Genomic DNA, 144,179 nt, shown 5'->3' with positions numbered 1-144,179 from the left:
TTGGTTGTTTTTAAGTTTTAATATTGCTCCCCACTTGTTGCCACCAAGTTTTTCTAAACCATTTTTTTATTTGATTTTTGACCGTTTCCAAATCATGTCAAGACCTATCCAAGATACCATGAGGGCTACCGACCCCATAAACCCCCCGATGCTTGCTTTTAAGTTGTATAGATGAATTGTTTTAAAATGATTGGAGGTGTTCAATATTTAAAGCGTAAAATGATTATGAGGATTACGACAATTTCTCTTGGACTTAATTCCTTTTCTGTAGTAACAAGTGACTAAAGCGATTGAATGAATTTAAAAAAAAATGAGTGGCAGAATATTGACTAGGATGAACTTGTGCACCACTCCAAACTCTTTGATTATTTTTGTTCATGGGGCCACCAGGGGAGTTTTAATTTGTGTCTAATATTGAATCTTGTAAATATGATAATCTAATAAACTTAATTTTTTCTATTCTTCTCCCCTTCTACTTTTTATTCTTATTTATTCCTATTTTACAATATTTTTATTCTTCTTCTTTTTTAATGATGCGAGTTTTTTACAACGCTAGGTACTCCTTGTAAAGTTTCAATTCGGAAATGTGCTTTCACAGAGGAGAAGGGTTGTAGCCAGGATTTGCTTTTGGGAGAGGCCCAGTCCGTTAAGGAACAAGATTTAACAGTGGAACATGTCTTTTCTTACGATTAGGTAGCCAAAAATTACTTATTTTAATATTTTTTTCGTGTTTTGAGGGAAGCGGTCTTGACAATCAAAACATTCCTCCTAATCAAGGCCCCCAGAGGCAAAATAGATATTCTATACCCCCTCCTAATGGAATTCGTGTGAGAAGGTGTAAAAATAGGAAACAAATTCAGGTAGATTACTCTATTCTGGAATTTTTCAAGAAATAGACCCGTTTCCCTCCAATTATACTCATCAGCAAAAGTAATAAGCTAGACTGTCTTGAATAATTGTTAATTTGTTTTTAACCCAAACTGAAAATTTTTGGCTCGTGAAGTCCCAGATACTGTAAACCCTTTTTTTACTAACGAAGAAGAGTTCTGGTTTATCGGAAAGGATGGAAAAAGCTAATAAATTGGGCAAGGTTTAGTACACAGAAACTTACATCTTGGAGGCCTAAAGTACACCAATTGGAAAAACTTGACTTTTGTCGCACTTTTAAACTGAACCAAGCATGGCCTTCCTGATAAATTTGTGACCTTTTTTGGAGTTTTTGTAAGAGCATGAAATGGCACACCAATTAGCAGTTTCTGCTGTAACAAAAAAGCCAAATGTATATACTTTGAAGTCTATACTCCTTTTGCATTTTATAACCCTGTGCTAATTTTACTTTTTTCCACAGTGTGACGGAGTAAATGGTGTTTGCCCTGACAGACGTTTAGGTGGATCAAACGATGTTATTGTTTTGGGTGGTCGACGCCATAACGGGATAACTACCATAATCTACAGAAAAAACATTGAAAGTAAGGAGCGCCATGGTTCTTATTGTTATAAATATCCTCTATCTCTCTCTCTTCCTTTTGCTCCCACCCTCTCTCTCTCTCCTTCTTTCTTTCTCTTTTTCTGTGCAATATATTTATGATTATATATATATATATATTTATAAGAATATGTATATATATATATATATATATATATATATATATATATATATATATATATATATATATATATATATATATATATATATATATATATACTAGCTGTTGGGGTGGCCACCCCAACACCTAGTTGGTGGGGGCGCTTCGGGCCCCCCCCCAAGCCCCCCGCGTGCGTAAGTCGTTACGCGCCATTGTAGTTGTGTCCCTGTGTCCCACCTGTGAACATAGATAGATATATATATATATATATATATGTTTTTAACTACGTAAAACTTGCGAATATACAACATTCTTCGCTGTCCCATTGTCTGTGCATATAAATAGATTGTCAGGTTTACCAACTCTTGAACATGCAACATATAAATTGTCCATGGGAAAACAATCCGTATTCAGATCTATACCTCATGATTCTAATGATTGCCCTTGAGCTTTGTTGATGGTGATTGCTAATCGACCATTCCCTGTGTCGCCGTCGTCATTTATATATCCTCCTGTGCCCCCTGGCGTCCCCGATGTAGTTGTGTCCCTGTGTCCCGGTCGTCATTTATATTCCCTGTGTCCCGGTCGTCATTTGCGTCCCGGTGTCCCGGTCTGTAATTTCTCTTTGAGTGTCCCGGTCGTCATTTATATTCCCTGTGTCCCGGTGTCCCGGTCGTCATTTGTGTCCCGTTGTCCCGGTCTGTATATACATTCGTTTTTGAATTGGTATTTTTTTTAGTTTTTAGTTTTTTACCTTTTTTTTTGTTTTTTTTAGTTATACCTCATGATTCTAATGATTGCCCTTGAGCTTTGTTGATGGTGATTGCTAATCGAACATTCCCTGTGTCACCGTCGTAATTTATATATCCCCCTGTGCCCCCCGTCGTCCCCGTTGTAGTTGTGTCCCTGTGTCCCGGTCGTCATTTATATTTCCTGTGTCCCGGTCGTCATTTGTGTCCCGGTGTCCCGGTCTGTATATAGATTCGTTTTTGAATCTGTATATGATGAAATAAATTTTTGTGTTTTTCCCCTTTTTTTCTTTGTAGTTTTTTTTGGTTTTTACCTTTTTTTTAGTTTTTTAGTTTTTTTCTTTTTTCTTTTCAGTTTTTTTTGTAGTTTTTACCTTTTTAGTTTTTTTTTTATTTTTATTTTTTTAGTTTTGTTTTTCTCCTTTATTTTTCAGTTTTTCTTTTTAGTTTTTTTTTAGTTTTTACCTTTTTTTTTTAGTTTTTTTAGTTGTTTTTTTTAGTTTTTAGTTTTTTCTTTTTAGTTTTTTTGTAGTTCCTCGGCACGCTTTCTGTTCTTACTTTCTCTATCAGCCGCAAGCCTGTTTTCTTGCTGTTCTTGTGATTCCTCGGCACGCTTTCTTTTCTTACTTTCTCTATCAGCCGCAAGTTTTTTGGCATAGACTCTTATAGCAGCTTCCTTGGCTGTTGCCATTGTAGGTTCTCCAGTCATTTTACAATTAAACATTTTTCCGTCCACGATCTTAAAATTAAAAATTTGTCTTTGAACGATTTTCTTAAATACCTTTAATGACGTCATCGTCATAACAAACATGACGACAACTAACTTCATGACGACATGACGTCACTCGACAGACCCACAGACAACTTATTTATATATGTATATATATATATATATATATATATATATATATATATATATATATATATATATATATATATACTAGCTGTTGGGGTGGCGCTTCGCGCCACCCCAACACCTAGTTGGTGTGGCGCTTCGCGCCCCCCCAAGCCCCCCCGCGCGCGTAAGTCGTTACGCGCCATATTAGTTACGCGCCATTGTAGTTGTGTCCCTGTGTCCCACCTGTGAATATAGATAGATTTATATATGTGTTTCAAACTACGTAAAAATTGCGAATATACAACATTCTTGGCTTTCCCATTGTCTGTGCATATACAAAGCCGTATGTACTAATAATGACGTCATATGCAAATGATCTTTTTACAAACCAACAAACATGCATACACACAACTCGTTTTTATATAGATAGATAGATAGATAGATACAATACAAATTAACTGCGTAAAACTTGCGAATATACAACATTCTTCGCTGTCCAATTGTCGCTGCATATAAATAGATTGTCAGGTTTACCGACCCTTGAACATGCAACGTACAATTGTCCATGGTGGGGCGCTTCGCGCCCCCCAAGCCCCCCCGCGCGCGTAAGTCGTTACGCGCATTATTAGTTACGTGCCATTGTAGTTTTGTCTCTGTGTCCCACCTGTGAATATAGATAGATTTATATATGTGTTTCAAACTACGTAAAACTTGCGAATATACAACATTCTTGGCTTTCCCATTGTCTGTGCATATACAAAGCCTTATGTACTAATAATGACGTCATATACAAACGCTCTTTTTACAAACAAACAAACATGCATACACACAACTCGTTTTTATATAGATAGATAGATAGATAGATACAATACAAATTAACTGCGTAAAACTTGCGAATATACAACATTTTTCGCTGTCAAATTGTCGCTACATATAAATAGATTGTCAGGTTTACCGACCCTCGAACATGCAACGTACAATTGTCCATGGGAAAAACAATCAGTATTAAGATCTATACCACATTTTTCTAATGATTGACCTTGAGCTTTGTTAATGGTGATTGCAAATGCTAATCGAATTGGGAATTGCAATCTTTTAAATTGAAAAGGCAGATCCGTTGGAATCATGGGAATGCGAGGAATAAGAACAGCCTCACCCTCAAAAGGCCCTGTCAAGATTGTGGCCTCTATTAGGTTTTCCATTGTTTTTTTTTTACGGCAAGTCGCGTGCCATTGCAAAGCTTTGGTGGGTTGATATTTCTTAAAAGTATTATTGGTACGCCTATTTTTAGTTGTAGCACGTGTAGTGGAAACCCTTAAAGATCTATGGAATTTAAAAATTCAGATGGATAATTAACCGCTTCATTTGGTTCCAAAACTGTGTCGACTGACTTGTAAAGGACTGCCTGGTCTCGAATCTTGGTCAAAACAATATTGTTGATTTCGTGGACGTCTATATTTTTGGGTGCGAGAATCGCTCTTTCACTTAGCCATTTATTATTTTTATAATTTTTTAGAATATTCGGAAATACTTTTTCAATCAATTCATTTTTGGACGTCACTAAATTACAGAAATCAGCAGGTAGTTGTATACGTCCTGAAATTGAGTCTACTGGGAGCTTTCCGTTTCCAATTGCCAGCAATTGATCTGAAAATGTTTGACCAGAGTCATCGTTTTGCAATCGGACACGCATATTTGTAGTTAATTTTAATATTTTTACGTGTGCCCATAAATTAGAATTTTTCAGGCAAGCATTCATTTCGTCTGCAGGAGTTGATCTAGGTATTATAGGTAATGTTTGCCTGAAATCTCCCGCAAGCAATATTAATGTGCTGCCAAAGGGTTTCGACTTGCCTCTCAAATCTTTCAAGCATTGATCCAGAGCCTCGAGCGATTTTTTGTGTGCCATTGTGCACTCATCCCAAATAATAAGTTTGCATTGCTGCAATACTTTACCCATCCCAGATGATTTGGAAATATTGCACGTGGGAGTTTCTGTAGAATGCAAATTCAGAGGCAATTTCAAAGCGGAATGAGCAGTTCTTCCACCAGGCAGCAATGTTGCGGCTATTCCGGACGACGCAATTGCCAACGCTATATCATTTTTTGATCGAATTGATGCCAGAATCAGTTTTATCACAAACGTTTTACCAGTACCTCCTGGCGCATCCAAAAAGAAAATTTCTCCAACGTTGTTATCGACACAATGCATTATCGTATCATAAATGTCTTTTTGTTCCGACGTTAACTTGGAAATGTTATTTTGTACATACGACAATAGATCACTCGTACTGTAACTTTGTTCACGATCCAATTCTACACATGTCGAAACAGCAGCGATACGGTTAGGTGAGGGCATTCCCAAATCCTGAAGAGGTTTGTTTGCCATACGTACGCACAAATCTTCTATAATAACTAAAGTGTAGTTATAAATTTCTGATGTAAAATCAAAAGTCATATCTGACGTCTCTAACTGTTTTCGATGGAGTATATCTTCGGACATTTTTGACTTATATTTTCCCCATAACTCTGTAGGAGCTGATGGAGAGCAAGTTGTTAAAATGATGCCAAACAATGCACGAATTTGACTTGGGGTTGACGTTTCGCACGCGTCATTGATGCAGTTATCCCAGTGTTGGTCATTCTCCAATAAATTCAGAGCTTGGCATGCACTACGGTAAGTGTCATGTATAGTACCGTTTACAGTTTTCAAATACTCAAAGGATGTCGGACCGGGTACATTCACCAAAAGCAGGCGCTTTACTGAAGGCACTTCAGTATACAGCAGTTTTTTTGCAAAAGAATCATTTTTGCAAAGCGAAAAAAAAAGCTGTTAATGTTGTATCCGGTGGATTCATGGCTGTTTGTTGCACGTCGGTTTCCGTGAAATAAACACGTTGACCATTCTGTAAATGTACCGCTAAGTGAACAACAGCTGGACTACGTTCATGTATCGGAAATGAAAGAATTCGCCAAACAGCTTCATTACTGCTTATGTATCTTCCAGCCTGATATTGTACGATTTCGTCGAAATCTTTGATTTCGGGCTGCAAGCCAAAAACTGCCATGTCACTGCCTTTGTTGACGTATTTACATATGTATTTGATTGCCTTTACGGAATTACAGTATTCAACGTTTATGTGTGCATTAAATGTTTTTGATAATAATGGGGTATATGGAACAACCCACTGGTTATCTACTTCGATGGTGGTACCGTTACGCTTCTTTATTATTGCTGTTTTACCGCCATCTTCGGTAGATCTTCTTCTATATTGTGGGTAACCATCATTGCCAGTAATTGTCTTTGATACTAAAAGTCGAGGATATTGCTTTGTGCACCTTTCTTTGGCCATGCATGGTGAATTTTCGTTCAGTGCACCACCGCAAGGTCCATGTATCATATTTTTTACAATAATATCATGTAACCCCTTATCGACATTTTTATCAGGTATTTCAGCGGAAATCACATCATCAATTTCGTTCCAAGTAATTTTTTTATGTAGCCAGTTTTTGCCATTCCACTGAGTACATCCAGCATCGCACTGACCCAAACACTTCAAGTTTTACTATGTAGTTTATCAGTTATTTCAACTTTTGCCGGAAGACACGGGCCGTAATGTCATGCCTATGAACCGCCGATTGGCCTTGAAGTAAAAGCTGCAGTATCTCGTCCCAAGATTGATTACATGTAAATGTAATAAATAAATCCGGACGACCATAGAGACGAACATACGCAATAGCATCTTGAGCATATTCATGCATATGACGGGGACTGCCAGCATATGACGAAGGTAAAATTGTTAATCTTCCAACGTTTGTGGTATTACCGTCATTTATAACTGCATCTCGCAAATGAATGTATTGTTCAGAGCGGAGCTTGGTCTGATTCAGGCGGATATATAGCAAACGTTCTAATTCAATTTTAGCATACATATCAACGACAAATTGGTGAAACAATTCACGGCATTTTAAAATATAATTTTCTTCATCCTGCCGAATCATTAGTCTATAGGAATAATAATGCATTGCACTGCATTTCTTATTCATTTCTTTGTTAGTGGCTGGATTCATCAATTTAATATTAAAGTGATAGCCGTCGGCTCCATCCCAAAAAATGATAGGATATTGTAGGGCATCGTAGCATCGATGAGTTTCAGCAATTCTTAACAACTGAGCGTTTCGCTTATGAAGAATAATATCTCGAGGTAAAAACTGATCACCGACCATAACGATTGCCACTTCGTCGATAGTCGGAGCATTGTATCTACGCACATGTTGGCCATGAGGCGTTTTGTCAGCGGAAATAACAATTTTATACGTATCAGTAGGCATCAAATCGATGGCTGTTTTGAACAGACGCACTAAATTATTATTTTCGTGGAAAAGATGTTGCAATTGGGAAACGATTGTCCTTTCAACCTTGGGAGAAATTTCGCAACGTGCATTAAATTCAGAATTTCTATCACTGATGAAGTACAATTGTAAAAATTTATGATTCTCGCCTGAGAATGGTAGAAGGGACCCTGCTCTATGATAAATTTGCCCTTTTACTTTGAAAGTAGACATAAATTGATCTAGATTTTCGATTTGGGCTCCAAACGACGTCATTTGGAAACATGAGTTGTATTTTCTGATTTTTGACAAAAAACGCTTAGATTCTGACGTAGTTCCAGTAAGGAAAGTCTTCAATAGCTCTGGTGGTGCAGCCAATAGAGGAAGTTTAACTTTTCCTGAGGCGCAACACATTCCCATTGTTTCACCATTGAATTTCAAGGCCTTGCAATAGGGACAAATTTTAGACATTGTCCCGATATGAACACATCTACTCAAGCTATAATCATCGACTGGGCTGTATCTGAATGTCAGGCGATAACTTTCAGGTTGCTCTGATTCCTCGGCACGCTTTCTTTTCTTACTTTCTCTATCAGCAGCAAGCCTGATTTCTTGCTGTTCTTGTGATTCCTCGGCACGCTTTCTTTTCTTACTTTCTCTATCAGCAGCAAGCCTGATTTCTTGCTGTTCTTGTGATTCCTCGGCACGCCTTCTTTTTTCACTTTCTCTTTTAGCAGCAAGTCTGCTTTCACGTTGCTCTGGTAGTTCCTCGGCACGCTTTCTTTTCTGACTTTCTCTATCAGCAGCAAGTTTTTTGGCATAGACTCTTTGAGCATCTTCATCGGCTTTGGCCATTGTAAGTTCATCAGTCATTTTAAACTTAAACATTAATATATTTCTACGTGAACATGTATGTCTTAAATATCTTTAATGACGTCACCGTCATAGCAAAAATGACGACAACTAACTTCATGACGTCAGTCGACACAGAAACATGACGTCACCTGATCCACAGACAGACAACTTATTTATATATATATAGATATATATATATATATATATATATATATATATATATATATATATATATATGTATATATATATATATATATATATATATATATATATAAATTATAAGAACAGAAGTAGTAATAGTAGCATACGCAAAAGTTTCAACTTAACATCCCCAGTCTTTCTCGATGTATTGCTGAGGTGTCTTATTGGCAACCTAAACTTGATGCCTTTTGATTTTTTTTTGAAATAAATATTTGGTTTTAATATATATATATATATCTATATATATAAAAATAAGTTGTTTGTTTCTCTGTCTGTCGTCATGTTTGTGTGTCGAGTGACGTCATGTTTGTCGACTTGGCCAAACATGTTCCAGGTTCGAACCTTGGCTTTAGCATTAATACAAAAGAAAAAAAAACTAAAAAAGGTAAAAACTACAAAAAAAACTAAAAAGAAAATACTAAAAAAACTAAAAAAGCTAAAAAGCTAAAAAAAACTAAAAAAAGGGAAAAAACTAAAAACTAAAAAAGAAAAAAAAAACTAAAAAAAGGTAAAAACGTCGTTTGGTGCATTAATACAAAAGAAGAAAAAAACTAAAAAAGGTAAAAACTACAAAAAACTAAAAAGAAAATACTAAAAAACTAAAAAAGCTAAAAAACTAAAAAAAGGTAAAAAACTAAAAACTAAAAAATAAACAAAATAAAAAAAATAAAAAAAGTAAAAAATACAAAAAAAAAACTAAAAAGAAAAAAAAACAAAACTAATAAAAAAAAACTAAAAAAAAACTAAAAACTGAAAAAGAAAAAAACTAAAAAAAGGAAAAAAACTGAAAAATAAAGGAGAAAAAGAAAACTAAAAACCGGGACACAGGGAATATAAATGACGACCGGGACACTCAAAGAGAGATTTTCAAAAAAGAAAAAAAAACTAAAAAAAGGTAAAAACGTCGTTTGGTGCATTAATACAAAAGAAGAAAAAAACTAAAAAAGGTAAAAACTACAAAAAACTAAAAAGAAAATACTAAAAAACTAAAAAAGCTAAAAAACTAAAAAAAGGTAAAAAACTAAAAACTAAAAAATAAACAAAATAAAAAAAATAAAAAAAGTAAAAAATACAAAAAAAAACTAAAAAGAAAAAAAACAAAACTAATAAAAAAAACTAAAAAAAACTAAAAACTGAAAAAGAAAGAAACTAAAAAAAGGAAAAAAACTGAAAAATAAAGGAGAAAAAGAAAACTAAAAACCGGGACACAGGGAATATAAATGACGACCGGGACACTCAAAGAGAAATTACAGACTGGGGCACCGGGACACAAATGACGACCGGGACACCGGGACACAGGGAATATAAATGACGACTGGGACGCTCAAAGATAAATTACAGACTGGGACACAAATGACGACCTGGATACTGGGAATATAAATGATGTCGGGTGACGTCATTATATGACGTCTGAATTATTTCATTATATACCAATTCAAAAACGAATGTATTCAAGCCGAAGTAGCTGAGCTGGTAAAGCGTTATGTTCCAGGTTCCAAGTCCGAGAGGTTCCAGGTTCGAACCTGGGCTTTAGCATTAATACAAAAGAAAAAAAACTAAAAAAGGTAAAAAATACAAAAAAAACAAAAAGAAAATACTAAAAAAGAACTAAAAAAGCTAAAAAACTAAAAAAAAAACTAAAAAAAGGTAAAAAACTAAAAACAAAAAAAGAAAAAAAACTAAAAAAAAATTAAAAAAAGGTAAAAACGTCGTTTGGTGCATTAATACAAAAGAAGAAAAAAAACTAACGCTCAAAGATAAATTACAGACTGGGACACAAATAACGACCGAGATACTGGGAATATAAATGACGACCGGGACACAGGGAAACAACTACAAGGGGGATGCCGGGGGCACAGGGGGATATATAAATGACGACGGGGACACAAGGAATGTTCGATTAGCAATCACCATCAAGAAAGCTCAAGGGCAATCATTAGAATAATGAGGTATAGATCTGAATACAGATTGTTTTTCCCATGGACAATTACATGTTGCATGTTCAAGAGTCGGTAAACCTGACAATCTATTTATATGCACAGACAATGGGACAGCCAAGAATGTTGTATATTCACAAGTTTTATGTAGTTAAAAATATATATATATATATCTATCTATATTCACAGGTGGGACACAGGGACACAACTACAATGGCGCGTAACTAATATGGCGCGTAACGACTTACGCGCGGGGGGGCTTGGGGGGGGCGAAGCGCCCCAACTAGATGCTTGGGTGGCGCGAAGCGCCACCCCAACAGCTATAATAAGCTATAATATAAAAATAAGTTGTCTGTGTGTCTGTGTGTCCGAGTGACGTCACTGTCCGCATATTACGTCTGAATTATTTCATCACATACCAATTCAAAAACGAATGTATTCAAGCCGAAGTAGCTCAGTTATATAACTACCTGTGTTGGCGCAGTGGGTTTGACCTTAGCGTGGTAATACGGGACCCAGAGATCGAACCATGCTGCAGGAATGCACTACAGGGCCGACGCAGGGACCTTAGTAGTTAAGAAGCGTCGTTAATCCGATACAAATACAAATACAGTAGCTCAGTTGGTAAAGCGTTATGTTCCAGGTTCTAGGTCCGAGAGGTTCCAGGTTCGAACCTTGGCTTTAGCATTAATACAAAAGAAGAAAAAACTAAAAAAAATAAAAACTACAAAAAAAAGAAGAAAATACTAAAAAATCTAAAAAAGCTAAAAAACTAAAAAAAAACTAGAATAAGGGTAAAAAAAAACTAAAAACTAAAAAGGTAAAAAAAAACTAAAAAAAGTTAAAAACCCACGTACTCAGTGCCGCATGTCTTCTAACCGCGCGTGTCTTTGCCCTTCATTATTATTTTTGACACGTAACAGCTTATCTTCTAACTGTATGTTTCTTTGTTCTTCATTTTCATTTTTGACTCACTCACTTGTTTGGTGTCGAATATCTTCTAACCACGTGTGTTTTTGCTCCTTATTTTCGTTTTTGACGCGCTCTAATTGCTGTTTTCGCATATCTTCTAACCGCCCGTGTGTTTGCACTTCATTTTCGTTTTTAACACGCTTTTGGGTTTTGATTACTCCAGACAATTTAGCAATAGTCTTTGATTTAGCCTCTCGTATTGGTGTTGTCGCAATTGATGGTTCAGGTTTTCGATTTTCACTTCTTATCACGTTTGATAGTTCAGTTGTTGGTTCCAAAGAATCATCATTTATAGTAACTGCAACTGCAAATTTTCGTTTTTTGGGCCTTCCAAAAAGCACTGGGCTATTAGCCGTAGTAGTAGTAATATTTTAAAGGACATGGATACCGTGAGTCTAAAAAGAGTGTCAATTACATTGTTTAGCTCTTCGTATCTTTTTTATATTCCATTCTTGTTGAACATTATAAATTAAGTATACAAATGTTCTAGACCTGGACTCGAGACTTGACAGGCCAATTTCCACAACTGGCTATGCGAACATGATTGCTGCAATCGGTCCTTTAAACCAGAGAAAGGAAGCTAACTACCACGGAGGTGACAGAACAGGTGAGTTTGTCCCTTTTTGATTTCTTTGTCCCCCCAAGCTCTTATAATATTCCTTTAGTACATAAGCACCAATACACCAAAATGTTAGTGGCTTGGTGAATAGCATCAACAAAATCAAAGAACTTGACACAGAAGACACATAAGAACAAGACATGACACTTTATCCAATGACAGAAAAAAAAGCAATGACACGTTTTTTACTGTATTGTTTTCTATTTCCTGTTTTAATTGGGAAATATACCAGAAAAGAAAAGAAGCAAACTACCGTGAATGTGACAGAACCAGCAATTTTTTTTCTTTTATTTGGAAGACTGATTCAGAACGGACTGTAATTTGTGCATCAGAAGGTAATGATGAAAAACCACAAAAGAAACAAAAACAAATTATGGCCAAAAAAAAGAGCTAAGTGCCAGAATTGACTATTTGACAGAGCAGCCTTCTTTTTTAGTTCGGTATGACTGGAAATGAAAGCACCAGAATTTTGGATAATATAAAAGAAAAATCGATCCTTGGACAAGTCGATGGCTTTTCGATCCAATGAACTTTTGTTCATTTTTGTTCATTGTTCATTTTGAGTTGTCGATCCAATGAAATTTCACTAGAACAGATAAAACAGAATTTTAAAACACAGTTGATGATTTTGGTTGGTCAACTATTGCAATTATTGGTACTGAAAACTCGTTGCAGCAACTTGTGGCCACCACATCAGCTCAGAACATCGCTTCTCTATCATCCTTCTTCAAACGATTTGTACATAAATTAAGGAATGTATAAGTATATCTCTGAATGTATAACTGTAAATTTTGAAAAATGTTTAACAGTATCTACTGACAGTCTGTCTGAAACACCAGAAAGTAGATAAAGTAACATGGATATGGAAAACAGATTTAAAAGCAATATCACCGCAGCTTAAAAAAAATTAGAATCGTCATTTTCTTAGCCAGTTATTTTCTTGCGTGTGAACACAACACAGAGCCACTTTCTCAAAGAGCCACATTACGAATTTTATTTATCTTTTTTTTAAGACACTTTGAAGACATGATTAAAAAATTCAAAATTTTGAAACTGAAATTCTTTGAAATACAGGTTTTGAAGTACAAAATTACAAAATTTGGCTACAAAATTTTCTATTTTGAGGCAAACAGGTTCTATGAAATAGGCCAATAAGGGGGCAGGGTGAAGGGTGGGTTTCAATTTTTGAAGAAACCTTTATTTTTAGTAGTTTACGTAGAATCACCCCACCTAGATTTTGAAATGTACCTTTTACACATCTTTATTCAAAAAAATGAAAAGAAATCATTGCCTCCTCCCCTATATTTTGGTGAATCGTTACAAATGGATTTTTCCTTTCCCAAGAATATGTTAATCATCCAAGAGGAATAAACCACGTGCTTTTAGGATCACATTAATTAATAAAAATAAATCGTCCATAACATCTCTTACTAGAAAAAATTCCAATTTTTCCTTTTAGTGTAAATCGCACTTATTTACGAAATTAAAAGGGGACTCATCAAAATCCCACTATTCATCGATTTCTAGTTACTTTCCACGTTTTTTATATAATTTACATATTGTTTTGAAATACCCCTCCCCCCACAAACACAACACTCTGCAGACGTGCCTAGCTTGTAGAGTGCGTTTTGCTATATTAAAAAAAGTTCAAAAGCTTCAACTTTTTTGAAGTATCAACATTTTCTTAACGTTTACTTTCTTTTATCTTATTTATTTTTTACCAGAAAAATGGTTGTTCAGAGTCATATTTGTGCGAATACATTTTCGTGGACTTATCGAACAAGATACAAAATCCACAAGAAGATTCTCATGCTTCTATATTTTAATAGAATTCATCACCTTTTTAACTAGATAAATAAAAAAAAATGTTTTCATAGGATATCCTTCGAAAATCCTAGGGACCATGCATCCACAGAAGAGACCGATCTAAAGTCAAAATAAAGAAATTTAGAATCAAAATAACCATCGAGTAGAATTTAAAAAACTATAAGAAAATTTGCTGTTTAATTCTGTCTTGTTTGGGTATTCATTAGCTCGCTTATAAACAATAAGGGAACGTGTCCACTAAAAAAAATACGGTGAAAAGATGAAAAACATGAAAAAAAACTAAAAACAATCCCTAAATTCCCACGGGAATCCACGAATACGAAGCATAGCCTATAGAGATCCTTGGCAGCATATTTTATATGCCTGTTTCTGAAGAAAGATTCACGACCGTGAAAACCTTGCTTGAAAGACTCCAATGTTTTTGTGATGCACCTATTTTTATCCAGCTATCATTATAGGTCCTGATGAGATCCGAAGAATAAATTTCTTTCAAAGGGACGTCTTAGGTTGTCCAGTTCCTTTGGACAAGGACATTGACGCAATTTCTGAAAAAGGAGTAAGTAGATTATCTATAATCCGTTTTTAAACAACCTTCACTCTTCTGTTTTGATTAGCACCCCCCACTTTGAAAACCAAAAAAAAGATGCATGGGTAGGCTATTTATTAAAAACTTTTTTCAATACTTTGGATGAAGTCAGAATCCAAATAAAGATACAATACAGAAAATTACATGTTCGAATAGAAAATTATTATCTAAAATCAGATCCAACAGACTAGCGTTGCTTTAAAGCCATGCACTCCATACTCATCTTTTTCCCACCCTCTCTTAAAAAGCGAGGTTGTAAAAACTTGGGGGGGGTCATTTGATCGTAATCTCAGGGCTATAGGACCCTTTTTAATGGTCAAAAACTATTAAATGGCAACCGGCCCCTCCCGTGCCCTCATTTGCTACCCCCCCATGGTCAGTTACTCATTGTTCACAGTTATCTACTATCCATAGTTAAATAGAGAGGCAAATCGAATGCACTATGTATGTCTAGCTTATCAAAATAGCTTATCCAAATTACCTAAAAAAAAATCTTGGGGAATCGAGTTCAAATTTTCTAAAACAGTGTGACAGGCAAAAAAGACCTCGAAATTCGACTTTATCTAGTACTCTTCTAGCTATAGTCACCAAGTAAATCGAAAGACACTACGTAAACCCAGTTTATCAAAATGAGACATCGACAATATCTCGGAAAAACGCCATGGGGAATTGAGTTGCAAATATCAATTTTCCCAAAAATGAGGCCTAAAAAACTCTAACAAGCTTTTTGAAAAGCTTGGACTTTAATTTACGGGTCAAATAGACACTATGCAACCCTATGTTGATAACGTCTCGTTAAACTCTCTAAAGGCCAAACCATCATTTGTACTTAACTGAAAACAAAATATATTTCAAATTGTTTCTCAATATTGGAATTCATAATATTGGAAAGTCAAAAATTACTGGGAAAGTTAAAAAAAATAAAATGGACTTTAAATGCACCTAAGGGACCTAATGTACCTAATATGGACATTAGGCACCTAAACGGCCATTGGGTTTCAGGCGTCGTTCTTAAAGATTTGGGACAAATTCAAACTCTAGCGTAAAGAGCGAGGTGTTGAGGAGGAAGCAACCCCCCTGATATACATAATAATTTTTGTTCGTTTTAGTTTTAGTATTTCTATTTCTTTCAGTTGAAAAAGCTCGTCTTTTTATTTAATCACTGGATTGGTACGATCACCCTTGGAAAAAAAAACAAATAAACACGCATCGGTGATCTTTCTTCTGGCAAAAAATAAAAATTCCACATTTTTGTAGATAGGAGCTTGAAACCCCTAAAGCAGGATTCTCTGATACTTTGAATCTGATTGTGTGATTTTCATTAAGATTCTTTGACTTTAGGGGGTTCAACTTTTTCGAAAATCAGGCTAATTGTCTCAGGATCGTAGCCTTTGGTGGGTACACTATACTTAATTAAACTTATATGTTCGGAATCAGCATAATAGGCCAATTCTTTAGATATATATATATATATATATATATATATATATATATATATATATATATATATATATATATATATATATATATATATATATATATATATATATATATATATATATATATATATATATATATATATATATATATATATATATATATATATATATATATATATATATATATATATATATATATATATATATGTTCGTATACTGTTAAACAAGGAAAATGAAGCCTCAGGATCCTTCTCCTGCCCTCTCCCTCCCCTCCACCTGTCCAAGAATCCATATATTTTTAGGATCAGTCCAATAATTTAAGATATTTGAAAAATAATCCACCAATTTTTGCAGCTTTTTCGAAGTTATACCCTTCAAAATTCTAGCCTACTCTTGAGATCCTGAAAGAGATTCTTACATGTGTGCCTATAATGGGAAAATATTTTACTTTGTCGAACATTGTGTCAACAATAGGAATTTTTCCACAGACACCTCAGAATGGCCTATTTTTTAGGAAATAGCACCAGAAATGAAGAAACTAAAGCCTTGGGATCCAATGGTTCTCAAGAACGTAGATGTATTCCATGTAAAAATTGGTCCCACTGGAGGTGATAGAGGTTACACAGCAATTACAGGTAAAAAGGCTTCTCTAAAAATATGTGAAGGTGAATCATTTAGCATTAAGTTAAAGTAATATTACGTTCCTAAGCATACTACACTATTTTAAACTTTTCCTTCACCTTGTTTTTATTGCTCAGGAGAAAAAACTGATATGAATTTGATATACTCAAATATTCTCAAATTGTTGCTCAAATTAATTCAGTATAGAGTTCTTAGGTGGGAAATACCATTAAGAGGTTTCGACATCTTTTAGCATCACCCTATATCATACATTATAAATTGTTGGTTTATGTGGCCAAACTGTTTAGAGTTGATTGGTGGTCTTGCCAGAATCTACTGAGCTTGAACAAAAGGTTATAGCCGATCGGTTGGTGTGCAGGACTAGGAACACTTTGTCCAAAGGGTCCGACATCTTTTAGCATCACCCTATATCATACATTATAAATTGTTGGTTTATGTGGCCAAACTGTTTAGAGTTGATTGGGTGGTCTTGCCAGAATCTACTGAGCTTGAACAAAAGGTTATAGCCGATCGGTCGGTGTGCAGGACTTGGAACCCTTTGTCCGAAGGGTCCGACATCTTTTAGCATCACCCTATATCATACATTATAAATTGTTGGTTTATGTGGCCAAACTGTTTAGAGTTAATTGGGTGGTCTTGCCAGAATCTACTGAGCTTGAACAAAAGGTTATAGCCGATCGGTCGGTGTGCAGGACTAGGAACCCTTTGTCCGAAGGGTCCGACATCTTTTAGCATCACCCTATATCATACATTATAAATTGTTGGTTTATGTGGCCAAACTGTTTAGAGTTGATTGGTGGTCTTGCCAGAATCTACTGAGCTTGAACAAAAGGTTATAGCCGATCGGTTGGTGTGCAGGACTAGGAACCCTTTGTCCGAAGGGCGAGAGTTTGAATCCTAGTGTATTCAATTATTTGGTTTGGGACGGGGGTCAGTGGTTTGAATCTGTAAACTTAGCCTGAGTCGACCCAGCTCTAAATGGGTACCGGGAGAAATCTGGGGAATGTAAGCAGGAAAAGTGTGCGAAAGCACAGGATGGCTGGCTCCTATCCCCCCATTGCACTTCCTGGCTAAAGGGCCTTGAGATGGATATCAACACCGCTGGTTTTGGCTTCAAGGATCTAGTGCCGTATCAATTACCAACAAAAGGTACGAATAAACAACTAAAACTAAAAGCCAACTCCCGTTTTGAGTCAGAGATAAAGATACTTAGTCCTCGTCTGGGGTGGGAGGATGTCATAAAGAAAGATTTACATGAAATAGGAACTTCTTGGGAGGGTGTAAAGAGGGAGGCTTTGAATAGATTCAGATGGAGGAGGAGCATGTGTAGCTGTATTGGCCTCAGGTGGCTTGGTGCTGCGGTGATTTGTTAATAGTAGTAGTAGTAATGAAACTTGCATCATTCGGAAGTGTGATTTTTAGATTTGACAGAGCAGAATTTTCTTTTTAAAGTTCAGATAAGGACAGTCCTTAAGAATGTTCTAGCATACCTGCTTAGAACAAGTTTAAAATCAGCTCAAAAGAAGTATAGTTTGAATAATTTGACAACGTTGGGAGTTCCCTGTTGTGCTAACCACCTGGATTGAAGACCTTACCAACAAATGATGCATATTATTTATACTGCATGTGGATTTAATAGACAATGTTTTGTTTAACAATTAGTAAGAGTTCTTACGTTTTTTTTATGATTTTTAAGGTATCAGGAAGAGTTTCAGGAAGATATATTAGGTTTTTTAGAAGAATTGTCTAAGGATGATTTTAGACCGTATATCAGACTATAAGATGTAAGAAAAATAAGTTTGATTGCGCTTCCTAAGGATATATTAAGAGAAAGAAAACTATCAGGAGTCAAATGAAAAACGGGGTGGGTTTGTAAGGGAAGGGAGGAGTTAGTAAGAAAAGATTTAAAAGAAGTTTCGACTTTATAGGAGGGATTAAGCAGTAACTTTCTGAAGTAGAAGGGAAAGAGTAATTTAGCAAAAGTGAACGACGCATTTTTTGACTTTGGTCTCTTCCAAAAAAACATACACAAGCTATTGACATTCAACCGGTCATTTTTTATCATAAAATATTTCCTATCGAATTTAAATGTTTACTCAGACTTTTAATCTTTTCTCTCTGAATGGTATCCTCTGATGGCAATATACACTAGCCATGTTTGTCAAGGAATGTAATTAAAACCCGGTTTCCGGCTGTATAGACAGATTCAGTTTTTGTTTGCTTGCACTCTCCTAGGAGTCGATCGAGATTTCTTGCTCTTTAGATATTGCATTTGGTTGCGATGGGATCCGATTATTTACGGAATTTGATTCTTTTTATAAAAAAAAAGTAGGCTATGTAAGCTGAAGAGTCTATTGGTACTACCTTAGGAGGCGGCGGATATGGCACAATGGTAGCTATAACAAAGCTCCCGGTTTTTTTTTATTATTCAAATTTAGAAGTCTCAATCAGCTGAGATCACATCTTATTCCCGGCAATAGAGCCTTTCTTGAATATACGGTATCTTTTCCTTTTTTGTTCGAATTTGATGTTGAATGCATGACCATTAAACTGAATTCAGCAAAAGCGATTATCTTTGTCAATGATTTTAAGATCGAACCAGGCTAATCTGTCATTTTAAAAGAGAGGAAAAAAGAGAAACACATGAACTAATCCAGCTTTTCTATCCTTACTTTTAACTGTTAACGGTACTATAAGTTAGCTGCTGTGTCACTTAAAGTTTTTTACCTGAGATTTTTTTTTTTTTTTTTTTTTTTTTTTTTTTTTTTTTTTTTTTTAAGGACAACTTTTGCCTTAAAGATATCTCCCAGTTCAAGAGCAGTTTTCTTAGTAGCTAAGATTCTGAGGTGGACTTTAGGCTGAAAAAAAATTATCTTAAAAATGAAAAGAAAGAAAACGTAGATGATAGTCTGGATAAAAAATAAACATTATGAAGCGTATAACTTATGTGTTCATGACAGTGTATATTTAATATGTGTAGGTCATATCGTCCTCCAGTAGAAGAGAGAGAGTGGATCCCTCCCCCTACTGAAGAGCTGAAATCTACAAAATAATCAATATTTTCAGGCATCAAGCGATCTATCACAGGCCCAAAGCCTTCTCCTCTACGCATCTACTTCAAAGACTTTTCAATTTGAGCAATAACTGAATATTTTAATGTTTCAGGTAATCCCTCGTGGGGACTAGCTTTCTACGTGAACGATTATCTAATACCCGAACTTGTACTAGAAAGAGGGAAGACCTATACTTTCGTAGTTGAAACAGGTAAGACAATGTTAAATTAACTTACTTTACACGCTAAGCTCCTGGGCCCAAACAACTGCTACCAGTGCTGCTAGCTAGCGCCAAACAACTGTTAACAGTATTTGTTAAACATTAATTGTCTAATATCTAAAAAAAAAGACTGATAAATAAATAATTAATGATCAATTCGATACGTTTACGGAGCTTTATTTTTTAACCTGGGAGTGACATAGCCAGCATACATCTTTGAGAAATGTTTAGCAAAGATTTGGGAATGTTTGTTCAAAGATTTGAGTCCCTTCCATAAGCCATCGAATGTACACTTCTGACTTCTTGTGGGATGACTTTTTCGGAACTATGCAGCATTGTCGATTCAATGATTTTACCTTCGGGTTCGATACATACATTGAAACATCATATGCCTGGATAATTTCTTAGTTACCTAATCTTACAGAGGCTCAATGAGCAATATTTAAGTTAATTAAAATTAAGGATGCATCTAGATCAGTATCTCTCCTCATTTTCATTACCTTTGACCTTAGTTCTTCCGGAGCCATTAGTGGCGCATAAGACGTTGACGAAGCCTCTCAACTCGTCCTGAAGCGATGCTGAAACGGTGACATATTCCCATCAAGATAATAATGAAGTATTTACTGAAAACAAATTACGTTTTAAATGTTTTTACTTTTTTGCTTCAATAAATATAAAATTATCACAACTTTAAGTAATAAATATCAGTATATGACAATCCAAGGTCATATGTATTTTTTCAGTAAAGCGAAATTTATGTTCTAGTCTTGATGATTCATGAGGGTTATCAGCCCAACTCATGTTAATTTTTGCTCCTTTTGAGTTTGACTCAGCTATTTGTTGTAATTTCTGTTTGTTTTAAGTTTTACTTATTCAATGATAGTGATTTGTGGTAGTTTTACGCTTGAAAAATTATTTGACTTTATTTCTGCTCAGTTTTGGCTTAATAGAGCTTTTTACTTAACTTGGAAAAACTTGTTATGTGGAAAAAGCATTTTCAAATCAACTTCTGTTGGCTTTTTATTGACACAGTTTTTTTCGTGGGAAATAAAAACTGAAAAATAAAATTTTATATCATTCGCAAAAGATTACATCTTATCTAAGCTTTAGTATACATAATCTTTTTGATACTTATATTCTTGTCATTTATTTAAATTCTAAGAGCAGAAGCAGCAAAAGCAGTTGCCCCGAAGTTTCAACTTAAGACCCCCGACCGTTCTCGATATATTGCTGACGTGTCTTATTAGCAACCATATACACAATGCCTTTTGATTTAGTTTAAAGCAACATTTAGTTTTAAAGCATAATTCGCCAATTAAATATGCTGAACAAAATGGCTGTTTCAAAATTTGACTCGATGCGCTTAGAAAATAAATGGGCTTGAGAGAAGGGCTGATTACCCTCCAATCTTCGTTTACTCTTAAAAAGGGCATCATAATTTTTAATTTTGAATTGACTTAGTTCTTTTGAAATTTTAAGATACTTCTAGCTATTATAGAGTGGTGCTGCCTATAATATTGATTATATGCCCTTTGAAAACCTGCATGCATAAAGTTTTTTCGTTTAACTGAAGCTCCTCCTAAGCTTTCCCAAAAAGTTTCACCTTGATACCTCAAGCGTCATTAGTCACAGTAACTGTAGTGGTAGTATTAAAGGTATACACATAGAGCCTTCTGGCTAGTTCAAAATCCCCCCCCCACCTCCAACTTAATCTTAAAGATCTAACTTTATAATATCAGTTGTTCTTCAAATATTGCTTTGTCACCTTTTTGAAAGTCAACATGCTCATAGTATGTTATGATTTAGTTAAACATCCGCCTAAATATTCCTTAAAAGCTTCACCTTAATACCCTTAGCTTCCACAGTAGCAGTTTGGCAACCTACGTGGGCATAGTCTGTTTCGAATTAGTTCCATACAGTTTCTATACATCCTAAATTTCACCCTAACATCCTCAGTTTTAATAGTAGTAGTAGTAGCAATAGTAGTAGTAGTAGTAGTAGTAGTGGCAGCAGTAGTAGTAGTGATAGTAGTAGAAGTAGTGGCAGTTGTAGTAGTAGTAGTGGTAGTAATAATAATAGCAGTAGTAGTATTATAATTAATTGTAATAGCCTAAGCTTCAGTGGCAGTAGTTGTAATAGATGTCGTAATAATATTAACAGCAGTAGTTTGACTCATTCTCTTAACTCTACTTTTTAAAACACTGAAAAACTTTAGAGTAAAGAGCGGGACGTTGAGGAGGAAAATCCCCTTACATACACGGAGTAATTTCTGTTCGTTTTAAGTTTTAATGTCGCTCCTTACTTTCAGTTAAAAAAACTTGTTTTTTTATTTAATTTCTGAACGTTTTTGAATGAATGCATGTTTTGATTTTGGCTCTCCGCACATAAACAATTAAAACAAAATGTGCATATTAATTTTTTTGGCTAAATGGCTTTCTCATAGTTTTAATCGAAATATTTTGAGAAAAAAGGTGCGGGGGAGGAGGCATAGTTGCCCTCCAGTTTTTTGATTACTTAAAAAGGCAAACAGAACTTTTGATTTTTTACGAACGTTTTCATTAGTAAAGAATATACATAACTTAAGTGTTAACTTACGTAACGAACTTCTATATTTTTATATTTTTATTACGTGTATGAGGGGGTTCACCCCTCGTCAGTACCTCGCTCTTTATACTAAAGCATAAATTTTGTCCCAATTCCTTAAGAATGACCTCTGAATCACAAAGGCCGTAGAATAAATAGTTGAAATTACTAAAAATACTTTAGCGTAAAGAGCGAGGTATTACGAGGAGGTGAACACCCTCATATGCGTAATAATTTCTGTTCCTTTTAAGCTTTAATGCTGCTCCTTACTTTCAGTTGATAAAACTTTTCATATTTATTTTTTCATTGTTTTTTTAGATAATGCTAAAAATCCTGCGCTCCCTTCATTGAAATTCTCTTCCCCCATGGCAAATTTCTCCATGGAAAGATCTTCCCACGAAACCCCCCCCCCCCACTTCTCCCCCCCCAAACCAAAAAAAATCCCCCTGAAAACGTCTGTATACATCCCAGTAACCATTACTATATGTGTAAACACTGGTCAAAGTTTGTAAGTTGTAGCCCCTCCCACAGGGACTGTGGGGTAGTAAGTCGTCCCGAAAGACATAATTATTAGGTTTTTAGACTATGGTGAAGAAAATAGCTATCTCAGAATCTTGATACGGTAACATTGGGGAAAAAATGAGCGTGGGAGGGGGCCTAGATGCCCTCCAATTGTTTTGATCACTTAAAAGGACACTAAAACTTTTAATTCCCTTTAGAATGAGCCCTCTTGCAATATTCTAGGACCACTGGGTCGATACGATCACCCCTGGGGAAAAGAAAAAAAAAACAAAGAAATAAACAAACAAATTAACACGCACCCGTGATCGGTCTTCTGGCAAAAAATACCGATAATCACGTTTTTGTAGATAGGAGCTTGAAACTTCTACAGTGAGGTTCTCTGATACGCTGAAGGCGATAGTGTGATTTTCGTTAAGACTCTAAGCCTTTTAGGGGGTGTTTCCCCCTATTTTCTCAAATAAGGTAAATTTTCTCAGGCTCGTAGCTCTTGATGGGCAAGACTAAACTTGATGAAACTTATATATTTAAATCAGCATTAAAATACTATTATTTTGATGTAACTATTAGTATCAAAATTCTATTTTTGGAGTTTCGGTTACTATTGAGCCGGGTCACTCCTTACTACAGTTCGTTACCACGAACTGTTTGAAAGTTCAAACATGCATACCGTTTTCAATTACATATACTATGTCTAAACAATGAACGTTACAGCCCTTATCCTGAGGGCTGCAGTGAGGTTGACAGCCCCAAAGACATAATTACTGGACCTTCCAACAAGGTTGAACAAAATAGATCTCTTGAAATTTTTATCGGACATGTTTAGAGGAATGATAGGCTTGGGGGAAAAGGGGGGGGGGGTAATTACCCCCCATTTATTTTTTACCTTTAAAAAGGGCACTAAGAATTCCGACTTCCAATCAAATGAGCTCCGTCCGATTCAAAGCTTATACGACCACCTGTTCCATAAAAACCTTATGTGCCCCGGGGCATAGCTTATAACCCTTGTCCATAAACTCTGGGGGATTATATCCATCCTTAAGACATTTTTATATGATATTAGGACCATTGGTAACAATATGACTATCTCACAATTTCAATTCAATGCGTTTCATGAAAAGAGGATGTACGGGTGGACGGGGGGGGGCTAGTTGTTCTCCATCATGTTTGACTTTTAAAGGGAACTAGAACATTAAATTTCCAATCAAATGAGCTTCTTCTAAAGTTCAAACGACGATCCCTTCCAAAAAACCTTAAATACCCCTTGGTCATAAGTTACAACCCTTACCCCTAGACTCTGGGGGATTTTGTCAACCCCAAATACCTTGTTCTAAGATCTTTGGACTATTTTTAAAATAATGGCTATCTCAAAATTACTATCGGAAGCACCTGCGAATAATACAACGTGGGGGTTGGCTTCCTCCGATCACTTCGACCCATAAAAAGGGCACTAGAACATATGATTTCCAATCCAACGAGCCCATTCCGGAGTTAATACACCCAAGCCTCCCTCCCCACCTAAAAAGAAAATCTTTGAACTACAAGCAAAACCTAAGCCCCATCAGAATTAGTGCAATAAGGGTGGATAAGGGATTTTACAACCTGGGAAGTTTTTACCGATATTGCAGAAAAGCTTCTGACTTGTCTTAATCCATGAATAAAATGACTAAAAGATGTCATGCCGCTCATTCCTTTTTTAGTAGATGAAAAACGAGTAGAAGTGATCAGCCGCGCACCCTCCTTCCTAAACAACAGCCATTTTGAGCCCATTCTCGTGTTATTGCAGTCAATGTAGCAATATATAAAATATTATGTGAATGAATTGCTAATTAGATTTCACGAATAGACTGACTAATGTTAATTGATCAATCTGATTCATGTATTGTCACAGAAAATCCATAGTTTGCAAATTTTCATCCCAATCGGAGCAAGGGAAGCGGAAGAAATATTGCTTCAATACTAAGAGGAATAAAAATAAATATAAGTGTTCTAATTAGCAGTATTCGTCTTAGTCAAATCGTTGCCCAATATCAAGCATCCTTATTATCATTATTCTGCAATAGAAAAAACAATGGCATCAAATAAGTTAGAGTTTAATTGTTATAGACCTATTGTTATTGTTAAAATGCGATCTATTATTATTGTTATTGGTATCCATTGCTAAATAGTTCATTTTAGAGCACTAATCTAGGTGACCTACTTTCCCCCAAGTGGATATTGACTACCTGTTTTTTAGATTGAAATACGAGACATAAGCACTTTATAACTCTGAGTGATAATCTTAGGAGTGCTATACGTAAACACTATGATGAGCATAGAAAGACCTTGAAGATTTAGAAGTGTTTTAAAAGCAAAATTACTTAAATCACTGACTTTTCCTCTCGCGACTGCTTTAAAACTTACTATTAAAGCCACAAAACCCTCTATAATTTCAGGACTTTTTAACACTAGACATGACTTTATCAAAGATAAAATTGGAGTTTCTGCCAAGCTCAGCTAATTCAAAGTGTCCGTGAAGTCTATATATAAACTTTTCGTTAATAGGTAACGATCAGACCAATCCAGCCGAATATCATCCATTTTACATAACAGATAGTGAAGAAGGTGGACTGGGTCAGAATTCAGATGCACAACAAGTGGCATATGCAGGTGTGGCGGTCGTTGATGGACAATATGTACCCACTGCAGGTACGTTTTAAGCTGATTTCATAGACGACAAACCGAAAAGTTAAATAACAAGATGAGTCTTAAAGTCAAAGCTTGCTGACACTCAAATCACAGTCTTGTACTATGGGAATGTTTAAATATACAGTGTCCCTATACGTAAGGACTTTAGAAACACAACTCCCAAACACCTTCAAACATCATTTTTTTTGTTGCTTCATCAAGAAAAAAAGGAAATTCGGGCTTTCAAAATTAAAAGTCCGAAATCTGTGTTTGAAATTATCTCCCTATCTATCTGTTATTGGCTTGTTAGAAAAATTACAATTGAAACTGTTAGATTAAAACTACGTAGGGGGATCCTTTACGTCCCTGCCCCCTCTTCTTATCTCAAACTTGTTCATAAATTTATCGGAAAATCCAATGTTGTGGTCGTACTTTGACTTGGTATTTTTTCTGTAATTGTGAGGGAAATAAATGATAACAAATACGCAAATATTTACTTGAAATTGTAGATTTGCAATCTAGAGCAATTCCTAAGTTTTCTGCAGTATTTTGAATGCGTTTAAAAAAAAGGGTTCATAGAAAAGGAGACATTTAACGTTTTTGCAGATGTTGCTAGTCGACAAAGCTAAGAAATTAACTGTATATGACGTATCTAACTCAAAGTATGTTCTTCTAATTTTTTACAAGGAATGTGTTTATTTTGAACGCCAAAGTCAAGACGCAAGATGATAATGAAGAAGGAAAAGAAGTGAGAAAGAACCAGAAAATGTTAAGGTAACTTACAATGAACATAAAAAAAAATCTTTTTCTTTCTACCCACCACTAATATAATATTGGCACTGGCGAAAGAAGATATTGTAAGGATTTGTGCATCCAGAAATTTTGCCTGGGAGGGGAGATTGTTGAGACTAATTTCTTTTTTTTTTTCAATTGACCATGTGAAAACCTTGCAATCCCGGAAATTCTTGGTTTAGGAGCGCCATTGGGAGCATTCCTTGTGAAAAAAGGCCAGAAGGACTATTAAAATTACCTCCGTATGTATTCTGCAATAGGAAGAAAGCGTAAGTCCTTTAGGGGAGATGGGCTATAGCACTCCCCACAGCTCATGCAATCTTTCAGTAATTTGGCAATATTTTTAACTAGAACTGATTCAGGTCTTATTGTAGATGGGATGGCAGTTCATCAACGAGACGGATCAGCTGGAATAACTTACATCATTTGAAAGACTTTTTAAGCTATACAAGCTAAGGTATATTTAGGCTAAACGGCCCAAAAAGGCAAAACGCCAGGATTTAGCTAAATTAAGCTAGCAATCAGATATTACCATATACAGCGGTCTGACTGGCTAGTTCCAATTAGCCTAAAGAGAAAATATTCGCAACATAATTTCATGCCCAAAGATCCCTTCCTTGGACAAAATATGATATTTTATATACTGACATACTGTAGAGAATATTGTTATATACTTATATTTTATTCCTAATATCTATAGTTATTTCTACATTAATCAGAATTAATACTCGGTCAAAATATTACTGCTAGCCAAAATGCCAAGAAGCAAAGTTACTTTAGGCTCTTAAAAATAAAATTGAAAAGATATGGTTGTCCACCAAGGGATTATTTTACTTTATTGCGCTAAAAATGCTTTTTCATAAAAAAATATATAAAATAAGATAAAGGATATATAAAAAACTATAGCTTAAGAGGATTTGCCACTGCTGTGAAAAGACAAGGGTTATACTCAAAGAAACGTTAAGGTGGGTAGACAACGCTTCGAGCATTACAGCCTGTCAATAAGTGTGCTTTTTGACTATCTAGGGTTAAACAAAAGCAAGTCACCCCCGAATGGAGCGGGATGAGGTCATCAGCAAGCATTAGATAGAAATTGAATCTTCACGAAAGGGAGGAAGAGTGAAAGTTTCAACAGACTGAGGGCGAGGGGACTTCGTGCAGCTGTATTGACCTAAAGATAGATGGATATATAATTTTATATAGTTGGATATATAATTTTATTATGGATATATAATTAACATATATCTATATATTATAATTATATATATATAACTGTAATATATATATTATAATTATAATTATATATAATATCAAATATATATAATCAATATATATCTAGGATATATAATTATGGATATATAATTTTATTGTCCGTTCAAAAAACGGTACAAGACCACACACGGAGTAAATAAATAAACACAGAAAACACTACACATTACAAAAACAGCAGGAATAAACGAAAACTTAGATATTATTTACATACATACAAATACCTAAGGATGAATCACAACGGCAAAGCTACTGGTCTCGACTGACCTTAATAATTCTGCCCGACACTTACTAAGAGCTGCAATAGGGTTGGTAATGTCGTGCCGAAGACGCGGCGACGATGCAGCTTTGTCTACGGTCGTGAATTAAGAAGAAATTTAGCGTGCTTGAAAAAAAATGAACTTAGCTTTCTTCTATCATTTGCTCAAAAAATATTCCGAAATGGAGAGATCTCTAAAAATGTGGTGTAACCATAGAATTGCACACTAGGGCTGGAATCTGTCGATTACATTTCTATTGTGTTGATGACAGAGCCACCTACGCATTTTTCACCTTTTCGCCAAGTTTCTCTATCAGGCCAGCGTAAAAACAATACACGACCAAACAGGCCTTCCTAAATAAACAATAGAACCCAACAATATAACTTTGAAATCCCCAAACTAAGCAAAACGATTCCTTGGATTCACTACCTTTCTACAAAATGCAACAACTTCATTTTTGCTGGGATCAAACAGTTCGTGGTAACGAACTGTAGTAAGGAGCGATACGGCTCAATAGTAACCGAAACTCTAAAAAATGGAATTTTGATACCAATAGTCACATCAAAAGAATCGCATTTTAATGCTGATTTTAAATATATAAGTTTCATCAAGATCAGTTATACCCATCAAAAGTTACGAGCCTGAGAAAATTCACACCATTAGATACAGCGTATCAGAGAACCCTATTGTAGAATTTTCAAGCTCCTATCTACAAAAATGTGGAATTTCGCATTTTTTTGCCAGAAGACAGATCACGGATGCGTGTTTATTTGTTTTTTTGTTGTATTTTTTCCCCAGGGGTAATCGTATCGACTGAGTGGTCCTAGAATATCGCGAGAGGGCTCATTCTAACGGAAATTAAAAGTTCTAGTGCCCTTTTTAAGCGAACAAAAAATCGGAGGGCAACTAGGCCCCCTCCCACGCTCATCTTTTCCCAAAAGTCACCGGATCAAAATTCTGAGATGGCCATTTTATTCACCATAGTCGAAAAACTTAATAACTGTGTCTTTAGGGACAACTTACTCCCCCGCAGTCCCCGTTGGAGGGGCTGCAAGTTACAAACTTTGACCTGTGTTTACATATAGTAATGGTTACTGGGAAGTGTACAGACGTTTTCAGGGAATTTTTTTTGGTTTCGGGGAGAGAGTTGAGGGGGGGGGGTGGTTACGTGGTAGGATATTTCCACGGAGGAACTTCTCATGGGGGAACAGAATTTCAATGAAGGGGGCGCAGAATTTTCTAGCATTATTTGAAAAAACAATGAAAAAATAAATATGAAAAGTTTTTTTCAACTGGAAGTAAGGAGCAGCATTAAAACTTAAAACGAACAGAAATTATTACGCATATGAGGGGCTCACCACCTCCTAATACCTCGCTCTTTAGCATTTCGCTCTTTCTCGCAGCATGAAAACTTAAAACGAACAAGCATTTTTCGCCAGAAGGCAGATCACGGATGCGTGTTTATTTGTTTGTTTGTTTTTTTGTTTTTTTTTTCCCCAGGGGTGATCGTATCGACCCAGTGGCCCTAGAGTCTTTCGAGAGGGCTCATTCTAACGGAAATGAAAAGTTCTAGTGTCCTTTTTAAGTGACTAAAAAATTAGAGGGCACCAAGGCCCCCTCCTACGCTAATTTTTTTCCCAAAGTCACCGGATCAAAATTTTGAGATAGCCATTTTGTTCAGCATAGTCGAAAACCATAATAAGTATGTCTTTGGGATGACTTACTCCCCCACAGTTCCCGGAGGAGGGGCTGTAAGTTACAAACTTAGACCAGTGTTTAAATACAGTAATGGTTATTTGGAAATGTACAGACGTTTTTCAGGGGGATTATTTTGGTTTGGGGGGGGGGGGTTGAGGGGAGGGGGGCTATGTGGAAGGATCTTTCTTTGGAGGACTATGTCATGGGGGCAGAGAAATTCAATGAAGGGGGCGCAGGATTTTCTAGAATTATTATAAAAAAAAAACAATGAAAAAATAAATATGAAAAAGTTTTTTCAACTGAAAGTAAGGAGCAGCATTAAAACTTAAAACAAACAGAGATTATTACGCATATGAGGGGTTCATCTCCACCTAAATATCTCACTCTTTACGCTAAAGTATTTTAGTAATTTCAACTATTTATTTTACGGCCTTTCTGGTTCAGGGATCATTCTTAAAAGAGTTAAGACAAAATTTAAGCTATAGTGTAAAGAGCGAGGTATTAGTGAGGGGACTAACCTCCCTCATTTACATAATAAAAATATAAGAATATAAAAGTTCGTTACGTAAGTTAATTCTTAAGTTACGTATATTTTTTACTAATAAAAACGTTCGTTAAAAATTAAAAGTTCTAGTTGCCTTTTTAAGTAACCAAAAATTGGAGGGCAACTAGGCCTCCTTCCCACCCCTTATTTCTCAAAATCGTCTGATCAAAACTAAGAGAAAGCCATTTAGCCAAAAAAAAGAATTAATATGCAAATTTCATTTTAATAATTTATGTTCGGAGAGCCAAAATCAAACATGCATTAATTCAAAAACGTTCAGAAGTTAAATAAAAAAAACTAGTTTTTTTTTAAGTAAGGAAAGACATTAAAATTCAAAAAGAACAGAAATTGCTCCGTGTATGAAAGGGACTGTTCCCTTCTCAACGCCCCGCTCTTTATGCTAATGTTTTTTTACTGTTTAATAAAGTAGAATTGAGAGAAAGAGTCAAATTTTAGCGTAAAGAGCGGGGCGTTGAGAAGGGAACAGCCCCTTTCATACACGGAGTAATTTCTGTTCGTTTTAAATTTTAATGTGGTTCCTTACTTTCAGTTAAAAAAACTAGTTTTTTTTATTTAATTAAACGTAAGACTGATCTGTTTATAGCACGGATTATATCAATTTTTTTCAATTCCAGAAAGGCAACAGCTCGCGTTTAGAATAACATGCGCATGACTCAACAGCGGTAGACTTAATCAACGGAAGATAAAACTCATTTTTACCGATTTTTAGCTCTCAAGGTCGGTGTTATTATACAACGGTGGTGAAGTAATAGCACCTTTTCACATTTCTTTCCTCACTGGTATTGACTTTCGCAGGACAATCAACCCACAGCTAGAAGGTGCTTTAACTTGGACAGAGAGTTTTCTATACATATTGCGAAAATGCAGAATAACCTGCCGGTCAGCACCACGTTTATACACCGAAATTAATAGCTGAGCGGGTAATCCGGAGTCGAATCCTCAAGAATTAAAGACACATACTATTTTTAAAAACCAGTTATATAATATACACTTTCCTTGTAGTTAATTTTTTAATGATTGTGTTATTTTTTTCATTAAATACTTTCTTCATATATTTTCGTATTCATTTACTTCAAAATAGGAAGCTAATTTTCTTTAGATCTTTCGATTCTTAAGTTAAAACTGGTTATAATTACCAGATAAATGTTTAGATAGTTACGTTTTATATTTCAATTCTACGTTTCCCAAGATTCCTTCAGGCTTAGGTAGATCCTTCACCGTACCTGCAGGCATGTCAACAACTATACGTCTTTCATTTCAGCCGGGCGCCATTGTAGATATGTTGTTGGACCCAACTCAAAACCAGAGTTATACAGCCGATTTGAAGATTATTTCAAAACTCTGACCTTAGAATGTAAAGATGGCAATCCTCATTATTTAACATTTACAGTTCCTGCTAATGCACCGGATGAATTGTATTATCAGGTGAGCTTTTTTTACATATATATATATATATATATATATATATATATATATATATATATATATATATATATATATATATATATATATATATATATATATATATATATATATATATATATGTATATATAAAGTTTTAGTTTTAGTGTCTTTAATATTTGTATTTTTTTCCAAATATCAAATTGTTAATTTTTATTATATAATGAAAAAAGAAATCACCAATGCAAAAGCACAAGCAGAGAAATAAACACACATCATAAAAAAATTTAACCATATAAACAAAAAAGAAAGAAAGAAGGAGAAAGATCCTCAAAGACATAGTTGTTTGATTTTTTCGACTATGCTGAAGAAAGTAGCTTTTTCAAAATTTTGATCTGGTGACTTTGGGGAAAAAATGAGCGTGTGAGGGGGCTAGCTGCCCTCCTATTCTGCTTATCACTTAAAAAAGGCGCTAAAACTTCTTATTCCCGGTCAAATGAGGCCTCTCTCGATCTTCTACGATCTCTGACTCGATATGATCACCCCTGGGAAAAAAAATGAACACGCATCCGTGATCTTCCTTCTGGCAAAAAATGCGAAATTCTACATTTTTGTACGTAGGAGCCTGAAACCTCTACAACAGGGTTCTCTGGTATGTTAAATCTGATAGGAGTGATTGTTATGAAGATCAGTCGATGTTTTGGGGGTTTTTCCTCCCTTTTTCAAAAATTGGGCAAATCTTCTGAGGCTCGTAACTTTTTATGGTTACCATTAAATTAAATGAATTTTACATATTTTGAATGAGCACCAAAATTAGATTCTGTTGATGTATCTATTGTTTTCAAGACTCTGTTCCTTAGGGTTTTAGTTACTATTGAGCCGCATAGCTCCTTACTTACAGTTCGTTACCATGAACCGTTTGATTAGATACTAAATACTTGAGAGTAAATGAGAGATCATCTACAAATTTGAGCCGTTCATCGAAATTTGTTGGTAGAAAGTCAATATGACATATAAAGATAAAGCTGGCAAGTTTGACCTCCTATGGGACTCTGTATATTGGCTTTGTCCATTATGAGGCAGTGTCCCCTTTAAACAGTGGGAGCACACAATGTGTTCATTTTTCCAGAAAAGTTAGAACTGAATCTCACGTATATACACATTTTCATTGAACAAACATTCTTGAAATTATACATAATTTCAACAAATTATATTCATTTGCAACACTGGGGATCTCATACCAGTACGCATGCATTTTAACAAATATTGTGCCATGAAGAATATAGACAACGATTTTTGTGATACTTTGGGAGGGGAGGGGAGCGTTACTTTTCTTGAAGAAAGAAAAAACTTTTATAATAAAAATCTCCAAGGTACTAGGATTTATGCTGAGATTTCTCTGTAAGCGATAATTAATCACCATTTTTCTATCTTCGAGAATTATCGTAAGTTAAAAGCCAGCCTGTACAAAGTAGGCCCAGAGCCGGTCAAGGGGAGGGACGACCGGGGCAAGCTCGTCCAAGAGCATTGGCTTGGGGACACCACGTCTGAGACTTTTTTATTTATATATTAGTCGGATGGATGGCGCCGTAACTAATTTTACCCAGGCATCACCAACCCTAGGAACGGCCCTGAGTAGGCCTAAGTTAGCTTGGAAAAAGCCTGTTTGGTCAAGCGGGATAGTTAACTTTAAGATTGTAGGCCTAATCATGCGGCTTTGGTAAAACGAAGTTGTCAAGTGCTAGATGGCGTTGATGATTTTTATTTTCGACTTTAGTGCCGAACTTAACTTAATTTATGTGACTAGAGACTAGCTTTATGTTAATATCAACAGAAGTATTAACACAAGTTTTAGCAATTTCTGATGACGACAAAGAAGTCAGGAACACATCCAAACAGCAATGAACTCGTCAAGGGTAAGTTGGTCGATAGAAAAAACTCCCAAGGATAAAATTTTTCAGTTACGACTGGGAAAATTGTCAAAAAGTCATCTTGTTGATATACCGTCTCAAATAAAAGGTCTTATTGATACTATATATGTAAGAACCCTGAATTTTGCTTCTATTTATGACCCTGTTTTACATTTTTTCCTTCCTAAGTGTTTTTTTTTCTTTTTCATTTTTTTTTACTCCACAGTATCGTTTTTACTTTTTGTGGGTAATAATTTAAAATTTTTCTAAAGTTCCAAATTTTATTACACATTGCTTCACGCTTATCTCTAAATATTTTGCTCAGTCCATAACTCCCTTCTGGGTATTAATATATATAGCAGCTTCAGAAGAAAGTAACTGCCATTTGTCTTCCAAAATTGTTTAACTCATGTAAGCTATGTTTACTAACTTTAAAATTTTCTATTTTATTTGACCACCTTCATCAACAATTGTTAGTTGAATGACAGGCGTTCTCGCCAAAATATAAGTAACGCAAGAATTCGGATCTTTTTATTGTTTTTTTTTAGCCTTTCTCTTATTTCGATATTGACGGCTATGGATCGTTTAGGCTTTATTCTTTAGGCTCTATTAATTTAGGCTATATTACCTTTCAAATCAAATACTGCTTCCGCAAATCTTTTTTTATGGTAGAAAGACAATAGAAATCTTAATATAATTTATTACTACCAGTACTTTAATTGAATTTTGCTCGAATTAATTGATTAAATAAATTAATGGATTAATTAATTGAATTAATTGATTAAATAAATTAATTGATTAATTAATTGAATTAATTGATGAAATAAATAAATAGCATAATATTCAAAGCAACTAATCATTACAACTGCTTTTAATTCTAGTGTTACACTCACACATCCCTTGGATGGAAGATTCATATAGTTGACGACCACAGTGGACATCATCAGTTCACGGGTCACGCCGGAGCCGAAAGAGCAGCTCAGCACAGTGGTGCCTCCTCTCTCTGCCTAAGTTCTATAATTTTTCTAATATTCGTTCGGATGTGGTGTTAACATTTTTAAAACTCCCTAAACTAGACACAGATTTTGAAAGTGACACAGGGACATATATTATTTGGCAATATTGGATTATGGTGTTTGAATAGTCACGGTCCGTTTATCAGTTTATATTAATGCTGTGAAAATTATTCAAGCTTTATTTTTATTGTTAATAAAATTCTTTTTTTTTTCTAATTAGAGTGCTTTATACTTGGTAGATTCCTTTTACGATCAAAGTCATCCCCGACTGTGGCTCTTATAAATTTTGCTTAGACGAGGTTTTGCATTCTTCTCCTTAGCCATTACAAAGAAGTGGTGACGTATTCCTCTCCCTCCCCCCGTTCAAAAATTTTACACCAAGTAACAGTTAACACAATTTTGTTTAATGCTTATCCAAATATCTACGTAGCCTGAGAGGATCAGTGAGAGAAATTTGTTTGCTAATTTAAGGTTTAAATTACACAAATGTTATATTGTTCTTCCAATATGCAAATAGATCTTACCGATTCATCAATAGAAGCTGATTTACAGCAAGACCAAAAGGTAGCTTGCTTAAAACTTCTCTAGAATTAGTCAATAGCGTCCAGACAAGATAGCCAGACCAGATCACACCAGATAGCGGTATCCGAGTCAAAAATGGTCAAACACATTTAACTCGATTTTGACAAATCAAAAGAAGTTGATACCTCTTCCCTAGAATTATTCAACAGTGTTCACACCAAATAGCGGCTTCGAGGTTAAAAATGGTCAAACACAGTTAATTCGATTTCGACAAATCAATAGAATTTGATTTGCAGCAAGAACACAAGATGGCTTTCTTACCTTTTCCCTTGAATTAGTCAACAGTGTTTACACCAAATAGCAGTATCAGAGTCAAAGACGGTCAAACATATTTAACTCGATTTTGACAAATCAATAGAAGTTCATACCTCTTCCCTAGAATTAGTCAGCACTGTTCACACAGAAATAGCGATATCGAAGTAAAAATATTCAAACATATTTAAATCGACTTTGACAAATCAATAGAATCTGATATCTCTTCCCTAGAATTAGTCAACCGTGTTTATACCAAACAGCAGCTTTGAGGTCAAAAATGGTCAAACATATTACAGTCAATTTTGACAAATCAATAGAAGCTGATACCTCTTCCCTAGAATTAGTCAACGCTGTTCACACCAACTAGCGGCTTCGAGGTCAATAATGCTCAAACATATTTAATTCGATTTGGCAAATCAATAGAAGTTGATACCTCTTCCCTGGAATTAGTCAACAGTGTTCACACCAAATAGCAGTTTCGAGGTTAAAAATAGTCAAAAATATTTAACTCGATTTCAAAAAATCAATAGAAGTTGATTTGCAGTGAGAACACAAGATGGCTTGCTTAACTCTACTCTAGAATTAGTCAACAGTCTTCACAACAAATAGCAGCATCGAAGTCAAAAATAGTCAAACACATTTAACTCGATTTTGACAAGGACTCAAACATCCTTCAGGGGCAAAGTTACTAATATAGTGACTCATCGATCAGACTTCTTTTGCAGCATGAATACAAAATAGCTTCCTTATCTCTTCCCTGGTATTAATCAACAATGTTCACTGCAATTAGTGTAGTTACTTTGAGTCAAGGATCATCAAGCACAACTTGTTTAACTTTGCTAAGGAGCGACCTTTACAACTTTTTGCAATAAACCACACAGAAAACACACAGTAGAAGAAGATCATTCGGAGTTTCAGACCAAGAGCTTTCAGGTTTTTAAATGCACACAGAATTATACTAGAGTCTCAGATAAGAATTTTTGATAAAAGAGGGAGATATTCTCTTTCGTTGAGGCACGATGATTTAATCTTTGTTCATAATGAGGATATGCTCCAAAATAGGTACGTATGTGATTTTTTTAGGTATATATATGTATTTTGTTTTTGTTTTCTTTTAGCTACGTATACGTTTTTTATTATTTCTTTTCTAGCTACGTATGTTTTTTGCTTTTTTTTTTTAAGTTGATATAGAAAAAATGTGTTATTTGATCATTTGAATGCAAAGTGCCAAGGAGTTCGAGAAAATATTGTTAGGGGGAGGAGACTGAGCCCACCCCCTGCGTAAGTGAATGGTCAAAGATACCATAGTCACTCACTTCCAGTAATTAAATATAATAGGGTTGAACTACCCTTTACGCACTTTCTTTGGGCACGATGATTTGATTTTTGTTCACTATGAGGATATGCTCCAAAATAGGTGCTTATGCGATTCTTTTTAGGTACGTATGCTTTTTTTTTGTTTTTTTTTTTAGCTAAGTATGTGTTTTTTTTTGAAAAGATATTTAAAAATGTGATAGGGGGAGGTGGCAGAAACCACCCCCCTTCATTAGTGAATGGTCAAAGATACCATAGTCACTCACTTCTAATAATTAAATATAATGGGGTTGAACCACCCTTTACGCAATTTCTTTAGGCACGATGATTTGATCTTTGAGTACAATATGGATATGCCCTAGAACCCTTAGTAAATCCTCATTCTTGATAACTAAATCGGCTTGAATTACTCCGTCCGCAACGAGTATTGTTTGCTACAACTAAGTTCTGGCAGATTATGGAACATTTTAGTTAAGCGGAAAGGACTAACAAAGTCGGGCAAATCTGTTGGATTGAAAGCGAAATATTCTAGTCATAACAAAAATTCTTAAGAAAATACATCTTGTTGAGTTAGAAAAGAGCAATAATATAATATATAAAATAAATAAGGAAATAAACACAAATTAGAAATAAGATTAGCCGGAAATAACTAAAATAATAAGATAACAGAAAAAGACAAAAATAATTATAATAGTACGTTTTTTGCCAGTGCATAAACAGGACGATCTTATTTATCTACAATTATATTCACATATACCGTATGATAACATTGAAATCTTGTTGAACATTATTTATTAATATTATTTATTTTTATAGTATATTTTTATTACATTACTGCACTTTTATATCATAGGCTATATTCAATATTTTATTTTCGATATTGTGCATTAATCAAAATAGGAACAAACGGAATATTCACCCTTTGGATATTTTTATCAGATGATATACGACTCACTCGTCGCAGCAAAACTCGAATCACGTCAGAACTTAGTTTTAGCCTGATTCCTAAAGCTGTCTTGAGCAATTTCTGTTGCCTAGTCAAACCTTGGCTTGTATTAGAACCTAGTTTAAACCTGACTCCTAAGACTTTATTAAAGGATCTCATGTGGTAAAGCATAACTTAAATCACGTCTGAACTTAGTTTTAGCCTGATTCCTAAAGCTGTCTTGAGCAATTTCTGTTGCCTAGTCAAACCTTGGCTTGTATTAGAACCTAGTTTAAACCTGACTCCTAAGACTTTATTAAAGGATCTCATGTGGTAAAGTAGAACTTGAACCACGTCCGAACTTGGTTTTAGCCTGATTTCTAAAGCTGTCTTGAGCAACTTCTGTTGCTTAGTCAAACCTTGGCTCGTATTAGAACCTAATTTCAGCCTGACTCCTAAGACTTTATTAAAGGATCTCATGTGGTAAAGCAGAACTTAAATCACGTCCGAACTTAGTTTTAGCCTGATTTCTAAAGCTGTCTTGAGCAATTTATGTTGCTTAGTCAAACTTTGGCTTGCATCAGAACCTAGTTTAAGCCTGACTCCTACGACTTTATAAAAGGATCTCATGGGGTAAAGCAGAACTTAAATCACGTCTGAATTTAGTTTTAGCCTGATTCCTAAAGCTGTCTTGAGCAATTTCTGTTGCTTAGTCATGATGTCATGTGCTAAAGCAAAACTTAAATCACGTCAGCACCTAGTTCCTAAAACTATCTTAATGATTACAATTGCCAGAACAAAACTCAACTCGGGTCAGAGCCTTGCTTAAATCAGGCTCCCAAACTACATTAACTGACAAGTTTTAGCAATCTTTAGTTTATGTTTATCTTTTGCCTTCTCTTTTTACTGGACACCTTTTTACTTGATATAAGCATAAAAAATCATTGTCACCGCACTTTGGGCTTTTGCCCAAGACCTAGGAACTTCAGCCCTGAGCTTCGGCTCTTTGGAAAAGAGGACATTCTAAATGCGACCCTCAAAAATTGTAAAAAAAAAATATTTGTTGCCAATATTTAATATATTGGGATTGTTTTCAAACCATGGGATTTTTCAAAGTTAAACTTCGGCATATCTTTAAATTTTCAACAGCAACCCTTCCTGAGAAAACTCACTAATGACTTCTTTCTAACCTTTGTCCGTTCTTTATTTTAAACAGTTTGTCAATTTTGGTAACTAAACCCTGACTAAAACAATAATTATGACAATTCTCTTATGGGTCATAGAAAGAGGTGTCGTCGAAACTTCGAAAGGGGTTCATTCAGTTGAAATTGAAAGTTCTAGTGGCATTTTTAATAGTTGAAAGTTATTGGAGGGCAACCAGTTCTCCATCACTCCCATAATTTCCCCAACACATAAAAATTTTTAATCAAAACTTTGAGACTGTCATTTTGTTCAGCGTAGCTAAAAGGTCCGGGAATTATATCTTTGAGGATGACAACCTCTTTTGAGGATGACTTCCCTTTCTGGTTTTGGCATACCTAAAGGGATATTTTAAATTATCGGCGGCAACCCTCCCTGAAAAAGTTCTGGGAATTCCCTTTCTTCTTTTGGCACACCTAACAAAATACTGTTTCTCTTTTAAATACCATCCTTTTTTCAACTACCACTACTGGTTACAAACACAATAAAGACAAATCTAAGGGGACTAAATTGTTCCCTGTCCACAAGCAATTTACTCCAAAGTTGTTGGCGACTCAAGTGGTAGGTGAGCCACAGCTATACACTAATCCTACTGTAATAAAGTTAAATAATGTATATTTATAGACACGCTATTTATAAAAAATTATATTCTGAAATAATCATAATGAACCTGAGGGTACATCCTTTTCTAGAACTTGAGCAGGAGAGTCGAAACCAGTTATTCCCAAATACTTAACTCCATTCTTCGTTAGCACAAAATTTGGATCTACTGGATTTGCTAAAGCTTCTTCAATTGCTTTTTCCAGGCTATCTGCAGTAATTAGCGTCTTCGAAATTTCCTTCAAGATAAAGTAGGTGAATAAACAGATGAAACCCCGTGGCACAGTGTGGCATTTTAAGCCAAAATCCCAACTAAAATGCTGGAGCATTTTTGCTATTGCAATTGTTTTTCATTCTTACAGAACAAACAAAATTTAATATTTTTCGTAGATGGCATTATTTTAAATTAGGAAACGGACTTTTCTTATACAGGCAAATATATTGATTCAAGCTATCTTTATGTATTACACTATTTTATCAAAAACATCGAGAAACGACATATCCCTATATCTGAATTTAAAATTGGGTTCTAAAAGATTTACTAAGGCCTCTCCTTCTCTAGGCTATCTGCAGTAATTACCATCTTCGAAATTTCCTTCAAGGAAAAGCAAGTTAATAATCAGATAAAATCCCGAAGTAAGTTTGCTATATATATTCTTTTCATTCTTATAAAACAAAAAGAAAAGTTATTTTTTGTAGATGACCTTATTTTGTTTTAGAAAACAGACTTTTCTTTAACATACAACATTTATTTTTGGATTAAATTATCTGATAAAAAAACTGCCGGGAATTCGATACATCCTTCAAGAAAATGTAGGTTAATAAACAGCTCAAATTCTGAACCACTGTTTGGCAACTTTTACGTTTGCTACAGCAATATTTTTTCTTATCGATCACATCGATTAATTTAACCTTTTGTTTTGGATTACATTACTTTATGCTTAAGTAACTATTTAATGCTTATTATATTAACCTTAAGATTAAAATTTATTGCATATTTTCATTTGATTCTAAATATATGCGAAACAAATAAATTTAAAAATTAAGTTTTCACACAGAAAATTTACTATTTACTATTCCTTCAGAAAAATAATTTACTATTCATCATTCATGGGAACCATTTGCTATAGCCTACTATCTGCATTGAAATCCAGTCAAAAAGACAAGATTCTTATCATGTCGTTATCCCCCCTCCCCCTCGAGGGAACAAACCTATGGTCCTTTCACTGCCACCCCAAAACACACAAAAAAAGAACGGTTCAAAACGCACACAAAAATAATAACGGTTCAAAACATAAAAATATAAATAAAGAAAAGACTTCTCGAAATAATTTTGTATTTTGACCCAATAATACCCGATAATTTTGACCCAATTCGGAGAATACGGACTCTTAAATTCCTCTCAGAAAAAATTCAGGCTTTTTCTATCGATACAGCATTGCAAATTGTTAATACCAGACATTTACGCTATGGCTTATATTAGAGAAGGAGCCATTCCGAGGGAGGGGCAGAAATTAATGAAAACGAAAAAAAAGTTAAGCTAAACCAAAAGATAGATGTCTTTTAGTGCAGGTCTATACTCCACTTCTAAACAAGGTTATCACTACATTCTTGTAATACATATAAGTAAATAATTGTAATACAGTGAATAAACAATTGGAATTAGACTGAATGCCGAATTGAGAGATGAAAAAAGCATGTGTCATTTTCGACTAATTGCCAACGTGGCAACATTGCTTCACTTTATACATAAACTTGGCGTCTAATCATATCAATCTGCAAAAAAATATTATCTAAAAAAACTGTTTTCAACCGAAAGTAAGGAGCAACGTTAAAACTTAAAATGAACAAAAATTATTCTGTATATGAAAGGGGCAGCCTCCCTCCTCAATACCCCGCTCTTTACGCTAAAGCTTTTTAGTACTTTTAACAAAACTTACGATTCTAGTTAAACAGCCCTGGTGTTGCAGGAGTCTTTCTTAAAGAATTGGGACAAAAAGTCGAACCTTCGCGTAAAGAGCAGGGTGTTGAGGAGGGGGGAACCCCTTTCATATACAGAATAATTTCTGTTCGTTTAAGTTTTAACGTTTCTTCTTATTTCCAATTGAAAAAGACTTGTCTTTCTATATTTAATTTCTGATCGTTCTTCAATTAAGCCGGGAAACCCAACTCCCTTCCATGGAAAATGTTCCCCTCTCCTACAAAAATTCCTCCATTGAAAGTTCCTCCCGCCAAAAAAAAAAGAAAATTACCCCCAGACAAGTCCGTCCTCGGTACTAATTCCCTCAAAAAAATTTATTGCGGACCATTTCGCCAGAAAAATTCTCCTTAGCATACTTCTATTTGAAAAAAAGCTGTTATTTATTTCAATTCTGATCGCTTTTTCAAGTTTCCCAGAAATCCCATCTATATGGAACATTTTCCCAGTAAATACCCCACTCCCCAATGGAGAGTTTCTCTCGTGGATAATCCCACATCGAGAATTTCTCCTGGTGATAATCCCTCATGAAGAATTTCTGTCGCAGAATAGCCCCCTACCCTCCACAGGAAAATCTTCAAGAGAATCCCAACCCCACCATAATTTCCCCCGAACAATTTCCTCACAACATCTCCACATTTAAAATTAAGGCCCAAAAGAGAAAGTAAGATAAATAAAACGAATTTCGTATAAGAGCACTAGGAAATTCCACCCGTGTAGAATTTCTCCTGGAAAGCTCGACCCCAGAAAGCCCCCCCTCAGGTAAATCTGCAGTTTACAACATAGTTTATCTAGGTTGAAAGTGAATATATCCCTTGATTCCTTTTTTTATGCTCTTTCATAATTCAAAAAATGCCCAAAAAGGCTCAAAAGGGTCAAATCTGCCCATAATCACCAAAGGTTTAAAAGTGCGTTTCTAAAAATAAAAAAACTGACTAGTGAGAAAAAATCGTCATTTAAAGGTCATTCAGGAATAGTAATTACTATTTTCTTTAGTCTTAATAATAAAATATTAATGTTATTTTGAAAACAAGTTTGTAGAGATTTAAAAAAAAGAACTAGAAACCCTTCAAAATGACGTCAGTTTCCCCGCAGACCCCCCCCCCCCCACCGTTGAAAAATGTCTGTATCCCAATTACAAATAGGCTACTATATGTAAACAATAAGCTAATTTCAGAACTTATAGCTCTTTCCCCTGGGGGGGGGGGGGTCATGTCATTTCCAGAGGCATATTTATTGTACCTTTTAGCAATCTTGAACAAAATGGCCATCTCAAATTTCTAGAAATTTTGAACAAAGGGGCGTATGAGGGGGACTAGTTGCGCTGCATTTTTTTGGCACTTACAAAAGACACTAGAGCTTTTAGTTTCCGTACAATTGATCCTCCTCCCGATCTTCTATGACCATTGGTAAGATACGATCACCCCTGGGGAGAAGCAAATAAAAAAAAATAAATAAATCCCCATCGTCTTTCTTCATGAAAAGATTTCAAAATTACCAATTTTTTCAGACGGGAACTTGAACCAGCGGCTTCTCTGATACGCTGAATCTGACGGCGCGATTTCCATTAAGATCCCGTGACTTTTGCAGGATATTTCCCTCCTTTTTTCGAAAATCAGGGAAAATTTTCCCAGACCCGTAATTTTTGATGGGTAACATTAAATATATTTAGAATCAGCAAAATAAGCTAATTCTTTTTAAATATCTATTATCATCAAAATTCGTTTTTTTTAGTCTTGGTTACTACTGGGCCGAGTCACTCCTTACTTACAGTTCGTTACCACGAACTGTTTGATTACCCAGAAATAATTGTCAGTGAGATGACTAACTTTGATAAACGCACTATTAGCGACGTCTAGGTTTTTACTTCTGTTCTTCCATAAAACGAAACCGCCAGCTAAAATTTAAATTGTAAGAAAAGGCAATCTTAATCTAAATACTGTTCCTCTTTTAAATTGGAATCTTCTTTGAGGATTATCAGAAGCGTCTTGAGGGAGGGGGAGAAATTAAATAAAAACGCAAAATATAGGTTTAGTGAAAATATAATAGACATATTGGGTGCGGTCCTGATTTGGACCCATTCCTAAACAAAGACCTAGATAAGTCCCTGTAAAATATATGAGTGAAGTATATAATTAGAATTAGAATACCAAGTTGAGATATAGAATTACTAGGTGCAATTTTATATTATTTCCCTACATGGCAGCACTTGTTCGTTTTATACTTAAATTTAGTGTTAAATTGCATTGATCTCCAAGAAATATTAGCCAGACAAGAATATCTATGGAAATGAGCCACTATGACAAAAACTATTAGTGACATCTACCTTTTGCTTTATAAAAAACAGACGGGCTTTTGCCCTTCTATGAAACATAAAACTAAGAGTAAAAATCTAAATTATAAATACTGCAATCTTTGTTAAAAAATTATTTTCTTTTTCTTAATCTTCTTTGAGGATTACGGTTTTTCTTGATTAGTAAATTTATGGTAATACTATAGTACTTAATTTTTGTTTTTCTTTTAAATTATTTGATCTTGCAAGTTTTTTAACCTGGTTATGGACCAGCATGGTCAATTCCAAAGCACGCTTGGGATGAGTTTATCAAACAATGATTCAACAAAATCCTTTCAGAAATTTTGAATTATAAATCTGATAGTTTTGCCAAACATTTCTAATCACAATAAAAGATAATAGCCTATTTTGGAGGAAAGGGCGCCTTGACCAAAACCCCCGACTCCTCAAGAGTAGTAGAGGTGCTAGAGACCAGTATGAAGTTGGGCAAATGGATATAAAATTGAATTCATGTTAATAGAAAATCTTAGCCCAAAACTTTGGAGCAAATTATTGTTTTAGCCCCCTCCCTTTTACAGCTATTCGAATAAATTGTTGTTTCGTATATTGAAGTACCAATTAAAGTGCCAAGGACAATGAAATATGATTGTTTTAATTTGCCAAGGGGAAACTTATACAATCACATATATCTTTTAAAAAAGAGAAAAATCGTGACACAAATTATTAATCAGAAAGATATCTACATGATATAGATATAGATATAGCTATATAGATATAGATATATATACAGATATAGCTATGCAATTTTCGCTAGTAGCGGGCGCCAAATTATGAAAACAAAGAAATTCGGCTGAAAAAAAAACCAGCAAAAATAGCTAAAACATATGGCACACACCAAACAGCTTAAGAAGGTCTAACTTTCCTTTGAAGGAGTAGCTGTCTTTGAGAATCAATAGATTGCTTATGTTTGAATTTCTAAAAATGAAAAGCATTTTTAAATTCAATAATTATCTTTGCTTATTTATTTCCACGGTTCAACGTGGCAATACTGACGAAAATGTGATATGGTCTTAGAAAATCCATAATTTTAAAACAATCTAAAGAAAAACATTAAGAAATCACAGTTTTCAGGTATGAATAGGTCTAAGATGGTTGGCCTTAAAAAAAATGATTTTGATGTCCCTGGTACTTTAACAGCATTGCCAAGAAAAACACTTGAGAATACCTCCAATTCCTCGACCATTTTAGTGTATTCCTTGATTCTCTTGTCAGTCCTCTCAATGAATTTTTGTTTTGCTTCCAAAGTCTTTTGTCTCTGTTCTTCCAACATCCGGGCGTATCTCTCTTCACGTAATTTCCCAATTCGCTCATTTTCTTGCCTAAAGAATTTTTCAAGACAAGTTAAAATTTGCTACTCGGAAACTGCATGCTTCCAAGAAACATATTTTAAAACCCCCTGCTTTCAAAAAGTCTTTCTGGGCCAATTCTGTTTTCTCTCTTTTAAATCAAAGAGAAGGACAAAGCAATCAAAAGTAAAATTATATGCTTTAAAAAGCTCCTAGAAGAAGATGAAAAAAGACAAAGAGAATTGCTTGAAGAAACCGCGACTGGCATCGGAGTTCAACCCAAGATTACCCAGTGACTAGCTGAAGCTTCTAACCCTAGATAAAGAGAAACATCTGGTCATCTTTTCACAGCTTTTAGTTGTATACTTTGCCATTCAATTAAAACCAAATCTTTGAAATAATAATAAAATACAGGATTTGTCTCCTGTATTTTATATATAAAATACAGTAAATATATATAAATATGTAAATATTTATTTCCCCTGTAAATATATATATATATATATATATATATATATATATATATATATATATATATATATATATATATATATATATATATATATTGATCATTATATATATTTATTTGATCAGTGTTTCTTTTATTTGATCATTGGACTGTTTCAAGGAAAATGGTATTTCAATCTATCAGATGTATTTAAGGGAAAGAGGGTGTAGGGAGGGGAGAGATAAAATATAATTTTGATGTGATTTTGTACTTTTTTTGTTTCAAATATTACCAATTGCTTTCTGATACAAAACATTATGATGAGGTTATATCCACGGAAGTATAACGCAGAGAGAGCATATCTAACAAAGAAAATATGATACACGAGGGTCTTTGATGTCCTTTCAAAAACCAATAGGTATATGGACTTATTTGCATAGCCGTGGACTAATTACATACCACGCTTGTTCAGCAGCGTAGATATTCACATAGGTGTGAACAGAAAATATTTCAAGGAGGGGAGCCAACAAGGTGAGGAAGAAGGGGAGATTGGGAGTGGGGTTCTTGAACTATGAAAACGTGTACAACTATCTTAGATGTATCACACCGCATCTACAAAGGCATCCAAAGAGATGCCTTTGATATATCCAAAGAGATATCTAAAGAGATAAATATAATCTAAAGAGATATATAAATATAATATCTAAAGAGATATATAAAGAGATATCCAAAGAGAGGCAACTGAGCTTAAAAGCTTAAGTCTAGTTAAATTTTAAACCAATCATAAGATCATCTAGGCATAGGAGGAGAAACCGGACGTGTATGAAACACGGACCGAGGATTTTCAAGGGGTGGGGGAGATGAAGTTCGAAAAATGTTACTTTTGTTTGTTAAAAGAGGGTCATGTTCTTTAAAAATGCTAAAAAAGATTATATTTTTCTACAGTTTTGTTTTTCCGGAGAAGGGATTTCTGCTTTCTCTTGTGGGTGCACTTGTGCACATACACCTTAAACATTAGAGAGGTAGCGTTCTTGGGCTAATCCTGGAGTCCATTTCTCCTACCAGCCCCTCCCCTCCCGTGTGCAAGGAAAATGTAGATGTCCCAAATAAAATGTACCCACTGTTCAACAACTCATAGCACAAGTCATCTTTTTTTCTGGTAAATTGTGTGTATATTTTGTCAATTAAATAACCCTTAAATGACAAAAGTATAACTGAACTTCTGACAAAAAAATTGTTAGAGTATTCCTGAACGGAAGAGGCAACAAGCGAGTTCAAAGACTTCCTTTGAGTTGTTGCGCCCCTAAAGTCAGGATCAGATGGGAAAGGAGTAGCTTCTATAAGAAAAAGCGAAAAAAAGCCGGTCTTCAACCATAACGAAAGGTCCATTTCCTTCAGATTTTTCGAGTTTGACACGTAATATTGACTTCAGGTGGTGAACATGTCCTTGAGTTGTCTTTAAACCTCTTTGGTGTCTCTGTACCTCCATACATTTTTCATGTGCTGGTGACTACACTTCTGGCAGCAGTTCGACAATAATTTGTCCTCAAAGTAAACGGTAAATTATAAAGACGAATTTACACTTTAGAATTTAATCTTAGATATACAGTAAAATAGATGACCCATTTGGCTCATCTACGAGAGGCTTCAACGGAAGCTCTATTTATGGCATATATCTCCTTCTTCCTTGACCAAAAAAGGGAGAAAAACGCACTGTCCCCATGTTACACACAAAGGTTAAAGAGAGAATTTTGTTGAAGACAACCTGCAAATAGTAGACAACCTCTGTCCAGCATTATATCTTTCTTTGATACTTGTTCACAAGTTGCCTGGGAAACTATAAGAGTGGAAATTCATGCTAGTTTTGGAGAACTCACCTACGCCATCTACCCTTTGGTGACTTTTTTTACGCAAAACTGCTCATACTTGTCTTTTTAGACACAGTACTTTAAATGCAGGCAAAGGTTGCATAAGCGGAATTCTGTCCTCAGTAGGCCTACGAGCTTAAAGCCCACTAGTGCACTTAATCTAACAATATTTTCCTAAGCTAACCTACACCTATTCTGAGCTGGCTGGATTTTGACTTAAACAATTCTTGAAAAAAATACTGATTAATAATCAATTGCAGAGAAATTTCAACTTTAATCCTACTGTAGAATAAATTAATTAGGCTACATCAAATACTCAATTTTCTTTGGAATAGCTTTTTCTACCATTCTCTGCATTTGAAATTATCTGAAAGAACTAGAATGAACAGTTTTGTGTCAAGCTTGTGAGTGTGGTAATTATAGAGGTATTAGCTTGGTTTCAGTAGGAAGTAAGTTTTTAAGTGTGGTGATACTTTTAGACTTATAGATGCTGTAGATAAAGCTTAAAAAGAATAACAGTGTGGTTTTAGGAAGGGGAGAGAAAGCATCGATCAAATTTTCACTCTTAGGTTAATAATTGAAAAATGCCTGAGTCATCAGACCTCTTTAGCCCTCAGTTTCATAGATTCAGCGGGAGATTCAGCCAATAGAAGAGCTTTAGTGAATATCCTATCCTTATATGGTATACCAGATAAATACATTAAAGGGATTAGTACTCTGTACGAGAACAATATTCATGTGGTTGAAGTAGGAAATAAAGGAAATCACTGGTTTGGTATAGAATCAGGAGTTAATCAGGGTTACGTTCAATGAATGATTTTAAGGATTGCTTTGAGATTTCAGGGTGTAAGAATGCATTTGAAAATTAATTTAAAGAACACTAAGTGCCTTAAACTTGGAATAAATGAAGGTGAAGAGGTGATGTTAGGTAACGAGAAGGTTGGTCGAGTGGAAAGTGTCACTTACCTAGGTAGTATTCTTAGTAAAGATGGTGGATAAATTGAAGATGTAAAAAGTAGAATAGCTACAAGCCAGGGTGTTTTTTCAGTTGAAAAAAATTTGGAAGAATAGGAAGATAAGTCTACGAACCAAGATTAGAATATTGGAAGCTACAGTGATGACAGTGGTCAAATATGGCTCTGAAGCATGGGCACTCCGAAAAGCAGATGAAAATTTACTAGATGTTTTCCAGAGAAATTGCCTATGGATTGTTCTGGGTACCCGGCTGACTGACCGTATTTCAAACAGTAGGTTGTACGAAAAGTGTGGTTAAATCCCGCTTTCTGGGGCTATAATGAAAGAAAGGTTGAGATGGCTAGGCCACGTTCTACGGATGAAGGATGACAGATAACCGAAGATTGTCCTTTTTGGCCAACCTTCTGGGGCTACACGGAAAGCTACAGTAGCTGGGGCTACAGTAACGACAGTGGTTTAAGTACGGTTTTGAAAAGTGTATGCTTCGAAAGATTTGTTGATGGAGGAGGATTTGTTCAATATTTTCCAGAGGAATTGGATACACATAGTTTTGGTACCCATTTGACAGACCATATTTTGAATAGTAAGCTGCGCTAAAAATGTGGTTCTATCCCACTTTCTTGGGCTAAAATGAGAAAAAGGTTGAGATGGCTAGGACAAGTTTTGCAGATGACATGTAGTCAAAGATCATCCTTTTGGTCATCTATCTAGGGCCAATCGAAAAGCAGGTATAGGGGAAAAGTACAGGGAAGCTTTGAATATACTGAAATGGAGAAGGAGCGTCTGCAGCTGTATTGGCTTCAGGTGGCATGGTGCTGCAGTTAATTGTTGGCATTGGCTGTAGCAGTTTAATGAAGTTGGCTTATACTACACTATAAGATTTAATCCCTATTCTTCCATGTTAAATTGCCACTGCTGTAAGTATCTTATTCTCTTTAACTCATACCTATTAAACTCCAGGGCTTTTAAGTGATCCTCTTCAAGTTGATTTAAGAAATCTGAGCCAATGGAACTAGCAGCCACAACTTTTTCCTGTTCAGACGACAAAAACATCCTAATTGATTTCATGTTTGTTTTATAGATGCGTTCAAGGCGGTATATTTCCAGTTTTTCGTCTTCTGGCAACACTGGTTTCTTAGGAATACGGAAGAGCTTACTTTTTGCAGTTGGCATCCAAGTTGGCTTTCTTGCATACCGGACAAAATCTTTGGTAATATTTACGGGCTTTAACTCAAATGATTTGCTCATTGCTTTAAGTGCAGACATTTTAATTAACCTAAAAGAAAGAAAACAAAATTTATGTTTGTAATTTAAAAAATTCGGATTTCACATTAATAATCTTTCCACAAAATATGTCAAACTAATTTAAAAAAGAATATAGAAACTTCTTAATGTTTCTAGAGTTTTGGATGAGAATGAAATCAATACTGAAGGCGCAGGATCATGAGTTAAAAAAAAAATTGAAAAATAGAAAATCACATGGAAAATAAAAAAGATTTGGTACCCTATCAATTTTTTAACAAAGAAAAAAAACTCATAAAGACACGAGATTCTTTTGCATTAAAAAAATAAAGAACCAGTTATACTCAGACTTTTTTAAATTAATAAAATTAGCTGATAACCAAAGTGAAAATTAGGTGGAAAACTGCAAGTTTTTGAAATACTAGCTTTCCTAAAAACTGTGCTTTCCTTTTTTCTTATTTTACAGGTTTTTTCTGATGCAAATGATCTCTAATTAGTGACTATTTATCCCACAATTTTGAACTTTCTGGGAGCGGGTTCAGAAAGTTTTTTTGTGTCTCAAGAAAATTCGTCAATCGTAAATTTTAATTTTCGTAATAAAAAAAAAGTTTATCATAAGTTACCAATAACTATGAAAAGATGTCAATTACTTGGAGTTCAGGAAGTATCTGATTGAAATTAAGCTAGTTTTCTTACAGTATTAGTAATTAACTTGTTATTCTGTATTAACAAGGTCAACCAAAGCTAAACAGGATACAAAGAAGAACTAATGCTTATTTTAAAGGAAAGTATGGAATGTGCACTGGAATTGAACTTATTTTAATTAATAGCATTATTCATTATTTTCATCAGAAAATTTTGTTTGGATTACCTAATTTGTGTCCATTTTCAGTTTTATATCATAATCAGTTTTATTAAAAGAAAGCTATGGGCTTCCACCACCTCAAACCCCCATTCTTTGCAATAAAGTTCTAGTTTTCCACAGCAATAATTCATAAATTATAATAGCCATTGACTAAGTGGCCTCTCACAAAATTTGTTTTGTGGGAGAGGTCTGAAATGCTAAAAATTGTTTTTCGGGGCTGTATAAAAGTTAAAATAATCCCAAATGTTGATCAAAGGCAATTTGGAAATTTGCGCTCTACCTCTACCACACACTATCTTGTTCACCATTTGGACACTATATGTAATAAACTTAAAAAACACAATACCTGGCTCAATGTTATCGCAGTTGACTTACACAAAGCTTTTGATTTAATTAACAACAATACATTAGTAAAAAAACTAACCAATGACTTCCTAGTTGACCTCTATTTAATAAGAATAATTTCGTCCTTCCTTTCTAATAGAACACAAGTCGTCAAATACCTAAATGTTTACTCTGATCCTCTCCCATTTTATAATGGTGTACCCCAGGGGGACCCTCTTAGGCCCAATTTCATTTCTTACCATGATAAACAGTCTTTGTGTCGATTTCCCAGATAGATGGAAATTCGTTGACGATTTAACTGTCTTAGAAACATGTTTCAAAAATCTAAAAAGTAACCCAATGGACATATTGGAGTCAATATCAGATGAAGCTGTTACTAGTGATATGAGAGTCAACCTTTTAAAGTCAACAACAATAAGTTTCCTAAGAAACTCCCCCTTCTTTCTCCATCTCCAATGAATTGTCAGACAGAATAGAGGCAGTTCAAAAAAGACGCCAAAGAATTATCTTTAATGAGGGTAAAGTGCCTTACATTTCCCTTCTTTGGAGAGCAAATCTTGTCACCCTTGAGGAAAGGAGAGCACAAATTTCCTTGCGTCTTGCCTGCAATGCCATACATAACCTTCGTACTACTTCTCTTTTCTCTAGTGATCGTTTACCCCCCAAACTCGCCCCCCACGTTTTACTTCAAGAAAAATCCCCCATCTTGCCCCAACAAGAGTTTCCACTGAAAGATATAGAAGAACGTTCATCAGTCACATAGTTGAAATTTTAAATCAATGGCCCCCCGCCCTCCTTCTCACTCTACTTTTATCTTAAAGTTTTACTGTTTATTTTTCAATTGCGTACTTTGGAATGCTTGCTAGATAGACTTTTGTTTAATTTTGTTTTCCCTGTTTTAACTTTATGAGTTTTTATCATTTGATTTTCTATTGATTGCAATTCTATAATTTAGTACTGACACTCAAGTGTGAATTCGGCCCTTTTGGGCTTGTGATAGCCGCTTTTTTTAAATAAAATCTTATCTTATCTTAAAAAACTTTTGAAAGGAGCACTTTTCAGACCAATATTAGTCCTTAATAATTCCTTCTGTCACCTATTTCCAGGAAACCATGCAAAAGCAATCTTTAACTTCACACTCAAGATATTAATATAATAAGAGTGAGGAGGTAGCTCCTTACCATTTATGTTGTATGCTTAGCTCAAACAAATTTGCCCAAATTATGGTGGACTAAGGACCCTTCTCCCAAGATTGATCAGAAGGATTTTTGAAGAAATTTGTGAAAATTTGAGCCAAACATGCACTTGCTGAAGCTGAATGCATTCCCTCTATCTTCTGCCCCCCCCCCCAATTTTCGGCTGAGCAAATATGTAACATTGTATAAACACTTTCTCACAAATAAGGAATACGATTACATGGGGGAGAAGGTGGAAGGTGTATGCAAGGAATTTTTAGATATTTGGCAGATATTGGTAGATAAATGGTAGACATAATGGTAGATTGTAAATGGAATAATATCAAATGGTAGATAAGAGATATTATTCAGATTTTGTCATGTTTTCCTAAATGGTGTAATATACATATAACATGGGAGAACTAAAAAATTTAAATGCTTAAAACAAAGATGGCGATTGAAAAACAGCTTATTTCTAGCAGAAAAAGCAGCTTAAGAAAGCTCAGCTTATATTTGATATGAGCTACTGAGTTTAAAAGCATACCTTATTTGAGCTCCAAGACTTTATGGTACATACTGGTGGTGCTGATCTCTGTTTCGTGGCCATTCAGCCAGGAAGTGCGATGGGGGTTAGGGCCAGTCCTTCCTGTTTACCTTCCCCAGATTTCTCCAGGTACCTGTTTAGAGCTAGGTTGACTCAGACTGAGCTTACAGTCACCCTACTGACCCCCATTTTAAACCAAATGAACAGCAAAACTGGGACTCAAACCCATCCTCATAGTCAAAGGCTTTTAAATCTAGCATGCTAACCACTCATATTTCCTTGCATATTTTATATCCTGCCTAAGAAATGTATATGCAGCATGTTTCTTATAATTGGATTATCATTTTTTCTTCCATTTTTGTCTCTGTTCTTAAATCATTCAAATAATATTCTATGCACAATTCTATTATAGTTACTAAGGAGAAGCAGGATCTCATCTATAAGGGCTGTTTTTTTCAACATCCAAGACAAGATCATACAAAAATATAGTTGACTACTAAACACTTATAGTTACTTTCCAACAATAATCACTAAAAAAGATTGAGACACTTGTCATATCTGTGGACCCACTTCAAAGAATACTGCCTCCAATGAATCTAAATGATCCTTAACATTAGTTTGAAAGCATTTTGCTCCAAGCCATATCTTCAGTTCAGGAAAAAGATGAAAGTTGTTGGGTGCTAAGTCAGGACTTCACAGCAGATGATCAAAAAATGTTCCAGTACATCTGTTGTTGTGATTACAATTTTGTTTCTGGTGTGTTGTATCAAATCAAGGTTACATCTCCAATCATGGCTGATCTCAAAATGTTCACTCATTCCTTACCTTAAATCACACTTGCTAGCAATAGGACAAATCCTGTGTCCACCCACCTAAGTGATGATAGTTACTCCTCTGTGGCATCCCAAGCAGTGGTTCATAGTCTACTGAGCCACTACCTATCCATTGATGACTTGAAGACATCCACACTGTTAAAGGTCACTGTTTTTTTCACTAAGGGAGTTCTACAAGCTGAAAACCCTATTTGAAAAGAATGCATTCCTTAGTCAGGTATTTGCTTGTTTCCACAACAGCTTATAAGTTTGACCATGAATTCTTGCTGAGTTTTCCAGTTGGAAAAGGTCAGGAATGGTATTCTTGGCATTTAAAAGCTTGTATGCTGTTATCACATTGCCTTGTTTGCATCTATAAGTTAGGAAGGTATTCAGAGTTGATGGAGACAGAATGGCTAAGGAACAACATAGAGGTCTTTAATATATTTTGTTGCCCTCCTCAGGGCAACACTAGCCTTGGTCAAACGTGATGAAATTAGCACAAAATGTGATCATGGTGACAACCAATTTGGTTTTTGGGAAGGTCTTGGCATGTAGAATGCCTAAGCAACTCTTCTAGTGATTCTTGAAAGGCATAAAAAGGCAAAAAGTAACCTACACGTTTGTGCCATTAATATTTTGAAGGCTTTTGACTCCATTATTCACTCCCAAGCAAACTTGTTGGTCAAACTTGACTCTTATATAGCTAGTCATAAAAGTTGGAGATCTGCTAATGAACATTCTTTTAATTAAGCCAAGCATCAGATTAGCCTTTGGAATAGTTGCTTGTGCACAAATATGAAAATTCAACTCATTATCTTCCAGGGCACCAAGATCTCTCTCCACATGGCTTCTAGAAATAGCTTAGCAGAACTACCAACTACCATTCATATGGTACTGAGGAGCCTTGTACTTTGCTACATTGAATTTGAGCTTCCAAATATCAGTCCAGTGAGTAAATGCACCAAAGTCCAGCTGTTTTGACTCAATATTTTCCACTGTGTCTGCACAACCAATAATCAGGTTCAGACAGCCTGCAACCCAAATACCTGATGTACAGGACAGTAAAATTGTTTGAACATCTTGCTATTTTATTTCAGGCTTGTATTGCCCAGCAGCATATTCCTGATGTGCTATGTGAAGGTCCAGCAATGTGCATTTTTAAGAAAAATAAAGACCCAAAATTCTGTGATTCATATAGACCAATTGCTGTATGTTTGATGATTGGCAAGCTTCTTAGAAGCTCATCTATAATGAAATTAGCACAAAATGTGATCATGGTGACAACCAATTTGGTTTTTGGGAAGGTCTTTGCATGCAGAATGCCCATGCAACTCTTCTAGTGATTCTTGAAAGACATAAAAAGACAAAAAGTAACACCTACTTTTGTGCCATTGATACTTCAAAGGCTTTTGACTCCATTAATCACTCCCAAGCAATTCTGTCTCTCTTTAGAAATGGAGTTAATCCAGCGTTTGCACCTGCTTGTGGCAGTGGTATCAGAACTCCTCAATCTGGATTAGTGTAACAATCCTGTGGAATATACTTTTCATCAAGAGATTTCTGAAAAATTAGGATGAGTGGCCTAACAGTTCAATATGAAATTCTTGTAGAAGCCTTGAGTGTACACCATTAGGTCCCACTAATTTTTTGGGTCATAGTGATAACAATCAAGGAATTCCAGAGCTGATGCTGCTTGACAAGTTTTGTGCTGTCCATCAACATTTTTTGGCCTAATGTACACAAAGCTTTTCATAGCCTAACTGTTAGGTAACAACAGAGTACAAAACAGACCTTGAAACTTTCTTAGACAAAGTAGTTAGGGTGAATATGTGATTTTCTTTGAACATTCTTGCATCCTATCAGCTTATTCACCTAGGTTGCCTGAAACAACAGACTTCAATTGTATCCTTGGCCTCTTCATCATTCACATTATTTCAGCAATCTTTAAGCTTTTGACATATTCATACATAACACCATCACTCATGAAGTTATAAGACCAAATATACAATTTTCTAATAGATTTCAGCAGCACAATGGCCTCCTATAAGTAGAAAACAAACCATGCTTGGCAGGGGAATCAATATTGACAGACATGTTTATGTGGCTGTAGCTCAATACTGACTGATGCTTTGATGTCAACAATGGCAGGTTGTCTAGTACAAGAGTTCACAGTCCCCTACATTCCATGCCTGTTTTCTGCTGCTCATATAGAATCTGCATAGGGCAATCAAAGGTATAAGAAAAGAACACTCATAGTAAAGGTTGTAGCAACCAATAATATGCTATAATCTATCACAAGACTAAGAAAACAGACATATTAGTCTGGCTATAATTGGGACCACCATGGGGAGGGCTGTATTGTCAGAAATATGAATAGGCCATAATATTCTGAAATAGCCAAGGCCATAATAAGAATCTAATGACAACACTTTTATTTTATAAAAATCTTTCCTTCTGTGGATCCCTAATCTAGAACATTATCAAACACATTATTAGTGGCGTGATAGTCTGTCATTTATATTTTATCTGCAAATAGGACTAGAGGCCTAGCATTAGGCTGCCAGGGATAATTATGTGACCTAATATTAGCGTAGGCAAAACCACACTTGAAATTTAAGGATTTAACTATGATCTTTTTCAACGTTTTTATGCTTTTTATTACCTAAATGAATATATAAGGTAAAGTCGTTTTGTGTCCTTTCTTATTTTCGACGAACCTTATAGTTACTTTTCAAATATTTTGCTAGATCTCATTTAGTAGATGACGGTAGGAGACACTTCGCTTTTTATCCAATGTTTTGAAAAAAAAATAGATAAAGTAGCCTAACTATGTAAAGACACTAGCTATAAAGGTAACTCTTATTCGAGCAACTTTCAGAAAGAATTTTGGCAAAAACTTAAAAGTAAACAAAATGGTTTTTCAACTGTAAATCTTTAGTTTTTCAGATTGCTATTCATATTAAATTATAAATCTTCCATTAACTGCCGTCTGCAGTACTAGCACTTCCCAGCAATCGGGTTGTCTGTGAAAATCAGTTTTCTTATTGCGTTTCATTTTGGTTTTTATTCCGGAATGCTTAGAAGTAAGAATGTGCACAGGATGCATCTCTTTGCATGCCTTATATAACCTCCACTTTTTTCGCATTTCATGTATTCCGAATGCTAAGACTTTTTAAAATTTGGCTAACTTGTCCTACTCCTAAAATGTGAAAATCCTCCTTCAAAGTAAATATTTTGGATGCACCCACAATAACATTGATATGAATAACATTGATATGAATTCATTGATATGAACGAATTAGATTTGAATCTAATTTCAAATAGAAATTAGTAGGTGTAGGCATAAAGCTGTTCACAGAACTAAAATCATGGTTCAAAATTATGTATTTATTACTATTTGCTTTAGCAATAATACATGGATGACTGGACATGGGTAATGGTGAAGTTATTAAAAAGTAGCTTCATTTATAATAAGCTATCTCTCATTTCTCATATTGTTTCTCTTCATTCCAGTTGGATACTAAAACTTTATAGAGAAATTTCTATATCCACATGCATTTTGTAAATTTGTCTTGATAATATCACCATAAAATTTTCATATGGCATCAAAAAATGGCACTTTGGTTACCATTTTTGGAGTGGAAAGCCTGGGAAGTGTGAAAAGGACTTCATAATAATCTCCATGGTTGAAAACCAGGAGCCTGAGGCTTAATATCCCCTCTTGGGTACTCCCCTGACATCCCCCTTAATATCCCTCCTAAATCAATAGCTGGCCAACAAAACTATCAGGTTATTGCAGCACTGTAGACAGACCTAATGTTAAAAATAAAGATACAATGGGGTAGGGTTGAACCGCAGGGTTGCCCGGTATTTTTAACACAGACTTAAATACTTCCATTGATTTAAATCAGATCCATAATTATTCTAAGGAACCTTTATAAATTTTTTTCATGGAATTCGTCTTAAGGAGTACAGGAAAGGCAATTGGAGACTATGGAATCAAATAGGGAGGAAAAACTCTTCAGGACTTAGATTATGCTGATGGTTTTAGCATATTAGATGAAAGTGTGAGCAAAATAAATGAATTTTTAGAGGTTTCGCCAGTTCAGGGTGCTAGAATAGGTTTGAAATTAATATTAAGTAGACTGAGTCACTAAGGCTAGGATTACGTGAAGATGAAAAGGTGACGTTGGATAACGAAAAGATCGATCAGGTGGGCATCTTCACTTACATTGGCCGTATTTATTAGTAAAGACGGTGGGAGCAGTGAATATGTTAAAAGTAGAATAGCTAAGGCTTTGTGTGTTTTTTCACAGTTAAAAAAAGTTTGGAAGAATAGGAAGATAAGTCTGCAAACCAAAATTCAAATATTGGAAGCTACAGTGATGACAGTGGTCAAATATGGCTCTGAAGCATGGGTGCTCCGAAGTGCGGAAGAGAATTTACTAGATGTTTTCCAGAGAAATTGCCTACGGATTGTTTTGGGTACCCGGCTGACTGACCGTATTTCAAACAGTAGGTTGTACGAAAAATGTGGTTCAATGCCGCTTTCTAGGGCTATAATGAAAGAAAGGTTGAGATGGCTAGGGCACGTTCTACGGATGAAGGATGACAGACTACCGAAGATTGTCCTTTTTGGCCAACCGTCTGGGGCTACATGGAAAACAGGTCATCCTCGTCTGGGGTGGGAGGATGTCATAAATAAAGATTTAAAGGAAATGGGAACTTTCTTGGAGGGTGTAAAGAGGGAGGCCTTGAATAGATTAGGTTGAAGGAGGAGCGTGCGTAGCTGTGTTGGCCTCAGGTGGCTTGGTGCTGCAGTGAGTTATCATTATTAGTAGTAGTAGTTGTAGTTTATAAATTTGTTTGCTAACAATGCAACTCTTTTAAAAATCATGGTTGCAATGTCAAATGAAGAAAATTCGTAATTTGAAGCTGATTCATAAGCGATAACTAATATCTAAATTAATTTTAATGTTGAAAGTTTAATGCGTAAACAAAGTAATGTATATTAAAAAAATAGCATGAAACTCCACTAAAGTGGAGTCGGATTAAGTGAACTCGTTTCTTAATACAATGGGATACCATAAAAATGCAGAGGTACTAATTATAATACCCTGTGACTAAAAAATTTCTTACTTTTTACTGACTTAATATTGCATGTAGGATGACCAATCAGACAGAATTTAAACCTATGACTAGTATACAGCATTATAGTTAAAAAACAGGGTTGTTTGTGGTGGCGTAATTTTGTCAAACTTGTGGGGGGAGGGGGCAAGTAAGAGCCAATTTTCCCAAATTAGGTGAAAATAACAGTGAAACTGAAAATAAGCCATATAGTACCATTAAGTACCATTTCCGTGGATGCTTGAATTTTGCAGGCTTATTTAGTTTTGACAATATTTTTAAAGAAGCAACATTTCAGCTGGGGGAGCGGGACGATTGGGGTCAGGTCGGGGGAAGCCGGGTTCTGGGAGGGACAGTTGCCTCCCCCTTCCCATAGTAAATTACGCTCCAGATTATTTGTCTCTCCAGAACTTATTTTTCCTCAAGGAGTAATGTGACTGACTTGCAAAATATGTTACCAATGGATGTTACCAAAATATATGTTTCCAAAATATGTTACAAAATATGCTACCAAGATATATAAACCCAAAATTAGAATGTATGTTTTTTATCTATTAAAGCAGCAAATATTCACTTGTTTTCAACCCAAAAACATGTTCAAAGGGATTTAACTTAAGGATTTGTTTTAAGGATTTAACTTAAAAAACACAGTGCACATAACAGAGCCACTACTGGCCCCAAAAATATTCTAGCAGGGACTCATAAAGAGCCATTGAGTAGTGAATCAAACAGTTCGTGGTAACGAACTGTAGTAAGGAGCGACCCGGCTCAATAGTAACCAAAACTCTAAAAAATGGAATTTTGATACCAATAGCTACATCAAAAGAATCGCATTTTAATGCTGGTTTTAAATATATAAGTTTCATCAAGTTTAGTCTTACCCATCAAAAGTTACGAGCCTGAGAAAATTTGCGTTATTTTAGAAAATAGGGGGAAACGCCCCCTAAAAGTCATAGAATCTTAACGAAAATCACACCATCAGATTCAGCGTATCAGAGAACGCTACTGTAGAAGTTTCGAGCTCCTATCTACAAAAATGTGGAATTTTGCATTTTTTGCCAGAAGGCAGATCACGGATGCGTGTTTATTTGTTTTTTTTGTTTTTTGTTTTTTTTTTTTTTTCCCAGGGGTGATCGTATCGACCCAGTTGTCCTAGAATGTTGCAAGAGGGCTCATTCTAACGGAAATGAAAAGTTCTAGTGCCCTTTTTAAGTGACCAAAAAAATTGGAGGGCACCTAGGCCCCCTCCCACGCTAATTATTTTCCAAAAGTCAACGGATCAAAATTCTGAGATAGCCATTTTATTCAGCGTAGTCGAAAAACGTTATAACTATGTCTTTGGGGACGACTTACTCCCCCACAGTCCCCGTGGGAGGGGCAACAAGTTACAAACTTTGACCTGTGCTTACATATAGTAATGGTTATTGGGAAGTATACAGGCGTTTTCAGGAGGATTTTTTTGGTTTGAGGGAGGGGTTGAGAAGAGGGGGATATGCTGGGGGAACTTTCCTTCGAGAATTTGTAATGGGAGAAGAAAATTTCCATGAAGGGAGAGCAGGATTTACTAGCATTATTTAAAAAAAAAACAATTAAAAAATACAAGTGAAAAAGCTTTTTCAGCTGGAAGTAAGGAACAGCAATAAAACTTAAAACAAACAGAAATTATTACCCATATTAGGGGCTCACCTCCTTCTAATACCTCGCTCTTTACGCTAAAGTATTTTCGGTAATTTCAACTACTTATTCTACGGCTTTTGTGATTCAGGGGGTCATTCTTAATGAATTGGGATAAAATTTAAGCTTTAGTGTAAAGAGCGAGGTACTGACGATGGGGCGAATCCCCTCATATATGTAATAAAAACATGAGAATACAAAAGTTCTTTACGTAAGCTAATTTATAAGTTACGTAAATCTTTTACCAATAAAAAGATTCGTAAAAAATTAAAAGTTCTAGTTGCCTTTTTAATTAACCAAAAAATCGGGGGGCAACTAGGATTCGTCCCCCACTCTTTTTTTCTCAAAATCATTCGATCAAAATTATGAGAAAGCCATTGAGCCAAAAAAATAAATATGCAAATTCCGTTTTAATTATTCCTCTGCGGAAAGCCAAAATCAAAACATGCATTGATTCAAAAACGTTCAGAAATTAAATAAAAAAAACAAGTTTTTTTAACTGAAAGTAAGGAGTGACATCAAAACTTAAAACGCACAGAAATTACTTCGTATATGAAAGAGGCTGCTTCCTCATCAACGCCCCGTTCTTTACGCTAAAGTTTTTTACTGTTTTAGAAAGAAGAATTGAGAGAAAGAGTCAAACTTTAGCGTAAAGAGCGGGGCGTTGATGAGGAAGCAGCCTCTTTCATATACGAAGTAATTTCTGTGCGTTTTAAGTTTTGATGTCACTCCTTACTTTCAGTTAAAAAAACTTGTTTTTTTTATTTAATTAAATTAAATATCAGGAAGTAAGTTTTACTGCTTGTTATATCCCTTTTTAAGATCTCAAGATGCGTTTAATGAGCCTTTAAGTGTTGCAGATTGCAAGAAGCAGCTTTCGCTGCCAATGAATAAAAATAGAGTTCATTTGTCAGTATTAATCATAAATTTAGATGATTGTATGAGAACAATATACATGTTATGCTAGGCTTCCACCAGATATTGAATATACGATCATAACGCGGATTTCCACCAAGGTGTGAAATTGCCTTGATCTTTACGAAATGCAAGCTTTTGCATGCTATCATATTTGAAACTCTTCAAATTCTTCACGGCAAACTTTTACCAGATTGCAAAATTAAGTATCTTCTTTTAAAATCAAAGAAGCTTGGTATTCTTAAGCTAAAGCTAGAAAGGTTTTTCGTACCAAATACGAAAATCAAACTTGTGAATTTTTAACTTTCTAGTTTTCATTGAATTTGGTTAGAACCGAGCTATAAAATTTTCTAGCAGAAACATTTGAATAAAAGCAATATGCACGTACATAAAAGCAAACAATGTTTTAATAAGTATCCAAAAACTTGCGAAAATAAAGGTTCATAAAACTCGACCAGAACGCTGCAGTTTCTATTTCTAAGTATAGTATTCAGTTTTATTCAAAATTCCAGAATTACTTGAGCTGCAACAAACGTCACCAAAGTGTTCTTAAAAACACTATTCCAAATCGATTGACCAATACAAATTTCTCCAACCATATCTTTATATTTCAGTTGGTAACAAGAAATTCGCATAAGGACTCTAACGCTAAATAAAAAAAAAGATACTAATTAGGAGCATCAGCACTTTTGGGCTACTTAAATGTTTCACCCCTTTTCTGCCCCATCATAAACAATTGAAAAATAAAACAGAAACCAATTTAGACAAAAAATAAATTATATTTTATATAAAATACTGAAAATAGTTGTATTTTATAATCGTTAATTAGTTAAAATAGTTGCATATTACAACTTTTAAAATAGTTGTATTTTACGTAAAATAGTTATAATTTACAACTACTCAAGAACGACTTTCTGCATCAAGACCATCCCACGCTTTCATTTTAATTCCATTTTTTAAATTTTTCATTTATTTTTCCAAGCAGCTGGAAAAAATTACATTTTAATTCCTTGTGCGTCTTGAGATAGGTGCTTTTTTAAGTTTTCTTAACATTTTTGCTATTTCTTCAGAAATCAATTAGGAAAACTAGACGACCAGCTAGCAAGACATAATTTGGTATTTAAATGATAATTTTAAAAATAATTAATACTCATTTTTTACCAAATAATGTAGTTATTTATTCTTAAGATATAAACTTGCCGTTCTTAGAGAAACAACGGAATGCTAAAAGTACTCTTCTTTTCTTCTTTTTTTTTGCTATCTTTAAGCATATGTCATCATTTTTTGAAGATTTTGAAGATTCGAACCCCGAATAATTCGGGGTTCGGAATAGAGTGGTGGCATTTTTGTCCACCATGTTGGGGTAAGAAGACCAAAAAAGGTCATTGGTGAAATAATACGAGTCTTGAGTAGTCGTGGCTCCTCGAAAGCTCCAAAAAAATTATCATTGACGTACTGTTTAATAGGCTAAAAATAACGGGTCAATCTACCTTTTTTCTTAGTCGAAGAATCCAATTCAATTCAATTGAATTTATTCAAATAAAACATAACACCAATAATAATAAAGATCCTGGAAGCGAACTTGTTGAGGATCATAACCACAAAAAATTGAAAATGAAGAAGAGAGAAAAAAAAAGAAAAGAGAAAACATGGGTAACTAAAGCAAATTAAATAAGAATTTAGAGAGTTATAATATCAAAATTTTAGTACATTGTTATACAGCGTGCGAAAACTTGTGGATAGCTCGACACTGGAGGGTATTATATTCCATTGAAGTATAGATTTATAAATGGGGGATCGCTGGGCGGAACTAGAGACACACTTGGGGACAATAAAGGAACGGTTGGATGAACGGAGACAGAGGCCTTCAGAATTATTAATATTAAAATAAGATAATAATTGAGGAGGAAGATTTTTATGGTAAGCGGAGTATGCAAGGTATAGATTTAATTTTTTGATGATTTGTTCAAAAGGGATAATACGAAAATTGGAGTACAAGTCCTGGGTGGGATATAGTCGGGGCAGCGGAAGAACTACTTTGATGGCACGGTTTTGGGCAGATTTTAATTTATTGGTAACTGAAGGAGCCCAGGTGTTTACCTGGGCTCCGTAATTTCTTCAAATGGCTCACTTCTCCCCGAGCTGCAGGCAAGATTATCTAAAGCGTCTTCTGTCATGGGTAGACTGAACCGTCACCTCTGGCGAAAATCAAATATCAGTCGCACAACGAAACTGCGCATCTTCAACGCTCTAGTCGGTTCTGTGATGCTTTACGGAGCTGAGACATGGCAAGCATCAGCTGCAACCCTCAAGAAAATAGACGTATTTCATGCAAAGAGCCTGAGGAGGATTGAGGGCCTACGATGGTCTGACTTCGTCAGCAATGAAAAGCTTCTGCAGCTCACAAAGCAGTCTTGGTTTTCGTCTCAAGCAGCCGAGCGAACCTTACGATGGTTCGGGCATCTGCTTCGAATGCCACCACATCTACCCGCAAAGATGATCTATGACTTCGACCCTATCAAAGTTGGTTGGAAGCGACCTCGAGGCCGACCGAAAAAACGTTGGTCCGACAGCCTGTCCGAGTTCTTAGCGATGGCAAACATCAGACAGGGCGAAGAGCAAATACTCGCCATGGACCGAAGTGGGTGGAGGAGGCAGACGTCACTCTCTACGCCGAGCAGTGCCCGGCAGGAGACTTAAGTCAAGTCAAGTCAAGTGAAGGAAAGTGTTGCCCCAAACAGATCCACAGTATGAGATATATTGGTAAATAAAAGAGTAATAGAGGGTGACAAGGATATCGGGAGGAAGAAAATAATTCGCACGATTAATCATACTTACCTGTCGCAAAATTATGGCTCTGATGTAGGACACGGTGTTGCAAATGATAGGGAGGAGTCTATGTGGACACCAAGAAACTTGGCAACTTCGACCTGTGGGAGGAGATTGGTAGAATATTTTAGGCCAAGTGCTTGCTGAGCTTCATTTTTTTTGTAAGGGGTTCGAAATAATACAACCTGACTTTTCTTGATGTTAATGGTCATGCAGTTAACTAGACACCACTCCTATACTCTATTCAGAAGGGTTTGAGTAGAGGCGACGACGGATGGTAAATTAGGACCGGTGAAATTTAACAATTGCTTTTCCAAAAGAATTTTAGAATATCAAAACCATATCTAGTGGGTAAATTCGAGCTTTTAATTTCCAAATGCCTTTCAAATCTATGAACTAAATTTCTTACCCAGTTTTTATCAAGTCATTGCGAGCAAACAATAAATTTTTTTCTGCATTTAATTCCCATTAATTTCAAATATCAGGCTCAGTGCTTTCTAAAATACGAGGAAGGGGACGATTCCTACTCAAGCCCTGCTTTCTGCAGTTAAATCTAGCTTTCTAATAACAATTTCTCGAAAATGCTTTTAGGTATATTTCATTTTAACAGTAAAATTGGATTATCGTCAAAATGGGAGGGGCTACCTATCCCCTAGCGACTTGCCGTTTAATCTGGAGTTACCAATAATTTTTCAAGAGGAGGGAGGGTACGAAAATGTGACGGTAAATTTTCATTGCCAATTTTTTAAAGTTTAAACAGGGAGGTGGGATCTTTGAACAAGTATTGTTCTCCTAAGGTGTCGCCCCCTGACCCTATGGAGGTAAGCAGGCTAGTGTCACTTAAAAACCACAATAGACCAAAAATATATACTAAAGTTAATTTTTCAAACTTTCTATGTTCATTGATTCGATTTAACCATCAAGGATCGATATAATTTCGTCATCATAACTGGAAGATGAAGTTGAAAAGGCGACATGGTTCTTCAACTTGGTAAGCTAATTGGAAGGATTATTGTTGAAGTTTGATAACACTTTTTTTTTCTCGTTCTCATGAAATCAAGTGGGCACTCATTTTGGTAAAATGTATTTTTGGGTGACGTGTTTTTCCTGAGCTCTCAATTTCATAACTTAGCTTACCACGGAAGATGTGCTATTCTTTGCTTTGTGTATAATAACGTGGAACAGAGCGTTCGCGGTTTAAGGTCAAAACTGTAGACCATCCCCATATGTGGAAAAATTAGATTAATTCTTAGAAATGATGTTTGTTAGAACGAAATTTCGTTTGTTTTTTATTCTGTTATTGTGCGTTGCACGCAAATGGTTTTGGCTTGTTCCAGTAAAAAATACGCTCGTGTTTTTTTTAAGACAAAATAAATTTCTTAAAGGCAAGATATTTCTTGTCGTCTAGACAACATATGTCATTTTGAATTGTTTGGACTGGGGAAAAAATTAAAATATGCATATGCAGCCAACGTTAAGGTAAAAATTTAAAACTGTTTATATGTTTATATTCTATTTTATGTTTATTCTATTTTTATTCTATTTTTATTTTATTTTATTTTTTTTTCTATTTTATTATTCTATTTTTATTATTCTATTTATTATTATATTTTTTTTATATATTTTTTATATATATTTTATATTTTTATATATTATATTTTATATTTTATATTTTTATATATTTTTTATATATTATTATTTTTATTATTATATTTATTATTCTATTTCTATTTTTATTATTCTATTTTATTTTTATTCTATTTTTATTTTATGTTTATTCTATTTTTATGTTTAAAAATTTTTTAAACTTCTATTTATTAAAATTATTTATTTTATATATTTAATTATAATTATTATTATAATTATTTATTAAAATTTCTATTTTTATGTTTTATTCTTTATGTATATTCTATTTTATATGTTTATATTCTATTTTAAAACAGTAGTGCCTTAAGTCTTCATCGACCGATCAGTCATTAGAATTACTCTTGAAATCGAACACGTTACATTGTACAAGGCCACATTACATTGCATGTTCGAGGCCACATTACATTGTGGCCTTCGCCACATTACAGCCATACTTGCAAATAAATCAAATTATGAACCATTTTATCTTCAAAAATGTATCTTGTTCGTAAATATATATAAAAAAACAAGTTTTCTCAACTGAAAGTAAGGAGCAATATTAAAATTAAAATGGACTAAAATTAATGCATAAATGAGGGGCTGCCCCCGCTCAATCTCTTGGTCTTCACGCTAATGTTTTTTAGCACTTAAAAATATTTTTACTCTAACTAAACGGCCCTTGCGTTTTGAGAGTCGTTCATAAAGAATTGGGACAAAACGTCAAATTTTTGCTTAAAGAGCAAGATATTTAGGAAGGGACAACTCCCTCTTTTGCGGAATGATTTCTGATCGTTAAGATTTAATGTTCCTCATTACTTTCAGCTGAAAAAACTTGGTTTTTATGGCACTTGGTATTAACCAAGTGACATATAGCAGTCGCCAATTCTGTCGGTCTGTCTGTCTGTCGGTCTGTCGGTCTGTCGGTCTGTCCCGGTTTTGCTACTTTAGGCACTTCCAGGTAAGCTAGGACGATGAAATTTGGCAAGCGTATCAGGGACCGCACCAGATTAAATTAGAAATAGTCGTCTTCCCGATTTGACCATCTGGGGGGGAGTGGGGGCCCGGTTAATTCGCAAAAAATAGAAAAAATGAAGTATTTTTAACTTATCAGCGGGTATTTGGATCTTAATGAAATTTCATGTTTGGAATGATATTGTGTCTTAGAGCTCTTATTTTAAATCCCGACCGGATCTGATGACATTGGGGGGAGTCGGAGGGGGAAAACCTAAAGTCCCGGTTTTGCTACTTTAGGCACTTCCAGGTAAGCTAGGACGATGAAATTTGGCAAGCGTATCGGGGACCGGACCAGATTAAATTAGAAATAGTCGTTTTCCCGATTTGACCATCTGGGGGGGGGGGGGGAGTAGGGGCCGGTTAATTCGGAAAAATAGAAAAAATGAAGTATTTTTAACTTATGAGCGGGTGATTGGATCTTAATGAAATTTGATATTTGGAATGATATTGTGTCTCAGAGCTCTTATTTTAAATCCCGACTGGGTCTGATGACATTGGGGGGAGTTGGAGGGGGGAAACCTAAAATCTTGGAAAACACTTAGAGTAGAGGGATCGGGATGAAACTTGATGGGAAAAATAAGCGCAAGTCCTAGATACATGATTGACATAATCGGAACTTATTTGTTCTCTTTGGGGTAGTTGGGGGGGGGGGAGTAAGTCTTAAAAATTAGAAAAATGAGGTATTTTCAACTTGCGAACGGGTAATCGGATCTCAATGAAATTTGATGTTTAGAAGGATATCGTGTCTTAGAGCTCTTATTTTAAATCCCGACCAGATCTTGTGATGGGGGCGGGGAGTTGGGAGGGGGAACCTAAAACTTGGAAAACACTTAGAGTGGAGGGATCGGGATGAAACATGGTGGGAAAAATAAACACAAGTCCTAGATAGATGATTGACATAAACGGAACGGATCCGCTCTCTTTTGGGTAGTTGGGGGGGGGGGGGTTAATTCTGAAAAATTAGAAAAAATGAGGTATTTTTAACTTACGAACGGGTGATTGGATCTCCATGAAATTTGATTTTTAGAAGGATATCGTGGCTCAAAGCTCTTATTTTAAATCCTGACCGGATCTGGTGACATTGGGGGAAGTTTGGGGTGGGGAGACCTAAAATGATGGGAAACGCTTAGATTGGAGGGATTGGGATGAAACTTGGTTGGAAAAATAAGCAAAAGTCTTGCATACGTAATTTACATAATTGGAACGGATCCGCTCAATTGCGGGGGGGGGGGGGGGGTAATTCTGAAAAATAAGAAAAATAACGTATTTTTAACTTACGAAGGAGTGATCGGATCTTCATGAAACTTCATATTTAGAAGGACCTCGTAACTCTGATATCTTATTTTAAATCTCAACCGGATCAAACGTAATTGGGGGGGGGGCAGTTGGGGGGACCGGAAATCTTAGAAAATACTTAAAGCGGTGAGATCAGGATGAAACTGGATGGGAAGAATAGAAACCTGTCTAAGATACGTGACTGACATAACTGGATCGGATCTGCTCTCTTTGGTGGAATTGGGAGGGGGGAGGTAATTTTGAAAATTGAGGTATTTGTAACTTACGAAAGGGTGACCAGATCTTAATGAAATTTGATATTTAGAAGGATCTTGTGCTATAAAGTTTAACTTTAGGTTCTGACCTTCTCACAAGTGCCAAATGAGCTCTTGGCTCTTGGCTCTTCCGACCTCGTACCATATGAGCTCTCGGCTCTTCCGACCTCGTCCAAATGAGCTCTTGGCTCTTCCGACCTCGTACCATATGAGCTCTCGGCTCTTCCGACCTCGTCACAAGTGCCATATGAGCTCTTAGCTCTTGTTAAAATTAATTTCTGATCGTTCTCAAATAGTGCAGAGAAATCCACGCCCTCTCCATGGAAAATTCAAGCCCCATGAGAATTCCCTCGATGGAAATTTTCTTTGGAGTAAAATACCCCCCCCCATAAAATTTCCCACGGAAAATTCTATCCGGGCTGAAAATTCCCCTGGAAAATTTATTGCACATTCCCACCTGAAAAATTCTCCTTAGCCTACTTTATTTAAAAAAAATGTTTTCTATTTAATTTTTGATCGTTTTTCAAATCATGCCGTAAATCTCACCCTCCTTGGAAGTTCTCTATTGTACAATCTCAACCCCCCTTCCCCTCAGTATAAAGTTTCTTTCACGGAAAATTCCCCCGGGGAAATTTCTCCTACGGAAATTTCCTCAGCAGAGAATTTCTCCTCCGTAAAATACCCCCATGGGAAAATCCCCCAAACGATTCCAACCCTGATGGAAATTTCTCCCTAAAATTCTCCAGAAACAAAATCGCAAAAGAGAGAGTGAGACAAATAAATAGAGTTTCGTCAAGTAATTTTGGCAAATTCTAGAGTTCTTCTATTTTGTCTAGGTTCTCCAAGGAAAAATTGTGTGAGTGAATTATTTTCACCCTCCCCCCCCCCCCTAATGAAGGTATTAATTAGCTAATTTATTTTTCATCTAATAGGCCTCATCAGGTTTTTTTGTGTTTATGGCCTCCCTCGAAGTAAGTCTTACACTGTTTCTACCTCCCCCTCCTCTGGAAATGGACGGAAATGGTCTTTATATAAAAAAAACTTCTTGTCTGTGACCCTCTTAAAAGAGCTCATTTCTGTGTTATCGATGCCCAATTGCTTGTTGTTGCTGCTGTTGTTGTTTTTTTAAATGTTTTTAGTAAATATTTCTTACGTTTCTATGGTAGGCAATAAGAATGCTCGCTGCTTTTGCTTTCTAATTTAAAAGGCCTCATAATTTTTATATGCTTATAGGCTCTGCTAAAGTGTGTATGACAGTGCTTCTACCCCCTCTCCTTGAAGGAAATGAACTAGATCCTTCGCTAAAAACGATCTTTTTGGTTTTAATATGTTATTGACGCCCAAGTGTGGTTTTTTCTTCTTTTAACCTTTATTCGATTATTATTGCACAAAAATACAATCACTTAAACAGCAATGTTCCAAATATGGGATTGGCAATCGGGAATAGGCCAAACATTTTTTCTAGGTTCACCAGGGGAAATCATTTTAGTAAATTATTTTCGATCCCTTGCACAATGCATAACGCTTACGATTTTTCCAGAGAACCGGAAGAATCACAGCAATATTCTAAAAATGCCTATTTTATTGACAATAAAAGTCATCTTTTACAGTACTGTAAATTTGTGTCAACCCGTCGTATACCACCCTGTCTCCTACCCTGGTCATAATGCAGACTGAGATAAATAATTATGGTTTTGGGTCTTTTTAGGCAACAGCCCAATCCATTTTAAGCACTTGGGCCTATAAAGCGATAAAAATGTCTAGGGTGCTTAGTTTTAATAGAATCTGATTTGTTTTGAGTTTTGCTTCAGTCGTGCCTGGAGAACGGATCTGAATAGTTGTTTCGAATTTTTGTTTCTTGGAATTTTCTAAGCCCTCGGTAAGTGACTATGCAATTGAGATTGCAAATAAGTTCTCTTAGAGTTCGACTGTCATCTTTATTTGTTTAAATTAGAATATAGATAAAAGAAAAGCGAATATAAATAAATCGATAGGTGATCAGTGTGATTGGTCGAGTTCCATTGTCGTAGACAAAGAGTTCGACCTTTCAGGAAGAAGAATCGACAAATTTTGGTCGTGTCTGAAGTATGGACCTGAGTGGTTGTTTGAACTTCATTCTTTTCTTTCAAGCTATTTTGTGTGTTATTCAGTTTAAAAGAAATTGTAATTGAGATCATTCATGATTGGTCGGCCATATGTTTTTTTTTAAAGAAATTGGGCAATATTTCCCAAATATAGATAAATGTATTGGTTTTGATGTGATTGGTGGGGGTAGACGAGAAGTTTGAGTTGTAAGAACCCTAAAATTATATAAATTTTAATCGTTCAGGTAAATTTTCCAATCAACGTAATACTGAGATGGCTTAGAAATAGGCATGGGCTTGGAAATATATATATATATATATATAACGAAAAGAGAAATCACCAATGCAACAGCACAAACACATTATAAAAAAAAAAAAAAAAAAAAAAAAAAGAGAGACAGAAGGAGAAAAGGTAATGTGAGTTATATATTTGTTCTTTAGGGTAGGGGAGAGGTAAAGTGAAGTGATGCGAAATTATTAATTAGCCTATGTAAGTAAGCATTTTAAAATGTTTTAAAGTAGTTAGAACTTCATGGGTAGGGGTAAAAGTTGAAGCTTTGAATAGATCAGGATAGAAGAGGTGCATGTGAAGCTGTGTAAGCCTCAGGCGGCTTGGTGTCGCGATACATTTTTATTTCGCCTCTTTGGTACTTCAATACCCCCCTCCCAGAAAAATGTCCCTGATTATATAACTGAACCCACGATTCAATTTGTACTCTGAACTCCAAACTATATTTACATATTAAATAATTTCTAATTCTAGCTCTAGAGGAATTTCGTTTATGGAAAAATGTCTATTTTTATAAATAGGTGCGTTAAAGGTTTAAAACAAACTGACAAGCCCGGCTAGCTCCGTAGGAAGAAAATCCGACTCCCAGCACCCGGGTTTCAGGTCTAAGCTCTGTGTCACGATTTTTCTTTTTGTTATTAAATAAAAAATATCGATATTATATTAAAATAGATATACAAGAAATTTGTATACACAATTAAACAATAAATTTTTTCCCCGTGGTAGTTTCTGTCCTAAACTATACGGTTTACCAAAAATACATAAACTGGGTATTCCCTTAAGACCTATCGTAGCGTGTACTAAAGCCCCCGCTGCCAATATTGGGAAATGGCTTTGCCCAGCTTTCAAACCTTTATTTTATTCTCAAAATTCCTATATTCGTAATTCGGCAGATTTGGTTGAAAAACTTAGCAACACAAGTATTTCAGAAAACACAATAGTTAGTAGTTTTGACATAGTTTCCATGTATACAAATATAGATGTAACTATTTCTGAGGAATTATTAAAAAAAAAAGAAAATTACCACTTAATCGAGGCTTCAGCTACGGGAATTGATTGTGAAGTTTTAATGACTCTGGTTAAAATTTGTAATAAGTTTTCTATGTATTTTCAATTTCGCGATTCTTTTTATCAGCAAAAAAATGGGTTACCCATGGGGGCACCTTTATCCGGGCTACTGGCAAATATTTATGTCGAGAACTTTGAAAATTGGGCATTAAATTCTTATTTTTTAAAACACGTCTATTGGGGTCGTTATATGGATGACATAATTTCATTTGGAATTATGGGGAAGCTGAACTTCGGGGCTTCTTAGATCATCTTAACACTTATAACCGAAATTTGCAGTTCACCCTAGAAGTTGAAATTGAAAATAAACTACCGTTTTTAGATGTGTTAATTATTCGTAATGCTGATAAACTGGATTTTACTATCTATCGAAAGCCAACACAAAACAATAGATTTCTTCACTTTAATTCAAATCACCCCCCACAAGTTAAAAGAGCACTTGTAACTTCCCTCATTCATCGGATATATTCTTTTTGGTAATGGATACCCCATTCATTTTGTCAATAAAATAATTAACCGTAGAATAAAAAGACATTCTTGTAAAATCGAAGAAGATATTTCACAATGTGAGGCTACTGATAAGCCCTCAAATATTGTCTATCTTCCGTATATCCCAAAGATCACAACAAAGTTAAAAAATATTTGCACAAAAAAATAATCTGTAGGCTACGTAGTTTTTACTAATAATTTTAAAATCATTAATTTCTTAAATTCCGGTAAAGACAAGACCTCAGTTACTCGCCAAAGAGGGGTCTATCAAATACCCTGTGATTGTAGAAATTACTATGTCGGCAGGACCCATCAGAATCTAGAAAAACGGTTACAACAGCATACAAAAGACATAGACAAGGCCTTAATTTCAAATAGTTCCAACAACTCCTTTGATTCTGCTTTAGGTTGGCATATATTTAATAATCCGTCCCACACGATACTTTTTGAAAAATCTTCACTCATCAGTAATGATTTGGGGATAAAATATGTGATTCGAGAATCAATCGAAATTAATCTCAAAATAAATAACAATATTTCTTTGAAGAGGGACTTAGGGGAATACTCACTAAATTCTTCATACTCAAATTTAATTAAAAATGATCTAACAAAATATTTTACTAAACCGATTTATAATAGTACTGAACCAGCTATGAAAAGGCCTTTGAGACAGGCTGCTAAAAAAGCAAGGTTGGCTCTGAGAAATTCCATTTAATCACTTTGTTCTCTTTAGTTTGAATGAGTTTATATTCTCACTTCGTTATTTTTGTCAGTCCTGGTTGAACTTCGTTGAAGTAAGGATGCTAAGGCTGTTTTAAAAAAAGTTTTTAAAAAAGTTTTTAAATAACATTATTTAGTTTTAATTCTCACAATTTAATGTACGTTGATTTATATATATATATATATATATATATATATATATATATATATATATATATATATATATATATATATATATATATATATATATATATATATATATATATATATATATATATATATATATATATAAGTTCAGCACATATTGTGCTGAAGACGGCCCTTGGACATAGAGCCGAAATATTCACAGAACTGATTTCCACTGTCTTGAAAAGATTTTCCCTATTGTTTCTACTTTGTATTTGTTCGATATTATATTCCTTTTTCACAGAAAGTTGCATTAATGGATGGGAAAATTGTGTTAGGATAATTTACACCTACAGATAGATAAGGAATTTGATTAAAGTGGGGGAGGGGGGTGTTTTCTCTTTGGAAATGAGAATTTTCTAGGTTATACTTTTTTAAGTCTACCCTATTTTGTCTCAGGGCTGGGGGGGGGTGCCCACTTTCACCTACCTGATGTAAATCTCAGAAAAACATGTGTACCACACAGCTCAGCCGTGCCTGCCATAGCTTGGCACAGTTTACACCATTCTTGGCACACTTCCATCATGCTTCGCACGCTCCACCTGGTGACGTGATTTCTGATAGTAAGTGCCCCCCCCCCTCCCCGGGCTGAGGAATCGAGTTGAAAATTTCAGGGACAGTTTCGTTTATGTGGAAGGGGACGATGACTTGTTTTTGCATCGAATGGAGGGGGTGGGGGTAAAATGATTTTGTACAAAAGAGTATACGCTGCGTTTTTTTTTATCATCTAAAATACTTCCCTGCTTGTTCTTCAAATAAAAGGTAATATATTCAGGCTAAAAAATTTTTAATTATGTTGCTTTTCTAAGGCTTCAGGAAAGAACTAACCAATTTGGTAAATTTTTGCATGTAATTTGCTGTTCCTTATAGCGTATTACCGTTCCCTGGGTGTTCCCTATAATCCCTTCATGCGTCATCAATCTAAATATTTTTTGTCCCTCAAATGAATAAACTTCGAAAATAAAACATTGCATAAAAAGTGGCTTAGGTTATCTGTCCATAATCAAAACAAGAATGTGTGCGTTTTTAATAATCTGGATCACAGGTTGTAGGGACCGAAAAGATAAGACATCATAGGAAAAAGTTCCGCTTGAAGTTTGATATAAAAAATTTTGATCTAGGAAATATTAGAGGAAAAAAAAAACAACATATACGTTATTTTTCTTGGACGTTCTCTGTTGCTTTATTTTAGGCTCATTATATGCACAGCTGAATTACCTCATATTTAAACCCGTAGGTGAGTTGTGGAAAAAGAAAATGCGGCGCCGGTTCTACACCTAATCTAGTGGCTGTTAATTAAGCAATTAACCTGGGCCGTATTGCAATAAAGAAAACGGATATATAGACTATTTCTCTTGGAATGAGCGTTGTCTGTTGCGTTTTCTTTACAAATGTGGGTTCATTCATTGCGAAAACGGAGTTGCGGAAAACGCAGTTCAGTGTGGATTCCGCACTACATCTCCGCAGCGATAAAGCTACAGGGTTAATTCACATGAAAAAAATTAATAAATGCAAAAATTTTAATTTGAGGACTTCTGGTGATTCTCCCCATCTGATCTTTAAGGCTAACTTCCCCATGACTTAAAAAATATAATGCCTTCTGTGGAAGGTCTGCTATAGATAGTTCAGCAGTCTTCACTGATTACAAGGGTTGCCATCACCCTTAAAGTGCTACAATTGCCCAAATTTGCGTGCTACACAGCGATTTTCGGTGCTGCAGTAAAAACAATGACTGTAACAGTGCCAAAAAAGAACTTTCGTGCTACAAGTGGCAGCAAGCACGTACTAAAGTGCTACACAGAATGAAATAGTGCTAAAATAGCACTTTTGTGCTACAGGTGGCAACTCTGCGATTACACCACTCATTCAGTTGGCAAATTTATTTCTCTCGAGCTCTTTTTTCACAACTTCTAAGCCAAATGGGAACTTTGATGGCAAGGATTACCACTGTCATAAATTCTTGGATAAAGCTTGACAGCTAGAATTAGCCTTTCCGTCAGCTCCAAGCTCTCTTCTTTCTTCGGCGTGCTAGCGCTTTAACCATATGGGTTAGGCTTTTTGAGCATATGGATATTGTGGACAAACGCATGAATATACAATGAAATACGTATGAGTTTTCGTGTAAAATATAATACGTAGTGGTTCAGGCCGTATCCAGGGGGGTTAGGGGCTTCAACTCCTCACCCCAAAATATTTGTACAACTCGTAAAAACGTAACAAAAACGAATATAAACAAATTTTTGATGTGTTTTTAAAGTTTTTTTCGAACCCGACCCCTCGAAAAATAATCCTTTTGTGCCCCCCCCCCTTCCAAAAAAATTCCTGGATACGGCCATGGTAGTGGTTTTCTACAAGCCCTTTGTTAATATTATGTTAGATGCGAGGGATTGTCGGCTTCTAGAAATAATGTGCAGTAGATGACGCATGTCAAGCGTGGTGGAATTGTGACAAGCTTTGCGGGGACTGTTTCACGCGTGGTGGGATTGTTCCCACGAGTTGCAGAATGTACTCTAGATGACCAAAAGTGGATCACCCCTCGGTGGTATTGTAATCAGTTTCAGATAACTGATTCTTCGAACGTCATTCTAAGGCTACGTTGCTAAATAACATTTCTTTTACATTTACATAAAATTATGCTACTCTTTGCTTTATTTCTCTTTTTGAAATGAACTAAGATTATAAATATTCATCTGAAACGTTCGAAAATGGCAGTTTTCCAAGTTACCATCTTTCGAAATTATTTCTACGAACAATGTCAAAGCTGTGTAAGGGCAATTACTTTGCGATAAAAATGTAACTATAGGCCTCTAATGTTTCCTTATCATATTAGCCGAGGATTTTCGGATTAAAGGCTTAAAGTGTTGACGCACATGCATTTACTTGGATGAATTAGTTCTTGAAAAGAAGGTATAAATGAAACTGCTTCCCCTTATTGTCAGGTTTCTGTTTCTGGAGATTCCACTCGTTTGAGCAAGGGAGGGGGAGACTTTAAAAAGATGATCAGATTTTCATATGTAGATAGGTTTGTATGCTTTTCAATATTTTTATGAGGACTTAACGTCCAGTACTCGCAGTGGCTACCAAGACCGTATCCAGGACTTTTGTTTGTGGTGGGGGAAGGGGTGCAAAAACTTTAGAAGCTTAATAAATTTGTTTTTATGCATTTTCCTACATTTTTACAAGCCAGACAAAAATGCCAGGGGGGTCGAAATTCTCTAACTCCCTTCCTCTAGATAAGGCCTTGTTGACTACTCTATAGAGTTAACGTCATACCATTAAATACCATTAATCCCAAATATTTATATATATATATGTATATATATATATATATATATATATATATATATATATATATATATATATATATACATAAATTTAGGAGACTAAATCCAGACGGAGTCATTTGAACATAACCATTGTGGTTTGCCAAAAAAAAATATCAATTATTATTTACTGGGCTTTGATGATGGAGCTTAAGTGTATTCTATATACCTTTGTATTGTTTTTTATTTGTTTTCCCATGTCGGGGTCACCCTCAGGGCCGTAACGTATGGGGGGGGGGGGGGGTAGGAACACCCCCCAATGCTTTTGGTCATTCTGTAAAAAAAGAAATCGATAAAATCGCGGCGTTCTGCGCCACGACTTTTCCGACGTCGCTAAAATTCTTAGTTCGGTTCAATAAAGATAAAAAATGCTGACATGTCATCTACGGAAATTTCGAACTTGGCCGGTAAATGCAGCAGTTTTACCGACTCCTGCCTTGATTTTACGGCCCATGCCACAATTTTCCATTTGGTTAAATAAACAGCAATAAAGACATGACATCTACCGAAATCCGAATCTTGGTTGGTTTTACTGACTTGTGCAGTGATTTTACGTATTCTATTTGAAACGGACATTATGCTAATTATTGACAAAAAAAAGCCGGTAAAAATGATCAGCCATTGAGTAAAATCTTTTGCCTCCCCCCCCCCCCAAACATTTCGACTAGTAACGACCCGGGTCACCCTCCCTGCATTACTTTTTGTCCAGCTTTTCCTTTTCTAGTTTTGTGGCTTTGTTTTTATTTTATTTATTCATTTACTTTTTTTATTCATGTTAAAGAGTTGACTTGTAATGTTTGTTAAACCCACCAACTAGGGACTTAGATTTCCGCTGTGGCCTTATTGCTTTTGTTTGTATTGTTTGAGCTGAGAAAAAAAGTTTATCCATTCCTTCGTTCTTCAATTCATTCATTTTAAAAAATAAATTCTATCATTTATTTAATACTAAGTTTAATGATCTGCTGTTTATAATCCATATGCTTCGATGCAAATCAAGCTAGCAATATTAACCTAAAACTTCAAAAAAAGATGAAATATACTATCATTCATAGTGCAATAAGAAATTTTATTTGAAAAATTTAAAATTCTTTTTCAAAAAATTAACCTGGTGATCCTCGTAGTTTGTAATTTGCTTTACTTAATTAGTGCACTGATCAAGCTACCAAAATTAACCTAAAACTTCAAAAAAAGATGAAATATACTATCATTCATAGTGGAATCGGAAATTTTAATTGAAGAATTTAAAATTCTTCAATCAAAGATTCTTCTTCATCCTCATAGTTTGTAATTTGCTTTACTCATTTAGTGTAGTGATATCAATTCACGAATATTTGAGTAGGGGGGGGGCAAAATAGTGTTTCAAACTCTATGGGGGTAAATTTATCGGTTTTTATTTTTTCTAATACAAATACCAAGAAAGGAATTTTCAATGAAGATACCCCCAAATAAGATATCCTTCAGAATCTACGGGGAAGGGAGGGGATATGCTTCCTTCCACTGACGTCACTGAGTCATTGACTACATTTGGGGGAGGACCAATGGCTATATTTGTAAGTGATTAACCCATTCACTGTCAACTGGCTATCAGTAATTTTAGTTGCTATGCAGGAAAGGTTCACAAAAATGGGTTCTTTTATCTATGCTTTAATTTAATCCAATTCTCATTGGATTTTTACTATACGTTTATTTTCTTCCCTCTTTTTTTAAAACGGTAGTGTAAATTTTTTCGACGCATGCGTTTTAGTGTTTACGAGAACTTTTACGTGAAACTGTACTTTCAAACCATTTTAACCAACTAAACAAACTCAAATTCAAAGCACTTTCACAGCAGCGGTAATACAACTTAGGTTTTTAATACAAAGTAAGAATTTTGTTATAAAAAAAAATATCTACACCAAAATTTCAAAAACTTGAAAAAAATTTTAAAATCAGTCTCACGCAATGTGGATTTTCAATCAGAAATCAAAAGGTGTTGTTTACAAAAATATCGTGTTTCCTCGCTTTTTACTAAAGTACAAAGGTCACCAAAATGAAAACATGTTTTGTCCTCTGGACCCATCTTAGGTCTATTCACACCAGAAAACAGCAATTTTACAAGATTTTTGTTTTGGTCGCTTCAAGTTTAGGAAGTTTTCGGAACATTGTCACATTTTTGTCAGCGTTGCCACTCGGAAAAATGGAGATTTTTAAGCAGAACTTGTTAGTTAAATTTGACAATATTTTCGCTCTATTAAAGTTTAAATCTGTTGATTCCCACCGACAACTATACCTTCGGAGGAAAGCTAGACTTTCTTAAGCTGCCACGTGTTTTAGCTTTTTTTGTAGACTTTTCACCCGCAACTGCTTTTTATTATTCTTATTTATTATTATTATTATTATTATTATTATATTATTTTATTATATTATTATTATTAATATTATTAAATTTGGTGTGAGCTACTACCAAAAACTTTATGAATGCATAATAAAAATTTAGTTAAAAACTGAGTTTTTTAATTTCTCTTAGTTTTTGTTTTGCTAATTCAGAGCATCACATTTCATTTGCACCTTCCTTGGTACTTTAAGTGTTTATCCTCATACCCTTAATTTTGAGTATATTTTGACTAACTGAAGTCCCTCCTAAGGTACTAAATAATTCAATATTTGATTGAATTATTGAAAAATGAAAAGTGAAGCGACTTAGCGCTGTTTATAAGTTTATTTATGCCCACCTCTAGTAAGATGCTCTTTCCTGTTCTTCTTTTGCAATTTTGACTCCCTGGGAATATACTCCGAGCGTAAATACACGTAAAAACTCATTTACTAAAAGTTAGTCTTACTGTAGTTGAGACTATGCAGAATCATAACAGAAAGTTCTTTCAATGTGCACGCCTATATACCCTTAGACAAGATTCAAAATGTTCCATCAGTCAGTTATGTTACTAGAGAAGGGTAAGGGGTATTTCTATGACGAGACATAGAAATGCCTCGAGTAGTCAGTTCATCACAAAATTTGAGAAATTGTGCACTAAATTTGAGACACAAATAATGATCGCACATTTTTTACGGAACTAACAGAAAACATCTTTTTTTCTTTTTTGAAAGTTTTATCCGTTTTGTATAAATTCCATAATTATTTAATTTATCTCTAAACTGGTTTAAGTTTCACGTTAAAATTCTTATTGAAGACCATTGGCAATTTTAACGTTAAAATGGAATTCGTGGGAATTCCATTTATATTAAAGAAAAGAAATGATAACCATCATGAACTAAGTTGGGTATAAAGTATTTGAATTCTTTCTGAGATTTAAGACACAACAAAAAGTGACAGTTTATATACTTTAAACACTTTATTGCCTTTGGTTGTTTGAGAAACTGAAACCCCTTGGTGTTTTTATGCCTAGATACCCGATATACAAGTTTCTGTTTAGGATCATAAATTAGACATAATTTAAAAGAGGTCCATAAAACTGCCCGGTTTGTTGGGCCACATTTGTTTAAAAGCTGTAAATTCTAAACTAAATCCACGGAGGGACATTCATGACAGCACCACACGCTCAATAGAAGATTGAATTCTCTATTGGCCTGAAGCCAGAAGGTCTCGAAAATTCAATAGTAGCAAATTTTTATGTTTGCATATTTATAAAGGAAATCAGGGTAACATGTTGAAAAAAAATGAGTTTTCTACTAGGGTAAGAGATCAGGCAACTTATGCAATTTACTCAAAATTCTTTAAGGAGTTTCTCCCGAGGGATCGCTTTCTCTAAGAAATCATGTACACCAGTTGGCGCGTGCCAAACGTGACGGGACTGTACCAGTGTCTTGGGAAGTGTCCCAAGCATTTTTGGGGAAGGTGTCAAGCATGGTGGAACTGTGCCAAACGCGGCGGCACTGTGTGGCACACTTAGCATTCCCAAATGGACACCAAGCGGCGGGGATTCGACTCTCCTCTGGTTTCTCCACCCGTTGAGCATGGCTATATGGAGCACCGAGAGGTACTTTCCGCCTTAAAAACACATTTCACCCAGGGAAATGCACAAAAGTGGGTGTAAAGCTAAGTCCTGGCCAAAGACTAAAAAATTTCCCAACACCTCCTCCTACCCTTCTTCTAAATGACCCCCACAAGACATACCTTGCTATGCCTTAGTGTTCTCCCCTTGTATTTGGAGATTTTCGGGAATAACTGAGCACCGATAGGACGAATTGGCTTGACCACTAGGCAGGGGCCTTCGTTTTACCCTGGATGTTCAAGATTCACAAATAGTATTCACGAAACAAATTAGAGCACATTTTTAGAGTAGCCACTTTTTAATAAACAGTAGCACCCTCCCTTCAAAAATTTGTTTTTAGGCTCCTTTCCTTGGGAAATTTTCCGCAACTGATCTTCCAAGTTATTCCTGTCGCCTGAGTTTCAGAGATTGCTTCTGGTATTCAGTTGTCAACCAGCCCTGACTATAAGAGATATTCACTTCAAGCCCTGTGCTATCAGCATTAATAAATAAAAAAACACCTAAACTGGTTTGGTCATGTTTGTTGGAGGCCAGATAGCACCATCACAAAAAAGAAGTGTTAAATTGTAAACCCCTGAGCCATCAGAAGAAGAAGCGAGGAAGGGCAAGTAAAGACCTGGCTCAGTACAGTGATGACCGACCTGGAGCCTGTTGGGGGCCTTTGACGCCACAGACGAAGATGGGACAAGCAATGGCTAGAGATTAATGCACCATACACTGATGACCGAGAAGCGTGGCACTCTACCTTCTGCCAAATCATGCCGCCTGGAAGAGCTAGGGAGCTTGTGTCGTGACAAAAGTACAAGTACAAGCATGTCTTATCGACAAAAGAGTGAAGGTAGCAAATACTCAATGGAAAGTGAAGCTGGTTTATAAGGCCGAATAATGAAAATTATCGCAAATCTGGCTGAAAAAGTATAAGTTATATGATAACCAACCAAGTATCAGCTGTTCTAATTAACTTACCTCAATGCACCGGTGTCAACAATCACGGTGATATGCTGCTTTTCTTGGAAATGATCTATTTCTGAAGGAGTTGAAGATCTTTTTTAAGGTTAACGTATTATCTTAAACCTAACCTGAAGTTTATTTATCATTTTGTGCGACATAATTTTTATCAGGAGCGTGAAAATTCGAAAGAGTTTTTTGTCGTTAAATTTCAAACATCACAGAACTGCATATTTTTCGTTACTTTATAGTCTACCAGAAGAGAAGACAGGGGGAGGGGTTGTAAATGATAGGATTGAATCTCTCATTTTAAGATCTTGTATATCGTTTTTAGCCTATTTTATGTAACATTCTTAGCGCCATGATTCACAACACTGAGCACAGAAACTTCAAATCTCCCCAGTTGCAATCGTTCTTATCTTTTCATCTTCTTCTTTCTCTCATTCTTTTTAATGTCTTCTAAGCTTTTATTTATCGAGAAGGGTCTTTCTTAAACTGAGGAAGATTTATTGTCTCTCCTAATTATCTTATATCTTTATACTACTTCTTCCAGAAGTTGCCACTTGTAGGAGAACGACGATATTATAGGCAGAGTACTTGCAACAGGGAAAAAGGTGGGTCAGCTCGCCAATGTACCCCCTCTTAAGATGTGGAAAATGCAATCTTGCTGTTTTAGGAAAGACTGTATCCAGGAAGAAGGTTAGGGGGTTCTAGTCCTTCCCTTCCGAAATTTCCTGAGGGCCCAAGGGGTGCGAGGCGAAGGGATTGGCTCGTAAAAACAACAAAAAATATAGAAACGAATTTTGACGCGTTTTTAAAGCTTCCTTGTACCCTCCCCCCTGAAAAAAATGACTCACCCTCTTTCCCCAAGAAACATCCTGGATACGGCCTTGGTTTTGAGTGATATTGCTCCATAGAAAATAAATCAATGGCAGGGGATCTTTCTTTAAAAAATGTAAAATTTTGGCAAACATTTTTCATTTGGTGCTACCTTGGAAGATCAAAATACATAACACCTGCCATATTTTGCAGCGTTAGAACAAGAAAGTGACCATTACTTCTGATTTTACTTTATCCCTCCTCCTACGATTAATATCATCTGCATTCCTGCCTCTCCATAAAAATATCCGTGATGGGGCAATTTCCAACTCTTCTACCTTCTGACTTGTAATTGATAGTCACTCTTTTCCTCCGTCACGAATTTTCCTTACTGTTCATTGTTTCGTTTATGTTAATTGTCATCCCTACCTTAGTCCGATAGTGTCAACTGGGGAGGGGATGGGGTAATTGACCCGTATATTTTGAATAAAGGTAAATCTTTTTGGTATTGCCATTCGAAAAAACGCCTTTTTTTAGTATTTTCATTGAACAATCGAAAAACAACAAAGTTGGTCCTCTAGATTTGAAAAAAAAAACACATATACCCCCCCCCCCCGGCCATCATAGACGAGTGTTTGTCACGCTCGACTTGAAATTCTTTGTCCTTGAGGACGGGGCTGGAGTCCCGGTGTTGTTGGTTATTGGGTTTGGAGCAGGGGTCAGTGGCGTGACCTTGTAAGCTCAGCCAGTTTACCCAGCTCTAAATGGGTACCTGGAGGAATCTAGCAAGGTAAACAGGAAAGGAGTGCGAAAGTACAGGATTGATGGCTTCTGACCCCTCCCTCCCCTCTCCATTTTACTTTCTGGCTAAGGACCATAAAACGGAGATCAGTAGCATTGTTAGGGATTGTGAATCCAAAGCCGTATTCTTTACCATGCCTATATTTTCATGAATTAACGCCCTTTCTTTTGCCTACTCTTCTCTGTTTTGGAAGACCTTTTCCTTTCAACAAAAATTTCTTATTAATCGCTTAAAACTTCATGAAGTTGTATCATCAGAACCACAATTTTTCATCCTTCAGAAAATAAACCAACTGACACTGTTTGGTCAAAGTATATCATTTAAAGATTTATTTAATAAAGTGAGCCTCTAAGTGAATGGAAGTGTTTAGATTGGTGGCCAAACAGTGGTGTGTTTACAGGCTGGTTTCCAGCTTTCTCCAGTCGAGAGATTAAAAAATAAACTTTACAACATCTGATGGACAGGTGCTAGAAAAACCGTATCGACATTTGGACAAAAGCTCTTTCCTAGATAAAGAAAGGGGAATAAATTTTTCCTTTTTATTATCAGACGCAAAAAGATGTATACAGGTCTTAGGTCAGTTTTCACGAAGAGACAAATAATGAGTCACCCCCTGCTTTAATACTCGTGTTTTTATGCATAGTGAACGTATGTGTTTAAGTACGCACGTGAATTTATGTGAGTGCGTGCACGTATGCACTTCATGCATTCACTGTGGGACACGTCTGAGCTCCATATGTATATTCGATAGAGGAAAGCTGGAGAGTGTTGTAGATGTTCCTGGTTTTTGTGAAATGGGGCCATATTAGGCTATACTATTCTCTTCTTTCCCTCAAGTTCTGCTGAAATGCGGTCCTTGACGAACTTAATATGCATAAAAAATATGTAAACAAAATATGAAAACCACAGAAAATCTAAGGAGTTTTGAAATTAAATAGGTTTGATCTGGGCCTCGACCGAGATCCGTTGATTTTTGAATTTAAAAAAAGGGAATAGTTGTGGGAAAAGTCAAAGTCATGGCCAATTGTAGAAAAAAGCCAAGACAGATTGTTCAATTAAGTGGGCAGCCCAGTCAAGGGTTAATTTTATCCCTTTGATTGCCGTTGTTACTGTCAGATGAAGGGTGCTTATTCCCCTTAGGTTGTAGTACAGAATACAATATCTGATTTTAGAAACAGTCAATATGATTATTGATAGATGAGTCTCTAAACTTATTCTAAGTGATTGCAGGATCGCAGTGACAGAACTAGGAAGGGGTAAGACCTACATTATTAAGAATATGTTGAGCAAAATAGCTGATTTAAGTTCTAGCTCAGGAAATACTTCACAAATTTTTCTTAGAAAAAAACATCCTATATTTACCACTGTAAAATGGGGATTAAATTTAACCTGGAATACGGCTAGGAGCCTGAGGTCTGGACGCCTGTAAGGTCAATTTTTTTTTTTTTACCGACCGATATGACCATAGTTAATAAACTAATTCGATATCTAGATCTTCTACAAATGTTGAACCATCGTTTGAATGAATAAAGAGGAAGTATTGGGTGTGAAAACCAAGTCGCAAAATCTGTATATAAATTTACATCATTGATCAAAGCTGATTTTCAAATACTCAACGCCGTTCGCTTCATCTTGCGGGTGATCAGATTTAGCTATTTGCTTTTGAATTCTGACTTGTGACTTAACTCCAGTGCTTGAAAATATACAAATCATCCGAATTACTTTACTGGAAACTACAAGTCAATATGCGGCTGAGGGAGGGGATTGGTAATTTAAGCTTCGTTCTCTAATAGTGTCAACAAATTTACCCAAAATATATAATTTAAGCTGTTGCATTATATAGTTCATACCTTTTTTCTTTATCTTCCTTTTTTTAATCTTGTTGGCACTTACAGGAAGCTCTTCTAATTAAGAACCTCAATGGAATGTTAATTAGTCCTCCGACCTCAAAACTGCCAAATTCTTAAGTCAAACCTTCATTTTGAGCTTCTCTATCAATCCCTAGTTTTACTTTTTAGGAATTTCTAATTTTGAAAATGTTTCCCAAAAAAAGAAATATCTCAAAGAAAAGTAAAGAGCCATGTTAAAAGATAAAGAGATCAAGTAATGTCATATAATAAATCGACATTAAAACTAACAGAAATTACAATGAATAAATTATTGGAATCCAAAGCGAAGAGGAGTTAAAATGAACAATCACATCAAACATAAAAATAATAGGTATTGCTAATATGTAATATAAATGAAAATAGGTAAAAAAATGTAAAAAAAAAGGTAAAATAGGTAATAGGTACAAATAGATTAATCTTAAAACGAGCAGAAAGTGAAAAGAATAATGAAGGTAAATATAAAAAAAAAAATCACAAATAAGAGTTGGGGTACTGCCACCCTGAACCCTTTGTAGGCCAGAGCGCCATGTGTTCTTTACTTAAAACCATATGTATTTTGAACAATGAGCTGTTTATTTTTCCTAGCCTCACCAGGAACAAAACAGCAAAATAAATCACAAGGCTAATCAAGGCTTTAAAATTTTAGCTCCCGCAAATGAGAGTATTGCTATACCCATTCGCTCTTATTCATTATTGTATTAAAATAATTTTGCCTCCCCCCTAGATATTTTGTCTCTCTTTTAAATTTTGAAAACTACCTTGGTTTGAGGTATTTTCATTGAAAAAAGCTTTTTTGGCATTTTGTGGTTTAAAAGGAACAATAAATTTGCGCCTCCCTAGATTTTGAAATTTATGTTTTCCTCCATCCCTCTTTCCCCCTATTTTTTGGGGGTCGATATCCCTGCTTGCGTCTTCATATAGGTGTTCTTGGCCCTGTCTATATTGAACTTCAAAGCCGATTGGGAACTACATATTCACGGTACTCCGAATTTGCCATTGGGAAAAAACAGTTTTTTGGCCCTTTTTGGATCCCAATTGCTCCAAATCATTGTCCTTTACATTAGGTTCCTCTTTTTGCAAGGAACCTAACTAGGTCCGCCAAACTAGTTTTTTTTGTAAAATTTGGTCTATTTGCTCCCGGAACTATAGGCTGTTCACATTCTCGTTCAAGTTCATGTCTTTTCGAAAAAAGTTTGCTAGCTTTTTGGCCTTTTTCAGGTAAACCTAATTTTTTCCATTTTTTTCTCTGCATTGAGTCCTCTTGGCCAAAGAACTTAAGGATGTCAGCTGTGAGATTACCAGACATAACTTTTGGTTCTTCTCTATCTATGGCAATGGCCCCTAACTATGACCTATGTCCAATATCTATGGCCCTGTTTTTGTCTGGCCTTTTGCGGGCAAAGCATCTAGTGAATCAGGCAATAGATACCCTGGCTTTCTGGTGAACTGCTTGGTTACAATTTTTATCATATCTATTTCTTCGTTCACTTTCTTTTATGTCCGTTAAAACGAGAACAGTATTTGTTGTAAAATGAGTCTGTGCAAAAAAGAAAGTTTAGTATAAAAATTGCTGAGACTAAAAAATGTTTGTACTTTTACTAGTCTAATATTTCTAAAAAAAAAAGAATACCTCATATTTTAAAGGGGTTGTATTATTCGTCTCTCCAGAAATTGCATTTCCTTTTAAGTCTCAATTTGTAGCTCACCACTAATATTCTACGCACGTGTATAAAGTGTGGGGAGGATGGCTAACGTTCACACCATTCGTTTAGTGATAGTTTGATTGGTGTAAGAAAGTACCATCGCAAAGATAAACCGATAGAAATAAAGCACACTCTTTTCAAACAGTTCGTAGTAACGAACTCTAGTAACGAGCGACCCGGCTTAATAGTAACCAAAACTGAAAAAATGGAATTTTGATACTAATAGCTACATCAAAAGAATCACATTTTAATGTTGATTTAAATATATAATTTTCATTAAGTTTAGCCTTACCCATCAAAAGTTACGAGCCTGAGAAAATTTGCTTTATTTTAGAAAATAGGGGGAAACACCCCCTAAAAGTCATACAATCTTAACGAAAACCACACCATCAGATTCAGCGTATCAGACAACCGTATTGTACGAGTTTCAAGCTCCTATATACAAAAATATGGAATTTTGTATTTTTTGCCTGAAGGCAGAATCACGGATGTGTGTTTATTTGTTTGGGTTCTTTTTTTTTTTTTTTTTTTTTTTTTTTTTTTTTTTTTTTTTTTTTTTTTTTCCTTTCAGGGGTGATCGTATCGACCCATTGGTCCTAGAATGTTGCGAGAGGCCTCATTCTAACGGAAATGAAATGTTCTAGTGCCCTTTTTAAGTGACCAAAAATACTGGAGGGCACCTAGGCCCCCTCCCACGCTAATTATTTTCTCAAAGTCAACGGGTCAAAATTCTGAGATAGCCATTTTATTCGGTGTAGTTTAAAAATCTTATAACTATGTCTTTGGGGACGACTTACTCCCCCACAGTCCCCGTGGGAGGGGCTACAAGTTACAAACTTTGACCAGTGCTTACATATAGTAATGGTTATTGGGAAGTGTACAGACATTTTCAGGGGGATTTTTTGGTTGGGGGGAGGGGTTGAGAAAAGGTGGATATGTTGGGGGAACTTTCAATCGAGGAATTTGTCATGGGGGAAGAAAATTTCCATGAAGGGAGCACAGGATTTTCTAGCATTATTTTAAAAAAACAATGAAAAAATAAATATGAAAAAGTTTTTTCAGCTGGAAGTAAGGAGCAGCATTAAAACTTAAAACGGACAAAAATCATTACACATGTGAGGGGCTCACCTCCTCCTAATACTTCGCTCTTTACGCTAAAGTATTTTTAGTAATTTCAACTATTTATTCTACGGCTTTTGTGATTCAGGGGTCATTCTTAATGAATTGGGACAAAATTTAAGCTTTAGTGTAAAGAGCGAGGTACTAACGACGGGGGGAACCCCCTCATATATGTAATAAAAACATGAGAATACAAAAGTTCGTAAGTTACGTATATCTTTTACTAATAAAAACATTCGTAAAAAATTAAAAGTTCTAGTTGCCTTTTTAAGTAACCAAACAATCGGAAGGCAACTAGGTTTCCTCCCCCGCTCATTTTTCTCAAAATCATTCGATCAAAACTATGAGAAAGCCATTTAGCCAAAAAAAAAAGTGCAAATTTCGTTTTAATTATTCCTCTGCGGAGAGCCAAAATCAAAACATGCATTGATTCAAAAACGTTCAGAAATTAAATAAAAAAAAAGTTTTTTTTTAACTGAATGTAAGGATCGACATTAAAACTTAAAACGAACAGAAATTACTTCCTATATGAAAGGGGCTGCTTCCTCATCAACGCCACGCTCTCGACGCTATAGTGTTTTACTGTTTTAAAAAGAAGAGTTGGGAGAAAGAGTCAAACTTTAGCGTAAAGAGCGGGGCGTTGATGAGGAAGCAGCCCCTTTCATATACGAAGTAATTTCTGTTCGTTTTAAGTTTTAATGTCGCATATCAGGGACCAGCCCAGATAAAATTATAGATAGTCGGATCCCCGATTTGACCACTTGTGGGGGAGTGGGGGGACGGTTAATTTGGAAAAATTAGAAAAAATGAGGTATTTTTAACTTACGAACGGGTGATTGGATCTTAATAAAATTTGATATTTAGAAGGATATCGTGTCTCAGAGCTCTCATTTTAAATCCCGACCTGATCCAGTGTCATTGGGGGGAGTTGGGAGGAGACCGGAAATCTTGGAAAACGCTTAGAGTGGAGAGACCGGGATGAAACTTGGTGGGAAAAATAAGCACAAGTCCTAGATACGTGGTTGACATAACTGAAATGGATCCGCTTTCTTTGGGGGAGTTGAGGGGGGTTAATTCGGAAAAATTAGAAAAAATGAGGTATTTTTAACTTACGAACGAGTAATCAGATCATAGTGAAATTTGATATTTAAAGGCTCTTGTGCTTCAGAGCTCTTAATTTAAATTCTGACCAGTTCGGTGACACTGGGGGAGCTGAAGAAGGAAACCGGAAGTCTTGGAAAACGTGAAAATTGAGGTATCTTTATCTTACGAATGGGTGATCGGATCTTAATGAAACTTGATATGTAAAAAGATCTTATGTCTCGGATGCTCCATTTTCAATTCGAATCGGATCCGTGGCATAGGGGGGTGGAGGGGGGGGGGAAGAGAAATTTTGGAAACCGGAAATCTTGGAAAACACTTAGAGTAGAGAGATCGGGATGAAACTTGATGGGAAGAATAAGCACAAGTTCTATATACGTGATTGACATAACTGGACAGGATCCGTTCTCTTTGGGGGAGTTGGGGGGATTTCCGGTGCTTTAGTGAGTTCGGTGCTTCTGGACGTGCTAGGACGATGAAAATTGGTAGGCATGTCAGGGACCTGGATAAATTGCTTTGATAACAGTCGTTTCTCCGATTCGACCATCTGGGAGGCTGGAGGGAAAGGAAAAACTGAAAAAATGAGGTATTTTTAACTTACGAATGGTTGATCGGATCTTAATGAATTTTGATATTTAAAAGGACCTCGTGTCTCAGAGCTCTTATTTTAAATCCTGACCTGCATTAAGCCTCTGATTTTCCTTTTAAATCAATCTATTGATTCTTAGAATTTTCCTAGAGCTCATGCTATATGAGGTCTTGGCTCTTCCGACCTCGTCACAAGTGCCATATGAGCTCTTAGCTCTTGTTTTTTTTAGTAGAGCATTATTTTTTGGAAGTCTTTGATATGAACTTCTCTGTTACTAAAGATTTTCTACTCGGGTGAGACAACATTCTGAAAAGAAAAATGTAAATTCGCTTACTATTTCAATAAGGACTATGGCAATTTTCACCCCCCCCCCTACCAATTCTCCAGGAGGGAGTGCATCCAAAAAACCCCTCTACATTTGTTCCTGGTCTACTAGTATGATAATTACCTATGATTGTCGCAATGTTGTCAAAGCTTAAATGAGCTTTGTTTTAGTTCTTTGAAACTTTCAATTCATGTCATAGTACAAAAAAATCATTTTGAGTGTTTGCCTTTGAGATCTTATCTTGAATTTATTATACTCGTGTTAGATGTAAAACACCATATTTAGTAATTTGTTTTTGTTATAGGGACAAAGTTAAACTTCAATGTTTATTCGACTAGGACTTCTTTTTTCAATTATGGTCTTGGTTCTGGCAAGCGGTAAGTTTTTTAGAATATTCTTCTTTAAGTTTTAACTTTAATACTTGATGTGTGTTTTGTTGCTGACGTATTTATGAAATTAAATAAAAAATAACAAGTCTTTTTAACTGAAAGTAAGGAGCGAAATTGAAACTTAAAACGAACGGAAATTACTCCGTATATGAAAGGGGCTTTTCCTCCTCTACGCCTCGCTCTTTACGCTAAAGTTTGACTCTTTCTCTTAACTCTACTTTTTAAAACAGTTAAAAAACTTTAGCGTAAAGAGCGGGGCGTTGAGGAGGAAAAGCCCCTTTCATATACGGAGTAATTTCTGTTCGTTTAAGTTTTAATGTCGCTCCTTACTTTCAGTTAAAAAAACTTGTTTTTTTAATTTAATTTCTGGACATTTTTGAATTAATGCATGTTTTGATCTTGGCTCTCCGCACATAAATAATTAAAACCAAATTTGCATATTTTTTTTTTTTTAGCTAAATGGCTTTCTCATAGTTTTAATCGGAAGATTTTAAGAAAAAAGTAGCGAAGGAGGAGGCCTAGTTGCCCTCCAACTTTTTGAGTACTCAAAAAGGCAACTAGAACTTTTAATTTTTTACGAACGTTTTCATTAGTAAAAAATATACGTAACTAACGAATTAACTCACGTAACAAACTTCTATATTCGTATGTTTCTATTGCGTACATGAGGGGATTCACCCCTCGTCGATACCTCGCTCTTTACATTAAAGCTTAAATTTTGTCCCAATTCCTTAAGAATGACCCCTGAATCGCAAAGGCCGTAGAATAAATATTTGAAATTACTAAAAATACTTGAGCGTAAAGAGCGAGGTATTACGAGTAGGTAAACCCCTCATATGCGTAATAATTTCTGTTCGTTTTAAGTTTTAAGGCTGTTCCTTACTTTCAGTAGAAAAAACTGTTCATATTTATTTTTCATTGTTTTTTTAAAATAATACTAGAACATCCTGCGCCCCCTTCATTGAAATTCTCTTCCCGCATGACAAATTACTCCATGGAAAGATCCTCCGTTTCATCCCCCCCTCAACTCTCCTCCCCCCCAACGAAAAAATTCACCCTGAACACGTCTATACACTTCCCAATAACCATTACTATATGCAAACACAGGTCAAAAAGTTTATATTTTGCAGCCCCTTCCACGGGGACTGTGGAGGAGTAAGTCCTACCCAAAGACACAGTTATTAGGTTTTTCGACAATGGTGAATAAAATGGCTATCAGAATTTTGATCCGGTGACTTTTGGGAAAAATGAGCGTGGGTGGGATTTAGATGCCCTCCAATTTTTGTCACTTAAAAAGGGCATTAAATCTTTAATTCCCGTTAGATTGAGCCCTCTCGTAACATTCTAGGACCACTGAGTCGATACGATCACCCCCTGGAAAAAAAAACAAATAAACACGCATCCCTGATCTGTCTTCTGGCAAAAAAAGCGAAATTCCACTTTTTTGTAGATAGGAGCTTGAAACTTCTACAATAAGGTTCTCTGATACGCTGAATATGATAGTGTAATTTTCGTTAAGATTATATGACCTTTAGGGGGTGTTTCCCCCTATTTTCTAAAATGAGGCAAATTTTCTCAGGCTCGTAACTTTTGATGGGTAAGACTAATCTTGATGAAACTTGTATATTTAAAATCAGCGTTAAAAGGCAATTCTTTTGATGTAACAATTGGTATCAAAATTCCATTTTTTAGTTTCGGTTACTATTGAGCAGGGTCGCTCCTTACTACAGTTCGTTACCACGAACTGTTTGACTGTAAGCTATAGAGTAGCTTATGTAATTAATTAAAAAAGAGACTTGGTTTTTAAACAAATTAAAAATTCGTGTTAAAAATTCAAATGAGCATAACAAATTTGTTTAATAATTCAAACCTAAAACTGACCTAACCTACAAAGGTAATGCTACGAATGCAAAAAAAATGAAACCCAGAACAAGCACGAGTTATAATGAATAATCGGGTAAAACTTAAAACAAACATAAATTACCACAAATAAGAGTAGGGCTACCCCTTTAAAACCGTTACTTTTCAGAACCCTATCTCCATATTTAATTTCTTAAGTTGCTCTTGAACCGGGAATTAAGGCTACTAGTTTCCGACTGATAAAATACAACAAAGTTTTTGGTTCATTTCTGGGACCCCTACCACCATCCTTTTCCAATACGGGTGTAATCAATTCCCTTTGTCCTGCTAACGATCATTGAAAGTTTCAAGCCAATTGGAACAAAAGTTCTTTGACCTTTTAAAATACGATTTTGAGAGGGTCCGTGCTCTAAGCTAAAGTTTTTCTTGTATATTAAGGTTTGCTTGACCAGGAACTGCATTTTGAGGTTTCCATTTAGAAAACAAAACTTTGTTGACACTTTTTAGAACCCCATTTAAGGGTGAACCAATTATTATTATTTTCTTTCTTTTTACGAGTTGTAGTCCCTGATCCAATGATTTTCGAATATAAGCCGAAAAAACATTTTCTGTGCTCAGTTTTTTCGGCTTTGTGCAGACAATCTTTCAATTTTGCTTGTATATTAGGGTATTCATGGCAGAAGAACTAAAGAATGCAAGTTTCAAGCCGATTGAAAAAGTTTAGAGCCGTATAGGGCAAGGCAAGCCCCTAGCCTGAAACTATTTTTTTTTGTACATTAGGGTCCCTTTTGCCAAGAGACTTATGGTTTTAAGACTTAGGCTCTTAAAGAAATTTCGCTTTTTTTACCTTTTTTGTGTACTGTTTTGGAGAGAACCAATATTTTTTTCTTTATTGTTTCCTTCTGCATTTGGGTCCCCTGAACACAAGGAAATAATTTCCCAAGGATATGTTTCGAATCATTCAGAGAAAGTTTTCAGTCCTTTCTGCAGCCATATTTTCTTAAGAAGAGTGGAGGGGGGAGTCTTTGACCCCAAACAAAACTTTTTTTTATTAATTCCCCCCTTGGCCCAAGGACTTGTAGGTTAAAGTTTCGACCTAACCAGGAAAAAAGACCGTTGGCTCATTTTCGGTCCCCCTTTAACAGGCTCCCCTAAAAAGTATTAAAAAGTACAGTTTCAAACATATCAGACACCGAACAAGAAATATACCCAGTTGTTCCCCTATAAAACTTACTTGAAAAAATGGGTAAATCGGATAATTTATGGCCCTTTTCCCAAGTACTGTTGGGACCATGTCTTCCCCGGAAGCATATTTATAGCAAATTTCATCTATTTTGGACAAAATCGCAATTAAGGGGAAAATTGAATTAAATCAGAAGACACTATGTACATCCATCTTGTCAAAACGGTGTATATACAATATCATAGTCAGTGCAATAGTGCTGCTAAGTAAAGAGCTATGTTGGCACAATGTAATTTATTTTTTATTATTATTTTTGTTTAGATCAGGGTACTTCGTATCGAAGGAGTTGTCAAAGCAGCTTCAGAAAGGACTCATTCGATTGAAAATTGAAAGGGCTAGTTCCCTTTTTAATAATCGAAAATAATTGGAGGACAACTAACCCCCCTCCCACATCCACCATTTCCTCAGACACATCCAATCAAATTTTTGAGATAGCCATTTTGTTCAGCGTAGTTAAAAAGTCCGAGAATTATTTCAGAGAATTATGTCGTATAAACTTCAGAGAGGGCTTATTAGACTGGTAATCATAAGTTCTAGTGCTCTTTTTAAGATTCAAAAGGATCACAGGGCAGATGCCCCCACACCTCCTATTTCCACAAAATTTATCTGATATAAATTTTTAGATGACCATTTGTTGTCGTAGAAACTTCGAACAGACTCATTTGAGTGGAAACTGAAATGACTAGTGCCCTTTTCAATTTTCAAAAGTAATCGGGGGGCAACAAGCCCCCCCCCCATGTTCATTGATTCTCAATACACATCTAATCGAAATTTTGAGATATTCATTTTGTTCAGCGTAATTGAGACGTCCAGGAATGGGGTGTTTGAGGAAGACACGCCCCATCCCTAACCGAAAGGGTTGTAAGTTATGCCCAGAGGGCATATAAGGTTTTTATGGAAAGTATGTTCATAAAACTCTGAAGGGGGCTCTTCGAATTGTGAAACAGATGTTCTAGTCCCTTTTTAAGAGTCAACGTGATATCGGGACGCCCCCCCCCCACGTCGCAATCTCCACAAATACATCCTATAGAAACTTTGTGATAGGCATTCGTTCTAAAATAGTCCACAGGTCACATAATAAGGTCTTTGTGATTGACAGAATCCCTCATAGTCTGGGGGTAAGGTTTGTTAGTTATGCCCAAAGGATATATAGGGTTTTTACGGAAGGGGTGGTCGTGTGAACTTTAGAAGAGGCTCATTTGACTGTGAATTTATAGTTACTGTTCTTTTTAAGATTCAAAGATGATGAAGAGGAACTAGCCCTCTCCCCTACCTTACATCCTTTTTTCCTAAAACGTATTTACTTAAAATTGTGAGAGCCATTTTGTTACCAATAGTCCAGAAATCGTATAACAATGTCTTTAGGCTGGACTTAATCCCTCAGAGCCCATGGGCAGGGGATGAAGTTGTGCCCGGACCATATAAAGCTTTTATTGAACGTGTAATCATATAAAATAATGAGACGGATTGGATGGAGCTCGTTTGGAAATTTTAGTGCCCTTTGAATGGTCAGAAGGAAATGGAGGTAATCAATCCCCGCCCCCTAAGCCTATCATTCCACTAATTCGATCGAAATTTTAAGAGAACTATTTTGTTGAGCATTGTTAAAAAGCTTAGTAATTATGTCTATGGGGATGTCAACCTCCCCACAGTCCTCAGGACAATTGCTACAATTAAGGAAATTTGTTCATTTGTGTATACACCTAGCATATGTTAGTGATATGGGTATGCGTGTTTGAATTTTACTTTCCAAAAGACGGAGGACATTCAAGTGAGCCTTTCAAAGAATGTTGAAGAGAGTGTTGAGCTAAATCAAAACGCGTAATGTGTGTACGGATTGTCAAAAGGCCGTAACACAGGAATTACTGAGCATATTAATATGGAAAATTCAAGAAATGGTAAGGAAGGTGATCAAATAGATAATATTTACGCGCTACCAAAACTACTACATCTACCACTCCTACTACTACCACACTACTCCATTTGCAGTACTGAGGGAAAATTTGAACAAAATCAGAAGACGGCTCTGTGCATGCATATTGTCAAAATGGCATATCTCAAGAATTGATTTGGGCATTAAGTTGGAACTTTCAGATAATGCTTAAAGGGGAAGATCATCTCACAGAAAGGCAGCAGTGCACACTACTGCTGATACTACTGTTACTCTTACATTTACAACTACTACTGCTACTTCTACGACAACTATTTATAAGGCTAAGAGCATTCAGATGAAAATTTCAAGAAGTATATGAGCATGCATGTTATCAAAAGAACATATCAGCAATGTCATAGCAACGGCTAATTGTATTATGTTAAAATATATAGGATTTGATGAGAGGGTTCTACTGACCAAAAGGCAATATGTGTTACTACTACTACGGGTTTATACTACAGCTATTCAATACTATTAATAGCAATATCAATAATACTACTGTGACTACTATTACAACTATGCTTAAAGGTATGAAAGTGAAATTTTCAAGAAATTTTGAGGGGGAAGGTGAACGGAATCACAACACGCCGTGAAAAGGGTATAACAGCAATATCTTTGGAAGGGCTTGGTGTGTGAAGGTGAAAATAACTGAGCTTGTTGTAAGGGACGTTGAACTAACCAAAAGAAAATATTTGCATCCTAATGCTAGTGCTTCTATTCATACTACTGCTACTGCTACCATTATTGCTCCTTCTCTTCCTACTGCTGCCACTAAAGCTTAGGCTACTACAATTAATTTTAATGCTATTCTACTACTACTACTGTTAAAACTAAGGATATTAAGGAGATCAAGGATATTATCCTACAAACATGACTTTATATCAATAAATTAGCCCATAATAAAACCAAAATGACTTAGAGCTGTAGAATGAATATCACTATATGTTTAAACTTTGGTCTACTTTCATTAGCTCTTCATCTTAGTTATGTTTTCTTTCTTTTTCTGTTGGCGTTATGACAAATAAAAACACACTGCTCAAAATAATAACTGTTTCCAGTAACGCTCAAACAACGTTTTTGTGTTTAAAAGGCTTAGGGGGTGTTGGCCCTTCTCTATCAATATAAGTATACATTTAAAACTTGTTTATATATTAAAATTAATATATATTATTCCTTTAATTGCCCGATAACTGGAAAAAATCTCAAATAAAACTACAAGCTGACTTGAACAATCAAGTCAGACTTAAAACGAACAGAAATCACCATAAGCAGTATTTTCAAGGGTTTTCAAGCTCTTCATGGAGATTCCCATGAACTTGTATATATTGCTATAAAAATAAATCTTTATATCATTAAGATGAATCAAAATAATAGTCTATATTTCTTAATCAGTGTTGAATAGTAGTTTTGGCTCTAAACACTTTTTTCTTCAAAACGCGCGGTTTTATACTTTCGGATATAGACCATGGTTCACTCTTAGTGACTATATAGACCATCGATATAGACCATGGTTCACTCTTAGTGACTATATAGACCATCGAATAGACCATGGTTCACTCTTAGTGACTATATAGACCATCGATTTGGACCATGGTTCACTCTTAGTGACTATATAGACCATCGATATAGACCATGGTTCACTCTTAGTGACTATATAGACCATCGATATAGACCATGGTTCACTCTTAGTGACTATATAGACCATCGATATAGACCATGGTTCACTCTTAGTGACTATATAGACCATCGATATAGACCATGGTTCACTCTTAGTGACTATATAGACCATCGATATAGACCATGGTTCACTCTTAGTGACTATATAGACCGTCGATATAGACCATGGTTCACTATATAGACTATAGACCATGGGTCACTCTTTGCTAGGTTGCTGTTATCCCTGCAAACATGACCTTATATAAATAAATGAATCCATAATAAAACCAAACTGGGAATTGCAAGAATGAATATCCCTATATATTTAAAATTTGTTCTACTTCATTAGCTTTCATCTTAGTTATTGTGGTGATTTCTTTCTTTTTCTGTTGACGTTATGACAAATAAAAACACACTGCTCGAAATAATGACTGTTTTCAGTAACGCTTAAATGACGTTCGGGCGTTTAAAAAGCTTAGGGGGCGTTAGCCCTTCTCTGTCAATAGATAGGTAGATAGATAGATAGAGTGTATTTTAAAGCCAAATATACTGCTATGAACACGGTACAATAACATAAACAAAGGCACAAGTAACATAAACTTTGATCAGCGATCATCATAAAACGCTTAAATGAAATACTGCATTAACCTAATGCTAGTAGCCTACTTAATACTTGAAAAAACGGCCATTAAAAAGAACACTTAACACTCGCAAAAATACATAAATAAAGTGTTACATTTACTTTATACTGAGGTTTTTTTTTTTTATTTAACAAAATTTCCAGATAACTTGCCACTCTACAAACAAAATGGAGATGATGTAGCCTACTATTTAAGCCACCTGGAAGTATCAACTCATTATTTCCAAATATTCCTTCCCTTATCGTAGAGAGCCCCTGGCACCGACTTAAGCAATGCACTAAATAATCCTCTTTAACTCTGCAAAGCGGGCAAGTATATCTGTCTTCATCGGAACATCTTTCTTAGAATATTTTATAAATCTTGCACCGTTGGCAGACGGTTAGCCCTGAGCTGCAACCAGAACGTCAAATATCTATCTGGTAAATTCAGCTTAAAATAGAACTCCTGCCCGTAAACCACCTTAACATCCTTATAAAACTTCAAAGTTTTCGATTTTTTTATCTCCTCACTCCATTTTTGAATCATTTGATTCTCTAGTACTATCTTAATCTCATTCTCTTCATTCCAAACAAAGGAAAACCCTGTTTTGTCTAAAATGTCTTTCATTTTTAGTGGCCATGATCTTTTTTCCCCTGCGAGAGTAAATCTTCATAAGCTGCCCTAAGCAGCCTGTCACTCGGTAACTGGACGACTCTCAACCAAATTTTAATCATTGAGACTAGTCTGTAATTTATTAGCGGCCATATACCTAGATCGCCATTTAAAAACTGGGAATGAGTTGTTCTATGTAGTCCAAACAATATTTTATATATTTATACTTATAACAATATAAGTATATATTTAAAATTTGACCAACTTTCATTAATTCTTTCGTCTCAGTTGTTGTGGTGATTTTCTTTTTTTTTTCTTTTTTTTTTTGACGTTAGGCAAATTAAAACAGGCTGTTCGAAACAAAAACTGTTTCAGTAACGCGCATACAACGTTCTGGAGTTTAAAAGGCTTAGGACATTAGCCTATATCTTGTTTCTGGTAATTTATATTTTTTTAAGTTTAACTCGATTATTCATTGTAACTTCTGATCATTTTGGTCTCATCTATTCATTGATTGTGATTTATATTTGTTTTAATTTAAATTACTATCTAACTTTGCTTCTGCTTGTCTTTGGTTTAATGTAACACTTTACTTTCCTTGATAAGCTTCTTTTTTGCTTTTTTTTTTAATTAATCACATTGAAAGATCACCATAATAAAATATAATGATAACAGAATAATCGAGATATACGACGTTCAATATATTGAATGATTAAGATAACATAATAACGTTTTTTCCCTCCTTGATATTTTTTCAAAATAGATTAAGGCTCCTTGTCATTTAACCTTTGATCTCATGGGAAAACATATTTCACGATGTCAACTTCCACACTTCCAGATGGCGTATAAGATCATGACCTAAGACGTAAGAAAATATCCAACATCCTGATATAGACCGCCAATTTGAAATCCCATTTTACGATTTTTTCTTCCGATGAAGCTTGGAGAGAGCCTATTAGATAATTACTCGAGAGTCTAAACAAGACGAAAATAATAAGGGGTGTTTCTGTTATAAACTAGTGGGGGGAATTATACTAGACATGGGTAATTGGTAAGGATGTGGTAAGGATGGATAATTGTGGTAAGAATGGGTAATTGGTAAGGATGTTAAACTGGTGTGAGATTTGGTCACAAAATGTGTTTTTTGCATTTGTTTCGAAATTTATTAAAGCGAGATAAAACAAAAATATGCTATAAAGTTGTGCGGGGGATTAAATTTGACGTAAAAATTGCTAATGATTGTCTTAAACGGTTTTTACGTTTGGTCAGAAGATGTACAACTTTGTGACATGTTTGAAAGTGAAAAAATTACTTTAAGATTGTTGTATTAAACTATCTAAGTCAATCCGTTAAAAATATGAATACCTTTAGTTACAATAGGAAGTTGTTGAGCCACTATAGATGGCTTCCCTAATTGACATCATAAAGAAAGATTTAACAGATATGTGAACTTCCTGGGAGGAAATGGGAACTTCGTGTAAAGAGGATGGCTTTGAATAGCTTGGGATGGAGGAGGAGCATCCGTAGCTGGGTTGCTCTCAGGCGACTTGGTGCGGTAGTGAGTTGTTAGTAGTAATGTAAAAAATGCTGCATATTATAAAGGAAGAATTTGACTGTTTTAGGTGTTTCTTTTAGTTTTATGTATATCCTACGGGGCCCTTAGGATGGCCCTGATATGGGCCCATCAGAGGAGAAGCGTGGTGGCGATGGTGAATTGTTACAAACATGGCTTTAACCATAAAAAATGAGCATTAAATTAGGCATTTTAGCAATCTAAAAATGCCTCTCTTTTTGTTTTAAAATGTCTCCTGGAGAGCCACTTCTCAAAACCTTTACTTTGTTTTGCTACAACAATCAGGCGTCTGTAAAACGCCAAATGAAACAAGGCTAAGGTATTACTTAAGGCTCCATGACGTCTGCTCAGTGAAAAGCAAGTGGTTGTAGAGGCGGTAAATGTTAGTACAATGTTATCATAGAGAAACAGAGCGACTAGTTGTAAAAAAATTTCGCGACTGAATTATTTCTCCTTCTTTTTTCTGACTTAAAATTTCATACTGAGAACCAATCAAGGGGAATTTAACTTTTCATACTTTCTCATGGCTTAGACACTTAAAAATTTCACACAGGAGAGCCAATCACTTTTAAAAAGGGCAGGGCAAAATCTCACTTGTTCTCCTTGATGATTTGTTCTTATATTTCTCTTTCTCTCTTACAGAGCCGCCTCAACTACAGCTCGATGCTTATCAAAGTCAAATGATCACTGGTCTTGGCTTAGATGTCAAATTAATTTGTCCAGTAAAGTCAAGAACTGGAAATTTAATCGTTGAGTGGAGCAAAGATGGAGAGGTTGTGCAATCGGACTTTCATAGAATCAAAATAGCAGGAAATATGCTTCGAATTAAAGAGGCAAGAAAAGATGATGGCGGCCGTTACAAGTGCACTGGTGTAAATGGATTCGGTTCAGAAAGTGTATTTTTAGATTTGATTGTCCTAGGTATGTCTAAAGTAATGTCCTATACAAATCAGCAACTCTCGTTGATTATAGTGTTTTCCTCTCAGAAATAATCATCATGTAGTATTACTCAAACTCCTTAAACTCCATTTGTCACAATATTGTTTTAAGTATGTTATTGTTTAAGTCTGCTTTTTAAGTTCTGCGTTTTAAGTCTGTTATTGTTTAAGTTATTGTTTAAGTCTGCTTTACAATGAGATATAAAGACACGCTTGGTTGATTTATTAGACCCTGGTACCTGACATCCGACGTGATATAAAGTTCACGCACAACCAAATTAAATGGAAATAATGCGACAAATCGTGAAAACCACGTGTTTTTAAAGGGTAGGTGGCCGCGCGTTCAAAGGTATCCACCCAACCTACGTTCTTGAATTAAACCCATGTCTGAATGCACTGTAGTCGCTAGCGTTAAACCTAACTCAGCTTACTTTTGGGTGCTGCTGAGGTGTTTTCATTAATAATGCGCTAATCTAGTGATTAAATCAAACAGTTCGTGGTAACGAACTGTAGTAAGGAGCGACCCGGCTCAATAGTAACCAAAACTCTAAAAAACGGAATTTGATACCAATAGTTACATCAAAAGAATTGCATTTTAATGCTGATTATAAATATATAAGTTTCATTAAGTTTAGTCTTACCCATCAAAAGTTACGAGCCTGAGAAAATTTGCCCTATTTTAGAAAATAGGGAGAAACACACCCTAAAAGTCATAGAACCTTAACGAAAATCACACCATCAGATTCAGCGTATCAGAGAACCCTACTGTACAAGTTCCAAGCTCCTATCTACAAAAATGTAGAATTTTGTATTTTTTGCCAGAAGACAAATCGCGGATGCGTGTTTATTTGTTGTTGTTTTTTTTGTCTTTTTCCCCAAGGATGATCGTATCGACCCAGTGGTCCTAGAATTTTGCAAGAGGGCTCATTCAAACGGAAATGAAGAGCTCTAGTGCCCTTTTTAAGTGAACAAAAAATTGGAGGGCACCTAGGCCCCCTCCCACGCTCATTTTTTCCCAAAGTCGTCAGATCAAAATTCTGAGATAGCCATTTTATTCAGCATAGTCGAAAAACGTAGACGACTTACTCCCCCACAGTCCCCGTGGAAGGGGCTGCAAGTTGCAAGTTTGCATATAGTAATGGTTATTGGGAAATGTACAAACGTTTTCAGGGGGATTTTTTGGTTGGGAGGAGGGGCTGAGAAGAGGGGGTTATGTGGGGGAAACTTTCCATGCAGGAAGTTGTCATGGGGGAAGAGGATTTCCATGAAGGGGGTGCAGCATTTTCTAGCATTTTTTTTTAAACAATGAAAAAATAAATATGAAAAAGTTTTTTCATCTGAAAGTAAAGAATAGCATTAAAACTTAAAACGAACAGAAAATATTACGCACATAAGGCGTTCACCTCCTCTTAATACCTCACTCTTTACGCTTAAGTATTTTTAGTAATTTCAATTATTTATTCTACGGCCTTTGTGATTCAGGGGAAAAAATTTAAGCTTTAGTGTAAAGAGCGGGGTATTGACGAGTGGGCGAACCCTCTCATATACGTAATAAAAAGATACGAATATAGAGGTTTGTTACGTAAGCTAATTCGTAAGTTACGTATATCTTTCACTAATGAAAATGTCCGTAAAAAATTAAAAGTTCTAGTTGCCTTTTTAAGTACCCAAACAATTGGAGGGCAACTGGGCCTCCTCCCGCTCCTTTTTTCTCAAAACCATTCGATCAAAACTATGGGAAAGCCATTTAGCCAAATAAATAAATATCCAAATTTCGCTTTAATTATTCATCTGCGGAGAGCCGAAATCAAAACATGGATTAAATAAAAAAAAACGCTCAGAAATTAAATAAAAAAAAGTGTTTTTAACTGAAAGTAAGGAGCGACATTAAAACTTAAAACGAGCAGAAATTACCCCGTATATGAAAGGGGCTGTTCTCTCTTCAACGCCCTGCTCTTTACGCTAAGGTTTTTTACTGTTTTAAAAAGGAGGCTTGAGAGAAAGAGTCAAAAATTTGTTTCTAAGCTATTATATATTCATCTTATTTTGTTTCATTTCATTAGCTTTAATCGAACTTCACTTCCCGAGTGGCTATTATGTAACCTATAAATACCGGGGGGGGGGTGATTATAGTGGGGCTGCTTGCAAAAGTAATCAAATCAAAATACCAACTCTAGATATTGAATATTGAATTAAAATATACCTACAACGTAGTTTTTCCCCTGAGCCTAAACTAGTTGTCTCCGAATACAGATAGTTAAACCGGTTTTGCCAGATCTTGCAGATCAAAATTCTTGAGTGTGTTCTGAATAATGGGCAAGTACTAACGGAAATTTGGAAACAATCTATCCATCGAGAAAATCTTCATGATCTAATGATTCCAGAATATGTAAAAATTTGTTGGCTTTAAAAATAAATATTTCAAATCATGTAAAATATTTTCAGTTTAAATGTGTCCATCAAAAGCTATTTGCGTAAGTAGATTTGCATAATTTCCTAAAAAGTGGAAAAAGGAGGCCTCCAAAGTAACCCGATCTTGATAAAATTATACCACAAAATTTTGGAAGCCAAAGGATTCGTCTCAAGCGTGCGTGTATATTTGATTTTTTTTTTTTTTCCCTTTTTTCCAACTGGGGTAATCTTATTGAATTGGAGCTAGTAGAATTTTGCAAGGGAGTTCATTTGAACAGAAATTGAAACTTCTCATGGCTTTGTAAGACCAAAAGTGATATAAGAGTATCTAGGCCATCTCCATATCCTTTTATGGGACTGGGTCTATTGCAGTACAGTATGATATCGTGTTAAAGTTTCAAGGGATCCATTTTAATTAAAAAAAAAATAAAAAATGGAAATAGCTAGTGTGAATCGCACAGATTTGAGAAAATGGCCCAAAGTTTGGAAAAATTATCCGTTGTACATGGAAGGATTCATAATCTTCTGACAAAGCTAGGTTAATTGTGCATTGCTGAAATTGGAATTTTAAGAATATTTAGGTCAAGACTGTTTAATTCTTTTCAAAAGAAATTTTGGTATAACAACCAAACTTAATCAAATTTCTAGCTTCAAATGAATAAGTTTATTAATAATTTGCCCAAGAAAAGTGAGAGTTTTATACCTTTCTGGAATGTGGATCGCACCAAAATTTTATGCCTTAGGATCCGAAGGATTTTCTCTTTTTTAATCAAAGAAGCACAAACTGCAATTGTCATATTCTTGGCCCAAGGGCTAATTGATCAACTTTGGGAGATGTGTGAGTATAATGTAATATTTTGAGTTGAAGATTAACGAATGAATTAATTTAGTACTCGGCCAGCAGCGCACGTGAGGTAACCCCAACATGGGCAAAAAAAACATGTCGCCCTGATAAAAATATATCTCTGATAAAAAATACAGAAAAGAGTGGTAAAAGCTGAATGAACTAAAAGAGTGACTGAAACTTATTGACAGTGATGGTAATTCAGCATACTAATTCAGCATACCCAGTACGTAGATCCACTTTAACGGCTCACTTGGCTGACCTTATGTGCCATGCAAAAGGAATAAAGCACAAAAAAAGATGAAAAGAATTTTGCCACCAGATAGAACACCTACACTAGAGGGTAATGGAATATTGTAGTCCTATGGGGTTAACACATATCTATATATCCTTTTTTAAGAAATTGTGGTTGAATGCATTTGGCTTAGAACAGGCTTAGGACTACTGCCCGATAATTTGATTCATTACAAGGAGTTTTTTATGTTCGCTATTTATGTTATTATTGTTTTTACCTATATTTGTTATTTATGTTAGACATCAGTCAGCGAAGCTGAAAATGATGAACACTGGTGTTCTGAGACTCATTGAAGTTTTAAGCACTACTAAATCGCTTTGATAAATATACTTTTTGATTTCTTTGACGAAATAGGGATTCAAGTAAATAACTGTGTAGGTTTAGGCACTGATGGAGCGAGCGATATGGTTGGCATTCACAATTCTTTGTATCCACGACTCCGTTAAAAAACGGGAAACCCAAATATTGTGCTATTTAAATGTATCCGCCATTCTCTTTATCTTTGTATATCAAAAGCTGGATTAGAGCTACCATCATCAATTGACTATATGCTTCTGCAAACTTATTCCTTGTATTTTGGTGAGCCCAATGTATGAGCCCACTGCTTACCAGCAATTTTACTTCCTACTTAAGAAGGGAGATAAAAATTGGTAGAAAAGGTGCTTGGGTCTTTTCTTGAACTATCCTCACATTTTGAGCGAGTAACTATCACTGAGTGATTTCAAGTGTCCTCCTCCTCAACGATATGTTCAAAGATGAGGCACATAAACTATACTTGCCATTCTTTAATCTGATTCTAAGGAAACTTCTGAAAACTAACTTCCTCTTCCAAAATACTTCTGCTAACGATTTTATCTTCTACAAGAAGTCGAATCTTTTATCCTCATCTTATTGAGACGAATCTTGCATATAAACCGCGTTTCAATCGATTTCAGTCTTGAACCTGGCCTTGATTCAATTTACATGCCCAACGCTGAAGTTGATTTTGGACTTGAATTCCAGCTTGCCCTTAACAACTCACCAAAGTCAAGTTTGGGGAAAGACGAAACTTTACGAAGGTACCATAACTTTCTGAAAGTTGTGGCCTGTGAGACACTGAAAAGCTATCCCATAACCTTATGCTCTTAAAGAAGATCAAAGTCTTCTCTCCTCAAATCTATCTGAATGCTGCTGTGAGCCCACGCTTCCAACAGCTGCCGCTTTCTCTTCTTAAAGGACGTGACCCTGGTGAACTGTAAATACAGTTTCAAAACTTGCTTCATCTGACTTTGACTAAATTGCCAGGGAAAGGACTGCAGGATCCTTGATCCTATACCTGCTTTGCTGAATAGATTTACCAATGACATGTATAATGACATCAAAAAACCAACGGATGAGAATGAAAATGAAGACGAAATTCTCAAGGAAATTTTGTGTGATATGAAGGAAGGGTTCTCTGTTTTCAAGAAGTTGAAATTATATTTTATTTGTTTGTTGCCTAACTCTTGTAAAGATCTTGGATACTAGTCGAATATAAAACTTGATTAAAAATTTATAAAATTGATTCTAAGTTAAATAAAAGAACCCATAATTAAAATAACAACTGGTACTTTTAAGGGCCTTACCAAGTAGACTGTTGTCTCAAATGTATGTCTTCGGCTGCTTTTTCATGACCCTGAAAAAAAATATCAGATCATTGTCATTCGCCTGCAATTTTGAAGATAGTTGCATTAATAACAGCCAGTCTAATTTCTCATCTTTGACTCCATTTTTCTTGTCGATTTTTAAGAATTTGTATTCTTAAAAACTGAAAACATTTCGTTCTCACAAATCAGTTGAAGAATTTATACCTTCTTGAAGCTTATAACTGAAATGTCATAATTACATTGCATAAGGAAGAAGAATTTGATGTCACTTATCTAAATGACTTTATTGAGAGAGGCGACCTTCAAGGACCATGCTTGTCTTTTGTTTTTCACATATTTCTCTTTTGTTCTTCATCAATATATCCCATCCAATAGTTATCTTTGTCAAATGCACCTTCAACTTCCTTTTTTCTGTGTAATTTAATCTATATTGTAAGACCAGTATAAAGAGTACCTATTTCTTTTTTTAGTTATTTAATTACAATTTCCATTGTTGATAGGGACGAATTCTGTACATTAGTCAGAATGTAATGTTTTTAGATGTTCTTTAGTTCTCGCTTTTATTTGATTCTCTGGCCTACCAGAGAACTGGAAAAAATATGTTTTTATCAAATTAAAGACTCAAAACAGAAAATTTTGACGACAAAAGTTAATTTTAGCTGTCAAGAAAAATGCTTTTCTGTTTCAGATTTCGGAATCTGTTATTGGAAATCTGTCAGTGAAGACTAAATTTTACCAATTTTCAGTTGTAGCTTTCGAAAAGGCAAAATGTACACAGTTTGTGCCCATCTGGTGACATTGTCTCTAACACCCTTGTTATGTTTTCTTTGCTTTTTTTGTTTCCACTCATGCCTGCAATATCTAATTTTCAGTTCATTTTGAACTCCACCCAAAAAATATTTAGTGAAATGCACCAATGGTGCATTTTCGCTTCCCTTGCTGCGCTATTTCAGCCACTCTGCTCAAGTAATTTGTCCTTTGTTTGCGTAGTGAGTATGACCTCAGTCTGGTAATACAGGAGCCGAATTTTGAACCAAGCTATAGCAACACGCTGCAGATGGTCGTTAATATGATACAAAACAATGCGACTGTAGTTTCAATCACTAGTGTATTTGGTTTTTTAGTATCAACTTAAAGAATATATTTTATAACCCTCTAGTATAATGAAGTGTTGTGCAAATCTTATTTTTAATTTATTAACAGGCTAATATTTTATAGATGAGGAAAATTCCAAAAAGATAAACTTGGCCTTCCTGCCTTCGACCATGTCCCAGCCAAAATACCTAACTAGAAATGTTGGTGATTATGTTAAGCTACCTTGCGAAGCTACAGGCATACCCACACCAAGAACGTTTTGGAAAAAGGTAACAGATGCTGATTCATTTCTGCTTTTCATAAAATTACAGATTTTTCCTGTGCTGTATCGTGATTCTTTTTGTTGTTAATACCTTTAAAATAACTCTCTCTCTCTCTCTCTCTTTCTCTCTCTCTCTCTATTTTTCTCTCTCTCTCTTTATTTGGTAGGCAAAATCGTAGCCAGTCGCTCAAAAGCAACAAAAATGTATGCAGTTTCACATTTCCGTCACTCAGTCTTTTTCTTTTCTTTTTATTCGTAGGTTTATAAGTAATCAATTGTTCAAAGACATAATTATATATATTACATTTTATGATCTTATAGATGCCTCGGCGTGGATCGGGAAAGTAAAAAGAATAAATGTAATAAAAAAAAGTATATGGTATGCGGTTGAATAAAAAATATCAAATTGTTGGACATAATTAGCACTATAAACATGTATCTAAAATTTTGTGCGGTATTCCAACGGAACTAGCATAAAAAGCAACAATTACAATGTAATTGTGCTAAATTTTTGAAATTAAGGCTCTATTTTATAAACAAAATCAATTTCTAGAGCTGTTAATGTAAAAATTGTTGCCATAAGCTCTACCAAATCGTAAAGTTCGGTAATAAGTACTACATTATACTTTTTCCCTTCTTTTACGGTGTTCTAGGGTCCAAATAAGCGGCTAACCTAACTCTCCATGAGTTATTTCTCTGAAGCATGTTTCGAATGGGAAATTTCTCCGTAAGTAGACTTTATAAACATAGCATTCAGATAACGAGTGAAAAATTCATTGTAAACTTCAAGTAACGTCGAGTTTTTCAAAGAACGAGTTTTTCAAAAAGTGCTAACAGGTTAAATCATTTTGATATTTTGTTCATTAAAAACAAAAACTTGTTAGGATAATAAGAATCTTTATCTTCTTTTTAAAAACTTAAATATGTCTGTTTGCATCCAGGACTCTTTCTAAAATATTATTTCGAAATCCTGAAGTGTCCATGTCGCAATTTTCTGGTGTTACTTGAGGAGGGCACATATGAACCAGTCTTAGCGAAAAAAATTATTCCATTGCCTTCAATGTGCGCTTATAAGCCTTTGACAGCAGTATCTAAAACAGACACGTATATAAGAATTTTCGGGGCGGGGGGCTATTGAAAAAATTACCTTATAATTTAAATAAGATGAGCCCAAAAGTAACGGAAAATTCTAGGGGCAGGGTCCCAACCTCAGTCGCTGCCTGCCGTCCAAAAAGTTGAAAGAACGGCTAGTTCTCGGTGCTTTATTCATTAACTAAAACACAATAACCAGAAAATGTTCCGTTTTAAAAAACATTCCATATTTGCTTTACGAAAATCAAATGAAGTCTAGGTCCATCAAAATTTCCTTTGAAATAACATTTGTATTTCAGTTGAAAATTAAAAAAGCTGGCTGATTATTGGTATAATCAGCACGTTACTTCACGCTACCAAAATGTAGGGAAGTATAAGTAAATTGATAAGTAATAAAATTGGATACTTTCGGTACTCAATTTTAGGATCCATACACCCCAAGCGCTACTTGCCAAGCACAGCTGAACCGTCCGGCATAGATGACGTTCGGATTCCGCACCAGGTTGCGGAAAGTGGCCACCCTTGAATTTTCTTTTGAAAGCTATATTAACTATTTCAGGACGGCATGATGTTATTAAAAACTGGTATGGCTACCGACGGCATCACTTCTCTTTTGTTTCCACGAGCAACAGTTGAAGATACAGGGAATTATGTCTGTTTTGCCCAAAATATTCATGGATCTATCAACACGTCTTATCATTTACAAATATTGGATTCTGCATCTTCTGGAAGTAAGAAATTCATTATTAGAACCTTTATTTATTTGAATTTAACAAATCATTGCTAAATATCATTGTTTTGCAGTTTTCTAAAAAAAAAGATGATTTGATTTTTATAAAAGTTAAGTTTTATTTGTAGAAAATAACCGAGCGAGAAAGGTTTTACTCAGAGCAGCCTCACAGGAAGGTCTGGAATTTTTGGGTCCGAAACACTGTATTTTTCTTACCCTCCCAACTGGAAAAATTGTATCGACACTTCACAATCAAATCCAATTGACAAGGAACTATGCTTTAAACATCAAAATTCTATAAAAAAAAACAAAAGAAACAGATAACTACTCAACTTTCATGCTAGTTTTTAAGCTCAATTTTGACAAAATATCCAATTTATGAAAATTTTCTCCTTCCTTTTTTGGAATAAGGAACTCTAAAAGAAAAATTCAAAGGCAATTGACAAAAAATACTAACGCCCCCTTCCAACACCGAGCATCCCATGACAAAATACTTGAAACAATCATAATAATATTTAGAAAGAAAATACCGTTTCACTGAGCTAAACAAAACACAGATGCTCTTTAACCACTTGAGACATAACCAAAATATAACTTTATAAAAAAGGAAAAAGAACACACATATACACATAATATATATTAGGCAGTTGTTTTTCTACAATCCACAAAAGATCTACCCACAACCCATTCTAAGCTTCAACTCGTGGAGTCGGAGGAAATGCACTTCACACTGTAGAAACAAATCTGCATATAGTGCATATAGAGAACACAGAATTTGGACTTTCCATCAAAGGTACCTTTGATGGTTTGCAGAGGTTTCCCTTGCAAAGGTACCATTGATGGTACCTCTACCATCAAAGGTACATTTTGACTTACATTTCTAACGCAGTAATTCCGTTATTTGCTGTTAAGCAAATCGTGATGAAACTTCAAAAGAAGGTCTTCCAGACAAGCGTTTCTTGTTTGCAAAGAAATATTAAATGATAAGATTGCTTAGGCTCTTTATTTCCCTAGGGTCAAAGGGATATGCTAGCACACAAAAAGTGGGTTTTGCAGGGGTGCATCTTGAACAAAATCTTTAGGGAGGGACAATGTGACAAGGGTGCAAATGAGCAAAATCTGGGGGGGGGGATGTGACAAGGGCGTCAATGATTGACCAAATTGACATATTTATTCTAAAAGAAAGTGACAAAAAACAGGGAAAGAGGGCACCAGAAAAATCTCGGGATTGGCCAAGGCCCCCCGAGATCCGACAGTAGGTGTTTTTGACGCAAAGAAATTTCCTATGAACTCATCTTCCTGCGTGTATGACGCAAATTAGATATTAACTGTATTCTATATCATATACTAAGACTTATGTGTTCTATATATATTCAATCTCAAATCCAAATTAATAAGATTGCGTTTGAGCCTCTTTTATCCGACTTATATACTTAATATTAACTTTCCCGGATGTAATCTGTAAAAGATAACAACAAATATTTATCCGGCAACTTGTCAACTGAAACTCTATAGGCAACTAGGCGAATAACAAGATTAGTCACTTTTCACAATTACTGTCTTTTTTTTATCTCCGCAAGTGATTTCATATATTTTTTCTATTTTTGAAAAAATTGAATTGTTTGTTTATGTATGACATAATTTGTCCTCATTTATCCTGCATTTTCTAGGGTTAGCAGGTGTAATATGTCTGACCGCTAATCCGAAGCGTTTCAAGTAGTGATCCTACTAACCTCTGACGTAATTCACGTCTCATGAAACGCTTAGGATCAGTAATTGGACTGTTTGGATTAGTAATCTTGGAATACTCGAACACACTATAAATGTCGCCAAGCGTGGTTTGCTTGCTGTTATGAAAACTCACGCTCTTGACACACTCATCACACACTATCAACTTAATAGTAAAAACTTTGACGCCCTAGCTTGAACCCAGGGCCTATGGACGCCACACTGTCAGCGCAGTGCTTAGCTGAAACAAGACTAAAATATTTTGACGTCAATTAGTCACCCTTCATTGCAGTGGAAATGGGAAAAGATTCATTACCCAACCCTTAAATTTGTGACATTATTTTGACAGAGTAATGGAGTATGTCAACATGTGTTTCTTACATTTGGTTTGTCATATTCTCGTTAAGCATGGCCATCTTCTGTCACAACGATTGATCATCAACAACAATGTAGACAGTGCCGTTTTTGGAGCAAATTTGGCCGGTTTGATTAACTCTGGAACCGGAAAATAAAGCTCCCGTAAGTCAGAAATCTGGCTTCTGCGACTGGATGAAAGGTTTCGCTGGGCGACTGGGCGAAGGCTCAATACCTTATGTGGATGCCCTTCATCCTAAATTGTGATTTACGATCGCTAACTTGTAATAAAGCTTATTGTCAAATTTAAAGACAAATATACGATGTTTAGAGGGGCACGCTTGCCATCTGACTAGTGAAGGGCAACCAGATAGAAAGCAAATTCAAGTCGCTGGTAGAAATTATTTTCATGTTGTGTAATTTAATCCCAAGTTCAAATTACTACCGTTATGACTAAAGCAATCTGTCATTCACGATCTCCAAATTTATAGTAAGACAATGTCAAATTTAAAAACAAATATACTATGTTTAGAGGGGCATGTTTGCCATATAACTAGTTAAGCCAACCAGATAGAAAGCAAATCCTGGTCGCTGGTAGAATTTTTTTTTTTTTGAATTTAGGCCCAAGTTCAAATTACTACCGTCATGGCTTAAGCAAGCTGTGAATCTTGCTTGAAGTTCTTTTTTTATTTCATCGGCTTAGTGGAAAAATAACGTTCTAGACCACAACTACTAGTGCCAATTTTTCCTCAATTTCAAGTAAAATTTGCCACCACAACTGGCAGTTGTATGCCGTTAAGTTACGGATTGTGTTTTATTGAAGACCGTTTGTATTTTACTCCACTAAGTTCATTCGGAGGAGTAAGGGGAGTTTACAAATTTTAACAGCGGGAAAATAAATGTATGGTAAAAGTTTGTAGAAACCGGGTATAAAATAATAAGGTTTAGAGTGAGAAAGATCTCACTTTCTAGTGTTATTGGAAAGAAGGGCTGAGATGGCTAGGACACGTATTATAGGTGAATGGTGACATATTGTCAAATATTGCACTTTTTGGTTGGGTATCTAGGGATAAATTAAGAGTAGGTCATTCCTGAATGGGTGTGGGCTTGAAATAGATTTTGAAAAACGAACTATTTGCTGAATAAAAAAATAGCTGAAATTGAGGTATAATCAGTCTCTTTCCATCCCTTTTTTTTCGTCTCTTCTCACTTTGGTTGCTCCTGTTCTTTTTTCCCCTTCATTACCAGTTTCCTGGTTATAGTTTTCTCGTTTTTCACTTAAGAAAAAAAATTAAACAAATTTGTAAACTTTAAAGGTGTTTAGCTTTTGCAGGCCATTTGTTCTCAGTTAATTTGTTTATATAGAGAATAAATGTCAATATTGGAAATAGAAACTGATTAAGACTTTCAAGTGAAATATATTTTCATAAATACAACTGTAGGGCTGGATTTTAATTAATTATCTAGCTCTTCTATGAGTCTCAATTTGTTTTTGTTAGTCTGAATCAATTCTTACAGGATAATAGCCTCCGACACGGCTACACCAATGAAAGCAAAGATAGTAATACGTCAACAGCTACCCTTAGGCCAATTTCCTATTATCACTATAAACCTACAAATAACGATCAAATAGGGATAAGTCCATTTATTTAGATAGTGAAAACAGATACAAAAGCCAAGATATTTCGATCACATATACAGTGCTGTATATCTGGTCGAAATATCTAAACTTTTATACCTGTTTTCACTGTCTAAGTAAATGGACTTATCCCCATTTGGACGTTTATTCGTTCGTTGTAGGAAGACAGTGTGATCTGGGAAAAGGATACCTGGTTTAAGGTATTGCATCGAAAATACACTAAGGACTTGCAGCATAGACACTAAAGAATTGCCCCTCACCCCGTCTCTGGGCTAAATACACCAAGAATTTGTTTTATAAAACTAGTAATTTTGCCAAATCTAATGTAGAGGGGCATGCTGCGCCTAATGCAGGCTCAACCTTTGCTGGAAGAGATGTACTGAAAGCTGTGGTCAAATAAGTAACTTCTTTTGCCGATATTTTGATGAAATATGTAAACATCTCTCACCTTTAATTTATTACCTTTAAATCAATCCCAACGGTGAAAAAAAGGAGAAAATAGCTGAGAAAATGGTGAAAAAAAGAAGAGTTCCTGTTTGTCATATTTTATGTTAAAACCGTTGTCACCGTCACGATTAGTGCAATTCTAGCCAAAATTTGCCTTCCTTCCTTCTTCCGAGAAATACTGGGATTTTTGGGATTTTTATTCCTCCAAACCACTCTAAAGAATAGTGTCTGAACTTTGATACCAGAAATCAGGCAATTTGTCCCCCTCCGATATCTGAGTCATCTGCGAATTGCTGCATTTAAAGTTTTCGTTTGTTTTTTTTTATCTCAATGACGTTACATTTCAAACGCTTCAAACAGATATATAAAATTTTATTTCGTTGATCACTTATCTTGTTCCTACTATAAATCTTTCCGTCTATTTAACACAGTACTTTCACTTTAAAACAACAGTCAAAGAGCGTTTTGGTACTATTTCATTTCCGCAAAACTAATTTCACCTAGGGAACCCCCAAAGAGGATGTCTTCCCCTCACAGTAATTCGCCGCTTACGATAGCTAACTTAGTATTAAAATTCCTTTTTTTCAAAAATAGAAGAAAAAACATGTTCATTAACACATTTTCATACCCCCCCCCCCCCAAATTTAAAATCCATTTAGCTTGTTTTAACACTATTGAAAATAATATACACTTGCTATCTATAGAAAATCATACAAAATAAGCTGAAATGACAAAGCATTTAAAACAATCAACATTGTAAGTTCATTTACAAAATTACTATGCTTCAAATATTTATTTTTGTCTTTTCATCCAGTATGTTGTTCTATGCAATTGTTTAAATACGAGCTAAAGAATAACAAACATTCGTACCAATTCAGAACTAAAAATAAAACCTGTTTTTAAAATTATTAGTTTTCAAAATATGTGCTAAAAATCTCTCGGTCAAATTTTCTCGGTCAAACTCTTTTTGAAGTCAAAATCACCATTTTATCCAATGAAACTTTAAAACTTTACAAATATTCCGTTTTTTTCTGTCTGTTTCAGATGGGAACAAACACCTTTACAACAACAAAACATATCGGTATTTCTTTTTTCTTTTCAATCTCTATCCCAAAATATAATTTTGTACTTTTCTTCACTCGTTTCTACCTTTACACCTTCCTCTGCATGCAATTCAAAACTTTATGATAATACTCTTTGGCTCCTGTGAATTCTTAAAATGTGTATAACAAACCGTTATCGAAAGGAGAACCACAGAAAGGGGACTGTGGGATTTTCATTTTGTATGAAACAGCTAAGGAAATTAACTTCCTTTTCCTGGTTTCGTATTGGCAATTCGTGTTGCAGCGAAAAGGAGTAATAAATAGCGAATGTGAGTTAACGGCTTTTTGCTGCGTGCGCGAATTTCCCACTCTTGTGTTTTTTCTTATGCAGTCCTGTGGTAACGTAAACCTGAGAAGGGATTTGTGTGGCCCTTGGGATATCCTTGATTGTGATACTCCTCCAAGCTTATGTTTGAAAATATTTTTGTTTTTTATTTTTCCATGACCTGCTGTAATTGTTCCCCTATAATTCGCATCCATAAAAAGGGTATAATTAATTTTTTTTTGGTTTGACTAATAGACTTTCTCTAACTCATTCAGGGCTTTCTATCATATTCTTGCGGTACTTTCAATTTCAGTTTTTAAGTTACTTTAATTTTCATGTTAAATGTAACTCTTTCTTCGTCATCATTGGGAGAGGTGGCTAGCCTATCCTCACCTCCGCAAGTCCATACCTAATCGAACTGAGCGCACAGTCGGCAATTCTGTCACATTGTAATTCGTTTAAGGCAGTGTTTTATTATAACACAGATTACGCTATAATTAAAACCCTGCCCCAAACTAATTACAATATACACATTTCCATCTTGCCTATCTATGTCGAAATTTTTACTCCTGTTTCTTAAGAATTAATTGGCATTTAGATTAGATATCATAATTTGGAAACTTTTTAGAGACTTCAAACATCTATGAGCTGGCTCTATGAATATATTAGGGGTTTGAACTTCCTCATTCCATAAATTTTTAAGGATGTTGATTTTTTTTTTTTTAAACAGGCCTGTTTGGCATCCCAACAATTTTCAGGAGAGTTTTTTGGGCAGACATGGAAACTGTGGCACATTAAGTTGACATTTCGGAACAGGTTCAAGATGTCAACTGTTTAAATAGTTATTAAATCGTCATAAATTAGTTCTAATTAGCCGGCAGTTCCGTGAAAAGTCAAGCTTTTCTTTACTGTTATGAAGGGTGAGGCAGAAACCTATTCCCCTGGTATTTCCCCTAAAATATTTTCTTTGGTCAGACTTAGCTGTAGACTTAGTTGAAACCCGTAGCTTTTTTGCAAAGGATCTCACTTTCACGATGTGCAACGGCACAAATGATACCTTTTGAATGTTAGATGACTTATCATTGTTTAGTCCCAAAAACAATCGCAAATATTTGTGAAACCCTGGGGGCTTGTGCCAATAAAAAGGCAACTTAGACTTTAAAACTTTCTTTATCAATCAGATAATATTTATCAATATTATCATTCATTTATCAAACATTATCAATCAGTTTGTGGTAATCAACTGTAATAAAGGAGCGACCCGGCTCAATAGTAATCGAAACTCTAAAACACGCAATTTTTGATACCAATAGATACATCAAAAGAATTTGATTTTTATGCTGATTTCAAATATATCAGTTTCATCAATTTTAGTTTTACCCATCAAAAGTTACGAACCTGAGAAAATTTGCCTTATTTTCAAAAAAAGGAAGAAATACCCCCTAAAAGTCATAGAATCTTAATGCAATTCACACCATCAGACTCAGCGTACCAGAGAACCCTGTTGTAGAGGTTCCAAGCTCCTATCTGCAAAGATGTGGAATTTTGTATTTTTTGCCGGAAATAAGATCACGGATGCTGTGTTTATTTGTTTTTTTTTTGTTCCCAGGGGTGATCGTATCGACACAAAGGTCCTAGAATATCGTGAGAGGGCTTATTATAACGGAAAATAAAAGTTGCATTATCCTTTTTAAGTAACCTAAAAATTGGAGGGCAACTAGGCCCCCTCTCACGCTCATTTTTTCCCAAAGTCATCCAACCAAAATCTTGAGATAGCCATTTTGTTCAGCATAGTCGAAAAATCTAATAATTATGTCTTTTCGCATGACTTAATCCTCCGCAGATCCCGGGGAAGGTCTGCAAGTTATGAACTTTGTCCATTGTTTACATAGAGTATTGATTATTGGGAAGTATAAAGACGTTTTCGAGGGGATTTTTTCATGTGGATGGCTTCGGGGAAGAAGATTACGTGGTAGGATTTTTCCATTCAGGAATTTTTCATGGGGGAAGGAAATTTTCCATGAAGACGCCAGATTCCCCAGTATTCTTTTAAAAATAATTAGAAATTAAATAAAGAAACAAGTTTTCTCAATTGAAAGTAAGGAGCAACATTAAAGCTTAAAACTAACAGAAATTATTACATATATAAGGTTGTTTGCCCCCTCGAGAAATAACATTTTTCATGCTCGATAAGATGAATTTGTCATGCTGAATTGTCTGCAATACATTTTAGGTGGGGGGGATTTTCAACGAGGAGGGAACTGTCTCGAAGGGCTTTTATGGAGTGGACCCCTCCCCTCTCAGGGGAGGGGTCCCCTGAGAGGGGGGGGTATGAAATGGAGAGTGAGGCAGATTTACCTGTATTATGTGAAAAACGATCAGAAATTAAATAAATAAAACAAGATTTTTTAACTGTAAGTAAGGAGCAGCATTAAAACTCAAACCGAACAGAAATTATTCTGTATATAAAGGATTTCCCCCTCTTGAATGCAACTATAGCGTAAAGAGCAAGGTATTGAGGAGAGGGCAATCCTTCATAAACGGAATAATTTATGCTCCTCAAAATCACACTATTTACGATAATGTTTGGATATTATCCCAGTTCATTAATAACAACTCTTAATACACAAGGTTCACTTAATTAGGCCATTAAGAAGATTTTTAAGTAATAAATGATAATTTAGCATGAAGAGCGAGGTGTTTAGGAGGGGGCAACAACCTTCATATAGCAGAAAGGGCTATAAGCTATGGAATTTGCCCATATTGTTTACATGTTGCATTAATAGCATTAGGTTTAATTATATTAAGTAACATCATTATAAGTACATTAAGTACTAAGTAATAATTTGACGAGAAGAGCGAGGTGTGTAGGAGGGGGCAACACCCTTCACATACCTGCAAGGCCTATAAATTATGAAATTTGTCTATATTGTTTGCACGTAGAATCAAACAGTTCGTGGTAAGGAACTGTAAGTAAGGAGAGACCCGCTCAATAGTAACCGAAACTCTAAAAAACGGAATTTTGATACCAATAGATACATCAAAAGAATCGGATTTTTATGCTGATTTTATATATATATAAGTTTCATCAATTTTAAGTCTTACCCATAAAAAGCTATGAACCTGAGGAAATTTGCCTGATTTTCGAAAAAAAGCACCCCCTGAAAGTCATAATCACACCATCATCTTCAGCGTATTAGAGAAGCCTATTGTAGCTCAAGCTCCTTCTAGCTCTTATCTGTAAAAATGTGATATTTTCTATTTTTTGCCAGAAGAAGGATCAGAGATGCGTGTTTATTTGTTTTGTTGTTGTTTTTTCACTCCTTACTTTCAGTTAAAAGAACCGTTATTTTTTTATTTAATTTTCTAAAGACAGGGTCACCTCGTAAATAGAAGGATGGCCCTTTAAAATCCGTATAGAAGGAGTTCGGCATTTCTTGGGAGAGCGTCTTTCTAAAGGAATGGTCAAAGTATGTGCTGTCTAAGTAAATAAGCATGTATATGAAAAATCAAGCGATAAAAACGGTTTAATATATATAAAGCAGTGAAAAAGAACGAAATGAAAAGAAAAAAACAATAATTAATAAGAAAAATCAGAATATTTTGACTCCACCTCCGAGCACCTTTATCAACGGAAAAAAGAAAGAAAAAGAAAACAAAGTAAAATTTAATTTAACTTAACGTTAAATTAAAAAAATATAAGAAAATGTTGGGTTTGTTTGTTAATTAATGTGTTGTTGTCGTTTTTTTCTTTTCATTTCGTTCTTTGTCACTTCTTTATTTAAATTGAACCCGTTTTTTTCTCTTGATTTTTCGTAAATGGAAAGGCAGGGTGGTATAAGCAGTCATATTAGTATGTATGGTTTTAATATTTCGGAGAAAAGACCCATGGACCCATTTGGACCCCTTTCCTCTCTGGCTATACCACCCCTGAAAGTTGTTTTGTTTCCTTTGTAATACTTAAAAGCCTCGAGCTAGTTTGACATCGCTGAAATTCTAGTCTATCTTCTTGAAAAAACCTCTATTGACTGTGACCAAGGTTGCATGTTCAATCGAATCGCAAGTTTGACAGCCTTGGTAAATTCTTATTGTGACTATTTATTTCAAAAATGCTTGATGTTTTAAATAGAATACTCAGCAATAGGTGAGAATCAACTAACTTCCTACAATAGTCAAGTAGCCCCATTCAAAATAAACTAACAATTAATAATGGTAGTATTAACGGGTGTAGGGCCCTCCCCCAGGCCCCTTAGCGTGTCCCAAGGTGATTGATAGGGGGACGCCCTACAAATATGTAGGATACTTTCATAGAAGGCGTGGACCAGAGGGTTACCTAGTCCTTGGGGGCCCATAATGGAATTTGGAGCATACTTGCCCGCTTGCCGTAAATACAGACGGAGGAGGAAGGAGGTCCCTTAAATTTACACTCAGCAGGCCCCACCGGCATGTGGACACGTCTTGTGAGTTACAGACATTCTCCTAGCAATGGGTTAAATCGCACGATGACACAGACCACCATCGTGGTAGGATCTGCTATTGCAGGGAGCCAGCGGTAGGGCGTAAGATCCAGAAATATGGACAATGGCCTCTGCAAGGGGCTGCGTCAACCCTGTCAGGGTATTCACAAGACTGGGGACACCAATGGACCTCAGACCAAGATGGTCCAAACAGGTCTTGAAGATCCTTGATGCTGGGCAGTATGGAAACGCCTTATTCCCGCCACAAGTACAAGTAAGAGATGTATACACGAGGGGGGAGACATCATGCAATCCTAATGTAGACTCAATTGTACAGATTTGTCTGGACAATAGTACGCTGATCAAAAGCTGATTCAACTTTAAATGTTCCATTAGCAGCTAAGTACATATATACTACGTCCTAGCCGAGTGGTTAGCACACTAGACTTGAAATCCTGTGTCGGTAAGTACAGGGTTCCCAGTCCTAGTGTCGCTGGTTATTTGGTTTGCAGCGGGGTCAATGGAGTTGCTCTGTAAAATCAGCCAGAGTCAAACTAGGTCCAAGTGGGTACCTGGAGAATTCTGAGGAAGGTAAAAAGAAGGATGTGGTGGCTGGTCCCTAACTCCCCATTGCACTTTCTGGTTAAAGCGCCGAGAAACAGAGACAACCACCGCCGGTAGGGACTGTAAATACCAGTGCCGTATTCTTTACCTTTTTTTTACTTATATACACGAAAAATCTATACATTTACACCCTAACAGTTAAAAACGCAACAACCTTACATTTATTAAGCACAACAGCAACAATAAGAAGTGCAGCTAAAACAAATCAAACATAGAATGTTTTGTAGTCCTGAACGCATTAGCAATTGTTCAATTTGTACGATGAGTGTGTTTTGAAAATCCACAGAGACTTTTGGTGTCACAAGAAGATCGGTAAACCTTCTTGGAGTAAAAAAAAGAAATGAAAACCCTCAAATGTGAAATTTTCTTTCAAGAGCTGCTAAAATAGCTGAAAGCAAAGTTTAAACCGTAATAATGGAACAGAAGAACATACTACAGCCTTTAAAAACACACCGAACGCGCTCGCTTTTGCACAAATTTTCTTAATGCACGAAAACATATGTCATCAATCAATATCAGACTGATATATTTTGTTAACTCGAGAAAAGATAAGAATAAAAGAAGGAAATACGAGAATCAAATTCAGAATTTACATTAAGGAGGTATCTAAGAACCTCCAAATAAAGTTTAGACTTTAAAGTGGAATAACTAACCAAAATCACCAAACCCTATACAAACATATTGAACAAATGCTCAAGAACCCTCTCCGTTATTACAGGAATTCTGAAGTCAACATCTGCAGACTCAGTTCATTTTCTAAATACAACCGTTCAACAAGGAACAATTGCAACGTTACAGTGTCGAGTGACTTCAGATGTATCACCTCATATTGAATGGCTGAAAAAGGTCGAAGCTAAGGAAAAACTACTATACGCCAACCAGACTATATCCGTGGGAACTGAAGAATTCCGAGTTCTTAAATGTACGTAAATCTTTCATCTTTTTGTCCTTCAAGTGAGCTTTTGATTTTTTTTTATTTTTTTTTATTCTAGTTTATTTGGTTTTTATCCACTATTAGTGCCTTGATGTTTCTGCCACTCGTTGCCTCTATAGTGTCAAATATAAGCACATTCTGCTCATGCTGTACCCTTGCTTCGGTTTGCCCACTGTTTTTCAATTTCTCGTTGTTCCATGTGGGAGACTGTAATTCTCTAATTAAGGTTTTGTTTACAGAGGTGATTTTATTGATGTACTTTTTATATGAATTCGTGGCATTTTTGAGGAGTTTAGGCTCTAATTTGACATGCTCAAAATTTACTTCAACAATTACATATTACTACTCTGTTAAATTTTGATAATGTTAATTATTTATGAATCGGGTTCTTCCGTAAAATGCTCCTCATTAGACAATTATGTGATACTCATTAACGATGATGTGATACTTTGTTTCGAAAAATTACACTTATTTTGGAACAAAGACTCATTAAACTTGATCTCAATCTTGACTAAATGATCTGCAAGAATAAATTTTATACTAAAGCGTGGGGTTTTGGGCTAGGGGGTAGTACTCCTTCTCATATTAATTGTAGTCTTGGGTAGAGTATCAAAAACAAACATAAATTAAACTTAAAGAATACAATTTTTCTTCAAATGGAAATAAAGAACAACATGATACTTAAAACAAAGAAAAATTATTCTTCCTCAACCATCCACTGTTTATGCTACACCTTTTGCTCCAAATATTTACGTATAAATGCTCAAACACGAAGCAGGGGCTTAATTTGCTATGGTACAGGGGGACAACTGCCCTCTTTAGACCTCCACTTCCCCCCCTCCCGATCTGAAACTTAGTTTTTGCAAAAAAACCTTTTCAAAACTAATATAATCCTGCATAATTCAAGCATCCAGTGAAGCAGGTCAGTTTTCTTTAGTATTTTTTTGCCCTTATGGTTTTTATGGCTCGTTTTTCATTTTTCACTGTCGTTTTCACTTAATTCTGGAAAATTGGCTCCAACTTTGCCCCGCTCCCCAGGATTTTGACAAAATTACGTCACTGACATGGATACTATAGTAATGGGATGAAAAGTATTTGTCAGGGTGCCTGAAGGATGGAAAAGCTTATTGATACGCAATTGCTTGAAGCAATAAATATTCTAGTTCAAGATTTTACAAAAATAATTGGACATAGTACTTGTGGCTTAAAGAGTTGGGGGTGAGGTGGTGCACAGCCCCCCTTATATACGGAATAACTTTTGTTTGTTATATGTGTTAATTTACTCTTTATCTTCTACAAATAGAAAAATTGAAACAACCGGGAATTATTCTAAGGCAGCGAAATATTTTAAATGAACATTTAAAAAGAAAAAGAATTTTTTAAGAAAAAGAAATGGATAAGATAAAATTGTACTTTATATAAAATCCATGACAGTTAAAACTTGGTTTTGGTTGTAATTTTTGTATATTCTGTAGCAGGTCAATCTTTATCTATTTGTTTTGTATTTGATGGCTCTTAGATATAGAGCCGAAATATTCGTCTAATTAAATTTTACTGTCTTAAAATAATTTTTCGTCATTTTTTCATTTGTTCTTTGTATAATGGAAAGGCAGCGTGAATATTCGTCGTTATTTACCTTTTTACTTTCATTCGAAGAATGAAAGCAATTGTGATAATTCAGATTTAGTTCTGGCAATTCGAAAAGTGATATGTCACACATCATAGCATAAATTTTACAGATTACTTCAAGTTTTTCTTCTTTTTTTTACCGTTATTAAGAATCCTTTCTTTGTAATAGGGTTGCTGTTATTTTCTATTATTTTTGTCATTATGTATCTCATCACTTTCATTTGAAAAAAAATTGTTTCTTTTACATAATGTCACGTGAAACGCTTTTATATTTATGAAAGATCGTGTTACTTGTCTCCCCCCTAAGCTACATTTCCTTGTAAGTCTAGATTCGTCGCTCAGAACTAGTAAATCCAGAGCATTCGATTCTCTCCATTTTTCCCACTAGAAAAAGAAACACTATGATTGGTGAAAAACGTCACAAAAATAAAATAGTAAGACCTTGACTTTAAAGCATATTCTTTTTCTCTTTTCTACCACACTCTCATACCGAAAAAAAAAGAAACAAACAATTGCATGTCCTGTAGATCAGCAGTGAGTAATATACTTTTTCTTATACCTAGGATACACTTAGAAAACCCAGACCTGTCCTGAAAGATCCGCACTTAATCTTAGAGCCCTAGTTCTAACATTTTGAATTTTATGTTTTCAAAATTTCTTGTTTAGGTCATTTTTATTTTAATTTAAAATTACTATTTGAAATGAAAGTTAAAACAATATAAAATTTTATTATTTTTTAAATTTCATTTTTGAATATCATCTTCATTATTTTAAATTATTTAAAAAAATTAACATTATTAGTTATATTTTAAAATAATATCTTGTTTTTGTATATTATGTTTTTGTCTTGTCTTGTGGGTAATTGTCGATTGATCTGCTGAACGTTCTGTAAAATGGTATTAATTTTCCTTTTGATTACGTTGAATTTCACAGAAGTTATAATGTAAGCGTAATGCTCTAATTTTCGCTTTTGGGGTTATAACTCTTGGAAAGATTTTTCCCTTCGTTATCTTTTTTTTTAAAACATGGAAGCTTACATAACCCTGTGGTAAATATAGTTATTAGAATCCTTTAATAAATACCTGCGAACCTAGGGGATGCGGAGGGAAGACTTTTTGCCTAAGGTGGAGGTAAATGACCCCCTCCCCCCTCTAAAACCAAGTTATGTTATGATTATTTTTTATCCTGTAAAGCTATTCCCTTACTAATCAAAAATTACCTGGTCTTTCAACCCGAAAGGTGTTCCTGCTATTCTAATTACTTTTCCTTGCTCTTTAAATCAGACGACGGTCCATAGATCTGTAGAGCTTCGTTGATAATAAAGGTTTGACTAGTGATACCTATGATTCAAATATTTATTTATCTTTAGCCGATGATGTTATTAGAAAGGAAGATGGCTCTTATGTGAATCGATTAACCATCACAAACGTACAGGATGAGGACTCCGGCCTTTATGTTTGTCTTGGAGCCAACACTATGGGTTACAGCTTCAAAGAGGCATATCTTATTGTTACTCCTTCAGGTAAGCCTAACTAGTGGCATTTTGTGGTGACGACCTGGTGTCAAATGCCTTTATTACATTTGTACTAAATTCTGCATTAAGTTTCGTGTAGTTGCTGGAATTTTTCAGCGAATAATACTGTGGGAATTTTGGTCAAATTTGCGCGAGTGCTTGAATTTGTTGGTATTATCGTTCAACAGTGTATTTGCATCAAGACCAATTGAATTAAAATTGATTAGACAGAAAAAGACAACGTATATGACAAAGTATTACACAAAATAACACAGAAATTTTTACAAAAAGAATTTGGTAAAATAAATATCAAAAGACTCGGAGCAAAAAATTGCAAAATATCATAAAAAAGAGCACAAGTAACATTATTAAACAGTGGGTTGCAATAATTGATACTTAATAATTTTTTACTCGTCTCAATAGACTTTGCAAACAAACTACCCGCTCTAAGTTTTTTTTTTTAATTTTCCTTTTACGATACCAGAATGGAAAACCGTAAAATTTATAAAACAGAAATTATTAAATCCCTATGAATGGAATATTTTTCTTTTTCACAAGTGCATAAAGCCCTAAAAGATGTAAGACAGAATGGTTGCAAAAGAGGGCAAACTACCTATGTAATGCTTTTATGATTATATCTCCCCTTATTTCCAACAATCTTGGAGTAGCCAACCTGAATTTTAAGCCTGGAGTCCGAGACCAGCCCCGAACTTATGGGACGTAAGGCATTAGTGATATTCGTGCCTAGCCAACGAAAATGCACGGTATTTAAAGATAAGGGGTGATGATTGAAGGGATATTTATATAAACTGATGTATAATCAAACTAGACTGACCAGTCCCTTGTTCTGAATGACTAATTCAAATTTTAGGGCTTATCCAAACTAAACCAGAAGTGGCAATGATTTTTTCACAGATAAGCTGGATGACATAGAACTGTTTATGAATAGGGTAAAAAAAAGAGGCTCCGATAAGTCTCCAATAAAATAGCCGTATTCCTAGTACTTTAGGGTCGAACATAGGCTCGTATGTAGGCTAATTTTGGGGCTAATCCAAACTAAACGAAAAGTGGCCATGGTCGATTGGACCACATAGAACTGCTTATGAATGTGGTAAAAATAGGCTCCGTTAAGTCTCCTATATAATAGCAGTATTCCTAGTCTTATTGGGTCAAAGGCAGGGACAAATCTATTATGACTACGATTCCAGACTCAATATAACTTAAAATATCGTTCTTGATAAAGTGGTAATCGTTATGGTCGGTGATCAGTTCTTACCTCGAGATATTATTCTTTATAGGCGAAAAAATCAGTTGACAAGAATTACTGAAACTCATCGATGCTACGATGTCCTACAATATCCTATCATTTTTTGGGATGGAGCCGACGGCTATCGCTTTAAAATTAAATTGGAAGAGTAACGATTTTACCTTCGTCATACGCTGGCAGTCCGCGTCATATGCATGAGTATGCTCAAGATGCAATTGCGTATGTTTGTCTCTATGGTCGTCCAGATTTATTTATTACATTTACATGTAATCCATCTTGGGAAGAGATACAGCAACTTTTACTTCCTGGACAATTGCCGGTTCATAAACATGACATGACGGCCCGTTTCCTCCGGCAAAAGTTAAAACCACTGATAAATTTTATAGTAAAACTTGAAGTGTTTGGGTCAGTGTGATGCTGGTTGTACTCAGTGGAATGGCAAAAGCGAGGGTTGCCACACGCACATATACTAATATGGTTATTTAATAAACTTACTTCTAATTAAATTGAAGATGAGATTTAAGCTGAAATACCTGATGTAGATGTCGATAGGGGCTTAAATGACATTGTGGCAAAAAATATGATACATGGAACTTGCAGTGAACTGAATGAAAATTCACCATGCATGGACAGATGAAGGTGCACAAAGCAGTATCCTCGACTTTTAGTACCTAACACAATTACGGGCAATTATGGATACCCTTTATATAGAAGAAGGTCTACCGAAAATGGCGTAAAATCAGCAATCATAAAGTCGCGTAACCGTTACATCAAAATAGATAACCAGTGGGTCGTTCCATATTCCCCTTTATTATCGAAAACATACAATGCGAACGTAAACGTGGAATATTGTGATTCCGTAAAGGCAATCAAATACATACGTAAATAAGTCAAAAAAGGCAGCGACATGGCAGTTTTTGGCTTGCAGTCCGAAATCAGTGATATTGATGAAGTCGTTCAATATCAGGCTGTTAGATACATAAGCAGTAATGAAGCTTTGTGGCGAATTCTTTCATTTCTGATACATGAACAAAGTCCAGCTATTCTTCACTTAGCAGTACATTTACAGAATGATCAACGTGTTTATTTTTTGGAATCCAGCGTGCAACAAAGAGCCCTGAATCCACCGGATACAACGTTAATTACTTTCTTCGCGTTATGTCAAAATGATTCTTTTGCAAAAAAAACTGCTGCATTCTGAAGTGCCTACGTATTACACGTGGTATGCTAATAAAAAATCATTTGAACGTCGAAAATGGGGTGAGTCAGTCGACGGCCAACCTAAGATCTTCAAAGAAACCACGATAGGAAGAATCTACACCATTCGCCCTAAATCAAGATGAATGCTTCTTTCTCTGCCTGCTTTTGGTTAATGTACCCGGCCCGACGTCCTTTGAGCATTTGAGAACTGTAAATGGGACTATACATGACACCTATCGTAGTGCATGCCAAGCTCTGAATTTATTGGAGAACGACCAACACTGGGATAATTGCATCAATGACGCGTGCGAAACGTCAACTCCAAGTCAGATTCGTGCATTGTTTGGAATTATATTGACAACTTGCTCTCCTTCATCCCCTACAGAGCTATGGGAGAAATACAAATCGCAAATGGCCGAGGATATACTCCACCGAATACGGCTAGAGAGGTCAGATATGACCTTGGACTTTACAACAGATATTTATAGCTGCACTTTAGTTGTGATTGAATATTTGTGCTCATCTATTGCAAACAAACTTCTCGAGCATTTGGGAATGCCTTCACCTAATCGTACTGCTGTTATTTCTACATGTGTAGAATTGGATCGTGAACAAAGTTATAAACACGATTGATCTATTGTCGTATATACAAACAAATATTTTTAAGTTAACGTCTGAACAAAAAGGCATTTATGATCAGATAATGCATTGTGTCGATAACCAAGTTGGAGAAATCTTCTTCTTGGATGCGCCAGGAGGTACTGGTAAAACGTTTCTAATAAAACTGCTTCTGGCATCAATTCCACCCAAAAATAACATAGTGTTGGCCCTTGCGTCGTCCGGAATAGTCGTAACGTTGCTGCCTGGTGGGAGAACTGCTCATTCCGCTTTGAAATTGCCTCTGAATATGATATCTACAGAAACCCCCACGTGCAGCCTTTCCAAATCAACTGAGATGGGTAAAGTATTGCAGCAATGCAAACTTATTGTTTGGGACGAGTGCACAATGGCGCACAAACAGGACTACATTTAACACTAAAGTAGTTAAACTTTATTTTACTTTTACTAAAGTAAAAAAATATTTTTTTCAGATCGAATAATGTTTGGGGGAACCAATGGTTTGAGCCGTCATAGCCGAGTGGTTAGCGCTCCGGACTTGAATCCCTGAGGTCAGGGGTTCGAGTCCTCGTGTCGTTGGTTATTTGGTTTGGGATGGGGGTCAACGGTGTGACTCTGTAAACTCAGCCGGAGTCGACCCAGCTCTAAATGGGTACCTGGAGAAATCTGTGGGAAAACACGGGAAGTGTCGGATGATTTGCCCCCAACCACACATTGCAATCCCAGCCGAAGGCATCGAATCATGAGATCAGTACCAGCGCAGACTCTTGGTTAGCATGCGCAAGAAATTTTTAAGTTTAGAACCAATAACTTAGATTAGAAAAACAAATCGTTTTTTCTAGTCTAAGAGAAATACAAAAACACAAACTTTAAACGTGGCATTCACTTTAATTTAAGAGATATAATTTTACTGAAGATTTTACTTTTTCTTTATCGTTTTATTGGGCTATACATCATTCACAGGTTTCACTTTTCCTACCAACGTTTGAAGAATGAATACTCTAACGAAAGATCAATGTATTGATCTATTGATAATTTATCTGTTTTTCAATATGCCTCGGAAATGCTATTGGGGTGGGGGGTAAAAAATGCAAATGTTGTAACTTTTCTATAAAATTATGCTATATAGCAAATGTTAAAAAAAGGAAAAAAAGAAACAAATAATACAGCAGCAAAAAAGTAGAAGAAACACCAATCAAGCATAAAAATGGTGAATAAAATCTAACGCAAAAGAAAAAGAAAAAAAATGCAAGTACAAGAACTAAATGAACTTTATGTGATTAATAGTAAAAACAGAAACAGAAAGGGTGGGGGATAAAATAAAATCACAGGCTAGAAGAAAACATTGCCGAATTCGTGTTCTATGTCAAATACTGTAAAATAAAAAAAAAGCACTTGAAATAAAGTCAAATTAACTGTCGAAATGAAATATTGACGATTAAAGAAAGGATTGTGCCGAAAGGAAGGTCGAAAATGAAACAGAGCATAATTAGACATCACAAATGGGCAAAATAAAAGTTGCCAAAGATTAAAAAAAACGAATTTGCGCATGGTTATTGTGAGCATACACCAACGAATAAAATAAGGGTGGAAAAAGTTAATTCTGGTGCAGGACATAGTTTAGAAATTATTAAGGTGCTCCAGAATAAAGGGGCTAATTTGCTTTTGGGAACCTCTTAGTAACGGTATGGATCGGAGAATATGTTGGAATTGTCAAGGAAGCTAAGCGGGGAAGCCGGGGTCTAATTGGGTCAGGAATGTTGGGTCGGAGGGAATGCATCTTAGGGCAATTAAATTTGTTGAACAATTTTAACATAGATAGTGAAACATTTACTTGTTTGACAATATTTGAAATATACATATCCCACTTCAGATTATTTGAAATTCTGATACCAAGGAGTTTAGCATGTTTCAAAAGTATTTCGGATAGTATAGAATCAGAGAAAACGGGAGTAGATTTCAATAAATTTTATCGTCATTATATTTGCTTTAGTGGAATTTACTTTCATATTTAGGTTCTTAGCTTCATCCGAAATATGGGTTAGGATTTCGAGGGGGTCACTTTAATATTCCTGTGACATACTTCGAGGATCGACAAGTCATCCAAGTATTTCCACCTTTGCGGGAATTCCTTACAAGTATCATTATCATAAGTAGAAATAAAAAGGGTCCCAATAAGGTTCCTTGAGGAATTCTGCAATATATAGGGAGGGGGTTAGAGAAAATACTTTTGTAGCCTCCTGTGCCTCCAGAGACGCCCAGGGCATAAAAAAGCAGCCGCCAGTCTTCCCTCATGTGCGCCCGAGCAAGAACATCTTCCCACGTCAGTTGAAGGGAAGCATTTGTGTTTCACAAGTCTGTCTGATAAGTGCGCCTGAGTGTATTGCGCGACCTTCCTCTTCTTCTTCCTTCGGGAAGAATTCTTTTACTGATTTAAAACGTAGAGTTAAGAGAAATAGTCAAACTTTAGCGTAAAGACCTGGACGTTGAGGAGGAAAAGCCCCTTTCATATACGGAGTAAGTTCTGTTTGTTTTAAGTTTTAATGTCGCTCCTTGCTTTCAGTTTAAAAAACTTGTTTTTTTATTTAATCAGCTAAAAGAGGAACTCTTGGCGGTGAAGGGGATTTTAATGCCTGTATAACATCAATAATTGCGAGCTGGAAACCGACTTTTGACATTTTAATTGCATGATTCTTGAAAAGGTCACTTTTCTGGCGCTCGTAACAGACAAGCTATCAAAAGATATTCGAGATTAATAATCCATTTCTTGAGATTGAAAATTTCTGCATCTTTTTTTAGGCAGTCTTCACAGGTATGGAGCTCAAAGGCACTAGCCGTTTTTGCATTGCATGTCAATTCATCTTTACTGCAAATAAGAGATTCGTGGGGTAGTTTGGGACTGAGGGTAGGTGTTATTTTTGCAAAATCAATCGATCCAGGAAAACTATTGTTGTTATAACTCGAAACACAAAGTATAGAAGGGGAATTTACAATACCAATTGGAACGATCACTTCAAGTCGATTATCGCTGGAATTAGTTGAATTTTCTTTATAGAAGTAACGTGGGATTCCACAGCCTGTAATGGTTAGACCACTTGAAGATGATATTAACCTCGTCATTTACAACCATTGACGATCGGTACTGTACGCATAACCAATTGGGGTTTCTTAGGCGACTACTTTTTGTGATGTCAGCACAAGCTGGGCGCAAGCAAGCATTGCACTTAGAACACTGGAATGAACCAGCTCTACATTTTCTGTAGCACTCGTTACAAAGATGAGACATTCTAGGCTAAGGAACAAAAACTAGGCACAGACCTTGAATTGGAAGCAATATCTTCAACTAAAACCTGGTTTCCTAAACCAGTTTTAGCACTGGTACTTGCTAGAGAAAAGTTCACAAGGCTGATGTCGCGTCTTCGCTTAAAGTTCACAAGCGCCATTTATTAAAAAACAAGGTGTCTTGACAGGTCAAGATCTAGATGAAGTAAAAGCTTTTGCAGGTGCCAGTCGCATCTACCCCGTTAGTGAGCTTAACTGAGTTTACTGAATATTAATATGTCTGTACTAAATTAGTGAGCTAAACTAGAGAGGTTAAGTAAATTAGTGAGCTTAACTGATTTTACTGAGCCAAGCATCGATTCTTCTCAATAATAAATAGAAGCTTTCGCATGTGTAAGTCGTCTGTAATAAATTAGTGAGCTAAATTAGAGAGCTTAGGTAAATTAGTGAGCTTAACTGAGTTTACTGAGCCAAGCATCGATTCTTCTCAATAATAAATAGAAGCTTTCGCATGTGTAAGTCGTCTGTACTAAATTAGTGAGCTAAATTAGAGAGCTTAGGTAAATTAGTGAGCTTAACTGAGTTTACTGAGCCAAGCATCGATTCTTCTCAATAATAAGTAGAAGCTTTCGCATGTGTAAGTCGTGTGTACTAAATTAGTGAGCTAAATTAGAGAGATTAAGTAGATTAGAAAGCTTAACTGAGTTTACTGAGCCAAGCATTGATTTTTCTCACTTATAAGTAAAAGTTTTCGCATGTGTAAGTCGTCTGTGCTAAATTAGAGAGCTTAGGTAAATTAGTGAGCTTAACTGCGTTTATTGAGCCAACTATCGATTCTTCTCAATAATGAGTAGAAGCTTTCCCATGTGAAAGTCGTCTGTACTAAATTAGTGAGCTAAATTAGAGAGCTTAGATAAATTAGTGAGCTTAACTGAGTTTACTGAGTCAAGCATTGATTTGCCTCACTTATAAGTAGAAGCTTTCGCATGTGTAAGTTTCTCTACTAAAAGCTTAAAGATCTCGTCCTAACTTCTGCTACATGATCCCGTGGGCAGCAAGCACATTTTCTTTGAATAAATTTGAGGAGTTGTCAAATTGTTGTTTTAAAAGGAGATTAAAACAACAAATTGTTGTTTTCATTTAATCTACCTGCAATTTTGTTTGAAGTGATTTGTTTTTATTTTTTGTTTTTTTTTGTTTTTTTGCCTCGTTTTTCATGGCTAGCAAGAATGATCGTTCATCTTAATGTATTTTTGTCGTATAAAATGACTTTCTTCTGCGTGTACGGGATAAAAAAAAAGCTATCTCACTTCCGTGCTAGATGTTTCAGGTTGACTCTATCTGGACAATTTAAATTATTTATTGGCCTATGATTGAAAATAAAATTATTCGTCTATCTAAACAGAAATTACATTTACTTTCAGAGTCCGGCTATATCCGAGACGGATATCGTGAGTCATCCGTCGGTTTTCTGCTTTCCATCATCTTGCCGCTGTCAGTCCTGGTGCTTCTCTTCATAGGGGCTTTTATTTGGATGCGTTTTCATGTCAAAAGGACAAAACCTATCCTTCCAGTTGATCCACCTGGTCCGCTTATTGACCATAAATATGAAACGGTGGCACATCATAATCCAAACCGGAATAAGTGTGACAGTCTCCTTGTACAGGATAATAGAAATGTTATAGTTAAGCCTATACAGAGGACGTCCGACCGACACAAGCATCCTTCCCGTAATAGAAGACATTGCGCATGTTATAAAAATCCAAGTGTTAAGGGTTACAGTATGCCAGAATATTTATAAAGTGAGCACTGTTTGGCTTAAGTGAAAGCAACCCGTGGAAAGGTTGGAACTTTCCATGTTGTAGTTACGCTCAAGGACCCTAAATGACCATTAATTACAAAGATCAAAGTATTAAGTGTGATTGTATTCCTGAATACTTGTAAAGTCAGTGCTATGTGGCTAATGTGAAAGCAATCCATGGAAAGGTTGAAAACTTTCTCTAATGTAACTACTCTCAATTCCTCGATTCAATATTTACTTTAATTACTCTAAATGACCATTAATTACACAAATCAAAGAGTTAAGGGCTATTCTATGCCTGAATATTTATAAAGTCTATATTATGTAGAAAAAGTGAAAGCGATCCGCGGAAAAATTAAAAACTTTCTATTTTGTGATTGCTCTCAATCCCTCGATCAAGCATTTGCTTGGACCCTAAATGACCTTTCTGGCAACAAATAAAGAAAATCAAAATATTAAGGGTCATTGTCTCCCGGTATATTTATATAGTCAGAGTTATGTGGCTAAAGTGGTAGCAATCAATGCAAAGGTTGAAAGCTTTCTAAGTTGGGATTATTCTCAATTCCTCGATTCGAAATTTAATTTAAAGATCCTAAATGACCAATAATTACAAACTTCAAGGCATTAAGGGACATTTTATGGCTGAATATTAATATTAATATTAATGAGTCAGTATTATGTGGCCAAAGTTCAAACCATAGAAAAAAAAACCCATAGAACCATTGAACGCTTTCTATTATTAATATCAATTCCTTGTTTAAATATTTATTTTAGGGTTCTTAAATGACCATTAAGGGATCCTAAAAGACAATAGAATACAATAATATTAATGGACAGGACTTGTTGAATCCCCCAAAACAAGCAAATTATACAAAAATATAATAGCATAGCATGTGGAATAAGTCACAAAAACTAAGACATCACACCTGGAAATATCTGAAGATTGTCAATGAATAAGCGTTAGCTGTTAAAATACAATTATGTTAATTCAATAACTTTATTGGTGAATTATGTTTTAGCTTGAGATGCATGTAGATTGGCTTTACAGAGAAAATTTAACCTGTAAATTAACCTGATCTTCGCCCAAGTTTTTTGTATAAGCATCGGTTTATAATGAAAATTTCGTCTGATTGGTGGCGTCCTGTCTTTTTTTGAGGGGAAAGGGGTTGACACCCACATGGTATTGGCTGTGGTAGAAATGAGATTTTAGGATCAAATTTGAATAATATCATTAGACAGGACTCGTTCGAGGTCTTGATTATTCTATTAGGTTTGTATTTTCCATGTACAATTGGATAGTAGATTTATAACTACCCGCTTAAGTTTCACTATTTTTCTTGTATGACATATAAAAATAAAAGCCCTTAACCAAACAACTTGGTTAAGAGCCCTTAACCAAGGTTTTTAGCCCCCTTTGGAAACCTGTGAAAATCATATTTTTGCTTTTATACTAATGTTGAGTCTTATATTTCCTTTTTAATGAGAAGAGCTATTTATTATATTCATAACAATCTTAAACCTAAAAAAAAAGACAAGTCAAAATAATTGAATGTTAGCAACACGCAGTAAAAGTCAATGTTCGCAAGGGAACAGAATCCAGCCATCCAAGGAGGAGAATGTACATGCAGTTAGATCAGATCAGATCTCTATTTCCGTATAATATACTTAAAAGTTTTTTTTTCTGTATGAGTTATTCCAAATCGTAAACTAAATAGCCAAAGGAAAACGTACAGATTTTCGTTTATATTAATATTTTGTTGGGTATATTTTGTGCGTGCTTTTGAGTCATTCTGATGTGTTTCTGTATATACGTAAAATGTACATAATTATGTAAAGAGTATTTAAGTACTATTTTCAATTATAATAAATCGTTTACAAATAAATCTAAGTTTTTATTTTGTTAAAAACTAACCATCGTTTCTTTGTTACTTCTTCAAGATCAAGTTCATTGTATGGCAAAATAACGCTAGTATTTTCGTATATTTTTTTCTCATGATCAGTCGTCTTTAGCTCCAAAGGGGTAAGAGATGCAAACTCAATATTTTTTCCTGAAGACGAATTTCGTCAAACAGGACAAAAAAGTTTAGTGAAGGTCGTAAATTTCCTGTACTTTTATAAAAAAAAGAAAATGAAAACTATTTTTTTTTCTCAAGCTTAACTTAATACTCTGATTTTATCTTAATACCTCTAGCCATTCCTGATATATCGAACACACGCCTTTTGGACGATGCACATAGTGTCTTTTGATTTAGTTTAACATTCCTAAAAGCATATCCTGAAGTTCCAACGTATTTCCCTGAGTTTCTCCTGGGATGTTGCAGAGACATCTTTTGACAATCTGGATACATATAGTTTATTTTGACTTAGTTTTACATCTTCCTCAACTTGCCTTTGAAAATTCAACTTAGAACCCTATTCCATTCCTGAGATATTGCATCCGTACCATTGTAAAAACCTGTATGCACTTAAACTCTTTTGATTTCGTCCATTAGTAGTCGTAATATTATTAGTAATAGTAGTAGTTTTAGTAGCTATTGCAGTAGTAGTAGTAAAGGGAGTAGTAGTTGTAGTAGTAGTAATAGCAGTAGCAGTAGTAGCAGCAGTAACATCAGTCGTAGCAATAGTAGCAGTCGCATGTAGTCATAGCTGCAGTTACTAGTAGCCAAATTCACAAGTGGTCGTATTCGTAGTTCCAAGTAGTCGGAGTAGCAGTCACAAGTTTCCCCTTAGTGCCCTTTGTCATTTCAGAAATATTACAGATACGCCCTTTTAGTATTTATATTTAGTTAAATGTTCCCCTCAATATACGCCGAAAGTTTCAACTTAATACCTTAATTCGTTCCTAAGATATCGCAAATCCGCCCTCATTAAAAACTTGGATTGGATATACTTTATGCCTTTTGATTTAATTCAACATTCCAAATGACTTGTTCTGAAAGTTCTAACGTAACACCTACATCCGTTCTAGAGATATTGCACATATATCCTTTTGACAATCTGGATACAAATAGTACCTTTTGATTTAGTTTTACACTCTCCTCAACTTTCCCTAAAGAATAACTTAATACCTTAATACCCTATTCTGTTCATGAAACATTGCATCTATGCAATTTTGATAGCCTGGATGTACTTGAACCCTTTTGTATTAGTTCAACAGTGGTTGAAGCAGTAATAATAATAGTAGCCCTGAAAATTTCCGCTCAAGATCATCAGCCGATCTTGAGACATTACTAATACGTCCTTTAAACAACCAGTATGTACATAGTCCTTTTGATTTAATTTCATAGCATATAAACTCTCCCCGAAATATTTTACTTCATATCCTATTCCAGTCCAAAAAGATGCACTTAAACTATTTTGATTTAGTCAACAGTAGCAGTAGTAGCAAAAGGAGTAATAATATTAGTCGCCCTGAAAGTTTTAGCTTGTTACCCTAAGGTGTTGCTGTGATATTGCTGACACATCCATTTATAAATTTGCAGGTACATTGTGTTTGAATTAAGTTCAACATTCTCTCAAAGTGCTCTGAAAGCTTCAACTTAATGCTCTAAGCCATTCTTGATATATTGCTGATATACCTTTTCGACAGCCTGTATTCACACATTTACATTTAGTTCGACACTCCCCTCACCATTCTTTGAAATTTTTACATTGATATCCTTGGCATTAGCAATAGTAGTAGTCGTAGGAACTATGCTAGTGGTAAGGACAATGGGAGTAATGGTAGTGAAAGCAGGAGTAATATTAGCAGTAGCAGCAACAGTATTCACATAGTGCCTGTTTGGTTAGTTACGCATCGCCTCAACATGCCCTGGTAGTTTGAACTTAACACTCCAATTCGTTTTTAAGATTTTGCTGGTACACCTTTCTGATAACCTGCCTGTATGTAACGTGTTTCTATTAAATCCAATATTCTCCCAAGAATCCCTGAAAGTTTCACCTTAATACCATTAACCTTGGTACATATCAGTACAGCAATATATAGTAATAACATAGTCTGATCTGTAGATTGATTCAATTTGGTTAAATTCAAAAGTGTCAAAGATTACCATTACAATCCCTTTATCAAACGAATGTGAACAATTCTGTAGAAAAACAGAAGTTACAAAAACTTTGTGACAGCATATTGGATGAAAGCATGCCTCTTGTTCAGAGGGTTGCTGCTTCAAACCCCGCCTGTCACAAGGAGTGAAAGTCAAGTTAAGGAATGATAAGGACTTGCGCTATCATTGCTAAACTTCGGTGGACAGGGAAGGAATCGTTCCCAAAGATAACAAGAAAATAAAAACAAAAATTACTATTAATATAGAAAAATAGGAATGAGGTGAAATTCATAAAAGTTGTGTCTAAGCCTGAAATTTCCAAGACAACCATCCAGTTTTTCCACATGAGTAAAAACACTTTGAACAAAGAATGAAAAAAATGGTATATTAAAATGTAAAGGAAAGGAATAACAAGCAATCCTTTATTATAGAGAGGGAGGTTTTATTCATTAGACAGATAATAAACAAAAAATGGTTTCCCCTCCCCCAAAAAAGGAAAGCTTGTCCGAGTGTGAAATAGAGAAAACAAAATACGTAAAATAAAAGAACACTAGGCCACCGACACCACTAATACCACCACACTCAACTATAAATATGAAAAAAAAACATCATTACTTTACTTTTCCTCTGGGAACTACATAGCTTTATAACCCCCACAATAAATAAAATAAATAAATGAATCAAAACTCGTGATCTACAAAAAGCAGTTCCTTAATAGTTTTTCGAAACACAACGGGGCCTCCAATACTCCTTATATTACTCGTCAAACTATTCCATTTCCGTGTACCTCTATATAAAACAGAAAAACACGAACGGGAAGAAATGCCTCTAGGTACACTTAAATCAACACTACCCCTTGCATCGTGTGCATGAACAAAAGACCTAACGCATAATAAATCACTAAAACAGCGTGGTTGAATATCCTGCAGCAATCCAAAAATAAACCACAATACATAAAATTCACGGAGGCTCGCAGCTGACAAAATTTTCAAGGTTGGATAAAATTCCCGAACAGACTGACGAGGAGGAATCCCTGCTAAAAGCCTAACTGCGTGATTTTATAAAACTCTTAATGGTTTAAGGATAGATGGAAAAATGGAGAGCCAAATATTTGAACAATAAAGTATATACGGGTGTACAAGAGAAAAATACAGATGGCGGAGGACAGATTTAGGAAAAAAATGTTGGAGTTTCTTCATTATACTTAGATGTCTTGTCAGAATTTTACTAGTTAAAATTACATGCTGCTTAAAACATAAAGTTTCATCAATTACAATCCCAAGGTATTTAACAGAAACAGTCCGTTTTATAACTCCATTATAACTCCACTTCGTGGATTTTTATCCACGGGTAAAAATCCGGTGATCGTGAGAAAATGACAAAATTAGACTTGCTTATATTTATCCTTAGTTTATTCACCCTCAGCCAGGTTACAATTTTATCAACTGATTCCCTCATTGACTTCTCTAGTTGCGGCGCTGTCTCAGCTGCGATAATTGCTGTTGTGTCATCAGCAAAAATCAAAACTTCTTCATTAGTGGGGTTAAATGTTAGTTCATTTATTCTGTAGCAAAACTTATTTAGAGAATTTAGTAAATCATTTAAATATCAAGAATAATATATGACCAAGAGCTGATCCTTGCGGAATACGTATTTCAACCATTTTTTCTCCTGAAGAAGGATCATTTTGTTGAACATACTGATAACGATTACTTAAATAACTTCTTAAAAGTTTCGACGCTCTTCCCCTCAGACAATACACCTCACACTTTTTAAGAAGAAGTTCAGGGTCCACCATGTCGAAAGCTTTTATCAGATCTAAAGACACTGCATCTCCTTTAAAACTCTAATACTGATAATAGTTGTCAGACAAATCATTGCCCTGTTCTTTTGTTCGTTTTCTACGGAACCCAAATTGGGTCTCTACCAGTAACTCATGATCCTCCAAAAACTCCTCATTCTATTACTAAAACACTTCTCTAAAACGTGGGAAAGTGTGGGTAGCATACTTATCGGTAAACTCCTCATTCTATTACTAAAACACTTCTCTAAAACGTGGGAAAGTGTGGGTAGCATACTTATCGGTCATCTTATCGGTCTAATTTCCTGGGTCATTTTTAATACCATCTTATGAATTGGGGTTGCACGGGCAACTTTAAAACAATCTGGAAATTTCCCTTGACCAAAACACTTGTTAATTAATTTGCATAAGACTTTGAGATATAATAGAGAATATAAACTTAAGCGTTTTTAAACTGATTCGACCACTACCAGATGAGTTACTACATAACCCATAAATAATTTGTTTAATTTCATCTACTGTTAAAAGTCTAAGATGAAGAGATACATGAATCGGGTCCCTCAGTAAAGATTCATACATCGGATAACTAATATTAGGCACAATTGACATAGCTAGATTTGGACCAATATCTGAAAAATAACTCTGAAATTCATTGCATATATCATATATTCTATGTCATTTCTTGTCCTTGGTTGTAGTGGTAGCTACAACCTAACAGAGGAACACGGCCCAAAGTAACAAGAAAAAGTAGCCAGAATGCCCAAAATTGATGTCAGATCGAAACAGAAAGTAAACCACTAGAATTGTCCAGGTCAAAAACATTATACACAAACTTACTGTCGCTTGGCTTGAACAAGAGGGAAAGTTGCTGCAAGCTAGTAAATTCTGCAAGGGAAGTATCTGTTATTTTCTTTCCGTTTTATTTTCCCGTTTTTCCCAAAATTGATGTCAGATCTAAACAAAAAGTAAACCACTAGAATTGTCCTGGTCAAAAACATTATAAACAAACTTACTGTCCCTTGGCTTGAACAAGAAGGAAAGTTGCTGCAACCTAGTAAATTCTGCACGGAAATTATCTGTTATTTTTCCCCCTTTTTTTCCCTCCGCAGCTAGATAGGCATTGGAACATCATAGAGAGCCGTTTCAGGGCTCATTTGAAGAGACATTTCTACACCAATTGCCTTTTGTAATTAACAACCAGCAATATTTTATCTAAAACCAATTATTTTACAGAAATCTGGGTTGCAGTGGTAGCTAGCAACCTAGTAAGAGATGATCACGTCCAATACTAAGAAATCTAATGTCCTTAGCTACTGAAAATAGTGTCAGATCAAAAAAAGAAGTACCGCCTTGTCCAAAAACCCTATATAGGATACTTAACGTTCCTTGGCTTGAATAACGAGGAAATCCTTTGTCTTGGAAAACAAGATAAATTACTTGAAATACGATATCCTGCATATACGACATCTTTTTTTTCTCCTCAGATAGCTTGGCACTGAAACATTGTAGAAATTAACTAATAACTCCTAACAATAGTGTCATTTGAATGGGACCTTAGGTCAGTGACTTGTTAAATTAAGAAAAATTGCAGACTTAAATCATGGATTTGTCTTGCAACTGGCTTGTTTTAAGGAAATGTTCAATGTTACATGCTAGAAAGAAGCTTGAATCATGGAATGTACCCTCAGGAACCTTCCTTGATTTTGAAATTTGAAAAGATTATTAACTGGTTCATATTGTATTTGGACAAAGTTTACGGGTAATGAGGTTGACATGGGCAGTTGAAATGATTTATTAACAAATGGTTTTGTCAGTTGCGTATCCCTTGAAGGGGGCCATGGGACGGTGGGATATTAAACTGAGAAAAACTGCAGATTTAAAACAAGGATTGGTCATGCAAATTGCTTGTTTTAAGGAAATGTTTAATGTTAGATGCTAGAAAGCAGCTCAAATCAAGGAATGTAGCCTACCCTGAGATAACTTCCCTGATTTTGAAATTTGAAGGTATTATTGACAGGTTCATGTTAGAATTGGACATGGTATACTGGTAATGAGGTTGACATAGGCAGACAGAGGAGGTTGTCAGAGGTTGACATGCACTACTTATGATACAAATATCTATTCCTTAAATTTTTAATAATTCTTAATTATTAACGTAAAACAGTGAAACATGTTAAATGTATTTTGTTTTCAGTAAAGGGCAAATCATGTAGTGCTCTTGAGGAGGCATGGAAGTTGTAAGCCCCACTCATGCAAATTTTTGTCCTTTTTGAGTTAGACTCGGCTATTCATTGTAATTTCTGCTTGTTTTGAGTTTCATTTGTTTATTGATAGTGATTTGTGCTAGTCTAATGCTTGGAAAGTTATTTGGAAAGTTATCCCTCTTGCAAAATTCTAGGACCACTGGGTCGATACGATCACCCCTGGGAAAAAAAACAAATAAACACGCATCCGTGATCTATCTTCTGGCAAAAAATACTAAATTCCACATTTTTGTAGATAGGAGCTTGAAACTTGTACAGTAGGGTTGTCTGAAATGCTGAATCTGATGGTGTGATTTTCGTTAAGATTCTATGACTTTTAGGGGGTGTCCAATTTTTGGGTCACTTAAAAAGGGTACTATAACTTTTCATTTCCGTTAGAATGAGCCCTATTACAACATTTTAGGACCACTCGGTCGATACGATGACCCCTGGGAAAAAAAAACAACAAAAAAACAAATAAACACGCATCCGTGATCTTTCTTCTGGCAAAAAATGCGAAATTCCACATTTTTGTAGATATGAGCTTGAAACTTCTACGTTAGGGTTCTCTAGGTCTCTCTACAATAAGGTTCTCTGATGGTGTGATTTTCGTTAAGATTATATGATAGGGGGTGTTTTCCCCAATTTTCTAAAATGAGGCAAATTTTCTCAGGCTCGTAGCTTTCGATGGGTAAGACTAAACTTGATGGAACTTATATATTTAAAATCAGCATTAAAATGCGATTCTTTTGATGTAACTATTGGTATCGAAATTCCGTTTTTTAGAGTTTTGGTTACTATTGAGCCGGGTCGCTCCTTACTACAGTTCGTTACCACGAATTCTTTGACAACTCTATTGCACTGTCTAGACAGCGCTAGTTCCATCACTAATGTTTCTCAACGTTGTAATATGCCGTTTCGATTTTCATTAGAGTTAACTCAAAGGATTATAAGCAGTAACGTTCAGTTAAAAATTATTTTTGAGTTTTTCAAGATTTTATACGCTCCCAAAGAATTAAAAACTATTTCGTAAGTTTATCTTTTGCTCCATTCACAATTCTAAAGGAATGTTCGTCTTTCGTTTGACCTGGGAGATTGGATTTTTTGGGTATTTATTTTCTATTTTATTTCTCCCCTGTTTTTCCCTGGTCATGGAGCATTACGAAGAAGATTATTTGAACTGTTTTGTTGTCGTAAATTTGCTATTAAATTTATTTGAACCAAGTAAATCGGGAAGATGTAAAACTGTCGCCTGAGACTGACAAAGCTATGAACGCTCCTCTCCACCCCAATCTACTTAGATTTTCACTCTTTACCCCCTCCCACAAAAGAAGTTCCAATTTCTTTTAAATCCTTCATTGCCACCTCTTCCTACCCCATCCGGGGACGATTTGCTTTTTCTTTGTCCCCAGACGATAGGCAAAGAGAACAATCTTATTCTTGCTTATGTAGCTAGGACACAAAAACGCACCCACGCCATCGACTGCTCATTAACTAGGTCATGCTCATGGCTTGCATTATGAACATCAGCAATGTGACAGAGATAAATAATTGACGTTTCAGATGAACCTCTGACAAACTGGGTTGAGGAGACAGCATGGTAGAAACTACAGAACTCCTTGTCATCGTTTATCGGTAATATGCTCTCCAGCGGACTTATTACACAGAGACCCAACATTGGAATATCTTATGACTGAATACCATACTGTTAGTCATTGCGATGGATAGGTTTATGCCTACAGTTGCCATAATATATGAGGAACAAAGCACTGAGTTAAAAAGCAAGGAGGTGAAGGATTATGAGGGCTTGGGTCAAAATTGTGTGTGTATTTGCCTCCAAAAACTTAAAAAAGTGCATATGAAAGAAAAATATGTCAAACAATGCCTGCTTACCCACAGACAAAATGTGGAGGACGTATTCATAAACTGGAAACTTGTTTATCAGTAAAGCTAAAAATATGCATTATGTATTCGGTTGGCTCACCATCCAAAATATCAACTAGCTTTCATTACTGTAACGAAATTCAGTCTAACACGTGGGCAGAAAATTTTGACATAAGAAATGCCAGAATTTAGGAAATAGATGAAGCGCATAAATGTGAACAAAAAGTATGGCTATACTATCAGAAAGCCAAACATAGTTGTGTATTGCCGGTCAAAAAAAACAAAACAAAAATGATGGGTAGTTTTTGGTCTCTCATTTCAGCAGGATCCAGTGTGCATAAATCATACTTTCGTGCTTAGAGAATGTACTCGTGCGAAATATGCCGACGTGTCTGTAACAATTTCCATACGTTTTACCTCCTTCAGTCTCAGAATCCGTTTTCGGAATCCTGGAGCGAGGTTTGTTCGTGCTACCATCCAATTTTTTTTTTTTTTTAAACCCTAAGTTACAGTTTAAATTCAACCAGATTTAAAAGGACTGGTATCAACTCTTGCCTTAAAAACCTGCTTATGCTGGCGTATGATATTGTTTTTGTCTGGTCGTTAAGGTCTAGCCCCTACATTTTTAAGGTCATCTATTTTGGCCTCGTCGAGTTCCCAGGCACTCAATTCAATCAGAAACAGTCTACATTTTATTATTCTTTTCTTAAAAAGACTGGGATTTTCGAACTTCTCAGCAGAGAAATGGTTGATTTTAGCACTGCTTAGTTTCAGTCGTAGATACCGAAACCCGAATTTACATATATACAGAATAGAGTCCTTTTATTATATAGATCAATTTTTACTTTTAATAATTTTGGATTTAACCAGTCTTTAAATCAAACCGGGTTTAAAGGTACAGGTCTGGTAGGCTAGCAACTGGCTTTAAGAATCTATTGATGCTCGCGCAAGATTTATTTGTCTGATCGTTCAGTATTTCGGAAAATTCGACTGAAGCTTGATTAGATAACATTAACAAACCGAAATCAAATGGACAAGGTAGCGTGCATAGAGTGTCGGCCAAACATTGACTACGAGTGAAAAAGAACGCAAGAAATTCTTAACACAAGGCACAAAGTAACTAATTCAAAGAAAAGGAGCCCCACGACCATGAGACCCTTTCAATACAAAGGGTATGCAGGACCGTAAAAAAACTCGATTACAAGACGAGGTTGACACGGACACAATACTTGAGGACAAACAAGATTTGACTGTGAACCCAGAATCTTTTTCCCAGGGCAGAGGGGCTTTTGAAAACTCTGGGTTAATCACTTAAGTTGTGAGGCAAGTTTTTGCCTAAGACAAAAGAATGACCAATGATAAGACTTGTAAAGCATAGAAATTATTCCAAATGTGTGCCTCCGGCTGCTTATAGTAATTTTTATGTCACGTCATCGATCAGCACAACTGATGAGTCATTCCCCCCCCCACCAAAATGTTGGTCTGATTCGTAAAAAACGTGGCAATAATTAAATATAAATAAATTTTTGATGCGTTTTTCGTGTTATTTTGTACCCCCCCCCCCTCGAAAAAAATCTTTTTTAAACCACCCCACCCGAAAAAGAACCTAGATCCAGCCCTGGCCAATATGTCTCCAGTCAAAGCCCCAACAGGGTATTTTTTAATTCATTTTATCGCCCTTAAAAAAAAGTCTATTCGATTGAAAACAGCCTCAATCTCCAAAGCTTATCACGAACTCGAGGAACTGCACGCGCTGAAACCAGAACAGCAGTAGTTTCTTCGTTTAAAGCAAGTTTCAGCCATTTACAAAACAATAAAGAACATCGATGAAGGCATAAACTTTTGGCCTTCAGAAACGGATTCTAAACTTCGAATTTATGAAAACATCATGTACAAGATGCAGAATAGCAACAGAACAACTTGAACCGATCAATATCATCGAGGCAATCGAGATGGTAGAAGCTGTGAAGAAACTTTTCGAAAGAGTATCGAAGGATGAAATGAACAATTTCATTGACAGTGCAATTGTTGCCAGGAGGGGAGTCAAACAAGAGGCAGATTTTGTCAGACATCATCGTCGGCGATTTGGACCATCTCATTCAGACAGCTGAACTCAAAGTCAGCCAAGATCTAAATATATTAGTTTTACAGACATTTTAGAATCCAACTTGAGTTTTTTGCTCCTTACTTCAGCCTCCTTTATATGAGCGAAGTCGGCCAATTTGAAGACAGAAAATGGAAGCATGTTGAGATCTGAATGGGATTGACATTTTTTAATTGGAACACCCAACGCCCTGCCAATGCACAGCCACTAGTCTATTAAGACAGAGGTTCTACTATTAATTTCCATCTTTAGCCTACAATAAAGCGAAAGATATCCACGTAGATATATCCACAAATATAGTCTTGTGTGCTCTAATCCTAATTTCCATACTTTATGATAAAAATTTCAATGCAAATAATTCTGCTAATAATGTACATTGACGATTCTTATGCTCTTGCCGATTAAAAGGGTGAGTGAATCTTTTTAAGATTTTATAAGGCAACATAGCATTGATTCTTCTTTCTTAGACAACCCTTAGGTGCCACTTCAGTTGCCAATACTTTGTGCTTGATCTCATTTCTAGCCGGTGCGGTTACTCGCTTAATTTCCTCAGTGGTATAAATATCCATGATTTCGTTGT

General features: G+C 35.4%; 3 protein-coding genes across 5 annotated transcripts in view; 2 read left to right on the top strand and 1 right to left on the bottom strand.

Moving 5' to 3' along the window:
• The window catches only part of LOC136024828 (protein Skeletor, isoforms B/C-like), a 257,728-nt gene extending 222,982 nt beyond the window's left edge, over window positions 1-34,746 (top strand). For both annotated transcript variants that reach the window (XM_065700310.1, XM_065700311.1), the window contains 8 exons: window positions 1,349-1,469; window positions 11,961-12,077; window positions 14,375-14,472; window positions 16,456-16,576; window positions 19,749-19,847; window positions 25,503-25,646; window positions 31,471-31,634; window positions 34,402-34,746. In XM_065700310.1, the coding sequence (XP_065556382.1) occupies window positions 1,349-1,469; window positions 11,961-12,077; window positions 14,375-14,472; window positions 16,456-16,576; window positions 19,749-19,847; window positions 25,503-25,646; window positions 31,471-31,634; window positions 34,402-34,572 (1,035 nt within the window). In that variant the 3' untranslated portion in view covers window positions 34,573-34,746. The remainder of the gene's footprint in view (window positions 1-1,348; window positions 1,470-11,960; window positions 12,078-14,374; window positions 14,473-16,455; window positions 16,577-19,748; window positions 19,848-25,502; window positions 25,647-31,470; window positions 31,635-34,401) is intronic.
• A 4,664-nt stretch (window positions 34,747-39,410) lies between these two features.
• On the bottom strand, window positions 39,411-56,071 carry LOC136024827 (small ribosomal subunit protein mS26-like). Of its 2 annotated transcripts, none has more exons than XM_065700308.1 (4): window positions 55,969-56,071; window positions 49,267-49,596; window positions 44,909-45,062; window positions 39,411-39,651 (listed from the first exon to the last, which is right to left on the bottom strand). In XM_065700308.1, the coding sequence occupies exons 2-4, from the start codon at window positions 49,584-49,586 to the stop codon at window positions 39,472-39,474; spliced, it is 654 nt and encodes a 217-aa protein (XP_065556380.1). In that variant the 5' UTR covers window positions 49,587-49,596; window positions 55,969-56,071; the 3' UTR covers window positions 39,411-39,471. The 2 variants fall into 2 exon arrangements, with proteins under 2 accessions (XP_065556380.1, XP_065556381.1); XM_065700309.1 differs by having other exon boundaries at window positions 56,024-56,042.
• A 13,755-nt stretch (window positions 56,072-69,826) lies between these two features.
• Window positions 69,827-133,407, top strand: LOC136024824 (fibroblast growth factor receptor-like 1). Its single transcript, XM_065700304.1, has 8 exons — window positions 69,827-69,920; window positions 89,789-89,861; window positions 100,013-100,291; window positions 106,703-106,848; window positions 108,493-108,664; window positions 119,999-120,202; window positions 123,213-123,365; window positions 131,148-133,407. Exons 2-8 carry the CDS (start codon window positions 89,807-89,809, stop codon window positions 131,522-131,524), a joined length of 1,386 nt encoding a protein of 461 aa, XP_065556376.1. The 5' UTR covers window positions 69,827-69,920; window positions 89,789-89,806; the 3' UTR covers window positions 131,525-133,407.
• Window positions 133,408-144,179: the final 10,772 nt, after the last annotated feature.

This window comes from Artemia franciscana, chromosome 3 (assembly GCF_032884065.1).
Source record: "Artemia franciscana chromosome 3, ASM3288406v1, whole genome shotgun sequence".
Lineage (NCBI taxonomy): Eukaryota > Metazoa > Arthropoda > Branchiopoda > Anostraca > Artemiidae > Artemia > Artemia franciscana.
The sequence above is the reverse complement of the archived record's forward strand: the minus strand, read 5'-3'. Positions and strand labels throughout refer to the sequence as shown.

Coding starts and splice junctions, on each gene's coding strand:
- LOC136024827 (XM_065700308.1), bottom strand. CDS start 49,586: ATGTCTGCACTTAAAGCAATGAGCAAATCATTTGAGTTAAAGCCCGTA. Junction 45,063..49,266: donor AAAGCCCTGGAGTTTAATAG/GTATGAGTTAAA, acceptor AAAATTCTTTAG/GCAAGAAAATGAGCGAATTG. Junction 39,652..44,908: donor AAATGGTCGAGGAATTGGAG/GTATTCTCAAGT, acceptor TTTATCTTGAAG/GAAATTTCGAAGACGCTAAT.
- LOC136024824 (XM_065700304.1), top strand. CDS start 89,807: ATGTTTATTCGACTAGGACTTCTTTTTTCAATTATGGTCTTGGTTCTG. Junction 108,665..119,998: donor GGATTCTGCATCTTCTGGAA/GTAAGAAATTCA, acceptor CCGTTATTACAG/GAATTCTGAAGTCAACATCT. Junction 120,203..123,212: donor AGAATTCCGAGTTCTTAAAT/GTACGTAAATCT, acceptor ATTTATCTTTAG/CCGATGATGTTATTAGAAAG.